General features: G+C 38.9%; 1 protein-coding gene and 1 pseudogene across 1 annotated transcript; both read left to right on the top strand.

Annotated features, from left to right (window-relative positions):
- Window positions 1–1,381: 1,381 nt before the first annotated feature.
- On the top strand, window positions 1,382–18,540 carry LOC149211435 (3-ketoacyl-CoA thiolase 2, peroxisomal-like; annotated as a pseudogene).
- A 13,909-nt stretch (window positions 18,541–32,449) lies between these two features.
- On the top strand, window positions 32,450–52,231 carry LOC149211436 (uncharacterized). The gene is made up of 4 exons (XM_089388391.1): window positions 32,450–32,652; window positions 37,739–37,994; window positions 50,341–50,791; window positions 50,912–52,231. Exons 1-4 carry the CDS (start codon window positions 32,450–32,452, stop codon window positions 51,037–51,039), a joined length of 1,038 nt encoding a protein of 345 aa, XP_089244517.1. The 3' UTR covers window positions 51,040–52,231.
- The last annotated feature ends 91,948 nt before the right edge of the window (window positions 52,232–144,179 follow it).

The raw sequence follows: 144,179 nt of genomic DNA on the forward strand, positions 1-144,179 counted from the left end.
TGAGAGCGGTGAAGTAAACTTTGATCCAAGTGCACCTCTTCTATTTTCCTTGGCAGACATTCAAGATGCTATTCTGAAGCATTGTTAGGTGAATGTTCATTAGAATTCTATGAGCCATGTTTGAAGGATGTAGCTGTTATGTTTGGGTTGATGGTTGCAGCTACTTATTTTAATAGTTGGGTGTTTTGTCCCATTTATTAGGTTGCTCAGGGAAAAATGTTTTGGGCACTTTTTGTGTTGGGACACTACAAGTGAGTTTTCATGCTCCTTATGTCTCTTCTCTACATTTTCCAGTATTTCTCTAAAAGTAATGGTTGTTTTAGCTATTAATGGATCGATAGTTTGGATTTAATAAGTAATTAAATAATGGGTTTTTTAGTTGTTAATGGGTTCATGGTTTGGATGTAAGTAGTACTTAATCGTGGCCATTATAGTTGTTCATCGATTGATGGTTCGAATTTAACAAGTTCTTAAACAATGGTTATTTAAGCCGTTAATGTATGAACTGGATTCAAGAAGAACTGATCCAAATGGATCCAAGAATGCCCTCTAAGTCTTCATGAATCTATTAAAAATCATGCCAAAGCCAAAAATCCCTTAAAGGATCGAAAACAACGAAAGAGGAACACCCTTAGCGGGACGGAGAAACACTATCAGGAGGCCCAAAACCCGTGAAATCAATAAAAAGACAGGCGGAATAAGTAATGCACAGTAACCGTCCGATCTAGCTGATCAACAATCCAGATCGGATCGGTAATCGCAATCGGCAGGGATCTGCACTTTATATATATATATATTGTGATGAGTGAATGGCAGAGTGAATCTGGACCATCGATCAAGCGTGCAGATCGATGGCCCATATTAAATCGGTGGATCGTTGTCGGAGTATACAGAGGAGCGCTTTATAATGGCCCGAGGGTTATTGTGATGAGCGATTGCGATATATCGCATTGCCGCATCGCATCGGAACTATGCAGTGGAGCGGGGCCGATACCCATAAGGGCAACGATATTACGGACCCGATAATCCAATAGGCAAAATTGCATATATATTGAAGTCTGGAAAACTATGTTTTCCTTTGTAAATCGCATTTTCGCGAACAAACGAAAAACCAAAGGGAAAGGCACCGATGCGATGTTGCAGACCCGAGAGGGTTCATTAACAATATTAGACAGAATTTCAAGTCCGAAATGCGGGGATTTACAGCGTTTTAGTGTATTTTCGTATTAAACAAAATACACAGAGGCAGAGCCATCCCGATATGCGATATGCGACCGGTGGGCGGACCCAATAGGGGATTAAACCATATTTAAAGGACTTTGAAGTCCGACATATCATGTTTTGGCGGATTTTTCTTGTTTATGCCTATTTCTCTGTGTCGATGAAAAAACGGTTGCGTTTTGGAATCCGATGGAGTTCAAGGGACCCAGGTATTCTTCCGTCACGGAATCGGTGGCCACCTCCCCTTCAGGCATTATGCCATACCTGGGAAACACTGGAAGAGGGATTCGAATGGACAGAGGCTCGAGAGACTGAAGGACAAGGAGATGAAACGAACAGGCAGCCCAGAATGGCTTTAAAAGCCACAGACAGAGCGCAAATAGGCAAGCAGTGTTCAAAAGCAAATGCGAGACAGAGTTTAGAGCAGATTGAGAGTTGTGTGGGAGTCTATGTACTCAGAGGAAGCTTGAGGGATTCAAGTGAAGCTCTTTTTATTGTAATCTGTTTGTGTGTGAGGCTCAAATTGAGCTCATTGTTGTAAACAAAACTCTGCTTGAAGACATAATAGAGAGGCCACCACTGAAGGCTGGACCAGGAGATGTAGCCCAGGAGTATTGGGTGAACTCCTTATTAAATTTTTTGTGTCATGTGTTATCTATTATGTTTGTTTACTGCTTCATTGTTTGTGCATTTCGCAATCTTATCGATCCATTGCATATAATGACATAGACTAATCCATGCACATAAGTCTGTAATACCTTATTAATTATCTTAGATCTCATTTTCAGATCAAGTGGTATCAGAGCTTTAGGTTGCTAAGGTTAGACAAGCTTGTGCTGGACTGTTTGTGAATGATAACTAGATCAAAGCTTAAATTAGGAAAAGGAGAATTGGTTGAATCTAACCCAGAAATTGGTAGAGTCTATACTAGGAGGAAAATGTCAGAAGAAATTCCCTTGGAATCAGACTCTCAGTTCATGGACAGTTTCATGACTATGAGAGCCATGGTTGAAGAAATGTATAGAGAATTCAAGAAAGGTTGAAGTGAAGATTCTTCAACTTCGGAGCATGACAAAGGAGCAGAAGAATCTCTCCTAAATGACCATTCTAAAGGCAAAGGGAAAGAAGAAAAGCTTCCCACACCTCCTGATAGTCCTGAAAATAAAAAGAAGAAAGCATCTTTGATTAAATTAGATGTTAAATTTGATTTGCCAATATATGATGGAGAGTTAAATGCAGAGAAGCTGGATAACTGGATTAGGCAGATTGATGTGTATTGCAGGGTGTAGAGCATTGACTCAGACAGAAGTAAGATTCAGCTGGCCAGCCTACGCCTTGGAGGAACTGCCTTGGTATGGTGGGAAGGCAGAACACAAGCTGACTTGAAGAAGCATGGTAAAATTCTTTCTGTCTGGAGTGAATTTGTTTCTGCAATTAAAAAACAATTCTATCCACTAGCTTATATGCAGCAAGCTATGATGAGTTGGCAAACTCTTCGCCAATTAAAAGGGCAAAGTGTACAAAGTTACACCCAAGAGTTTAGAAAAAGAGATTTGATTCTAGGCATTTCTTTAGATTCACCTGAAACTTTGCTGAAGTATATAGGTGGTCTACATGGTTATTTGAGACATACCATTCTCATGTTTAACCCTACTAGTATCGATGAGGTATCTGTCCAAGCTACCCATCTAGAAGCAAGAGGCAAGAATGTGAACCCAGAGATTGGGGGACCATCCAAACCCACTACAAGCAAGAACAAGGAAAAGAGGAAGTAGAAATGGAAAGAGAGGAAGGCCAATATTGCACAAAAGGCCAAACTTTCATGCACTCATTGCAAGAAGGATGGACATGATGATGAACATTGTTGGTCTTTGCATCCGGAGCTGCAACCCAAGAAGTTCAATGGCAAGAAGAAGAATGTTGTTGCTGTTGTTCAGAGAGATTTGGGATCAGACTCAGGTGATGAAACAACCATCACAGACACGGGTATAAAAGGTAAAAATTCTGAAGCATCTACTAGTAATTCTGCCCAAACTATTGATAGTGAAGAAAATGAGAGAAGAAGACATGAGCTTTTTCATATTAGAGTTATTTCCAAGCATCAAAAGATTGATACTTTGTTTGATAGTGGCTCACAAGTAAATTTAATTTCTGAAGCGATTGTAAAGAAATTGGGACTGCTAACCACACCTCACAAGAAGCCATATCAATTAGGGTGGGTATGTGATAAAGCAAAACTGTGACTAGACAATGTAAACTTAGGTTTTCTTTGGGGTCAGCATTTGTGGATGAGGTTGAGTTAGATATTGTTCCCTTGGATATATGTGGGATTGTTTTAGGAAGTCCTTACTTGTATGATAGAAAAGCCATATTCTATAGAGCTGAAAATAAGTATCAACTCATTAAAGATGGAATCGAATATATTGTAAGAGCTCATAAACTGAAGAATAATTATACTCTCATAAACTCAGGATAGATGAAAAGAATTGTAAATTCATGCAAGCAATTTTTACTGATGGTTGTGAAGGAAAAGAAACCTGAAAAAACCAATATATTTGAGCGTTGTGATGATAAACAGCACGCTGATTCAGAAAAGGTTGTTTCCGAATATGATATGTTATTTCAAGAACCTAAAGGTTTTCCACCAAAAAGGGAAATTGTACATGATATTAATTTGCAGCAAGATGCTCCATTACCTAACATCGAAATGTATAGGTTATCTGCTTTAGAGAATGCAGAAATCAAGAAGCAGGTACAGGAGCTGCTCGAGAAAGGGTTCATAAGACCAAGCACATCACCATGAGGATCTCCAATCATGATGGTGAGAAAGAAGGACGGTTCGTGGAGGATGTGCATTGACTACCGAGCACTGAATAAAATAACGATCAAGAATCGTTATCCCCTTCCTCCCATAGATGATCTATTAGATCAGCTAAAAGAAGTTGTTTACTTTTTCAAATTGGATCTACGTAGTGGTTACCATCAAATCATAGTAGCAGAGCAAGATGCATGGAAGACTGCTTTCAAAACAAAGCAAGGGCTGTATGAATGGCTAGTTATGCCTTTTGGCTTAACTAATGCTCCTGCCACTTTCATGAGAGTAATGAATGATGTACTCAAGCTTTTTATTGATGATTTTATAATTTTATATTTGGATGACATTCTTGTATTTAGTAAAACATGGGAAGAACATTTGCAACATGTAAAACAGACTCTAGATGTTTTGAAAAAAGAAATCTCTATGTTAAATTATCAAAATGTGAATTTGGAAAAACATCTTTGAATTATTTGGGTCACATAGTAGGGGGGGTGAATTGAAGATAGATCCCTCTAAGGTCGCAGTCATTGTAAACTGGCCTAAACCCAAATCTTCTACTGAAGTTAGAAGCTTCCTAGGGGCAGCACAATATTGGAGAAAGTTTATTGCTAACTTTTCCTTAATTGCAGCTCCTTTACATGCATTGACAGGATTGAACAAGGTGTTTCAGTGGGGAGGCAAACAGCAGAAAGCCTTCAACACCTTGAAAGAAAAAATTAGTACAGCACCAGTACTAGCATTGCCAAATCTTCAACAACCATTTGAAATCGAAACTAATGCCAGTGATTATGCCATGGGAGTAGTGTTGATGCAACATGGTAAACCCATATGCTAACATTCTGAGACTTTTAATTCTGCAGTAGTTAACTATCCTACCTATGATAAATAATTGTATGCATTAGTTCAGAGTGTGAAGAAGTGGAAACATTACTTAATGGGCAAAGAAACAATAATACATACTGATCATCAGCCACTTCAGTACTTGCACTCACAAACTAAGTTGCAACAATCAAGACACTATAGGTGGATGGGTTTCCTACAGCAGTTTCATTTAGTCATCAGATATAAAAAGGGCATACACAATAAAGTTGCAAATATGTTGTCCAGACCAATCATAAATGCATCTACTATACTTAAGCATAATTCAGTAATGCATGAAAGCTACATTGAACAATATGCTCAAGATATAGACTTTAAAGATGTATATGCAGCTTTAAGTAATGGCAAAAAGGTAGAAGAAGTGGATTACTATATTAAGGACCAACTCTTGTATCATTTGGGAAAGCTATGCATTCCACAAACAGAGAGAATTAATATAATTAGGGAGGCACATACTTCTCTAATATCAAGTCATTTTGGTGTAAGCAAAACAATTGCACAACTACAAAGATACTGCTATTGGCCAGAAATGCATGAAACAGTTTTTAGATATGTAAGAGGTGTACCATGTGTGCTAAAAGCAAGCCCAGCAATAGAAAACTAGGCTTGTACACTCCACTACCAGTCCCTTCCCGTCCTTGGGAAAGTGTTTCCATGGACTTTGTTGGGGGATTGCCAAAATCTAGAAAGGGGCATGACTATTTATATGTTATTGTGGACAGGTTCAGCAAAATGTGTATTTTAATACCTTGTAATAAACAGATTACAGCTGAACAAACAGCAAAATCGTTCTTTTAGCATGTCTGGGTGCATTTTGGGTTACCCACTTCCATAGTATCTGATCGAGACTCCCGATTTGTTGGGAAGTTTTGGTCAAGTCTGTGGGAATTAATGGACACCAGACTGAAGAAAAGCACAACCTTTCATCCATAGACAGATGGCCAAACAGAGGTAGTCAACCGGACAGTGATCCAGTTGCTCAGGGGTTATTGCAGCAAGCATCCCAAGCTTTGGGATGAACATTTATGTTATGTGCAACATGCTTACAATCGTGCTAAACATTCTTCTACACAGAGATCTCCTTTTGAGACCTGTTTTGGTTTTATACCAAGGTCTCCCTTGGATTTTGTCTTTGAAAAAGATATAGTAGTTGTTGGACACAGTGATGTGGATAAAGCAACCAGATTCATTGAACATATCCAAGAGATTCACCAGGCAGTGCAGGAACAGCTGGAAAAGAGCCAAGCCAAATACAAGGCAAGGCATGATAAACACCGGGTGGAGCACAACTTCCAAGTTGGCGATCAAGTATGGTTGTGTATCAGCAAGGACAAAATTCAAGGTGAAGGAAAGAAGTTGAAGCCAATAAGGTATGGGCCTTTTAAGGTACTTGAGAAAATTGGTGAGAATGCTTTCTGCCTTGGTCTGCTAGCATACATGCACATCTATTCAGTGGTAAATGCAGAAAATTTAACACTGTTTGAACCTTCATTAATTGAAGAACCTGAAGAGCAAAGTCAATTGTCTTCCATTGATGATCTGTTGCCTGAATACCTCAATGAGCTGCAGGAAAATACAGTTCTGGACAGGAAGGTGAGGACAATGCACAGAGGAGATATTAAGTACCTAAGGATTGGACACAAAGGTTCAAAACCTAGCAGTGCAAAATGGATAGAGATTGGACAAGTGAGGCAACAATATCCTCACTTGATCGATGCTTGAAAGCCAACTTTTGGTGGTCCAAAATCATTTTTCAGTGGGAAGGCGTGATCCAAATGGATCCAAGAATGTCCTCTAAGTCTTCATAAATCTATTAAAAATCATGCCAAAGCCAAAAGTCCCTTAAAGGATTGAAAACAACAAAAGAGGGACACCCTTAGCGGGGCAGAGAAACACTATCGGGAGGCCCAAAACCCGTGAAATCAATAAAAAGACAGGCGGAATAAGTGATGCACAGTAGCTGTTTGATCTAGCCGATCAACGGTCCAAATCGGATCGGTAATCACAATCGGCAATGACCTTCGGCAAAGATCGGTGGGATCCACATGAGTCTTGCAACTGCAATCGGCAGAGACTATTGGCGGGGATCGACGCTTTATATATATATATATATATATATATATATATATATATATATATTGCGATGAGCGAATGGCGAAGTGAATCTAGACCGTCGATCAAGCGCGCAGATCGACAGCCCATATTAAATTGGCGGATCATTGTCGGAGTATACAAAGGAGCGCTTTATAATGGCCCAAGGGTTATTGTGATGAGCGATTGCGATATATCGCATCGCCGCATCGCATCGGAACTATGCAGTGGAGCGGGGCCGATACCCATAAGGGCAGCGATATTACGGACCCGATAATCCGATAGGCGGAATTGCATATATATTGAAGTCCGGAAAACTATGTTTTCCTTTGTAAATCACATTTTCGCGAACAAACAAAAAACCAAAGGGAAAGGCGCCGATGCGATGTTGCGGACCCGAGAGGGTTCATTAACAATATTAAATAGAATTTCAAGTTTGGAATGTGGGGATTTATAGCGTTTTAGTGTATTTTCGTATTAAACGAAATACACAGAGACAGAGCCATCCTGATATGCGATATGCGACCGGTGGGCGGACCCGATAGGGGATTAAACCATATTTAAAGGACTTTGAAGTCCGACATATCATGTTTTGGCAGATTTTTCCTGTTTATGCCTATTTCTCTGTGTTGATGAAAAACGGCTGCGTTTGGGAATCCGATGGAGTTCAAGGGACCCAGGCATTCTTCCGTTACGGAATCGGTGGCCACCTCCCCTTCAAGTGTTATGCCATACCTGGGAAACACTAGAAGAGGGATTCGAATGGACAGAGGCCCGGGAGACTGAAGGACAAGGAGATGAAACGAACAGGCAACCCATAATGGCTTTAAAAGCCACAGACAAAGCGCAAACAAGCAGGGAGTGTTCAAAAGCAAATGCAAGACAGAGTTTAGAGCAAATTGAGAGCTGTGTGGGAGTCTGTGTACTCATAGGAAGCTTGAGGGATTCAAGTGAAGCTCTTGTTATTGTAATCTGTTTGTGTGTGAGGCTCAAATTGAGCTCATTGTTGTAAACAAAACTCTGTTTGAAGACATAATAGAGAGGCCACCACTGAAGGCTAGACCAGGAGATGTAGCCCAGGAGTATTGGGTGAACTCCTTATTAAATTTGTTGTGTCATGTGTTATCTATTATGTTTGTTTACTGCTTCATTGTTTGTGCATTTCGCAATCTTATCGATCCATTGCATATAATGACATAGACTAATCCATGCACATAAGTCTGTAATACCTTATTAATTATCTTAGATCTCATTTTCAGATCAAGAACTTTTCCTGATTTATGTCTCATTGTATTACCTCAATGATTTGTGGCCCATTTATAGATCCCATCACCCTGGAACTCTTTGTTGGTTGGGGTGTTATAGCCAAGAAGGTTTTGAAAGGTCTTCTCTTCGTGGATTGGGTACTTCCAGGATACATTGTATAAGGAGCACTCAAATCTCTCCATATCCTTCTAGAATCTAGTAGACCATGAATCATAGAAATTTCCATTTTCAATCCTCAAATCATCATTTCAATCCTCAGGTTATATTTTGAGATGCCAAATTAGTTAAGGATTGCAGTTTTTGAACACTTGGATTTCAGATTTTTGAGATTTCAGTTTTTTACGCTCTTCCAGAAGGCCTTGAAAGGTGTTAGGTATTAAGGAGGTGATGTTGGAAATAACACTGAGAGAGGGGGGGGTGAATCAGTATTAGTCAAACCAATACTTTTCATACTCTAATTTATATACGCTACTTCAATGAACGTAACTCGCGTGTATACGCAACTGTATTTAAGGCAACCAGCATATATACAACAAACTTATGATTCAATTAATTCATCATATGTTGATCTTTAATTAGTGCATTAGTACTTCATTAACCATATAAACAGTGACCATGTGCAGTAATAACAGAACAAACAATCAGACATAAGAAACACAAATGAACACCAAGATTTAAGGTGGAAACCCAATGCGGGACAAAAACCACCTGTTGTTGTCTTCTTTTAATATAAGAAAAAACTGTTTACAATCTTGTATTGGTGCAGACTCATACCAGTATGCAGGCACCCACCTGCAAAAGGCTACAACCTTCTCTTGTTCTCTAGCTTCTACTAGAAGGGAGCTACAACCCCCTAGCTCTTGTACTAGCCGATCCATTTACTAGTACGTAGGCGCCGACCTACAGAAGGCTCCAACCTTCACTCGTTTTCCAACTACTACTGGAAGGGAGCTCCAACCCCCTGGCTCTTGTACTAGCCGATCCATTTACTAGTACGTAGGCGCCAGCCTACAGAAGGCTCCAACCTTCACTCGTTTTCCAGCTGCTACTGGAAAGGAGCTCCAATCCCCTCTCTCTTGTAATTGCCAATCTATTTACTAGTACGTAGGCGCCAGCCTACAAAAGTATCCAACCTTCACTCGTTTTCCAGTTGCTATTGGAAGGGAGCTCCAACCCCTTGGCTCTTGTACTGGCCGATATGTTTACCAGTACATAGGCGCTAGCCTACAGAAAGCTACGACCTTCTCTCTTCCTCCAGGGACCATGTTTCATAAGTTTTCAGACTGGATGCTCCTAGTACACAACAATACACATGAAGGCCTCGTTTCATCAAATTTTCATACTGGACCCGTCAGTAACATTGAAGCTCAAAATCAATCACCACTGCAATACAACCATCAAATACATATGCATTAACCAATCACTGAAACTCAATCATCAATCTCGGAATCAACCACAATTGAATCAATCACTGAAAACCCATCATCATTGAAGCAAATCACAATCAATCAATCTGAACATTCAAAACATTGTCACTAGAATACAGTCACCAGAAGACAAAGCAGAACCCAAAACTCTGCATCAACAACCAGAACCAACTGCAACTTAAAACATCATATTTCATAATGTATATGCTACTTCGATGTTATGAACCAGCGTGTATACACGCTTTTACCAAAGTGAACCAGCGTACATATCTGCAAATACTAACTTAAAACATCAAAACTATTCCAGACTTTAGTCATGCCCAAATCAGAACATTTACAATGTAAATCATGTGTTAGTATTTAGATCTATACTATCCATGATCAGATCACATAATGATAATTCATTTCAGGCCTTATGATCCTGATCCATCATCCATCATCAACCACAATCGGACCAATAACTCGGGCCAAATACCTGTTGACCTAGGTTGTCAATGATGTGAATATGGCAATATTCTAGATACTAGATGATGATATGAAGCCAAAGGGAAGCAGAGCAGATCCATGAAGAAACAGGAGCAAGGCCATCAGGATAGCCAAGCCATAAGAAAGAGTCTGTTAACGGAGGAGTTACCAAAGGAGGCATATCAAGGTATATTGCAGAATATCAAAGCAAGAGAGGCATGTCGGAAAAGGCAGAAGCCATCAAGGTATGAAGGCATCAAGAGGAGGTCATTGAAAGACATTGCAAAGCTAAAGGAAGACATTGGAACTAGAGAAGCCACATTGGAGCAAGAGGAGCCATATCAGAAGAGCATTGCATGTAATACATGCCCAAGAAGAGCCAAGAGGAGCAAACAGAGCAAAGAGCAGACAAATCCATTGGAGGAAGCAATCAGAGCTGTCGGAGCCATCGGAGGAAGCAGACAAAGCTATCAGGAGCTATATAGAGTATATGCATGCATTTACACTATCAGGAGCTATCGGAGGAGCAAAGGATGCATTAACACTATCGGAGGCGGAAGACTTAGTTATAGTGGAATACACTATCGGAGCGAAGAAGTTTATATATATATATATATATATATATATATATATATATATATATATTGGCGACAGTGAAATCGCCGGGTTCTACCATGCCATCACCCAAAAACCCCTGACTGTGATATCTATATGTATATCATACAACTGCAATACATGCGGACCCACTGCAACATTGTGCTATGGTTTAATGCTATATCGCATCCACCCATCGCAATAATACACAAAGGGCTGTCACTCTCCCGAGCACCGATTGCGATGTATGTCACGGACCCGATGGTCCGATTGTAACACAACTCAATGCTATATCGCATCCGCAGGAGGATCGGCCCGTCGGCCATCAGCGATGTCATGGGGTCGATGTATAAAGGACCCCCGGAAGCCTCATTTGCTGATTGCGATTACACAGCCGGACCCGATGGGTTTTATAAACCCAACTGTATAAACCTTGAGTTCCGCGCGTAAAGGTTTTTCAATGTATTGGCGGGTTTCGGTGTAAAGACCGAAATACAAAGGAAAAGCCCGAGGCGATAAAGACCGGACCCGAAGCAGTTATAGATGCGGGTAAAATGTTTTTTGAAGTCCGCCCTTTAGAGTTTTAAGCCTGTTTTTCTCATATTCCTGTATATTTGAATTTATGCATTACACGGGATTTTACGGCCAAATATGCATATAAAATGCACCCGATAGTTCAGAAGGCCTGAACGATAGTTCAGTGGGCTGAATCATGGCGATTGAGACTGTGATTGAGACGTGACATCTCCATTAAATTGTAAAATCCTGTGCATGTCCATTATGATTAAAAAATGATGAGTGTTGTTATAGTGTAACGTGAAACATAATTTCTTTGTGCATTATTGGACCTCTCTTATGAATCTACATGTCCCCAGAGAGTCGGTGAACTCGCACAGCGCAGAGGAAGCCACTGCAACCAAGAAGGGAAGTCGAAGGATCAAGCGAGGCAGAGGAAATGACAGCGACCGAGGAGGAAGCCAAAGAGGCGGTGGTAAGCAGAAACGAACTTTCAGAGGCAGGTGGAATGCATAAAAAAAGGAAAAACAGAGAACAAAGTGAGGTTGAACGTTGTTGATATAGTTGGAGGAAACAGAGGCAGCGAGAGGGTCCAGCAGAACAAAAAAAAGGCCGAAGGACCAACAGGACAGGGGGCATTCGAAGGGTGAGCTTCTCAGCTAATCGTGTTACCCTGTGAAAGAATTAATCAGGCAGAAGTAGCCGGCAGAGAAACAGTTATGCTAAAGCATTCACTGTGACAAAAATAACATATGCTTGAACAGAAAGCTGGTTCTTATGCGGAGCTTAGTGCAGCTAACGGTGAACTCACTAAAGCTGTGTGGAGACATTATCAGAGGTCATGAAGGCTATTGGAGACTCTGTGTGGGCAGTATGAAGAGTTGTAAAGACTCCTTCATGAGAAGACTGGCTGTCATTGATGTTGTAGCATGGAGACTACAGTGAAGCTGTAAACAGACAGAACTCAATAATGAAGAGTTCTGAGAGCAAAACATTACTATCAAACGTGCCTTGACAAGATTGGGTCGGAACCCTTGGGGCTGGTGCCTCAGAAGCAAGAAGGATTGGAGTCCTTGGGGCTGGTGCCTCAGAAGTAAGAAGGATTGGAGTCCTTGGGGTTGATACCTCAGAAGTAGGAAGGATAGGTGTCTTTGGGACTGGTGTCTCAAGAACTGGAAAGGATTGAAGTCCTTGGGGGTTGGTGCTCCTAAGTCCAAGATTGTTGCCTTGGCGAAATAGAGTTGGAGCTCTAAAGGTTGGAGCCTCACAAAAGTCCAAGTTGGTGCTTGGCAACTGATTGCAACCACCTATATATTGTATCTATTTTACTGCAAAGATTATATTAATAAAATCATTTATTCTTGTTGTTCATCTTGTGTTCTGAATAGAAATGTTTTAACTGGTAAAACAATAGTCGAAAAAAGAAATACTGATTCACCCCCCCTCTCAATATTTCCAACAATACCTCGAACCAGTACCTCGGACCAAATACATTGGATCAAATACCTCGAACCAATACCTTGGACCAAAACTTTGATTTTCCATCCCATACGCGCTTTTCCTTCTATGAAAGTGCATGTATACATATATGCTCCTTTTGTTCTTTTAACCCTCGTGTATATGCTGTGTGGACAAAGTGAACCAGCGTATACTTCTTGAACTATTATCTTTCTTCAATCTCTGGAGTCTAATTTGTAATCCTTTGTTGTTAAATTATTGCATTGTGAACTATCATCTATGTGAGTTGCCATCAAGGACAACACCTGTATCATAATGCCAACAATCTCCCCCTTTGGACTTGATGGCAATCACAACACCAAGATACTCTCCCCCATTGACATCAAGGGCAAAGGGCGGACCAAGATATTCTCCCCTTTTGATATACATTATGTTGTCCATGCTCCCCCTGAGTACATGGTAAAATCTCTGATTAAGCTCCCCCTTTGTACATGCTGAGATACACTAAACCGTCCATACTCCCCCTAAGCACATGCAGAGTCTGCAAAAATATTTTCAAAAGAATAACATGACTCTATAACTCAACTAAGTGAGTATTACCTTCCTATCACCAATGACTCATGCATACATCAATCTCCTAATCAAGTGGGGATACACCAATTTTGACTCATCCACCCAACCAAGTGGGGATATACCAAGGGATCTGCATATCTCAAAAATTCAGTGCTTCAATAATCACAATTTTATCAGTAAATTTGCAATCAAATTGTTGATGCACACAAATATATCCAAATGAAATTTGTTAACCATTCAACGTTCAAAATTTTACTTTGCTTCAACTATCTGTCGAATAGCTAAAATGAATGAAGAACAAAGCACTCTGTTTGATACAAATACAAGCATAATTATGAATATTCTACAAGCAACCAATCTAATATGATCTAGATTCTGATGTAGTTTCTAAACAATTTTTATATATTTTGAGAAGATATTGTCAAAGACAGTGACTGGAAAACTTGGCGAGGGGCCCAAGAATGTCTACTCACAATGAAACTAAGAGTTAAACTGAAAAATAAACATGTGACACAATGTAGTATTATTTTACAAAGTTGTTCATGATGGACTACTCAAGAAGGAAAAATCACGAGATTTCTTGTCTGAAGAGCAACTAGCTATTTGTAGATTTTGTGTAATGCATGGAACTATGAAACAATGATATAAGTACACACATAATGGCTACACTTTTATTTTCCTCTTCAAGTACACAGATTATCAATTCCATAAGTTTAGAGACTTAGCATATGCAGATCAGAACTTTGCCTCTTCAAAGGGACAACCAAAAAATTCTCACCAAATGCTATAATAGGCATACCAAAAGAAAAGTAATAATCCATAGAATGTGAAGAATATTATCTTACCATTCAATCATCTTTTGTAGTGTCACAAATCTTCCCAATCGTGTGAAAATCAGACATAGTATAAATAAAGTAAAAACAAGGTACACAAAGAAAAACAACAAGGTCTATCAACAAAGAAAAGAAAATTTAAAATAGTCAAAACAAGAGCACATATAGACATACATCCACAACTTGATACAATTTGCCACCAAACTAAACCCCTTGCCTAGAGAAGTACCACTTGAGAGTCGGTTCATATTAAATCTTGATGGGGCAACTAGGGTCCAAGCAAGCAGATCTGGGAATGATGGGGTAATAATGAATCACAAAGATAGTATCATTTTTTCTTTCTCCATTGGCATATAAAACAAAGGCTGAATTTGAGGCTCCAATTCAGGGACTAACTTATGTACTAAATAAGGCAATGATACGCTCAATATTGAAAGAGGCTCTACTCTCCAGTAATCAGGTTTCAAATAAATCGGGTATCAAATATAGGAGTATTCAGGATATCTTGTAGGAAATTAGGTGTCTTGTTGTGAAGATTCGTGTAATAAGGTTTTCCTATGTAACAAGATGGTTCAAAAAATGAGGAACCAGATAGGTAACTAAGGAGATCATTTGGGACTAAAGAAAATTTAAGTGAGAATTCAGACCCCTCCTTGTTGGAAGAAATTAAGAGAACGTGCAACACGTGGGAATATTGGCACCTCTAGTCATGTTAAATGTACAATTCTTTCAAACTTGTTAGCTCACCAAGCCATGGTGACATCACTTCCATGATACAGCCACTAGGAAGAGACTGTATCATGTGACGTGACTTAATGTTATAAAAGGTGGAGAAAATAGTCAGAGAATGTAGGGGATTGACAACGAATGGAGTTGAACAAAGAGGATTGGCATCATGAAGTTAAGGTTTTTAAGAACATTGAGTTTAAATGGAAAATTCTACTGAAGCTCCTATAGGATAATGATGCAAAATTCACAGATGGAAAATCACAAACCTGGAGGACAACATCACAGATGACAACCTGAATAATAATAATAGACAGAACCATTTAAATGTGGACCAAGGTATTGGCAGTTCAACTATCTAAGAGAGTTGGGGGGATGTAGCAAACATCAGGGCCAGACTCTTCAGTGATGATGGATGAGAGCCAAGGTTGCAAGTCATTGTATTCGCAACCAAAATATGAAGAGGTTTCTTTATTTTTAAATTTAATTACAAGATTATTGTTCTTTGAACTTTAATGGGTTTTCCCACATAGGTTTTAAAAATTACAGTAGAACTTAACTTCATACAAGATGTTTTTTTTTTCAAAATGGACCTAGATCCTTCTGCTCCGTTTCCTTTTTATTTTGGTTATTGGGTGCAATTTGAGGCTATAGTTTTTTGGGAATTATTAAGTGTTACAGTTAACTTTTAGGATTATCTATGATTCTGGTCTAATGGACCATGTTTGGCACCGCCCAAAAGAATTCCACAAAATTACTAGAATGGAGGGGAGTGAAAGGCAAAAACTCGACTCTCTATGTGCCCTGAAGAATGGGTAGCCCCAACCCACACGATGGTCTTGTGTCAAAGCCTAAAGGGAATTGTAACACCAGAAATAAAGTTAAAGTAATCCATACAAATGGATACTCACTAAGAATTCTTTGAAATAAAAAAAATATGGTGAAATCTACTCTATGCTTACATATCAACCTTCCTATTTTTGTTTTCTTTTTTGAATTTAGTCCAGGTGGGGGTTGGGGCAAGGGTTGAGTGTTGTGTTTTGTGGAGTTTTTGGGTGAAAAATATTGTTCATAACTTTCTGTGCAATGGGTATGGTAGTTGATACTGTGTTGAAATGATAAATTCGATGTTATATGTTCGAATGTGTTGATGGATTCAGAATGCTTGAGGTACTATTGTATGGGGGTTAATGGATGCTTGTGTTAAATTCAACTTAATTGGTGTCATGTATAAAAGGCAAGGTAAATAAACATAATCATCAACACAATATAGAAGCAATCACACACACTAACAACCCCATAAATACCCTAGGAAAACCCCAACTATGGGGATAACCCAACTAACAGAATTCCATGAAAGCCTAGCCAAGCTGGTAAACCCTTGGCCCCTTACAATGGGCGGGGAACCCACACTTGCTCAACCTTTGGCACATTACAATGGAGACTAATAAGCCTATTTATAAGCTTATTTCCATCCAAATATAACTGGCATAATACCATGGGCCCAAAACCACTAGCTATAGACTATCATTCCCGAGTCAAGGTGAATCCTAATAATTGAATCCCCTTAACTAGATTTGTTGTACCCTTGTTTTAGGTCGTTGTTAATTTGGTTTTGCCATAAATATATTATTAAAAATGTATTTTATCTTCTTTACATTAGAAGAGAGTCAAGACTGTGTTGAGTATATTTAACACATGGATCTTCTAGCGAGAATATAAGTATAGTTTATGCTGCTGGAGATAGTGCTTCCTATGAAAGAGTTGTTGAGTTTGGTGATGATGTTGTCATTGTTGTGTAAGTTTCCATTTTTTCCAGCTTAATTGATGGTTTTTCAGGAAATCTCTTCCAACGCTTTGCATTTTATCATATGTGGTTGATTGAGTTCAGAGTTTTCCTAATTCTTGTTGATTAGCTGATCAAAACCTAGTTTTTCTCTATCTGATTGTCACTTTTGCAAGGCTTATCATACCCCTATTTGCAAGGTTAAATTTGGAGGATTTAAGGATACTCTTATCGATGACTTGCTTGCTCCTGTTTTTAAGGTATGGATCAGTGGTTACACCGATAAATTGATTCATGATTTTTTTATGCAGTTTGAAAATTCTCCCCCTAACCATTATGGTCCATGAAGCATGAGTGCACAAATTTGTCTCTGAATGTTCTCTAGCTTCCTGCAAACATTGATTGAAAAGACTGGACTTAATCCAGTTGAAGTTGGTGATATTGTAGTGGGTATTGTTCTTGCACCTGGCTCTCAACATGCTAATGAGTTCAGGATGGCTACTTTTTATGATGGATTCCCAAGTGTATATCCTACCATTTCATGTGTCAAATGAATTATTTTCTTGTTGGATGCCTGAATTTTTGTGACAATTGCATGTTGCTTACCATGTCATCTCTCCGGAGACTGTACATGTCAACACTGTCAATAGACAATGATCTTCAGACCTACAAGCAATTGTAGATGTTGCAGCTACAATTAAAGCTGGGTTTTATGACATTGGTATGTCAATATATGTTTGCTACCACTGGATTATCATAGCAAGTTTGAGTTTAGATAAGTTTATGATTTCAATTTGTTTTCTTCAGGCGTCAATGCAGGAGTGGAGTTAATGACTATCAATCCTATGGTGTGGGAAGGTTCTGTCAATTCAAAGGTAGGCATCAATAAAAGTTAATGATGTTGTAAACATAAGGCTTTTAATTTTGTCAATAGTTTCAATTTGATGTTTTTGTCCATACTCTTCTATGTCTTTAATATAGCCTTCATATTTATATATATATATATATATATATATATATACATACACACCTGCACAAGGATAGATATATAAGTACTTCATTAAAGATTTGTGTGAAAGGCACTGATGGCTTTTGCTGCCACTTGCAATAGGTTGAATTTTTCAGAAAAGCACAAGATTGTCTTTTGCCCATGGGTATCATCTCAGAAAATGTAGCTGACCACTATGGAGTTTCACGTCAAGACCAAGATCAAGCAGTGGTATATGGATGATATTTTAAGATTTTGATTTGAGTGAAGTCAATGTTGGTGCAGTTCATATGAATTAATCAGCGAAGGTAAGGAATGGGAGTTGAATATTAACTGCTATAATTGTTTTTCAGGTTGAATCTCATAGGCGCACAATAGCAGCAATAGTTGCAGGGAAGTTCAAATATGAGATCATCCTAGTTGAAGCAAAGGTACAAAACACCCATGTTCTGTAATTTCCAAAGTTGGAGTCGTTAGAGAGTTGTCGCAATGGTACTTAATGTGTTTCTTGTTTTTGTGTTGAAGATTGTTGATCCTAAAACTGGAGATGAGAAGCCCATGATGATATATGTGGACGATGGATTTCATCCTAATGCTTCTCTTTATGATTTAGGGAAACTCAGACATGCATTTAAGAAGAGGGGAAGCACCACTATTGGTATAGAGTTTCTTTCCCAATTGCATGCTAAGCATGTTTTCTATGTTGTTGATTTTATCAAAAAAGTTACAACATGCTAGATTTTCTGCCATTGTAAAGCACTGGATGTTGAGTATTCAGTCTGTGTCAGTTATGTCTATGTTCTGTTTCAATCTCACAAAGGAAAATCAAGCCAAGTGATGGAGTTGGTGTTGTATTGTTGATGAAGAAGGCGGTGGCCATGCAAAAGGGTGCACAATGAACAATAGAAAACAAGTTGATCAATGCATGAAGTTTCATTATAACCACAAATATTCTTAATGGATGAGTACAAATCCTCATCTTGCTGAACCATCTATTTCCCACCTCTCTTGCCTCCACCTTCTGCAAAATGTTCTGAACTAAAATCCCACTGATGCAAAAGTTCATCTCCAACTATAACATTGTTGGGATCAATCCAAATGCATAAGTGCACCACTTAAAAGGTTGTGCTTTACTTGTAGACTTTTACACATGCAAACCTATTCATAAAACAAAATAGAATTTATATAAAAAAAGTTTACAGACTGAGACAAAAAGAGTATTAGGGACCCATATCCTTTTCAGCTTGTATCAATCATGCCTCAAACAACTATGCAGACTTAATGTCTCTAAAACTTTTGTTTCAGCTTAGCTCAAGAATACAGGATTTCCTACCTTCATGCATATGGGGACTCAAATCCAGTCATAAATTGGCTGAAAAGAGCCTCTAAACTTTTGAGCTACCACTTGTAGCCTCTTTTTCAAAACATACAACTTACCTTCTATTTTTATGTTTCCTTTGACCAGGAACAAGAATCAAGAAGTAGGTAGATTGTCCAAAGTCGACTTGGAAATGGACCCAACCTCATTGAAAGTCACAAATTCGAAGGAAGGCCAACAAATAGAATTTCTTCATGACACTTGGCACTAAATAATCTTGTTACTCTCTCTATGTTTTTTCTCAAATATGACAAATGATCTTATCAGTGTTTTCAACAGTTCTATATGGTCATTTTGACTATAACAGGGATGTAAATTATATAAATAGGGGCAGGTAAATGATTAAATTTTGGATTATGGACAAAGGGTCTGTATAGATAATAGGAGTACAGATGTATCCTTTTGAGAGGGTGGTCACTTGACAAATCACATGGCTACAAATGCTTTTAAGGTTTTGTAGATCTGGACTCTTCTCGACAAATAGTTTTTTAGGCTACTTGGCCTTTAGGAATGCCTACTGGCATATATGGATGTAATCTTATTATCAATATAAAATTATTGGATTTTTTTCCCAAGAAAAAAAATCTACCTACATGAAAAAACAAGAGAATAGCATATTACTTTGAAACTACATCTCATCGAAGACTAGCACAAGACATGTTCTAGTAGTAAGCTATGAAAAATGAGATGTTTATTTTTTTTCACATGTAACTTACAACCCCACCTTCAAGCCACCTGCTAGTCTTTACAATCTCCTAGGCTGAAAAGGAAATTGACAAGGGTAACCTCAAACCACTTCAGCTCAGTAGCTAGCCCTACTAAGTATGAGAGGGATCTCTCTAAGTCTCTTATGAGTGATATGACTTTAAAGCAAATGGATTTTAGACTAGATATGAGTATTTGTTTGTTTGTTTGTGTAAATTTGGTTTTTTTTTAAGGATTTGCTGAACTTAAGGTTTGGAGCCACGAGTAGGTCTAGGTTGTGGGAATGCAGGAGCAAACATAAGAATGAGCTAGATGTCAGAAACCATGGTGTAATTTGAGTATTTGTCAGTGTAAAATAGAGGATATAGAGTGGAAGAAACTAATGAGCATAAATAAACATGATTTCATTAGCTTAGGAAGACAAAACACATCATTATGAAAACCAGATCAGAGCTTGAAAAACAAGAATTCTGAGTATTTTACCACAAGGCATTCATAGAAAGAAGAGATATAATGTAGATAAAGATGTTTAGACCATGAGAAAACAAAAAGAATGAAGTACAAGCACCATGAACTCACTGGGCTAGAGTTCCTTGAAAATCGTTGCAACTTGTATCTGTGTTAGCTGAAAGATGATTACAATGTAAGCCTCCTTCACAAAAAGTTCAACCCTCTTCTCTTAAGGTGAAATAGTACTTATAGACTCTCCTAGACCACTTTCCCACCTTCAGGAGTCAAATTCCTTGGTGGAGGAATTGACTCCAAGATTCTCTCAACCAACAGGTGAGAGTGAGAAGGTGCAACTCAAACACCTCATGAAGAGTTTGTTTAGGAGTTTGCTTCTTTTATGAGGCCTAATAAACATCAAAAACAACCTATGATATACATTTATTCATGCCTACATCACCTAGCCTCGTAACTTGTGCCATTACATAGAGAATCTTGACTTTGACCAAGTCAGACTAGAAACTAGAAATTTTACACAGTGAAATTTTGCAAATAAAAACACAAAAAGTGCAGAAGCGCAGCGCCGACTTTGAGCTGATTTTTAGGTGCCTTCCAGGGGTAAAAATGCAAATCTGAGAGAACAGTCAACTAGCCCTTCAAGTCTAGTTTCCAGAACAGTTTGAATTTCTGAATTTGGAGCATGGGAAGACCTTCAAAAATCCATTCTCCCAAGGTCACTCCAGAAGCGCAGCGCCTGTCAAAAAATGGTCCAGAATGCTAGTTTTTTGCCACTTTTTTGCATTTTTCTCCAAAACTAAGCCACCTCTGCAAAATCTAGGCAAATGGGTTTTTAGAGGATGCCAAGACCTTTCCAAAAATGTAGACCTTTCCTCAAATGGAGGCCTGAGGAAAAAGCGCAGTGCCTGGAAAGGCTAAATTTCTGAATTTAGACCAAAATTTGCCAAAAAAACTCAAAATGCTCAGAATTAGCTCAAAATTGGAGGGAAGGTGTAAAAATGAGTTTGTTATAGCTTCATGGATGCTTCAGCAAGCATCTCCAAGTTTCCCTCATCCTTTTGATCTTTTTTGGCCTCCTTGAGCTTGTTTTCAAGTTGTTTCACTTTGACATTGGCGATCATGTTTTGAGCTTGATAATGATGCACCATGTGTCTGAGCATTTGATTATCTTTGTTTGCCTTCTCCAAGAGCTTCTCTAAGTGTTCATTTACCCTGTTAAGCCAATATTATTTATCTTGATGTACCTCTAGGGCAATCCTTTCTTCTAGGTCAAGGTCTTCATTAAGCAATATTTGTTTTTGTTCCTCTTGCAAAGCTTCCTTGAGACCTCTGGTTCTTGGTATTTTCCTTTTCCCTTTCACCTATGATGCTTCAGGCTTGCTTGATGTCACGATCTCCTTACCTTTGCCAATTTGCTGCATTAACTTAGTTTTTTCCTTTTCTAGGATCAACTCTTTTGCTTTGAGTTGATTGTTTTCCTGTTCAAGGAATGATATAATATACTTTGCCCTTTCCAGATTTATTGCCAGCTCCTTGATTTGGTAGTCCTTGTCCCTGATAGTCTGTCTCATAATTGAAGTCTCATCTTCCTCCTCTAAATCAATAAGCTCAAATTCGTGCTCAACTGTCTCCTTATCCTTTGTTGTTGATTCCTGCTTTGTCAATGAAGAAGGCTTGGCCCCTTTCTCTTTGTGAGAAGAAAACACAAGCCTCTGCCCTTTCTTATACACTTTGGTCACCTCTGGCTTAGGTAGTTGAATCTTCTCTGCTGTTTTGCTAGATGACCCCATCTCTGTTTGTTGTTTTGGTGCACTTGGGGACTAAGATGTTGCATTTTCCTCATGCCATTTTAAAGTTGTTTCTAAAAAGGCTTCCCAAGCCATACCCCTCTCTGCCAACTGATGAAGGATAATGGTTTTGATAAGATTGTGATGAAACAAGCTTGGAGAGTGCTCTTTGTCCTTTAACTGTATCTTTTCAGACATTTTTGAAATGCTCCTGAACAGGTAATTGCACATGTTGAGCGGATTTTGAGATGTGAAGTGCATCAAGAGGCGAATATGATAGGCATACAACCTGGAGAATCTACCTTCACAGGTAAAGAACCTCATGATGGTTTTCATTAAAGGGGCATACTTCTCAAGCAAAAATCTGAAAGGCATGAGGTGAGTATGTGTATCTCTGTATGGAGTATTTAAGAAGGGCTTGTAGTTTTCAAAATCTAGACTCATTCCCTTGAACCAATATTCGCCATTGTCTGGTAAACTAGTTGCTAGTGAGATGGAGGCCACTGAGAAGCTAAACTCAATACCAGCAATGACAGCAATCTCTCCTTTCAGTTGTGTAGCTACCCAATCTGTCAATTGCTCATAAAACCCTGCTTCACTTACTCTTTTACAAAACTCCAAGCAATGAACATCCTCAAAGCATTGCTTGATGAAAGGATAGGAGTTGATTTGGTTGCAATCTGATGGTTCATATCTGAGAATCCTCCCTCTTTTGTGTTGTCTCTTTCTTTTTAGTGAAGATTCAACCTCCATGATGACACAAAGTCCTAGCAGCAGGAAGTGAAAATAGATGTGAGGTGAGAATGAAAATGAAGTGATATGTGAGAGATTTTGACAAAATGATGGGAGGGGTTTTATGAAAGATGAGATGGCTTTGAAAAACTGATGGAAATGAGAGAGGAAAATAGTGAACAAATGTGGCTGCTTGTAAGTGAGACCAAGAAAGTTTATGATGAGATTTGCCCAAAATAACTTTAGGAATGAGCTAGGGTTTTTTTTTTTTAGTGTTTAAACTTTGTTTGGAGGTGGATGAACTAGTCAAAATGACTCATCAGACATGTGTGCAGGTGTAGAATATCAATTTACATGTTTTGGAGATGAAAAGTTATGATGACCATTTCTACCTTAGCATTTCCCATGGAAATTTTGCTACAAACTCTAGCTTGAGAAATTATGGACATCGAATGAAATTGGGAAAGCGAATAGAGAGGGAAATGATATACTTACTTGTTCCTTAGCTTTAGAAAGCTATTTAACCGAGCTTGTAAGCAAAAATTTGAAATTTGGGAAAATTTTGGGTACTCTGTCCTGCGCGCAGCGCAGTTCTTCTACACACAGCGCCAAAAAGCAGCGCCGTTCACCTAAGTGCAGCGCCTGCCTCCTAAGCGCAGCGCAGTGTATCTACGCGCATCGCCTTCAATTTTTGGCCAATTTCTCCTAGGGATACAAGTTTTTTGCTTTTCTGGGCGAGTGAGCTCGATGATGAGGAGTGAATGGAGTATAAATAAAAAGGTTATGAGTCTTTTTGAGTTTATATAGGGATAATTTCTTCACTTTTTCAAAAAAAAGAAAAGAAACCAACCCTCCTTTGTGAACTGATTTCACTTTTTGAAGACAGATTTTACCTTTACCATTGCAAGTGTGCTTTTGCTTTCCTGAGTGTTGGAGCTTCCTTCTTCTGAAACCTTTGATGTCATGAAAATATGAAAAGTGTGTGAATAAATCATGATCAATTCATCAACAGTTGCTTTGTCATGTTTGACTTATTTCTGGTTTTTTTATGGAAATGGTGGACCTTGGGGACCCTTGTGACCTAATGGATGACCTAAGACCTAATGGAATGATGATGATGACTTGACCCATTTTCATGGTGAAACCTTCATAAAGTATGATAAGCAACCAGCATGAGTGAAATTTCAAACAATGACTCCATCTTTGGACTGACCATACAATGACCAAATTTGTTGTGTAAACCTAGTAACAGAAAAATTTGATGATGAAAGCTTGAAAAGAACATGGTAAAAGCATTTTTTGATCCAGATGACAGGCTAATGAGACTGTCAGGCCAAGCAGTAACTCCATAAGGCAAAAATGATTCGACTGTTCTATTCCATCAAGTAAGTCTTCATTATATACATGAGGGAGAGACTGTTCAGTTCGTCTCCCAATGACTGTTCATATTTCCTATTTATCTATTTACATAAATTCACCCAATCACAAGGATTAGGTGTCAACATTCCCCCCCTTAATCTGAAGGGATGTTGGTGAGTCCAAGCATCATTCTGAATCGTTCAAGCTTTTCTCTTCCAAGCGCTTTGGTGAAGATGTCTGCAATTTGCTCATTTGTGGAACAATGACGGAGATGGATTGTTTTGGCCTCAACATGATGTCGAATCAGATGATATTTAGTATTGATGTGCTTCGTTCGATCATGGAACTTTGGGTTCTTGGCCAACTTTATTGCAGAGGTATTGTCAATCATGAGTGGAGTTGATTGTACTTGTTTTACCTGCAAATCTTCAAGAATTTTCCTGAGCCACACAATTTCTTTTGTTGCTTCAGCTGCTGCCACGTATTCTGCTTCTATTGTGGAATCTGTTGGAACTAATTGTTTGCGTGATCTCCAAGAGACAACTCCTGATCCAAGACTCATAGCATATCCTAAAGTTGATACCCCAGTTTCTTTGTCTCCATCGAAGTCTGAATCAGAGTATCCAATCAAACTGAAGTCGTCCACCTGTGTATACTTGATTCCAAAGTCTTGAGTTCCCTTCAAGTACCTTAGAACTCTTTTTGCAGCAAACCAATGTCCTTCACAAGGCTTTTGCATAAACTTGGAGAGGATTCCAACAGCAAACGAAATGTCTGGTCTGGTAGTAGTTAGGTAGTTGAGACTTCCTACAAGTTGTCTATACTTTGTTGCATCCTCAAATTCTTTTCCTTCAATAGATATGAGCTTTAAGTTTTGTTCCATTGGAGTAGTAAGAGGATTGCAATCTGTCATGCCAACCCTGTTCAACAAATCTCCAATGTATTTCTTTTGAGAAAGAAATATGGACTTTGGATGTTGGGTTACTTCAATGCCAAGATAGTAATGAACATAGCCCAAATCACAAAACTTTTCCCCAATTCCTTCTTTATGGATGCAATGTAGCTTTCATTGTTCCCTGTCATCAAAAGATCATCTACATATACCACAAGATATACAACTGTTTTGCCAACTTTCTTGACAAATAAAGTTGCATCATCAAGATCAAAATGTTTGAAATTGAGTTTTAGAAGATGCTCAGTTAGTTTTTCATACCAGGCTTGCGGTGCTTGTTTGAGGCCATACAAGGACTTCAGAAGTTTGCATACTTTACGTTCATGTCCTTTCACAGCAAATCCTTCAGGCTGGGACATAAAAACATTCTCTTTTAGATCTCCATTCAAGAAAGCAGTTTTTACATCCATTTGATGGACTTTCCAACCGTTCTGAGCTGCTAGTGCAAAGAGTGTCCGAATGGTAGCCCATTTTGCTGTGGGGGCAAAAGTCTCCTCATAATCGACCCCTTCCTTCTATGCAAAACCTTTTGCCACAAGCCTAGCTTTGTGTTTGTCAAGCGAGCCATCAGCTTTATACTTGTTCTTGTAGACCCACTTGCAGCCAATTGGTTTGGTTCCTAATGGAGGATCAACCAGCTTCCAAGTGTCGTTCTTTATGAGGGCATCATACTCATTTTGCATCGCTTCTTTCCATTCATCATGAGAAGCAGCTTCTTTGAAGGAAGTTGGTTTAAAATTTGTAGACAAGTTCAATTCACAATCATAAGAAACATCCATATCAACAGGTGAATTAGAGTCATCGACATCACCTCCATTTTGCCGGTTTGAATTTCTGGTTCCTGTCTTTCCAACTTCATCAGGATGAACACTTTCAAGTGTCTTTGTCAGCCACTTTGGGGGACCTTTTTCAGATAGTCTAGGTTGCTCCGTTGATTGAGTTGGGACTGAATCAAGATTGAGTCTCCCAATTCTATCAATCACATCACTTAAAGCATCATCCGTTGTTGGAGTTTCATGCGGGGGAGAGTGTTCTTCAGAAGAAGATTCCACATGTTGATCTAGTACAGGAATCCCCCCTTCAAGATGTGGAATCTGATTATCAAATTCTTGAAATGATTTTGCTTTTGCGAATCTATCCAAGCGATCAAGTTGCCGCTCAACAACATTGTCAGTTTTGGATGATTCAAGGAAAATTACATCTCTAGATACAACAAACTTCTTATTTACTTCATCATAGAGGCGGTATGCTTTGGAGGTGTTTGAATATCCCAGAAAGATACACTTACGACTTCTAGCACCAAGTTTGTTTCTATGTACCTTTGGTATCAAGGCATAACAGGTGGAACCATCAAATTAATATCCTGTGCATTCAGAGCAGAGTGCTCTGATACCATGTCAGTAGCAGCTAATTATATGGAGGAGCAGCTCAGCTATATGGAAAGCAGACTAGGGAGTTACAAGGGACATAAGAGCTAAAAAAAGGAGTTGGCTCTAATACCATGCCAGGCCAGGCAGTAACTCCATAAGGCAAAAATGATTCCACTGTTCTATTCTATCAGGTAGGTCTTCATTATATACATGAGGGAGAGACTGTTCAGTTCGTCTCCCGATGACTGTTCATATTTCCTATTTATCTATTTACATGAATTTACCCAATCACAAGGATTAGGTGTCAACAGAGACTGACACTAACACTGGCTCCAACTGGGGATGGCAGCTCCTTAGAGGTGTCAAGAACATCATAGATCAAGTAGCCTTATTTATTGGGCAATGGAGTCAACATGCATAAAAACTAATTTTTTGACTTGAGACTGACTGACCTTTTGACATGACAAAAGAACTAAATAAAAAAATTGAAAACAGTATTGACTCAAAGAGTCTTAAGGCCTTCACTTCAGGCTTCAAACTCTGATGACAGCTATCTAAAATTCTAGAAGTAAAATACACACCGGTATGTACAATGATGATGACCTTTCAGGATTTTAGACATAGTAGTGCTTGAGAAGCCTACCATTGGTCGCCCCTCCTAAATAATCTTTTCCATCCATCTCTTCCAACAAGAAAGCATTCTTTCCTCTGAAAGCAGAAATTTTATATGGTCCCTTCCATAAGTTCTCAAACTTACCATGTTTGCCTTTGTCTTCATTTCTAGCATCCCACCGAAGGACTACATCTCCCAAATTGAAATTGTCTTCCTTGGTTTTGCAATCATAAATTTTTTTTATTTTCTCTTGGAGTTTGGATGTGTTCTAAAAAACTTCTTCTCTTGTCTGCTGTAAATGAATCATCTGGTTTATTCTCCTTTGTATGTCATTAGTTTCACTATCCAATTCCTGTAGAATTTTCATCACTGGGACAGCAAGAGATGAAGGAAACACTGTGTCAACTCCATATACCAGCTGGAAAGGAGACATACCTATTGACTTTTTGGTGTTGACCCTATCCACCCACAAAGCATTGATGATTTTTTTATGCCAATTCTTCTTGTTCACCTCCAGGACCTTTTGATGATGTTAACCAAAGATTTGTTGGAAGATTCAGCCAAGTCATTCCCCTGTGGATGATAAGCAGTAGAATGTCCTAGCACAATATGATATTTGGCACAGAAATCCACCATTGTTTTTTATTTAAAAGCAATAGCATTCTCTGTTATTATTTTTTGTGGGCAGCGAAATCTAGACAAGACATTAGACTCCAGAAATTGAATGATGACAGAATCAGTAGCTTGCCTGGTCAGGATAGCTTCAATCCACTTTGTAAAGTAGTCAGTGGCTGTTAAAATCCATTTGTGTTACACTGAAGATGAAGGATGGATTTTGCCAATGAAATCAAGACTCCACCGCTGGAAAGGAGCTTTGGGAAATTTCGGAGGAGGATTCAAGTGCTGCAAGACATGGACAATGTCAGAGTACCAAGGTGAAGACATGAACATATCAGACACTTGCAAGAAAGGGTCCTTTTCTTCTGATTCTTCTGATAGTGCAGCCATCAAATTAATATCCAATGCATGTAGATTTGATTCTGCCATAAGCTTGGCTAACCCTTGTCCTTTGATGAGCTTTGTAGGTTTGATCTCCAAGTCATATTCTAGCATTGCTGCAATCCATTTTCCTCTTCTGCCTTCTGGATCTGTTTGTACAAGAATTTCCTTTACCACTGCAGTAGGGACATAAGCAATAGTATGTGAATGTAGAATATAAACTCGAAAATATTTGAGGGCTTTTACCAATGCCAATGCCTATTTCTCAATGATATTATATCTCAATGCTGCATCTCTTATAGTGCGACTGAAGAATGCTATAGGCTGCTCATTTTTCTGATCTTTTTTCTGCATTAGGACTGCTGCTAATGTGTGCTCAGAAGCAAAAGAAAAAATGATGAAATATGAGGTATAATCTGGGCTAATCAAAATAGGAGCAGTAGATAATGCAAACTTTACTGCATGAAATGATTTCTTAGCCTCCAAAGACCACTTTACCTCGCTGTCCTTCTTCAATATATTTGTCATTTCTTTCAAGTGCTTAGCTAGATTAGGAATAAATCTCCTCAAAAAATTAATTTTCCCATTGAACGACTGAATCTCTTTCTTGTTCCTAGGGAAGTCTAATTGTTGAATAGCCTCCACTTTAGCAGGATCAATGCGGATGCCATCTTTAGAGATGATGTGTCCTAGTAGCTTACCTTCTTCCATGGCAAACAAGCTCTTCTTTGGGTTAAGTGAGAAGCCAAATTTTCTGCATTTCTGAAAAACAATCCTTAAGTGATGCAATTGATCTTCATCAGATTTTGAAAATACCGTTAGATCATCAAGATAGATAACCAGAAATATATCTTTTCCATTTGCAAATGCTATGTCCATAGCTCGTTGAAAGGTAGCTCCTGCATTCTTCAGCCCAAAAGGCGTCTTGGCATACATGAATGTACCCCATGGCGTTGTGAAGGTTGTCTTGAGCTGATCGTCTTTGTGTAACAAAATTTTATTGTACCCAGAGTATACATCCAGCAGTGACATCCTAGAGGACCCAACCACCTTCTGAAGTATGTGATCCATCTTAGGTAGAGGATAGTTGTCTTTCAGGGACACCTTATTGAGATTTCTGAAATCAATACATAGACGAATTTCCCCAGTCTTTTTCCTCATAGGTACTAGATTAGACATCCATTCAGAAAACCGAATAGGAACAATTATTCCAAACTTATAAAGTCTATTTACCTCTTTTTCGATTGATGACAGCAATTTGGGATTGATTCTTCTCAATTTCTGGCAAAATGGCTTCTGATCCGGCTTTATAGGAATGACGTGCTGAATGATACTCTTATCATAAACTTTCAGATCAGAGTAATCCCAAGCAAATGCATCAGCAAATTCCTTCATTAAAGACATGTACTTACCCTTTGTTTCAGGAGATAGAGACTTTGATAGTTTGACCAATTTAGGATTTTCAGTTGTGCCAATGTTGACATCTTCTACTCCCTTTTCAATAGGAACCATGGTGGGCTTCTTGGCGATATCATCCCTGTCAAATAACTCTTCCAAAGGCACCAAGCCTCTTGGAATGTTGTTGTCCTTGAGCTGTAATACTTCAGTGTCAGCTGAATGGATGTGGGAATCATCAAAATTGTATGCATCATCAATGTGAGAATTCTTAAATTCTCCTTCCAACTGCAGAAAACTATTTATTTGCTTATCATCACCAAATACTTGCCAAAACCTCATGTTATTTGGGACAGTTGGGCAATGCTTAACATGGATGGAGTACTTATGATTAGAATGAAAAGGAATCTTCACCATACTGGTTGTAGTGGCAAGTGAATCAGCGATGACATTCTGAGTTCTAGGAATAAGAGATAATGTATATTCTGAAAAAGTTTTGAGAATATCAAGTACAGCATTGCAATAAGCTCTCATTCTTGGGTGTTTGGCCTGGTATTCCCCTTTGACTTGCTTGATCACTAACTCGAAGTCGCCATAAACATAAATCTTTTTTTCTCCCAACTTTTTCAGAATTTTGAGGCCAGTAATCAATGCCTCATATTCCGCCTCATTATTTGAACATTCAAAAGCCAGCTTGTAAGAGCTCATTCTCACATTCCGAGGGATTTTGTTTGGCTAATGTAATGGCCCAAGTATCCAAACACCAATTCCTACTCCTTCTCTTCCTGATGCACCATCAAACTCCATGGTCCAAAGACCATTTTCTTCGTCTGGAAAAATAATTTCTGAAGACTGAATTTCTTGATTTTTAGGATTTTGAACGGCTAGCTTAGAACTTTCTGTTTTCTACACTATTCTTTGAATCTCCTCAATAGGATTTGTAGGCTGTCTACATTCCTCACCAACCTCTTTACTTTCTGCTGTGATAGTTTCATGTATGCTGCCCATTAGGTTGGGAACTTTTGAAATTTCTACTCACTGACTTTCATCATCAACAGAATCCATATCACTAAATAGAATGAAAGAGTCAAGATCAGTATGAACAACATGTATAGGATGATTGACTGGCTTTTCCTTACTGCTGATCATAAATTTCATCTTTTTTCTCTATAAAGTTTCCGGAGCTGTCCAAAAACAGGGATAGTGGCGTATGAAAAGTCAAGTTGCAGAGTGCCCTTTAATTTTGCTCCCCAAGATCTTGAAAGCAACATGCCAAACCTAGGAGGAATATCAGCCACTACAACATCCATAAGTACATTTTTGGCTGGGATTTGGTCTAAGGACACTACCAAGTCTTTAATAAGACCAAGGCATTTCACTCTTCCATAATCAAAAGAATAAAGATCATGGTAAGGTCGAGTGATGCTCAGTCCTAGTTTATCCATGATGGCTTTAGGCATCAAATTATGAGAGGCGCTAGAATCTAGCATAGCATTATGAAGGATAACATCATGAAGTTTAAGACTCGGATAAAAAGGAGGAATTTCACTATCTTCAGGAGCTCCTTCTAAGGCTGGACCAAAAAGGATGGCTGGCTCATAATCAACTACATTGACTGTGTCAGACCTCTAATCAACCCTAAGCATTTTTGCAATCTGGAATTTGTATTTGTCATTCCTTACCAATTCAGTGAGGGGAATGGCTATCTTTAATTTAGAAATTTCATTTTCCAAACTAAAAAGATTAGATTGCTTTTGTACCTCTTTTGAAGCAGTGTCCTTCCTTTTTGTATGGCCTTTAGCTTGAGTTTCCTTCTTTTGGCTTTCAATTTGCAATTCTTTGTCCTTCCTTACATTGCTAGTGGAGGCTTCATTAGTTCTATCCTGATTCTGTGTGACAATACCTTTGTCTTTATTCTGGCCTGCAGGAGTGGTTTCTTTGCTTGGTGCGTCCTTTTGCAAATTTTGTCTTTTCTGAGTTAGAGTAACAGGCACATTTATGTTCCTTAAATTGTACTGCTTTTGGAGATGACTGAGGGCATTCTGATATCCTCTTTGGTACTCTTCAGTCCTATCAGCCCACAGATCTTCGCTTGCAAGCACAAATTGCTGATCATTTGGTATAAAAGAGTCTTCAGAAAACTGATCTTCTTCTGTTAGGAAAGTAGGCAGTTCATCTTCTTGAAAGAAGTGATTTGCTTCTACAATTTCTTCTTCATCTTCTTCCTAACCTTCAGTGTAGTTTTGTTGAAATGGAGCTTTTACTTGACTTTGAGGATCTTGATTTCGCTGCTCTTTCTGTCGATTTCTGAACTGTTGTTGTTGTTGTCCGCGAAAGTTAGGATTCCTCACTAATGGTTCATCTTGTCGATCAGTTATGGATATTTTATCCATCATCCTTTCCATAGTTTTTATCAGACTATCAAGCTTTGCATCAAAAGATGATGCAGGTTCTTCTCTGAAAACAACTCTCTTCTCTGCTCTCTCTGGCTTTGATTTTGACTTCTTAATTTGCAAATTGGCTTCAACACTGATTGCATTCCGCTACATCTCTTCAAGAGTAGTTGGATCCCTTTCTCTGAGCTAGTAGGCCATATTTGGATTGAAAGCATCAGGATAATGAAGAAGAGCCAAACCAGGAGGAGGTTTCATATCATCAGGTATAGAATTGTACACTGTATTAAATCTTGATGTGAATTCTTGAACTGTTTCATTGGGGTTCCTTTTCATTGAATTATATTCAGCCAATATCTGTAATGGATTTTTCTTCTCTTGCCAACAAGCTAGAAATAATTCAATCAGTCTTTGAGAACTATTAATGGAATTTGCAGCCAGACTTCGAAACCATTTCTTAACATCTCCTGAGAAACTCTGAGCGATAATCCTCATTTTGGCATTCTCCTCATCAATTTCTTCTAAATCAATGAAGTCTATTAACTTGTCAACATGCTGCTGAGCTATTCTGCACTTCCATCAAAAAAAGGAAGTCTTTGACCATAGTTCTGAGGTAAAGCAGTAAGTTGAGCAGGCAGTAAGAGAGGCGCAAATCTTGCCATGACTGCTGGAGAAAGTGAAGGTGTTACAATGGATTGTGTAAGTATAGGTGGTGATGCTGATGAGGATGATGGAACTACTAAAATGGGTTGTAGAGGCAAGGATGGAACGAACAGGGGAGGCAAGAAAGATGATGAAACTAAAGCTTTAGGAGATGTGGTAGATGAGCTTGGAGGTGAAAAAGAGGATGAAGTTGTGGCTAGGTATTCAAATTGGTATTGAACAAAAGCTTTTTCGGTTGTGATCTGGAGTTGGTCAGCAAGGCTTTGAAGCTTATCAAAGTTTAACCATAGTTCATGATCAGTCTTAGCAGACAAATATTCTGAAGAAAAAGAGTGAGTTTCAACCTTTAAAGGTTCTAGTGTTGTATCAGAGATGCAGGAGTCAGACTTGGACCTTGTAAGTGATAATTCTATCTGCTCTTCAAATGGAATTTGCTTAAAGGCGAATAGGTTTTTAGGCAGAGAAGTTGTTCTTTTAATTTTACTAACTGCACTTTTAGTGATAGGTAGCCTAAGTTTTCTGAGCAGTCTTTCAGGGTCTTCAACAATGAAGGGTGGATTTGGGTCAGGATTTGACCTGGTATGCCTTTTAGAAGCCAGAATGTATACACCCTAAACTGATGAGATTTATGAATTCAGCCTATCTTCGGATACTGGAAACTGAGAGGTACAGGACCAGTTCTTTGAAAGCTCTTAGATTTTTCCCAGGAATAATTTAACAATCGTTTCCCTGGCAACGACGCCAAAAATGTTAGTCCTTACAATCTCCTAGGCTGAAAAGGAAATCGACAAGGGTAACCTCAAACCACTTCAGCTCAGTAGCTAGCCCTACTAAAGCATGAGGGATCTCTCTAAGTCTCTTATCAGTGATATGACTTTAAAGCAAATGGATTTTAGACTAGATATGAATATTTGTTTATTTGTTTGTGTAAATTTGGTTTTTTTTAAGGATTTGCTGAACTTAGGGTTTGGAGTCACAAGTAGGTCTAGGCTGTGGGAATGCAGGAGAAAACATAAGAAGGAGCTAGATGTCAGAAGCCATGGTGTAATTTGAGTATTTGTCAGTGTAGCATAGAGGATATAGAGTGGAAGAAACTAATGAGCATAAATAAACATGATTTCATTAGATTAGGAAGACAAAACACATAACTATCAAAACCAGATAACAGAGCTTGAAAAACAAGAATTCTGAGTATTATACCACAAGGCATTCATATAAAGAAGAGATATAATGTAGATAAAGATGTTTAGACCATGAGAAAACAAAAAGAATGAAATACAAGCACCATGAACTCATTGGGCTAGAGTTCCTTGAAAATAGCTGCAACCTGTATCTGTATTAGCTGAAAGATGATTACAATGCAAGCCTCCTTCACAAAAAAATCAAACCTCTTCTCCTAAGGTGAAATAGTACTTATAGACACTCCTAGACCACTTTCCCACCTTTAGGAATCGAATTCCTTGGTGGAGGAACTGACTCCAAGATTCTCTCAACCAACAGGTGAGAGTGAGAAGGTGCAACTCAAACACCTCATGAAGAGTTTGTTTAGGAGTTTGCTTCTTTTATGAGGCCTAATAAACATAAAAAACAACCTATGATATACATTTATTCATGCCTACATCACCTAGCCTCATAACTTGTGCCATTACATAGAGAATCTTGACTTTGACCAAGTCAGACTAGAAAGTAGAAATTTTACACGGTGAAATTTTGCGAATAAAAACACAGAAAGTGCGGAAGCGCAGCGCCGACTTTGAGCTGATTTTTAGGTGCCTTCCAGGGGCCAAAATGCAAATCTGAGAGAACAGTCAACTAGCCCTTCAAGTCTAGTTTCCAGAACAGTTTGCATTTTTCTCCAAAACTAAGACACCTCTGCAAAATCTGGGCAAATGGGTTTTTAGAGGATGTCAAGACCTTTCCAAAAATGTAGACCTTTCCTCAAATGGAGGCCTGAGGAAAAAGCGCAGCGCCTCGAAAGGCTAAATTTCTGAATTTAGACCAAAATTTGCCAAAAAACTCAAAATGCTCAAAATTGGAGGGAAGGTGTAAAAATGAGTTTGCTATAGCTTCATGGATGCTTTAGCAAGCATCTCCAAGTTTCCCTCATCCTTTTGATCTTTTTTGGCCTCCTTGAGCTTGTTTTTAAGTTGTTTCACTTTGACATTGGCGATCATGTTTTGAGCTTGATAATGATGCGCCATGTGTCTGAGCATTTGATTATCTCTGTTTGCCTTCTCCAGGAGCTTCTCTAAGTGTTCATTTACCTTGTTAAGCCAATATTCTTTATCGTGATGTACCTCCAAGGCAATCCTTTCTTCTATGTCAAGGTCTTCATTAAGTGTTAATTTTAGGTATGTTCTATGCTAGAGAAATTTATTTCAATTTCTTTTCCACATTAGCAATCACATCAGCATAAAGCAAACTTCAGATAGAACATAAATATAAATCGCAGAAGACAAACCAAGACAAGAGGACACAAGATGTGGTGCTAGCCAAGGACAAACCCCACAATGTGGGGAAACCCTTGATCAATTCTTCTTTTATGTTCTTCAAAGTTCAACAGAGAAAGTGAGAGAGATAGTACATTTACAATAGAAGTCAATCACTTTGACTTTTGATATTGGCATGAGATCAGTTGAAGACATATTGCTTCAACTGATTCTCTAAGGTGACTCGTTCACCTATCATAGTGTTGCATCTCGTCTATTTGTTGCACATTACCGTGTGACACCTTGTTGTACTGTCACATGTGTTGAACCTTGATGACTGAGCTGCTCTCATCTTCATGCTGCTCATCATGTTGCATCTTCCATGGTCTTATTCATCATCAAGCTGCCCATGCTCATGATCTCATTCATCATTATGTTGCCCATGCTCATATCATCATGCATCATTATGCTGCCAATGCTCATATCATCATGCATCATTATGTTGCGCATGATCTCATACATCATGCTGATAGATGCTCTGGCTGTTTCAGCAGTTCCCGGCAGTTCTAGATTTTCCGGCAGTTCCGACAGTTAGACAGTTCTGGCAGTTCCTGCTCTTCCGGCTTTTCCGACTTTTCCAGTATTTCCGGCGTTTCCGACGTTTCCGGCTTTTCCAGCAGTTCCGGCATTTCCAACATTTCCAGCTTTGCCGGCAATTCCGGCTTTTCCGACTTTTCCGGCAGTTCCGGCTTTTCCAGCAATTCCGGATTTTCCGGCAGTTCCGGCGGTTCTGGCGTTTCCGACTTTTTCGGCAGTTCCAGCTTTTCCGGCAGTTCTGGCTTTTCCGACATTTCCAGCAGTTCCAGCTTTTCCGGCTTTTCCCGCAGATCCAGCTTTTTCGGCTTTTCCAGCTTTTCCGGCAGTTCCGACTTTTCCGGCTTTTCCGGCTTCTCCTTAGGATCTCTCCTCCTACTAAAACCCAAAGGCAAGTAGAGAGAGGAAGAGATCCAAATGTGTGTAGAAATGACATGAAGTCCTCTTCTATTTATACTAAAACGTAGAGGTTGAATAGACATCACTGTTGGGCTTTTGAGCCTACATAAGTTGCTGGCCGGCTTAGCAATTTGTCCATAACATAAATAAATTCATAGCTTCATAAATACTTATCTGAATTGGATGATCTTTAGATCAATCCTACACCTCTCAATGAGAGGGATCTAATAAAAATATCAATTGTCATAAATAATATGACCCACATGGAGTTTGGCCCTAGTTGCCAATTTTAACATTAAGCAATATTTGTTTTTGTTCCTCTTGCAAAGCTTCCTTGAGACCTCTGGTTCTTGGTCTTTTCCCTTTCCCTTTCACCTATGATGCTTCAGGCTCGCTTGATGTCACGATCTCCTTACCTTTGCCAATTTGCTGCATTAACTTAGTTTTTCCCTTTTCTAGGATCAACTATTTTGCTTTGAGTTGATTGTTTTTGTTAAATTTGGACAACTAGGTCCAAACTCCATGTTCTGATGCTCAGATTAAGAGGCTAATATTTTTGTTGGATTCCTCTTTCTGAGAGGTGTAAAATCCATATAAAAATAGTCTTAATCCGATGAGCAGAACTTATATTTTGAATTTATTATTCTTAATAAATTATATGTGCAAGGTCAACCAGTTTTGTAATGTAGGTTCACATGCCCAACAGATGTGTCACACACCCTCATTGATGGATATATATACAGGAAAAGTTGGAGAGAATTTGATCACAACACAACTCACATCTTCCTCATCCTAAAAAGTACGAGCTACCTGGAGGACGAATTTCAGCCACACGTGGGAAGGACGAAAAAGGTTTTCTGCTGCTAGGGTTTCTGCTGCTAGGGTTTCGCAGAAGTTTGACCAGCGTTGACTTTGGTCAACGCTTGGTCCAAACAAGCTGAAAACTTGTGGGAGGTTCGATTTTTGAAGACCGTACTACCTGGCACAAAAAAATCGAGGTCAAAGGGTTGACCATTTTGCTACTGCGTTGACTTTTAGCTTGCTGCCCCTGCGTTGACTTTTCAGGACAGCGTTGACTTTTGTAGAACTGACTTGGGTTGACTCATCTACTGGTTGGAGGGTTGTTGTGACACATGCTGGGCTGGCTGACCAAAGGAGACTTTGCTGGTTGAAGCATCCTGTTGACCGCCGAAACGAACACATACATTTTTCTTGTTTCTGATTTGTCTTCTGTAGGATCTGTTTATATGTTCTATCTGCATTTTGCTTATCTACTTGTATGATTGCTGTGAGAAAAGTGAAATTGCTCTTAGCATAGAACATCTACAAAACTTTACATGGTATCAGAGCTGAGGTGAAGACAAACTCTATCTATAGCAATCATCGAACACTCCGTCTTCGGATCTCAAGAGTAGGGCGCAGTTCTAATGCGCAGAATTCATGCGGTGGTCGCATAGAGTTCTCGCTTGGGATTCGATGGGACAGAAGACGGTGTCTCTGAGCTCGGGAATTCAAGGGAATAACAGCGCAGTTCTAATGCGTACTGTTCGTAAGCATTGCTGAAAGAATGCGTAAAGGTTATGCTTGAAGTCAGTGAAGATTAACGGTGGTTTGGAGGATAATTCGATGAACAGGATTGCGTGGGCAAACAACAGATCCTTCATGCAGCAAAGATTGCGCAGTCTTGAAGATTGAAAGGTCGGCTGAAGGCACGGATTCAAACAGCGATCTGGGTGTATTACAGTGCAGGTTCACATGAGTTTCTGTTATACTCAGGTAACAGCGCAGGAGACTGAAGATACACGGCAGATTATCACGGTTCGAGTTTAGAGTTCGAGCAACGGTTCCGGTATATTCTATGCAGGTTACATGAGCGTCGGTGGGCTCGGATAAAAAGTGCAGAGAGTGATATATACCGGCAGATTGTCGAGTTCTGGCTTGGTGAATTCGGACAGCAGTTGAACGCGTTAAGGGTGCAGACCTGTGAGCGTTCGGGTGATCACGTGGAGGCTTGTTCCTGGACTGGTGCGCAGGAGTTTACACGTGGAACCACGGGCTGTCAGGTTATGATAACGGTGAAGCGTTCCATCAGAGGGCTGTTCCATGAACAGCGTTATACGGTGTAACGTAAAGAACCGGTGCAGGTTATTAGCAGACTGCCACGTGGACAGAGATCTGCAGTATTACGCAGCTTCGTTAGTTGACTGTCACGTGGACAGAAGTCTGCAGAATAACACAGGTTGTGGTCTCGGTTTTATACACGGGTTGTGCAGAAATCGGGTGAACGTGTACAGTTGTATATGTAAAAAGGCGGTGGCCTGTTCTGTAGTGTGGCCGAGGGTTGCCTGGCACACTTGATGTGTTGTATTTCTGGAATAAACATAATAAATATTATTGGGGCAGACTCGTTTTGGGAGTTGCACCTCCCATACATGTGGAAGTTGCAGTTGCTGTTTTGGTTTAAATGTATTTGAATATGTTAGATATGGTATAATGAAGAATGAAGTTTAAAGTCTTTATGTGCTTATGAGATTTGGACACCTTCATTACAAGGCTCTTCCCGAAGCAAGGAAGGTGGTGACAGGGATGCCTGATTTTGGAAATAATCATAAAGGTGTATGTAAGGGCTGAAGGAAAACATACAAGGGGACCTTTCCCCTCAAGTGTCACAAAGACATCTGAGATATTGCAACTGGTCCATTCTGATCTTTCTGGTATGTTGCCTGTAACATCCCTGGGGGGATGTTCTTACTATATGACATTTACTGATGACTTCTCTCGCAAAACCTGGATATACTTCTTGAAAAAGAAGGATGAGGCTTCCATGTGGTTCCGTACCTTCAAAGCCTTGGTGGAAAATATGACCGAAAAGAAGATCAAGATTTTGAGGACTGACAATGGCACTGAATATGAGTCAAATGAGTTCAAAGACTTCTGCAGAGAAGCTGGCATTAAGAGGGAGACTACCACTGCACTCTCTCCACGTGTTTGGGTTTTGTGGACAGAGAGATCTAGAGGAGAATCCGCAGTTCTAAAGAGCCCTCATACGCTGTCCCAAGAGGCCCTTACACGCTAAGAATAGGAGCCCTAAATCTGCAGTATATTGGGCCCTAAATCTCTGTTTTAATGGGTGCAGGTAAGGGCATTTCCAGTGAAGGAAGAGGGGACGTTTAGGTCACTCCTATGACTGTTTTGGAGTGAAAATTAACCAGCAGAAAGGCCTCAATAAAGGAGACAAAATTCTGGGTTGATTTGAATATTATGTGCGGGCTGGAAACTCTGTTTCAGCAGGCCGTGGGTACAGGAAGCCACCTGTGGTAGGCCGCAGGTCCTTACCCCACTGAAAAGGCATTGCGTGGGACTGTTTTGGGGCTAGATTGAGCCCTAATCAACAGCGTGGATGCAGAGGACTTATACAAGGGTAGCACGTAGTTTTTGAAGGCTGTTTGGTGACTTGGTTAAGGGCTGTTGCAGCATATGGATGCCCTAACCAGTCACAATTAGGAGCAGCAGCGAAAACAGATTGGAACAACAATTTATGCCTTGTGTTGGGTCAAGGAATTTGATCAGTTTTGGATCAGATGGTTGGGCAACCTGTGGGAGCAAATTTGGAGGCTTGATTGGGTGATCGTAAGCCTCAATTACTGCAGATCTGACTGTGTTGTAGTATTGCAAAGTGATGATGCAAAGGCAGCATGGGTAGCATGCAGCGTGATGATGCATAGACAGCAAAGAAGATATGAATCTCCACTAGGAGTATATTACAATGAAAAGACCAGATCTGTCATTCTTGTTGATTTGGGGTAGCAATGTGATACTGTATAATGAGAGCAACATTACAGTCATTGAGGTGCAGATCCATGATGATTGAGAATTGACTATGACGATATATTTGCACCTGTGGCTCGATATACCACCATCCGATCCATCATAACCCTTGCTGCTACGCAAGGATGGAGTCTTCATCAGATGGATGTCAAGACCGCTTTTTCTGCTTGGTGCAATAAAGGAAGAGGTGTATGTAGAACAACCTCTGGAATTTGAAGTTCAAGATCGAGACACTTATGTCTGCAGGTTGAAGAAAGCCCTCTATGGGTTAAAGCAAGCACCCAGAGCTTGGTATGAGAGGATGGATAGTTACTTGATGAAGCTGGGCTTCACTCGAAGCAATGCTAATCCAAACCTTTACTTTAAGGTTGTGGAAGGAAAGCCTCTCATTCTAGTGCTGTATGTGGACGACCTCTTCCTGACAGGTGGTGACCCTCTCATTCATCAATGTAAGAGGGAGCTTGCTGCTGAGTTCGAGATGAAAGACCTAGGACTGATGCACTATTTCCTAGGCCTAGAGGCCTGGCAGAGACCTGAAGAGATTTTCCTTTCTCAAGGAAAGTATATTGTGAAGCTTCTGGAAAGATTTGGGATGGTGGACTGTAAGTCCGTGTCGACACCAATGGAACTCAACTTTAAGAAGTTGAGTGGCAGTGCTGCAGGGCCTATCTTGGCCAATCCTACTGAGTATCGTCAACTCATAGGAGCTTTGATGTTCTTAGTGAACACCCGTCCGGACATATGTTTTGCAGTGAATACTTTGAGCCAACAGATGGTTGAGCCTCATCATTTTCACTAGGTTGGTGCCAAGAATCTTTTGAGATATCTTCAGGGCACGATAAACCATGGGCTGAGATACACTGCCGGGAGTGTGATACTCCGAGATATACTGATGTCGATTGGGCTGGCAGTGTGGTGGATCGTAAGAGCACATCTGGATGCTGTTTCAATCTTGGTTCTGCTTCGATCTCATGGATGAGCAGGAAGCAGAAGTCGGTGGCTTTGAGCACCGCGGAGGCCGAATACATTGCTGCTAGTATGGCCTGTTGTGAAGCAGTTTGGTTGAAGAAGCTCTTTAGTGAGCTGTTCCAACATGTGCTAGATACCACTGTAATACTCTGTGATAATCAGAGTGGGATTCGTATGACTGAGAATCCTGTGTTCCACGACCGATCCAAGCATATTGATATCAGGTACCACTTTATCCGGGATATGGTACAGCGAGGCGCCGTAAGGCTCGATCATATAGGAACTGATGAGCAGGTCGCGGATATTCTCACTAAGCCCCTGGGGAAGGTCAAGTTCCTAACCTTCCGTGAGAGTCTTGGTGTCGTGGAAAGACCCTATGATGTGGGTCCTGTTGGACGATGAGCTCTGGGAGCTCTGGGGGGCTTTGGGGATAGCTTCTCGAAGCTATAAGCACTCATAATGCTTCTGCCCCACCCTTGTGATTATTGAGCTGGTTCGCCACTCATTTAATCTGTGCCCCGTATGCATCCTACCCATTGAGTTCAGGGCTCATGGGAGGTACCTCTCATTTGGCCAATGAGGTGTGGAAAAGCTAGAGACTATTAGCAAAGACTGATGGACGCATCAGAGATTGCCGTACTCTCTATCTAGGATGGCATGGTCCAACCTCTTGATCTGGGATCAAGATTTGTGAGGTCTGGGACCTCTGGACTGATTATGTCAGTCGGGGAATGATGTCTTTGTGACTGACCCACTTCTGTTCTGAAATAAAGAAGCCAGCAAAGCAAGTTTCGGCGGGATGACTCACGATGTTGATTGCACTAATAAATGGAGTTCTCCCTAGTTGAGAGGGAGTGTTAAATTTGGACAACTAGGTCCAAACTCCATGTTCTGATGCTCAGATTAAGAGGCTAATATTTTTGTTGGATTCCTCTTTCTGAGAGGTGTAAAATCCATATAAAAATAGTCTTAATCTGATGAGCAGAACTTATATTTTGAATTTATTATTCTTAATAAATTATATGTGCAAGGTCAGCCAGTTTTGTAATGTAGGCTCACATGCCCAACAGATGTGTCACACACCCTCATTGATGGATATATATACAGGAAAAGTTGGAGAGAATTTGATCACAACACAATTCACATCTTCCTCATCCTAAAAAGTACGAGCTACCTGGAGGACGAATTTCAGCCACACGTGGGAAGGACGAAAAAGGTTTTCTGCTGCTAGGGTTTCTGCTGCTAGGGTTTCGCAGAAGTTTGACCAGTGTTGACTTTGGTCAACGCTTGGTCCAAACAAGCTGAAAACTTGTGGGAGGTTCGATTTTTGAAGGCCGTACTACCTGGCACAAAAAAAATCGAGGTCAAAGGGTTGACCGTTTTGCTACTGCGTTGACTTTTAGCTTGCTGCCCCTGCGTTGACTTTTCAGGACAGCGTTGACTTTTGTAGAACTGACTTGGGTTGACTCATCTACTGGTTGGAGGGTTGTTGTGACACATGCTGGGTTGGCTGACCAAAGGAGACTTTGCTGGTTGAAGCATCCTGTTGACCGCCGAAACGAACACATACATTTTTCTTGTTTCTGATTTGTCTTCTGTAGGATCTGCTTATATGTTCTATCTGCATTTTGCTTATCTACTTGTATGATTGCTGTGAGAAAAGTGAAATTGCTCTTAGCATAGAACATCTACAAAACTTTACAGTTTTCTTGTTCAAGGATTGATATAATATGTTTTGCCCTTTCCAGATTTATTGTCAGCTCCTTGATTTGGTAGTCCTTGTCCCTGATAGTCTGTCTCATAATTAAAGTCTCATCTTCCTCCTCTAAATCAATAAGCTCAAATTCGTGCTCAACTATCTCCTTATCCTTTGTTGTTGATTCCTGCTTTGTCGATGAAGAAGGCTTGGCCCCTTTCTCTTTGTGAGAAGAAAACACAAGCCTCTACCCTTTCTTATACACTTTGGTCACCTCTGGCTTAGGTAGCTGAATCTTCTCTGTTATTTTGCTAGATGACCCCATCTCTGTTTGTTGTTTTGGTGCACTTGGGGACTGAGATGCTGCATTTTCCTCATGCCATTTTAAAGTTGTTTCTAAAAAGGCTTCCCAAGCCATACCCCTCTCTGCCAGCTGATGAAGGACAATGGTTTTGATGAGATTGTGATGAAACAAGCTTGGAGAGTGCTCTTTGTCCTTTAACTATATCTTTTCAGACATTTTTGAAATGCTCCTGAACAGGTAATTACACATGTTGAGTGGCTTTTGAGATGTGAAGTGCATCAAGAGGCGAATATGATAGGCATACAACCTGGAGAATCTACCTTCACAGGTAAAGAACCTCATGATGGTTTTCATTAAAGGGGCATACTTCTCAAGCAAATATCTGAAAGGCATGAGGTGAGTATGTGTATCTCTGTATGGAGTCTTTAAGAAGGGCTTGTAGTTTTCAAGATCTAGACTCATTCCCTTGAACCAATATTCGCCATTGTCTGGTAAACCAGTTGCTAGTGAGATGGAGGCCACTGAAAAGCTAAACTCAATACCAGCAATGACAGCAATCTCTCCTTTCAGTTGTGTAGCTACCCAATCTGTTAGCTGCTCATAAAACCCTGCTTCACTTACTCTTTTACAAAACTCCAAGCAGTGAACATCCTCAAAGCATTGCTTGATGAAAGGATAGGAGTTGATTTGGTTGCAATATGATGGTTCATATCTGAGAATCCTCCCTCCTTTGTGTTGTCTCTTTCTTTCTAGTGAAGATTCAACCTCCATGATGACACAAAGTCCTAGCAGCAGGAAGTGAAAATAGATGTGAGGTGAGAATGAAAATGAAGTGATATGTGAGAGATTTTGACAAAATGATGGGAGGGGTTTTATGAAAGATGAGATGGATTTGAAAAACTGATGGAAATGAGTGAGGAAAATAGTGAAAAAATGTGGCTTCTTGTAAGTGAGACCAAGAAGGTTTATGATGAGATTTGCCCAAAATAACTCTAGGAATGAGCTAGGGTTTTGTTTTTTTAGTGTTTAAACTTTGTTTGGAGGTGGATGAACTGGTCAAAATGACTCATCAGACGTGTGCAGGTGTAGAATATCAATTTACATGTTTTGGAGATGAAAAGTTATGATGACCATTTCTACCCTAGCATTTCCCATGGAAATTTTGCTACAAACCCTAGCTTGAGAAATTATGGACATGGAATGAAATTGGGAAAGAAAATAGAGAGGGAAATGATATACTTACTTGTTCCTTAGCTTTAGAAAGCTATTTGACCAAGCTTGTAAGAAAAAAATTGGAATTTGGGAAAATTTGGGTGAGTTTCGGGTACTCTGTCATGCGCGCAGCGCAGTTCTTCTACGCGCAGCGCCAAAGTGCAACGCAATTCTTCTACGCGCAGCACAGTGTATCTACGCGCAGCGCCTGCCTCCTAAGCGCAGTGCAGTGTATCTACGCGCAGCGCCTGCCTCCTAAGCGCAGCGCAGTGTATCTACGCGCAGCGCCTTCAATTTTTGGCCAATTTCTCCTAGGGAAACAAGTTTTTTGCTTTTTTGGGCGAGTGAGCTCAATGATGAGGAGTGAATGGGATATGAATGAAAAGGTTATGAGTCTTTTTGAGTTTATATGGGGATAATTTCTTCACTTTTTCAAATAAAAGAAAAGAAACCAACCCTCCTTTGCGAGGCGATTTCACTTTTTGAAGACAGATTTTACCTTTACCATTGCAAGTGTGCTTTTGCTTTCCTAAGTGTTGGAGCTTCCTTCTTCTGAAACCTTTGATGTCATGAAAATATGAAAACTGTGTGAATAAATCATGATCAATTCATCAACAGTTGCTTTGTCATGTTTGACTTATTTCTGGTTTTTTAAATGGAAATGGTGGACCTTGGAGACCCTTGTGACCTAATGGATGACCTAAGACCTAATGGAGTGATGATGATGACTTGACCCATTTTCACGGTGAAACCTTCATAAAGTATGATAAGCAACCAGCATGAGTGAAATTTCAAACAATGACTCCATCTTTGGACTGACCATACAATGACCAAATTTGCTGTGTAAACCTAGTAACAGAAAAATTTGATGATGAAACCCTGAAAAGAACATGGTAAAAAGCACTTTTTGATCCAGGTGACAGGCTAACGAGACTGACACTAACACCACCCATCCTCTAGCCAATGAACAAGAAAGGGATAATCCTCACAGATCATAAAGAGTCTCAATCAACCACTGGCTCACGAAGAGTGAACACATCACAAAGATTGAAAATGGTTGAGGTGAATAACAATTTCTTCTTAACCACTTGAGATAGACTCAATTCACAAGATGAATTGATTATTATATTAGACAACAATCATAATACATGGTGAAAATCACCAAAATTTCCTATATAAGTTAGTTAGAAAAACAATCTCCAACCAATAAACCTCAATCCTAAAGGAGAATGGCATTCTTTATTTCAAACAAAAAAATAAAAAATGATTGTTGCAGAGAGAGGGAAATCACCATGGAATATGATGGTGATTCCAAGATGAATAGTTGACAACAGTAGGCTCGATATGTGCTCGGTATATTAGTTGTGAATGTTCTATGTTTTAGGATTACCAAAATGTTGGGTAAGATTTGCCCAAAAAAATAGTTTTTAGACTTCAAACTTGCCAAAAAAAATTAAAGTAATAAATGAAATTTCACAGAATAGTAATTACATAGATTTGGAAGAAAGGATTAATAGGTGGAAACTCTAGGCCTCGAACAAAATATCCATTTGATCTAGATGACATCACTATGAGTAAAAACTCCCAATGTCATCATCATTGTATTTGAATAAGATATGCACAATCAATATGTTATCGGTGCATGCTTTAAATTAGAACACAATTTAGAAAACAAATTACATATAAACCTGGTTCAGCTGAGAAATGTCATCAATTGATGAAGTGATACACTTGAAGGACCTCAAAAATTGTAACCCGTAGATATGATTATATGAAGTTTAAACTTCAAAATTACAGTGACTTTGTAGCTAATTTCGAAATTATGGGTCTCCAACCATTTACCTAAACTTACAAAATCTGACATCACGATTGTAACTTCACAAAATACATACTGGGTTTTTCCTGGACATGTGCATTGAATAAAGAATTATGGATCTCCAAAGGAAATCTAGGTAACTAGTGGAGTAGCAGTGACTGAAGATGACAGGGGTATGGTAATCTTTACTTGTGCTCTAAAATGGCCTAGACATTAATAACAAAACAGAGAACAAGATTTTTCAAATAGAAAACAAATTATTGGAATCTTCCGAGTTTAACAGAAGAAGGCAAGGATTTCATTTGTTTTTCATGAAATAAGTACAAAGACATTAGGAGGAATCTAAACACTGTTGGAGATAGAATGTTTAATCAATCAGTTAAAATAGACAGAGAGCTATCTCAGGTTAGTGTTGTTACCTTTCAGGATAGGGCTAAGGCTCTGAACTGAGCTACTCGAACTGCTACAAAATTTGAGGGATTTTTCCTTGCTATCATCATGGCTCTTTTGGATGAACAGAATACACATTATTCTAAAGGATAGAATGAATAAAGTCGGACAGTAACATTTTTTTTATTTTTTGTCAAAGTAGCTCAGTCACAGCGATTGTCTGTCGACACTCTGTTTTCATGTTGGCAATCAGATAAGGGAATAAAGTTTTAGAAGCTGTTGGGAGTTTTGTTTTTTTGTTTTTTTAAGCAAATTGATCTACAATGAATAAGACATCTGGATCCAAAAGAACAATACTTCACAATAGACACATTATAATGTACAATGAATGTTATAAGAATAAGCTCAAAAACCATTGTTTGTCATTCATCCGTTGTCCCACCTACTTCCACAATTGACTGGTACCTAACCCATGCATGGAAGCAAGGCAAACACAAAAAAGACCTCTGGAAAGCTCATACGTAAATCTTCATAGCTTCTTGACTGGTACTGTTAATACTCCAAGGATGTGTCGATTAAATTTCTTATGCCTGAATAAATGTTCCTTCCATTTCATGTTGTCAAATTGATTTTCACAACCTTTCTTTTATGGAAATTATTATATGGCATGCTTCCATTTATTGGCTCGTGTAATATTTTAAATTTGTCAATGCTTTCCTAGTTAATCAACTTTGGATAAGATCTGGTTGGGCATACAGTCAAGCTATATGTTAGAGGTCTTTCCAAAGAAAGTGTCAGTGAAAATACAATTTTCATAGTTCTTATTTGATTATAATTTCTTTCTAGACAACACATTATAAACAAGGTCTGTTTGGACATATGCTCAAGCTATATGTTAAGGGTATTTCCAAAGACTCTTCATGAAGGGATGCTTTTCCGTTGATCCTACTTGATTATAGTTGGGATTTAAGATTTGTTTTTATTCTTGTCTCATTTTCCTATGCACAATAACATATGTTTTCAATTCTTTGCAACTATTCTTATGGTTTACATATTGTAGATGTAATTGGCTGCAAGTTGTACATTCAGTTCTGCATGCTTCTCAAACTTTAATACAAACTTGTTTGTGAAATCTTTTTTTGCATACTTATTCACTCAGAAACATGCATAATATGCACATGTACAGTGATGATTTGATATGCGCATCAAAGATCATCATGAATAATGTAGAATTTGTCTTAGTGGCAAAGCAAGCATTGTGTTCGAAGTTCGAAACTTCTTAGGCTGATTTTCGTGGAAACTTGTTAGGCTAGCTGATTTTTGTGGAAACTTGTTAGGCTGGTTGTCTGCTCACCCACTGACAAAACCTGTGCTATTTCTAGAGTAACCTTTCAAATATATGGAGGAATATTTTTAATTTTGTATATTTGGCTGGCATAATTTTCTTTTAATACATACCGCAGACAAACGTTGTAATGTTATTATTGTGAACAAAATTACATTTTTCAGTTTTTCAGATGGCAACTGCCATTCAAACTAATGGGAGTTATTATAGGAAGATATCATATCTCCTACTTACATAACAACTGTGAGTCGATTCCAGAGTTTACTGAACTCTAAGGCTGAAAAGATCTCACATACAAAACCTGTGTTATTTCTAGAGTAACCGTTCTAGCAAAAATTAAAAAGATACTTAATGACAGTCCAATATAAAGCCTCCCTAAAATACAGATAGACTAAAAAAAAAATCTTTAGTCCTGATAAGAAACTTCGGGCCAACAGCAAAATAGAGCTGTCAAATGATCTAAAAGAACTGGTGTAACAGCAAATAAACAAGAACTAGGAAATTCCCTCGATGAAATTTAGAGACAGAAGTTGCATAGTAAGACGATCAATTCAACCTCCTTGGGTCTAGCACCCCACCCCTATGAGCATGTTTAAATAACACACCCATTTTTATAGGAGTAACTTCACACTCCCACTTTGTATTGCCACTTGTGTATTGAGCAGTCTCGTTGACCTACTTTTGATTATTTGTTGGAAAAGGAGCTTGCAAAAAAGTCTTTCAAATCCCGGATGATCATGCATCCACAATTCTAGATCATTTCAGCAGAAGAAGCCACAGAGGTAAAGAATTTTTGACTAATAATTTTGGTTACTGTTGAGATATATATTTGCATCGTAACATTATTTTCATGTAAATATCAGATCTGTAGTATATCTATTTGTCCAAATCTTTATCTCTTTTTGTCTCTCTATATAGCAGTTTCTGTGTTAGGTGAATATATAAAATGTCTTTTTCAAATATATAGAGGAATATTTTTATTTTTGTATATTTGGCTGGCATAATTTTGTTTTAATACATACCGCAGACAAATGTTGTAATTTTATTATTGTGAACAAAATTAGATTTTTCAGTTTTTCAGATGGCAACCATTCAAACTGATGGGAGTTATTATAGGAAGATATCATATCTCCTACTTACATAACAACTGTCAGTTATTTCCAGAGTTTACTGAACTCTAAGGCTGAAAATATCTCACATAGAAAACCTGTGTTATTTCTAGGAGTAACCTTTCTAGCAAAAATTACAAAGATACTTTATGACAGTCCAATATAAAGCCTCCCTAAAATACAGATAGACTAAAAAAAAACTCTTTAGTCCTGATAGGAAACTTCGGGCCAAAAGCAAAATAGAGCTGTCAAATGATCTAAAAGAACTGATGTAACAGCAAATAAACAAGAACTAGGAAATGCCCTCGATGAAATTTAGAGACAGAAGCTGCATAGTAAGACGATCAATTCAACCTCCTTGGGGCTAGCACCCCACCCCTATGAGCATGTTTAAATAACACACCCATTTTTATAGGAGTAACTTCACACTCCCACTTTGTATTTCCACTTGTGTATTGAGCAGTCTCGCTGACCCACTTTTGGTTATTTGTTGGAAAAGGAGCTTGCAAAAAAGTCTTTCAAATCCCAGATGATCATGCATCCACGATTCCAGAACATTTCAGCAGAAGAAGCCATGGAGGTAATGAATTTTTGACTAATAATTTTGGTTACTGTTGAGATATATATTTGCATTGTAACATTATTTTCATGTAAATATCAGATCTGTAGTATATCTATTTGTCCAAATCTTGATCTCTTTTTCTGTAGTATATCTATTTTTCTAAATATTTATCTCTTTTTGTCTCTCGATATAGCAGTTTCTGTGTTAGGTGCATATATAAAAAGTCTTTTTCAAATATATAGAGGAATATTTTTATTTTAGTATATTTGGCTGGCATAATTTTGTTTTAATACATACCGCAGACAAATGTTGTAATTTTATTATTGTGAACAAAATTACGTTTTTCAGTTTTTCAGATGGCAACTGCCATTCAAACTAATGGGAGTTATTGGAGGAAGATACCATATCTCCTACTTACATAACAACTGTGAGTCATTTCCAGAGTTTACTGAACTCTAAGGCTGAAAAGATCTCACATACAAAACCTGTGCTATTTCTAGAGTAACCTTTCTAGCAAAAATTACAAAGATACTTTATGACAGTCCAATATAAAGCCTCCCTAAAATACAGATAGAGTTAACAAAAAAAAAACTTTAGTCCTGATAGGAAACTTCGGCCAAAAGCAAAATAGAGTTGTCAAATGATCTAAAAGAACTGACGTAACAGCAAATAAACAAGAACTAGGAAATTCCCTCGATGAAATTTAGAGACAGAAGCTACATAGTAAGACGATCAATTCAACCTCCATGGGGCTAGCACCCCACCCCTATGAGCATGTTTAAATAACACACCCATTTTTATAGGAGTAACTTCACACTCCCACTTTGTATTGCCACTTGTGTATTGAGCAGTCGCGTTGACCTACTTTTGGTTATTTGTTGGACATTATTTGTTGGTATCACTTCATCATTTAGATGCAATGGCGCCCATATTCCCTCATATGAATCAAACACAGGCTTTTGGACATCACTTTGAGGCAGTGAAGGCTGATTCTAGTAGGATTCTTCAATAGACTATCTGCTATGATAGATTGCGGCAGGGGTCATTGTATGTGTCATGGGGCTACAGTGTACATGTTTTTGATAGCCTCCAATTCCCGCGTGAACTCAAATCTCCTCAGCAGACTTTCATGCATTGGAGGAAAACTATGACAGAGCAGTTTATGTTCAACACTTGCAATCAGAAACTTAATACATGGTCAAGGATTTTGAGTTATATTTTTCTGCAATCAATAGGTCGATTTTCGTAGAAACTTGTTAGGCTGGTTGTCCGCTCACCCACTGACACCCTTGGTATCACTTCATCATTTAGATGCAATGGCACCCATATTCCCTAATATGAATCAAACACAGGCCTTTGGACATCTCTCTGAGGCAGTGAAGGTTGATTCTAGTAGGATTCTTCAACAGACTATCTGCTATGATAGATTGTGCCAGGGATACACTGTACATGTTTTTGATAGCCTGCAATTCCCACGTGAACTCGAATCTCCTCAGCAGAATTTCATGCATTGGAGGAAAACGATGACAGATCATTTTATGTTCAACACTCATAATGTTTCCAGAAATCCTTGCCTGAGGCCTGCTGTCTTATTTTTGGAAAGTGTTAGCACTAGATCTAAAAGTGTTAGGCCTGCTGTAAAAGTGCGTTGCAGGCTCTGCAACAGATCAGAGTTCTATCACGGAAGTCACAACTGAACTGGAAGCAAGTATGTGAACTTTTACATCCTTGTATTTATGATTTATCTTAACTTCTGACTTGAGTGAGTAAATTAGGAAATTTCTACTCCTTTTTATACTAATTAAGAAAATGTGGATTTGTGTTTGCAGTCTCCGAGGAGACATTGCTGTGATGTTCTACCATCTTCCGTGAACAACAGCCTGGAGATTGTGATGAGAAGCTGTTTGGATGGGGAAGTCATATATCCACAGTGAAAAAGAAGATTCTAATTTTTTTGGATGAACCAAACCCTACTTTGTTGATGTATTATATGGATTGTTCTTGATTATCGAGACATGGCTTTCTCTGGAGAAGAAAGAAAAATAGTTGAGCAACATTGCATCTCTTCGGTGGTCAAAAGCCTAAATGAATATGAATTCTGTTCATTTCATCTGAAAAAATGTTTTAGCTCCTCTTATCAAGTGTTAAGCCATGACGCTTTGATTCTTTAGTTGAGTTAGAACTTACAGGGTTCAGAATAAACAATTCTTGTATGGATCTAAAGCATTAGTCTCTATCTGGCTTTTGTTATTGCAAGACATGTTTTAACAAACGAACTAGCTCTGACCTAGACAAGATATATGCTATTTTTAGTATCTGTGTTTACCTTTCCTAGTTATCATATTGATGCAACCTGCTTGTCAGCATTTTGCCAGAGTTATCAGTCCTCTGTTACTCTTGTTTGTCATATAAATTATCAGTTTGTTGAGGATGGATGAAGGCAATCTTTTTCAGCTTACTTTTGCTTTATTTGGGTAGTATGTTTTCTGGATATTGGACGCTATCTGATCAAGTGACATGGGCTGCAGGAAATATCCATATTTCCAATGCCATCTTCAGAGCATGTAGGCGAGGGCCATATCATGATACTTTAAAAAGGACCTTCCAAATTTTATCTGTCGTCTTGGCGAGAAATTTATGGGCTTTTGGGGATGACAAGATCTCGTAAATATTTTAAAATCATACTCATCCAGAGGATAAATGTTCAGTTGAATTTAATAAAACTCAAATTCACATTTATATATCTGGTAGGTGGGGCTTCGCCCAGAAAAGCAAACTCTGAACACAGTTAGAGAAACTGAGAGAATATCTCGATCATTATAATTCCCAGATCATGTCTCTGCTGCTCAGACTCGATGCGATTCAGGTATTTATTTTGACTGCCTTTGCCTTTAATAATGGGGCATGAAACCTTAATTATTACATGAGATTTACCATTATGTTTAACTAAATAATATATGCTCTTCTTTCTGTGCAGGGTGTGAAGTCATTTGTGCAGGAGTCAAGGAAGGCTGTATACCGTCTAGTGTTTCAGCTGCAAGAGACAGTTGATGCCATAATTGTAGAAAAATCATGAGCATATCCCTGAAAGGGATTCTCACTCCCACGCTAACCCAAAGAGTGGTACTCCTGAATTATCAAAATGGAACCCGAGAAAGAAGAGGTTATGAAAAATTCAGAGGAGGAAGATAAGTGCACGATCGGTGCTACAGATTGCGAAGAACAACAACAGCATATAGGGGGTGAAAACATACAGTGTGACGGCATATGGAAGGGACGAGCAGCAGTCGACAAAATGGAGAATCAGACACTTGAGGTCAAGGTGGTGTTGGCAGATCTCTACAGGAAAGTTGAATCAAATGATAAATTAATCAACGATTTAAGCTTATCATTCCCCAGCACTTCTCGATTATTATAATTCCCCAGTCTCATAATAAAACCTACATAATAGAGGAAGGTCAACCAATGAATAAGAACATGGTGAGGGATGAAGAGGTCTCATAGTCTTGAACATAAAATCAAAATAACAGTACAGATGTTTTACTAAAACAGCAATGGACCTAAAACATCTAGATCTGCTATTCAAAACCCCGATTAACTCAAATAAAACAGAATTTTGATGTGAACGAATATCATACTCATGATATAAATGATCGCAAAAGAAGAAACCCCCGCCATCGCAAAAGAGACCTTGACATTCCTCGCTCTATGTTTGTCCAGGGCCAAGTCCAGCAAAATTATCCCCACATCACCAAGCAAGAACATAAACCCCAACGATAATATATTTCCCGTTCACTCTTCCAGAGAGAAAGACCACCGGTTTTACGTTCCCTGTGACAGGATCCTGTGCGCTCCCGATGCCCGGTAGCTCGACTATGATATCATAGATGAAGCCGGAGAACAACAAGAAATAGGTGGCCAAGACGAGGAGAAGACAGTCGTGGCTGAGGGCAGGGAAAAGGAGGGCATGTTCAGGGGCATGCGGGGTACTCTGAGAGCACTGTAAGGAAGCTTAAGATGACAATCAAGAGATCATTGAAGATGACGATGCTAAGTCTTCGCTTGATGATGCCAGGCTTTGGAGGAACCTTTGTCGACATTTTTCCAGGACAGGATTTTGTTCAGAGATGAACTTTAGAACGACTGAATTAAGTATGAGGGTTTAAGTTTTTGGCTGAGGAAATTATCTTTTCCCTCGGTCACTTGGGTTTTCATGTGGCCTTTTAGGTTGGGTTAGCTGAAACCATGTTGCCTAAATAATGAATCTGCTATTAAAACCTACAAAGACAAAATTCATCCAATAATGTATAACTGAATTTAATTAAGTTTTAATTAAAAAATATGGAAGGTATAACTGAATTTAATTAAGTTTTAATTAAAAAATATGGAAGAAGATGATACATTTTATTAGTTTTAATTAAAAAATATGGAAGAAGATGGTGCATTTTATTAACTTTTTATCTGAAATAAATATTATTTCATACAAATTGAAAAAGTTCATCCTCTTCGAAGTATGACATACTTTTCATTTACTTAGTATATGACATATTTTTCATTTACTTAGTATGGTTTAAGGTTAATTTTTTATTTAATTAAGAGACTCAAAACCTCATTGAAATTTTGGTGAAAATCTTATTGGAATTTTGATAATAGCTAAACTATATCCAATGTTATGACTTCCACTAGAATTTTGAAGGAATCAATTGACACCAAGACTTTCACTTAATCTTGAATAAACCAATATCATTTGATTTCCACTAAAATATTTTACAAACCAATCATTGGCTATTGTTCTTTTCAAATAAATGTTAGTGTGTACCTAAATTAGCATCTAAGTGTTTGGCTTCCATAGTAGTGGTTTAAGCTTACATACATGTTAGCTAACCCTAATAATATTATCTTGAACAAGTTCATAAATTGATTCAATTGATCTCATTTTTATGTTAATAATTCAATCACCTAAATATTGGTGGTGAGATTGAAAATGGGGTAGTTTTATAATGTTCATGAAACATGAACCTAATATGTATTGCATGTGGCTTAATTTTAACCTTATCCTTGAGGGTTATTTGAACAAACTATTATGTCCAAAGAAAAAACCTAGGTCTCCCTTTGGTGAACCCTATGAAAGTCGATGGTAAGGCCATAGAGAGTCCTTTTTGTATGATCATTAATGATGGGGATATACTTGTAAATAGAATATTAATATACTTGAGAGTTTGGAACTCATGGTGTTGCCATTGTAGATGAGTTAAAACCCTAAAACATGTGTTCTAGTTTTGTCCCTTGGCCAAATCTACATGGGCTTGGGCAAAGTCTTTGTGTTGCCAGTTACCCTTGTCGATATTAGATGGAATGCAATCTTGTTAGGAAAACATCTTCCTTAGGCCACAGAGTTTCATTCTTCCTGGATTGTTGTTCATGTTAAAGTGTTTTGCTTTTTGTGAACGAAATGCAATGAAATCTTATTTTATGATAAAGAGCCTTCATAAACTTTCTCGTGGTATGATAGCACATTGATTTGTATGAACCTACTCTTGCAGATTATAATGCAAGTGCAAAGGATTTAGATAAAAGGGGGGTATTTATGGAAACTACTATAATTATAGGGTGTTTCCCCTTGCAACACAAGTAAGGAGCCCCTTGGCCCTTTCACCACCTAGACAAAATTTTCTTAATGTGGTGATAATAGGTCATGTCACATGGTCAGTGGACATATTTGTTAAAGGAGGGGACACAAACACAACTACCCTCCTTCTTCGGTGAATAACAACAAATTCTTGAGTATTGTGTCAGGAATTTTTTTAGGCATTGAAGACTCTCAAGACATGATCCTTTGCTTACTATTGGAGTCTAATCAAAGGGGTAAGGCACAAAATTGAGTTGGCATGTTAGTGTAAGACATACATCTAACAGCTAGTGGATTAAATTGTTTTAGGAATAATCCAAGTAATGATTGGGAACCCCAATTATATGAGGAACAACATCATTAACATTTATAGCACTTATTATTGGACAAATAAGATATAAGGTAGAGTTGTTAAACATTAAGCAATTGGTTGATATAGATATTATTAATGTAATTTATGGAGAAGGAGAATAAGAGGGTTGTTGCTTAAAATCCTTCTAACTCCATTGTCGATAGTGTCAAACATTGCAAACTCTTCCTATGTACCATGGAACTCATAATCCAAAATGGATCATGATATATTTTGTTATATATCTTGATACTTTCTAGGTGGAAAAAATGGAGGAATTGGCTTATAGGGCCCACTTTAGAGTCAGGTTCCACATTAGTGATTTGGGGTCTTGTAGATTCAATTGGGAGCCCATTTTTCTTGCATAGCTCCATCCCTTTGATGTTACTCGAGACACTGGAATCTTTCCAACTATGTGAAAATCATCCCAAACGAAGTTCATATGTGAAAGTTACGCCTCTCGCAAGTTCCAGGCCATGCCAAGGAATGAAAAGGTGTGCTAACACATGGCAAATAGTTTCAATGGATGGTGAAGAGTGTTAGGGAGAGTCAGGGAAACACAAGGGAGAACTAGGTCAAAATGCTTGGAAATGAACAAATAAGAGTGTGTGCCAAGAAGTGTCAGTGAATTCCAGGTGTGTGTCCATTTATATTACATAGATAGAAATATTTTCACCTAACTATGAAAATGACAACGAATTAGATCTAGTCCGATTTTTTTTATCCCAAGGATGAAGTGTTTTAGGAGAAGTTCATAATAGGACTTACTGGACGCAAGCCTATGGTTGCAATAAGGGGTGGAAAAAACAATTTTAGAGAAAGGGAGACTTTGGGTTGGGCACAATATTTTTTTGCTAATGAATTGGTTGGAGTCCCAAGTCGCAAAAAAAGTAAGATTATCTGTGAGGGTGTTAGTGTCAGTCATTTCATCCTGTCACCAGTGATCAAATATGCTCTTACAAGGTGTTCTTAGGGTGTAAAGTCATTTTTTTTTCATTTCAGTGAGTCTTCAAATAAAAATTTGGTCACTGGCTAGTGTGTCTAGGTCTATGTCCACTCTCTCAAGAATTTCATATGCCAGTCACTTTCATCACTCAGATGAGTCTACCATCGTGAAAACATCATTAATATCACTTCAGTCACATCATCATGGTTTCCATTCATGTCAATTTCACCATTAGGTCATTAGGCTTAAGGTCACAAAATCAATCATTTCATGTATAAATTCGACAAATGAGGAGTAGCAATAGGTAAATTTGTTCAATAACACTTGATTTCAAATGTAATTTATGTTTTTAGATGTAATAATGTTCCTAAGGTTCTAAAGTTACAAGAAGAGGTCCTAAGGCTACAAAACTCAAAAATAAAGTGAATTGGTGAGGTGGGCCATCCTACCTCATTAATCACTTAGACACCAAAAGAAAATTATAAAAGCACATGGAGGAGCTCATTCACACTCATTTGCACTTTTCTACCATCCTAGCATCGAGCTCCCCCCTCTCCTTTGCAAAAAATTGTGATTCCATAGCCCTCACTGGCAAAAATTGACTCTCGTTGCGCACAGAGAGCCTTTGATGCGCACCTGGACAACACGTTGTGCACAGGAAGCCTTCTCTGTGCACAGGGCATAGTTGTCCAAAAAAAAAATTGACCACCAAAATTCATTTTTTAAAGCTCCTCTTCAATCATTTCATCCTCCACGCTCTATAACAAGTAATTTTAATCATTTTCATGCCCTCCTTTGCCTCATATGTCAAAAAAATGATCAAATACTTCTTCTTTTAGGGTTTACATGATTTTCATGTTTTTGATCCTCAAATGATGAGTTGCTACCCTAAACCATAGATTCCTTGTCCCTACACCTCTGTTTGCAGCTAATACACCATTTCCATCCATCACAAAGCCTTATCCCCTCATTTTTTATCATTTTCCTCTAAACCCTAATCTACCCTATCTCTTTCTAGGATAGGCTTGTGTTTTGGCCTTTTCCACCCCCTCCCCTCACTCATTTCCCAAAATTCCTTTTTCCCCTACTCACTGAAATCATCCCTTACCCACCTAAACTTCCTTACAAATTTAGGCAACTCGTAAGTCCATCATACCACCTCATTCCCTCACAACAGCAAATTTCACTATTTTGCTTGCCTTTCACCTAGGGTTTGAAGTATGGAGCCTGAATCATCACCATCAGAGAAGAGGAAGTACAACAAGGGGGGAAAGATATTGAGGTTTGAGCCCTATAATTGCAATGAAATCACCTCCTCCCCATTTGTCATGAAATTCTTTGAAGATGTCAATTGTTTAGGGTTTTGTCAAAGAGTACAGGAAGTAGGTTACCATGAGCATCTCACAGGTATATTTTCCCTCACCTTGAAGGAAGACAAGATCATCATTGCAGGGGCTGATTTCATGTTTTCAGTGGATTCCATCTCTCAATCTACAGGCATACCAAACCATGGTGAAAATTGGTTCAAAGGCATGAACCTAGACCTAGAAGAGTACAAACCCTACTTGAAATCACAATAAAAAGGAACTCACTCACATGTTTTCCCATTCAGATACATGTTGGAGAGATATGAACCATTGATGAAGGTTTTCATGAAGTTCTTCACATGTGAGGGCAGATTTTCCAGGTTATATCAATACCACATAAGCCTGCTCATGCACTTTACAGCTGCCAAGTATCTAAATTTGTCCAGCTACTTGTATAGGATCCTAACCAAAATGTCTAAAAGGGTGCATGTTACACTAAAAAATGTCACCTTGACTACTTACAGTTAGTATGGCTCAAATCAACAGTCATGCTACCCTCTTAGGCAAGTCTCATGCCTCTGTTATCCATCTCAAACTCAAAAAAGAGAGAAAGTCTTGTAAAAACTATGTTTATCTCTGGGGTCGCAGGTTCTCTCTAGCCTTTCCTGCGGGGACGCTGACCTTGTTCACAAAATCTGCGTCCAAGGACGCTCTGTATGTTAAGGGACAGGTGCGTCCCTCTGTAAAAGGCAAAATGCGCGAGTTTTATCTTGAAAAAGTTACTTGTGGTTACTTCTAGAACATTCTAGAGGTCGGTTTGATGAAATGGATGCGCCTCCAGTTGGTTCATGTATCTCTATTAAGGGGGAACTTATCCCATCAATAAGGGAGCTATCCCACCCAAAGAGGGGGATGATCCCATTGATAGTGGACCTGAATAACCTCTTTACAGCACTATAAATAAAGGCATTGAGCCAGAAGGAGAAGAGGTTGGAGCTATACATTTTCTTTGGGTAAATGCTGCAGGATTTAGGTCTTCCATTAGAGCCCTTGTGAGGAGAGATTGTCTTCACTTGATTCTACTTGGGAGAGGGTGAGCTTTGTCAAAGTAGAGGAAAACCCTTGATGGACCCTGGGAGGAACTTGCACAACACCAAGGCCAGGTTGTAAGAGTTTCTTTGTTTCGTTATTAATACAAACTGGTTTATTTTTCTCAATAGCTTGTGTTAATGAGTTATTTCATGTGTTCCTTGGTCTGCATGTTGAATATATGTTTTATTATATGAAATGCAAGTGCTTGGTAATTGTTTGATTGTTTGTGGTTGCAGGAATTGACTTGAAGGAGGAGCTCATCCGGATCGTCAAGAACGGACTTCAACAACAGCGTTTTGGAATAAGGTAAGCCTAAACACTTGTAGTTTTCATGTTGTAAAAGGTGTATTTAGAGAAAGATCACTCCATTTTGTCTTGTTTGTCATTAGAATGTCTTAGACTTCTAGGAAGGTCAGTCGTGTCCGCACCCTTGACAGATTCCGTGTGACAGTGCAATTGAAAGGAAAAGTGAATTATCCCAACCTCTTTCACCATAGCCTGAAAATGTAATAGTACTCCACAATTGACAGAGAAGAACATGACATGGGACACCTTCATTGAGGCAACCTTGAAAATGCATATAACCACTTCACCAAGCCAGCACCAAACCATGTCAGTACATCCCATGGAGGTGGGGTCATCAAGAAAAAATGATGAGATTTCCAAGGCACCTAAGCCTGAGGTGACCAAGACATATCAGAGAGGCAGAAGGCTTGTTTTTTCTCCTCAAATTGAGGAAGGGGCCAAGCCTACTACATCAGCAGAACAAGGATCACCATCACATCATGAGGCTTCTTTGCATGATGAGGAGCCCATTGAGCATGAATTTGACCTAGTTGACTTGGAGGCACATTATGAGCATAAAACCATGCAACAAGTCATCAAATAGAAGGATTATCAGATCATGGAGCTCAAGGACAATTTGGAAAGGGCCAAATTCATCATTTCATTCCTTGAGCAAGAAAACAGTCAACTTAAGGCAAAACAGCTAGCCATGGAGAAAGAGCAATTCAAAGCCAAGAAACAAGAGATGAAAGGCAAGGAAGTGGTGGACCATGAGGCCACTAAGCAGCATGAAGGACATGTGGCAAGGAAGAGACCAAGGACAATGGGTCTTAGGAAGGCACTTCAGAGGGAAAGAGAACAAAAGCCATCAATGGAAGAATTGACCTTTGAAGATAGGATTGCCATGGAAATAAATGAGGACAGGGATTTTTTACTTGAGAAGGTCCTTGACAAGGAAAACATGGATAACAAGTTGCAAAATAAAATGGCCATCCACTATTACACAAGGAATCAGGTTGCCAAGGTCAAAATCAAGCAGTTGAAGGAAAAACTCAAGGAAACCCTAATCAACGGAGAGGATAAGGGTAAGTTAGATTTTCTTGCTGATGCATCCATTATTGCATAACATACCTCATCAGGAATCTCTGGACAAATTTTGGGAGGAATTGGAGAAAATTTTGTGTTTTGGTGCACACTGGTGCAAACTTGCAATTTTTTGGCAATTTTCTGTTTAGGAGCGCAGCAAGCTCACGCTGTGATTCTTCCTTAGGGCTCCAAATGATGTAAAATCAGAATTTTTGGAAAGCGTATGAACCCCTCTCAAAATCCATTTTCCCACTTTCCTGGTCTTGGGCTCTATTTTTTAGAAATTTGCAAAAAAGAGGCCAAAAATCACCTTTCTGCCCCTCTTTTTCCATTTTGCTACGCACTTGGAGACACCTTGGGAGAATGACCATATCTCAGCCAAACATGGGTCTTTTTGAGTGAAAAAATACTCTAAATACATCTAAACACTCACAGATTTCTAGAAAGGGCTTCAGATCTAGATTTTTACTTCAAAAAGGCACTCAAAAATCGTCTCCAACAGCTCACTGCGCACCTGGAAATTTTTGAGATTTTTGTAAAATTTTCACTGTGATTTTCTGTAATTCCTTGTTTAACTTTGGTAAAAGTCAAAAGGGTGAAGTAGATGAATGTGAGGGGTAAAAGTAAATGTAAATAATGGGTGGTTAGTCTTTGTAAGTTTTTTTGACGTAAATTTTACCTCATTTATGAGAGAGGTTGGAGTCAAAGTTAATTATAGAAGTTGTTTTTAACTTCCCTAGACATTCGGGTTTGGTTAGAGCACCACATGGAACAGTTCCTAGAGTCATGGATTCGATCCCTGAGAGTGGGGAGATGTTGTTTTTGTCTTTATGTACCAGTTTCTCAATGATATAACGGGTTGGATTTCAAAGGAGAGAACTATTGTAGCTTGTACTTGGACATTTACTAGAAATCAAAGGACACAATTTGCAGCTATTATCTAGGAATTCATGTGCAGTAAGTTTGTGATGTTGTTTTTCTTTGTTATAGCTTTATATGAAAGATATTCATCTTCTCTTTCCATTCATCAATTATTCAATGGTTTTCCTTATAGTTTATAAACATAATTCTTTGCATAAAGATCTGTTTTGATGGAAAAATCATTATCTGTTACTTTCTTTCTTGCTTAATGAATTCATGTTTCATGCTCATTAAGACCTTTTGCTTCTTCTAAACACTACACTACACCGAAAAACCATAAGATCCATCAAAAAAGTAATGCTACCTTGATCCTTTATATCTTTTCTGTTGTAACCCTTTGATCCTCTGACCTAGCTACCTAGTTTTTCTCCCTTATCCATCAATAAAACCCTAAATTTTCCAAAACCCACCTGAGCCTAGCTATCTAACCTAAAATCCTTTACATTCCATTCATCTCTTGGTTGTGATTTCATGGAGAGAGCCCTCTCTGGTTTGGTAGAGCTAGCTACCAAACTAAAAGCTTGGTCTCTGGTTACCTCTGTCGATCTCGTCATCAACCTGGGACATTGTGGAGGATAACAGAGGACATCACAACTAGGGAGTGACAAGGTGTTGTAGTGAACGTAAGGTTCCCAAGTCATGGAAAAATGTAATGCTAGTTGTGAGATCATGACTTCCAAGGTTTGTTAGGGAATGCTAGGGCATGCTAAGATGTGCCAGATAGTACGAAGACATGTCAAACAAGCTAAGATATGCTAAATTCTAAGGCATGCCAAGATGTACAAGGGTGTGACAATGCATACCAGGGATTGTCAAGGAAAACAATGGGAGGAACAAGTTAAACTACAAGGAAATGAGCACATGATAGGGTTAATAAGTCATCAATTTACCTTTTCCATGAGGGGCATGCTAGGCACACCAGCACTAGGTGCCAATAGGTGCCAAGTGCTAAGTGTCAATGCATTCTAAGTTCCAAATATTCCTTTGTTTCTTCTCATCTAGTTTCCAATAATTGATCTCAAATAACTTTAATATTAAACCATGCCAAAGCATACCAAGTCATCTCAATGCATGCCAAACATGCTAAGACTTGCCAAGTGCCAACACGTGCCAAGTGCCAATGTGTGTTACGGAGTGTGATGCATGCTATGAAGTGGCAGAGCATATCGAAGAGTGCTAAGGTGTGCTAGAGAGTGTGAATGCATGCTAAGGAGTGTTAGGGAGTACTGGGAAAACACAAGGGAGCACTAGGTCAAAATGCATGGAAGTGAATGAATATGAGGGTGTGTTGGGGAGTGTCAATGGGTGCTAGTTGTCATGCCAAGGAGGGACTAACAAGGTATGTTGAGCATGGTTAAGGAATGCCAGGGAATATCAGGGCATGTCAAGAAGTGTTAGAGTGTGCTAGGTAGTTCTAGGGTGTGTTAACATGTGCCAAATAGTGTCAAGGCATGCCAAGTGCTAAGACATGCTAAGATGTGCAGGGTGCCAGAGTATGCCAATATGCGTCAAGGAGTTTCAAAGCAACAAAAGGAATAACCAAGCTAAAATATAAGGAAATGAACACATAAGAGGGTTAATAAGTCGGGACTTTATCTTTTTCAAAATGGGCATGCTATGCACACTAATAATATGTTCCAATACATGCCAAGTGCAAATGTGTGCCAAGTGCTAATGTTTGTCGATGCAATATTATGCCAAAGTGTTCCAGGGCATGATACGGACTACAGGGCATGCCAACACATGATAAGGAGTGATATGCTATGCTAGGGCATGCCAACATGTGCTTATGCATCCTACTCATGGAAATATGTTCTAGGTACAAAGATGTTCCAGGAACAAAGATGTTCCAAGACATGTGAGGTGCCAAGGAATGTTAGTGTACCGTTTCAAAGCATGTTAATGATCTGGAATTTATCCAGGATAAAGAATGAAAGGTATTACAGACTCATGTGCATGGATGTGCCTATGTTACTTATGCAACGGATTGATAAGATTGCTAGAATACATAGACACTGAGGCAATCAGAGAAAACATAATAGTCAAACATCTAAACAAAACAAGTTTAATAAGGAGTTCACCCAATGCTCCTGGGCTATGTCTTCTGGTCTAGCCTTTTAGTGGTGGCCTCTCTATTATGTTTTCAAGCAGAGTTTTTACAACAATGAGCTCGATTCGAGACTCACTAATAGAATGAAATTAGTAGGAATGGAGTGCATAGACTCTCCTTACTAAAACTCGACCTATAAGGGTCACAGTAGTATGACAGGCCTATGTTGAGGAGTTTGCTTGAACCTCTCAAGCCTTCACTAGAGTACGCAGACTCTTTGACTCTCTCTGGATCTATCTAGCTCGATGCTGCCTTTAGGTCATCTCAGCTTCTACTGATCCAAGTGGATATTGGTGGCCACCTGCCAAGTCCACCTGGACCCCCACCGTTGTTCTTCTCAGCATTTTCAGTTTCCTTAATTGTAGCACAACTTACTATTTTTAGCAGTTTTTCAGGTCCTGAACTTTCGGAGCCGTTTTGAGGCCCTAAACGACGTTTTTTGGGGAATCCAGGGGCAACATGGGTCCATGGACCGATGTTGCCCGTTCCAACAATGATAGTGCTCGGATAGATCTTTCTAACGAGCTATTGTATGCGTCAAACAGAGATCGTATGCCAAAGTTACGACCCCGGGAAGTTGATGTACCAACTTACCCCAAACGGGGCCCATAGTTTGGCGTTTCATCTTCTAGGGTTAGGTTTTGGAATGTTAAGGGTTTTTCCACTGTTTCTCAACAATAAATAGGCCTTCGAGCCTCATTGTAAGACAGTTCAGAGGCATGTAGCCATCACATCTCTTCTCAGAGATAAGCTACCATCGCCCTAGCTAGTTTATTTTCCATTTCTGGTTGTAAGCATATTTCAGTATTTTCCATTAATGAAATGAAGTATTATTTCCACTGCATCTTTGTGTATATGGTTATCTCTGTAATTTGTTGCGTTCCTGTTTAAATCCGGATCAGTGGTATCAGAGCGGTCTGCTTTTTCTCTGTTTTTCTTTGCATGTCCCCAACAAGGTCGAGATATAAGGAGTTAGGGCTTGAACTAGTTGAACCTTTGCAAGACCAGCCTCGCAAATCCCGACGACCTCCCATGGTGGATGAGAAGAAAGACGAGGGGGCAGGAGATCCCATCAAAATCTTGCTCGAAGAAGCCCTCGAGCGACAACGGAACGCGATGATGGACAACTTTGCCCAGATCCTTCAGCGGCTACCCAGAAGCAACGCGTTGGCTTCCAGCAGCTACTCTGGAAACGCCACACCCTTTAAGGTACAAGTTAATTTTTAAATCCCCATATTCGAGGGTCAGATAGACGCAGATGTCGTAGATAAATGGTTAAATTTGCTAGAGGGTTATTTTTCTGTTCATGAATTTTCGAGTCGGGAAAAGATTGTTTTTGCTCTTCTCAAAGCAGCCCCCCACGTCAAGGACTGGTGGGAAACCTACTGCGAGCAGAAGGATGAAAGTACTGGCTCACTATTTTCAACCGCACCCACCTGGGATTCGTTCCGAGATGCCATCAAGGAGCAGTACTACCCTGTTGGAAGCTATGAGGATGAATACATAAAGTGGACCATGCTGCGGCAGGGAAGGGACCAAGACGTGCCAGAGTTCACCAATATTTTCCATACCCTTCGCACAAAGTTGGGTATCAAGGATTCGGAGCAACATTTGATACTCAAATACCGTGGTTGCCTGCACAAGTACATCCAGGAAGAAATACAATTCCTAAACATCTCCTCGCTCGGCGCAGCATACCGATATGCTGTCAAGGTCGAGCAGAAGTTTAAACAAAAGAAGCGAGACTTTGGATCTGCGAATCCAAAGCAGGGGAAAGGTGCCCCTAAACCACAGAACAAAGGACAAAGCCAAGGCGGGACAACCCAAGACAACCAGCCAAAGCTGCAAGCAAAGAACAGCGCCGCGAAGCCGAGAAAGGACACTGGAAAATGGTGCGAGTTCCATAAGAGCTCCACTCACAACACAAGTGAGTGTCGGGCCAAGCAGTCACTGGTGGCTGAGCTAAAGGTTTCAGAATCAGATGCATGTTCCGACTCTGAGTCAGAACCCGATAAGGGGAATGAAAAAGGGAAGCAGATCATTGATGCGGATCCCAGCGCCACTATTGCTACCGCAAAGATCCAGAAAAATGAACCCGAAGATCCAGAGGAGGAGGAGTGTCTCTTCCACTCCCAGATGTGGGTAAAGGGCTCCTTGATACAGTTCATTTTTGATAGCGGGAGTCAAAAGAACTTCATTTCGGCAGAGGCCGTGAAGCGGTTGGGCTTACCGACCACAGAACATCCACAACCATACACCATTGGGTGGCTTCACCAAGGACGCGTGAGCCAGTAGTGTCGCCTTCGATACAACATCAAGCCCTTCACGGATGAGGTATTGTGTGACATTGCTCCCCTTGAAGTTTGTGATGTATTACTAGGACAACCATACTTGTGGAAGCGACATGCTGTGTATGAATCAAGGCCCCGTGTTGTTATTATTGCATTGGGAAATAAGTTGTACAAGATACCAGAGGTAGCACCACCTACCGCCATCTCTTTGATTATTGCAAAACAATGCAGTAAGATCATTTCCAAAACCAGGAAATTTGTTTTCCTGATGATACGCCCTCAAGGAAAAAAGAAGACAGTGGTCGCGGCCTCCAGACGGGGTCCCTCTGCACGACAACTACAGATGGACAAGGTTGTGGAGGAGTACGAGGACATCTTCACCTCCCCGGCAGGGGTTCCTCTGCACTGTCAAGTCAAGCACTCCATCGATCTGACCCTAGGTGCGCCGCTACCCAATGGACCAATTTATCGGCGCTCCGTTCTGGAGAACGATGAAATCAAGAGGCAGATTCAGGAGCTCCTGTAGAAAGGTCACATCCGTCCGAGTTCATCGCCCTGTGGGAGCCCGATCGTGTTGGTACAGAAGAAGGATGGGACGTGGAGACTCTGTATTGACTATCGGGCGCTGAACAAGATCACTGTCCATAATAGGTACCCGATCCCGCGGATTGATGACCTCCTAGATCAACTAAAGGGGGCGAAATATTTCAGCAAGATCGATCTGAAGTCAGGATATCACCAGGTACCAATCGAACCCTCTGATGTGTGGAAGACTGCCTTCAAATCCAAGGAGGGCCTCCTCGAATGGTTGGTTATGCCTTTCGGATTGACGAATGCTCCTGCAACCTTCATGAGGCTAATGGATGACATCTTGCGGCCATTCACCAACTCCTTTGTAGTAGTATACTTGGATGACATTCTGATCTTCAGCCAGAGTTGGGAAGAGCACCTCCACCACATCCGACAGGTTCTTCAAACACTGCGGCAACACAAGCTATGTGCCAATTTGGAGAAATGCACTTTTGGCATGACCCAGGTTCAATATCTGGGATACATCATTGATGAACAAGGGGTGCATGTCAATCCAGCTAAGATCCATGTCATTCGGGATTGGCCCTCTCCAACCACTCTAACAGAGCTCCGCAGCTTTCTAGGTCTTGCCAACTTCTACCGCAGGTTTGTGTTGGGGTTTTCTCATATTTCTTGGCCCTTGAGTCAAGTCACCAAGGGAGGGGCAAAAGCAAAATTCTTTTGGTCTGAATCTCAACAGAAGGCATTCATGGAGTTGAAGGATCGCCTCTGCACGGCACCAGTGCTCGCGTTACCAGATTTACAACAACCATTTGAGGTCGAGACAGATGCCTCCTTACTCAACATGGACATCCAGTGGCATATCACAGTGAAACACTTTCAGACACAGTCCGGAAGTACCCCACTTATGATAAAGAGATGTATTCATTGTACAGGCCTGCCGACAATGGAAGCATTACATTTTGGGGAAGGAAACGGTCATCCACACAGACCACTGACCCCTGCAGTTCATACAGACCCAAGGGAAATTGCAGAATGATCGCCATCAGAAGTGGTCTACATACCTGCAACAGTTCCACTTGAATATCAAGTATAAGAAGGGCAGCACCAATAATGTTGCAGATTGCCTCAGTCGACCACCGATCATAGCATTAACCACCGTGCTCAACTCTTGTGGGCACGAGACTTCTGATTGGCCACTTCTCTACAAAAGCGACCCAGAATTCGGCCACACATACCAGACACTCTTGGAGGGTCGGCATGTTCCAGATTTTCACCTCCAGGATTCCCTATTATGCCACCTCGGTCACCTTTGTGTTCCTTCAAGCGAGCGTGTTAAGATGATTTGGGAAGCGCACTACAGTCGGGCTGTTGGGCATTTCGGGGTCGAGAAAACAGTGGCAGTTCTGCAAAATTATTTCTATTGGCCGAATCTTTGACAGGATGTTGGAAAGTACATTAGATCATGTACTGCATGTGCCATTGCCAAACCGACCATTAAGAAGCACGGCCTCTATACCCCATTGCCTACCCCTAGTCGACCTTGGGAATCCATCTCCATGGATTACATGTCAGGCCTTCCTTCCACTAAGCATGGAAATGACTGTGTTTTTGTGGTCGTCGACAGGTTCTCGAAGATGGCCATTATGGTGGCCTGCAAGAAGAATATCACAGCAGAAGCCACTGCTAAACTCTTCTTTGAACGAGTGTGGGTGCACTTTGGGATCCCACAGTCTATCATCTCAGATCGGGACAGTCGGTTTCTCAGCACATTTTGGTCCAGTCTCTGGTCAATGCTGGACACCAAACTCACGAAGTCCACAACCTTCCATCCTCAAACTGATGGCCAGACAGAGGTTGTCAATAGGATGATTGTGCACATTCTGCGCATGTATAACTCAAAGCATCCACGCACATGGGACGAGAGCCTCCCCTATGTTCAACACAGCTACAACCGAGCTCTTCACAGCTCCACTGGCCATAGCCCTTTTCAGGTGGGTTTGGGATTCCAGCCACTATGCCCCATTGATGTGGCCATGCCACTTGCAGCTACTCACATAAATTCAGCTCATGTCCAGTCCGAAACAGATAATTTCACCAGCTTCATTGAGCGCATCCAACACATTCGCCAGCAGGTCCATGACATTCTTGAGAAATCAAATGCCAAGTACAAGCAGCGACATGATCAACATCGGGTGCCACACAAGTTTTAGGTGGGTGACAAAGTCTGGTTGCATTTGCAAAAGGAACGCCTTACTGGAGCCTATCGGAAATTGAGACCACTCCGATATGGTCCTTACACCATTACTAAGGCTAAGGGAGACAATGCATTTGAGCTCAACATTCCCCCATTCCTTGGCCTGCACCCAGTGTTCAATGTGGACCGCCTTCGGCCATACTTTCCACCATTGCTAGACACATCCGACATTGCAGAACAGCTCAAACCCACATAATTAAATCCAGATTGCATGGAACAAGCTGCAACTGATCGGATCACGGACACACAGATCAAGAACACTCGCCAACAGAATATCCAACTGTATCGAGTTGTCAAAGCAGGCCAACTCCTTCAGCAGGGCAAGTGGCTCACCAGGAAACAAGTTCAACAAAAGTTTCCTCATCTCATGGAGGAGCTCAACGCAATGGGGACCATTGCTTCCTAAGGGGGGAGGAATGATCCAGGTGGATATTGGTGGCCACCTACCAAGTCCACCTGGACCCCCACCATTGTTCTTCTCAGCATTTTCAGTTTCCTTAATTGTAGCACAACTTACTATTTTTAGCAGTTTTTCGGGTCCTGAACTTCTGGAGCCGTTTTGAGGCCCTAAACGACGTTTTTTTGGGAATCCGAGGGCTAGGATAGATCTTTCTAACGACAGTGATCTTTCTAGGATAGATCTTTCCAACAATGATAGTGCTAGGATAGATCTTTCTAACGAGCTATTGTATGCGTCAAACGGAGATCGTATGCCAAAGTTACAACCCCGGGAAGTTGATGTACCAACTTACCCCAAACAGGGGCCCATAGTTTGGCGTTTCATCTTCTAGGGTTAGGTTTTGGAATGTTAAGGGTTTTTCCACTGTTTCTCAACAATAAATAGGCCTTCGAGCCTCATTGTAAGACAGTTCAGAGGCATGTAGCCATCACATCTCTTCTCAGAGATAAGCTACCATCGCCCTAGCTGGTTTATTTTCCATTTCTGGTTGTAAGCATATTTCAGTATTTTCCATTAATGAAATGAAGTATTATTTCCGCTGCATCTTTGTGTATATGGTTATCTCTATAGTTTGTTGTGTTCCTGTTTAAATCCGGATCATCTACTCTCTGTTCTCTGCTATTAGTTTCTTGCATCTCTATGTTGCCCTCCTCTACTTCTATCAGTTCATGGCTTTAAAGCCAGCCTGTTCCTTGACTGCTCGTTTTCGCTTCCCGGTCTTTTGGTTTCCTTTCATCTGTCCGTTCGAATTCCTCTGCTCTGCATCATCATCAATGGGTAACGCCTCGCAGGGAGGTGGCCACCTGTTTGCTAACAAACTGGGTGTTACATTCCCTGAATCATATTCGAATGGCCGTTAAATCTGTTTGCTTCAAGATCGCCTGCAAGCACGAATCGTTTTCCAACTCATCATCCACGTCAGATGTCAAATCCCTTGTCATCTTACTTTTTGACCTGTCAAATCCGGTCAGTCATCAGGACACATCTCCGTCGTTTATCTAGACCCCCCAAATCCTATGGTCGTCCTTCATATCGAGCGGACAAGTCGCAGGGTGTTTACCCATCCGATGCAGGCGGTTTTCTCTCTCTTTTGTTGGATGCGTGTTGCTCGATGTGTGGCATCGGGAGAGATTTAGTCAAAACTGCTTACCGCCTCAAAGCCTTCCGATATCCTACTGGTTTTGGGGAATCCTGCACTTCAGAACCAAAACAGTGAATTTTCCGAATTTTATAGCGTTTTCGGGTCCGGGCGCTTCGGGGCTTTCCTTCACTGATGGGGATGCCCTGTGATACGCGATTAACACTAATCGCGTATCAGAATCCACCTTTGTTTCCCGAATTAGCCTCAAATTTTGCGAGCTATGTGCCATTGCGCTTTACCATGGGCCAACAGTCTACGCGCTCAACCGAGGGTCCTCGTTACTCCGCTCTGGCCACAACGGCAACTGTTACAAGGATTCCTTCTGATAGTTTTTACTTTTCTAAGACTTGAATCTTTTAGCATAATTTGAAAAATTCATGAAAACTTAGAGAGTTTTAGGATCCAATTTAAATCATGGCCTTCCCACTGAAAAAAGCTTTTGGACCACCAAAAGTTGGTTTTCTTTCAAGCATCAATCAAGTGAGGGTATTTCTTCCTCGCTTGCTCAATTTCTATTCATTTCGCATTGCTTGGCTTTGAACCTTTGAGTCTGATCCTGAGGTACTCAACATCCCCTCTACGTGTAGTTCTTACCTTCCTGTCTAGAACTGTATCTTCCTACAACTCATTAAGATATTCAGGTAACATGTCATCAATAGAAGGCAATTGACTCTACTCTTCGGGATCTTCAATTAATGAAGGTTCAAATAATCTCAAGCTATCTGCATTAACAACTGAGTAGATGTGCATGTAAGCTGGTAGATCAAGGCGAAAAGCATTTTCACCAATTTTCTCAAGTATCTTGAAAGTTCCATACCTTATTGGCTTCAACTTCTTACCTTCACCTTGCATCCTGTCTTTACTGATATACAGCCAAACTTGGTCACCAAATTGGAAACTATGCTCCATCCGATGCTTGTCATGCCTTGCCTTGTACTTGGCTTGGCTCTTTTCCAGTTGTTCCTATACTGCTTGGTGAATCTCTTGGATTTGTTCAATGAACATGGTTGCCTTGTCCACATCACTGCGTCCATCAACTGCTATTTCTTTACCAAAGACAAAATCCAACGGAGACCTTGGTGTGAAACCAAAACAGGTCTCAAAAGGAGATCTCTGTGCAGAAGAGTATTTAGCTCAGTTGTAAGCATGCTGCACATAACATAAATGTTCATCCCAAATTTTGGGATGCTTGTTGCAATAGCCTCTGAGCAACTGGATCACTGTCCTATTGACCACTTCTGTTTGGCCATCTATTTGCGGATGAAAAGTTGTGCTTTTCTTCAGCCTAGTGTCCATCAATTCCCACAAACTTGACCAAAATTTCCCAACAAATCGGGTATCTCGATCAGATATTATAGAAGTGGGTAATCCAAAATGAACCCATACATGCTGAAAGAACAACTTTGCAATTTGTTTAGCTGTAATCTATTTGTTACAAGGTATTAAAATACACATTTTACTGAACCTATCCACAACAACATATAAATAGTCATGACCTTCCCTAGATTTAGGCAGTCCTCCAACAAAGTCCATGGAAACACTTTCCCAAGGGTGAGAAGGAACTGGTAGTGGAGTGTACAAGCCTAGTTTTCTATTGTTGGGCTTGCTTTTAGCACACATGGTACACCCTCTTGCATATCTAGAAATTGTCTAGTTCATTTTTGGCCAATAACAAAATCTTTGCAGCTGTGCATCGTTTTACTTACACCAAAGTGACTTGATATTAGAGAAGTGTGTGCTTCTCGAATTATCTTTACTCTTTCAGTTTGTAGAATGCATAGCGTCCCACAATGATACAAGAGTTGGTCCTTAACATGATAATCTAATTTTTCTACTCGTTTTCCTTGACTCAAAGTTGCATATACATCTTTAAAATCTATATCTTGAGCATATTGTTCAATGTAGCTCTCATGCAATACTGAATTATGCTTAAGTATAGTAGATGCATTTATAATGGGTCTAGATAACATATCTACAACTTTATTGTGTATGCCCTTTTTATATCTGATGACTAAATGAAACTGTTGTAGAAAACCCATCCATCTATAGTGTCTTGATTGCTGCAACTTAGTTTGGGAGTGTAGATATTGAAGTGGTTGATGATCAGTATGTATCACTGTCTCTTTGCCCATTAAGTAATGTTTCCACTTTTTCACACTCTGTACTAATGCATACAATTCTTTATCATATGTGGGATAGTTAACTACTGCAGAATTAAATGTCTCAGAATGATAACATATGGGTTTACTGTGCTGCATCAACACTGCTCCCATGGCATAGTCACTGGCATCTGTTTCAATCTCAAATGGTCTTTGAAGATTGGGTAGTGCTAGTACTGGTGCTGTACTAATCTTTTCTTTCAAGGTGTCGAAGGCTTTCTGTTGTTTGCCTCCCCACTGAAACACCTTGTTCAATCCTGTTAAAGCATGTAAGGGAGCTGCAATTAAGGAAAAGTTAGAAATAAACTTTCTCCAATATTGTGCTGCTCCTAAGAAGCTTCTAACTTCTGTAGTAGATTTTGGTTTAGGCCAGTTTATAATGACTGCAACCTTAGAGGGATCTATCTTCAATTCACCACCCCCTACTATATGTCCCAAATAATTCAAAGATGTTTTGCCAAATTCACATTTTGAGAGTTTAACATAAAAATTTTCTCTTTTCAAAACATCTAGTGTCTGCTTAACATGCTTTAAATGTTCTTCCCACGTTTTGCTAAATATAAGAATGTCATCCAGATATACAATAACAAAATCATCAAGAAAAGGTCTGAGTACATCATTCATTACTCTCATGAAAGTAGCAGGAGCATTAGTTAAGCCAAAAGGCAAAACAAGCCACTCATACAATCCTTGCTTTGTCTCGAAAGCAGTCTTCCATGCATCTTGCTCTGCAACTCTGACCTGATGATAGCCACTATGCAAGTCTAACTTGGAAAAATAAACAGCTTCTTTCAACTGATCTAATAGATCATCTATGTGAGGAAGGGAATAACGATTTTTTTTTATCGTTATCTTATTCAATGCTCGATAATCAATGCACATTCTCCATGAGCCATCTTTCTTCTTCACCAAAACAATTGGAGACCCATATGGCGATGTGCTAGGTCTGATGAACCCCTTCTCGAGCAACTCCTATACTTGCTTCTTGATTTCTGCATTCTCTAAAGCAGACAACCTGTACATTCTGATGTTAGGCAATGGAGCATCTTGCTGCAAATTAATATCATGCACTATTTCCTTTTTGGGTGGCAGACCTTTAGGTTCTTGAAACAATATATCATATTCTGAAACAACTTTTTCTAAATCAGCTCGATGTTTAGCATCACAGCCCTCAAATACATTGGTTTTATCAGGTTTCTTTTCCTTTACAACCATCAGTAAAAATTGTTTGCATGAATTTACAATTCGTTTCATCTGCCCTGAGTTTATGAGAGTATAATTATTCTTGAGCTTATGAGCTCTTACAATATATTCAATTCCGTCTTTAACGAGTAAATACTTGTTCTCAGCTCTATAGAAAATAGTTTTTTTATCATACAAGTAAGGACTTCCTAAAACAATTCCACATATATCCAAATGAACTATATCTAACTCAACCTCATCTACAAATGCTGACCCAAAAGAAAACTTAAGTTTACATTGTCTAGACACTTGTAGCTTTGCTTTATCACATAGCCAACCTAATGGATATGGTTTCTTGTGAGGTGTGGTTAGTAATCCCAACTTCTTTACAATTGCTTTAGAAATTAAATTTACTTGTGAGCCACTATCAAACAAAGTATCAATCTTTTGATGATTGGAAATAACTCGAATATGAAAAAGCTCACGTCTTTTTCTCTCATTTTCTTCATTATCAGTAGATTGTGCAGAATTACTAGTAGATGATTTAGAATTTTTACCTTTTATACCTGTGGGCGCAATTGTTGCTTCATCTCCTGAGTCTAACCCCAAATCCTTTTGAATAGCTGCAACAGTCTTCTTCTTCTTGCCCTTGAACTTCTTAGGTTTCAGCTCCGGATGTAGAATCCAGCATGTAGAATCCAACAGTGTTCATCATCATGCCCATCCTTCTTACAGTGAGTGCATGAAGACTTTCTTTTCTGTACAGTGTTTGTCTTCCTCTCTTTCCATTTCTGTTTTCTTTTCTCCTTATTTTTGCTTGTAGTGGGTTGGGATGATCCCCCAACTTCTGAGTTTCCATTCTTACCTCTGGCTTCTAGATGCGTAGCCTGAACGGATACCTCATCTATGCTAGTAGGATTAAACATGAGGATAGTGTGCCTCATGTAGCTGCGTAGACCACCTATATACTTCAATAGAGTCTCAAGTGAGTCTAAAGAAATTCCTAGAATCAAAGCTCTTTTCATAAATTCTTGGGTGTAACCTTGTACACTTTGTCCTTGTAGTTGTCGAAGAGTTTTCTAGCTCATCGTGGCTTGCTGCATGTAGGCTAGTGGATAGAATTGCTTTTTAATTGCAAAAACAAATTCACTCCAGACAAAAAGGATCTTACCATGTTTCTTCATGTTAGCTTGTGTCTTGCCTTCCCACCATACCAAGGCAGTGCCTCCAAGGCGTAGGCTGGCCAGCTGAATCTTACTCTTGTCTGAGTCAATGCTCTGCACTCTGCAATAAACATCAATCTGTCTGATCCAATTATCTAGCTTCTTTGCATTCAACTCTCCATCATATATTGGTAAATCAAATTTAACATCTAATTTAATCAAAGATGTCTTCTTTTTATTTTCAAGGCTATTAGGAGGTGTGAGAAATTTTTCTTCTTTCCCTTTGCCTTTGGAGTGGTCATGGAGGAAAGACTCTTCTACTCCTTTGTCTTGTTTGGAGATTGATGAATCTTCATCTCTATGTTTCTTAAAGTCCCTATACATTTCCTCCACCATGGATTTCAGGGTCATTAAACTATCCATGAACTAGGGGTCTGATTCCAAGGGATTTTCTTCTGACATTTTCCTCTTAGAATAGACTCTTCTAATTTCCAGGTTAGTTTCAGCAAATTCTCCTTCTCCTAATTTAAGCTTTGATCTAGTTAGCATTCAAAAAAAAATCCAGCACAAGCTTGTCTAACCTTAGTAACTCTATGCTCTGATACCACTTGATCTGGAATTTATCCAAGATAAAGAATGAAAGGTATTATAGACTCATGTGCATGGATTTGCCTATGTTACTTATGCAACATATCAATAAGATTGTTAGAATACATAGACACCGAGGCAATCAGAGAAAACATAACAGTCAAACATGTAAACAAAACAAGTTTAATAATGAGTTCACCCAATGCTCCTGGGCTAGGTCTCCTGGTCTAGCCTTTCAGTGGTGGCCTCTCTATTATGTTTTCAAGCAAAGTTTTTACAACAGTGAGCTCAATTTGAGACTCACTAACAGAATGAAATCAGTAGGAATGGAGTGCACAGACTCTCCTTACTGAAACTCGACTTCTAAGGGTCATAGTAGTATGACAGGCCTATGCCAAGGAGTTTGCTTGAACCTCTCAAGCCTTCACTAGAGCACACAGACTCTCTGACTCTCTCTGGCTCGATGCTAGCTTCAGGTCAGCTCGGCTTCTACTCTCTATTCTTTGCTATTAGCTTCTTGCGTCTCTGTGTTGCCCTCCTCTACTTCTGTCAGTTCATGGCTTTAAAGCCAATCTGTTCTTTGACTGCTCGTTTCCTTTCCTCTAACCATTCGAATTCCTCTACTCTGCGTCATCATCATTGGTAACGCCTAGCAGGGAGGTGGCCACCTGTTTGCTAACAAACTGGGTGTCAGATTCCCTGAATCATATTCGAACGGCTGTTAAATCTGTTTGCTTCAAGATCGCCTGCGAACACGAATCGTTTGCCAACTCATCATACACGTTAGATGTAAAATCCCCTATCATCTTGATTTTTGACGTGTCAAATCCAGTTATTCATTGGGACACATCTTTGATGTCGATCTAGACCCCCCCAGATCCTACAGTCATCCTTCATATCGGGCAGACAAGTCGCACGATGTTTACCCATCTAATGCGGGCGGTTTTCTCTCTCTTCGGCCTGACGCGTTTCGCTCGATGTGTGGCATTGGGTGAGACTCAGTCAAAATTGCTTACCACCTCAAAGCCTTCCGATGTCCTGCCGGTTTTGGGGAATCTTGCGCTACGGAACAGAAACAGTTACTTTTCCGAATTTTATAGCGTTTTCGGGTTCGGGCGCTTCGGGGCTTTCCTTCACTGAGGGGGATGCCATGCAATACGTGATTAGCGCTTAGTGCTAATCATGTATCAGAATCCACCTCTGTTTCTCGAATTAGCCTCCGGTTTTGCTAGTTTTGTGCCATTGCGCTTTACCATGGGCCAACGGTTTGCGCACTCGACCGAGGGTCCTCGTTGCTCCGCTCTGGCGACAACTGCAACTGTTATGAGGATTCCTTCTGATAGCTTTGAATTTTCTAAGACTTGAATCTTTTAGCATAATGTGAAACAACCATGAAAACTTATAGAGTTTTAGGATCCAATTCGGATCAGTTAAGGTGTGCCATGAGTGTTGAGAAGTGATAGGTCTCTCTCATTAATAGAATTGACAGAGCTTGATTATGTATTAAATAATATAGTTCCTACACATGCTAGTGGAACTTTATTTAGAGGAAATTTGCTAGATAATAAACTGAGTGCTAGGTCTCTCTCATTAATAGAATTGACAGAGCTTGATTATGTATTAAATAATATAGTTCCTACACACACTAGTGGAACTTTATTTAAAGGAAATTTGCTAGATTATAAACCTAATAGAGATGAATCATGTGTTGACTCATAAGAAAACTATATTCTTATGACTTGAGGGAAATGATACACACTAATTAATTCTTAAAAAATTGACTGAATATAACCATTATGACCTTGGACACATAATGAAAAAGACTCCACAACAATGGTCTTAAATCATTATCTTTTGACAAAAAATATAGTAACAAGTACGTAGCATCATCAAAAACTCATTGGAATGATCAATGATGACGAATAGTTTTTGACCATCACCAAAAGTAACCAAAAAGAGCATTGGTGAAGGTCAATAAAAGATCGTCACTAGAAGTGTCACCAGAGAGAGAATTAATGATGAGCCTTTAACGACCCTCACCAAAGTGTCACCAAAGATAGAATTAGTGACGGGCCTTTAACAACCCTCACCAAAAGTGTCATTGAAAATGGCTTTGGTGACAAACCTTAAAGGACCATCACTATATACAGTTACAACAACAATTTTTTAAAGACTATCACCATATGCAACATTGGTGACGGACCTTTAAGGTCCGTCACAGGCATGAAGCATCATCAAAAACTCATTGGAATGATCAATGATGACAAACATTTATATACCATCACCAAAAGTAACCAAAAAGAACATTGGCGACGGTCAATAAATTATCGTCACTAGAAGTGTCACCAAAGAGATAATTAGTGATGGGCCTTTAATGACCCTCACCAAAAGTGTCACCAAAGAGAGAATTAGTGACGGTCCTTTAAAAACCCTCACCAAAAGTGTCATTGAAAATGGCTTTGGTGACAAACCTTAAAGGACCATCACTATATACACTTACAACAACTCTTTTTTAAAGACTGTCACCATATGCGACATTGGTGACAGACCTTAAAGGTCCGTCACAGGCATGACCCTCACCAATGACCTTTTTTCTTGTATTGGCTGGCCGAAATTTGCTCCTGCATTCTTTTGCTATGTGCCCAAACTTGTTACATGCATAACATCTTACATGTTTCATATTCCTTCTATAGTAGTCAATGGCTTTGTGACCAAACATATTGCAAGAAAAACAATATCCCTTAAAGTACCTGGAAGCTGATGATATTTCTATGTGATGGTCTTGAACCATTCTACTTCTGCATCTCGCTGCAATGTGTCCAAAATTATGACATATAAAACATTCAACATTATTCATCAAAGAAAATAACTGACTATCACTTCCATAGTTAGGAGTAAAAGATTTTCTTTGAAGACTTTCTTTCCTTGGTTGTTGATGGGGTTGACCTCTCATCTCCTTGTTGAGCATTTCAGATTTTGCATTGGAGTTCCTTGCCTCATCTTGTGAGCTAGATTCACCTTCAACAGATTCATGAAAACCAAGACCAGTTTTGATGGTAGGAGACCTTTGACTACTAAGAATATTATCCAAAATCTTAGTACTATCTTGAAATCGTAACAGTTTATCCTTTTCTTCTAATTTACCTTTTAAGATATTTACCTCAACCTGATATTGTTCTTCCTTTTCAAGATATTGCTTCTTCATGATTTCTTCAGCTTTTCTTCCTTCTTCCACTTGTTTCCTTAATTTGAGAATCTCATTTTCTTGTTCTTCATCTGCTTGAGGTAGTTCTTCATTCTGCTTATTTGATTTTTCAAGATCTTCTTTTCTAGAGAGGATCTTAGCTTCAAGAATTTCATAGTAACTGGATCTATCTTTAAGTCTCTTGATTGTTTTGCTCTTTTCATTTACTTCATTTCTTAATGATGTCACTTCATCCTTGATCTTCCTTTTCCTTGTATTGCTTCCTTACTTTGTTTCCTTCCTCCAACTGAGCTTTTAATCTGGTAACTTCTTCTCTAAAGGCACATTCCCTTTTTTTAAATAGATCTTGTTAGTTTTTGATTTTATCTGCGAGTATTTTAACTTCTGCCTCTATGTTTCTGTCATGATCACTTTCAATAATAAATATCTTCATTGCTTGAATAGAGAAAAGTATCACTAGAAGACCAAAAATTTGTACCTAATACTTCTTTTGGTTGTTCTGAATCTGAATGCTTGCTTCCACCTAATGTCCCATTGTCTCTCTTGTTGTCACTGTTCCTTTGATATGTCTTCTTCTTCTTTAGTTTCTTTCCCATTGTTTCTACGGATCTCCTTCAATAGATCAAGCTTCTGCCAAAGGACCTACTCTGATACCAATTGTTGGAAATAATATTGTGAGGGGGGGGGGGTGAATCAGTATTAGTCAAATTAATACTTTTCATACTCTGATTTATATATGCTACTTCAATGAAGGTAACTCACGTGTATACGCAACTGTCTTTAAGGCAACTAGCGTATATCCAGCAAACTTATGATTCAGTTAATTCATCATATGTTGATCTTTAATCAGTGCATCAGTACTTCTTTAACCATATAAACAGTAACCATGTGCAATAATAATAGAACAAACCATCACACATAAGAAACACACATGAATACCAAGATTTAAGGTGGAAACCCAATGCGGTACAAAAACCACCTGCTGATGTCTTCTTTTAATATAAGAAAAAACTGTTTACAATCTTGTACTAGTGTAGACTCATGCTAGTACGTAGGCACCCACCTGCAGAAGGCTACAACCTTCTCTCGTTATCTAGCTTTTACTAGAAGGGAGCTACAATCCCCTAGCTCTTGTACTAGCTGATCCATTTACTAGTACGTAGGCGCCGACCTACATAAGGCTCCAAGCTTCACTCGTTTTCCAGCTGCTACAGGAAGGGAGCTCCAACCCCATGGCTCTTGTACTAGCCGATCCATTTACTAGTATGTAGGTGCCAACCTACAAAAGGCTCCAACCTTCACTCATTTTCTAGCTGCTACTGGAAAGGAGCTCCAACCCCTTGGCTCTTGTACTGGCCGATATGTTTACCACTACGTAGGTGCGGTCTACAGAAGGCTATGACCTTCTCTCTTCCTCCAGGGACCACATTTCATAAATTTTCAGACTAGATGCTCCTGGTACACAACAATAAACATGAAGGCCTTGTTTCATCAAATTTTCATACTGGACCCATCAGTAACATTGAAGCTCAGAATCAATCACCACTACAATACAACCATCAAATACATCTGCATCAACCAATCACTGAAACTCAATCATCAATCTCTGAATCAAACACAATTGAATCAATCACTGAAAACCCATCATCACTGAAGCAAATCACAATCAATCAATATGAACATTTAGAACACTGTCACTAGAATATAGTCACCAGAACACAAACCAGAACCCATAACTTTGCATCAACAACCAGAACCAACTGCAACTTCAAACAACATATTTCATAATGTATACGCTACTTTGATGTGCCGAAGCAATGTGTATATGCACTTTTACCAAAGCGAACCAATGTACAGATCTGCAAATACTAACTTAAAACATAAAAACTATTCTAGACTTCAGTCATGCCCAAATCAGAACATTTATAGTGCAAATCATGTGTTAGTACTCAGATCTAGACTATCCATTATCAGACCACATAATGATAATTCATTTCAGGCCTTATGATCCCAATCCATCATCCATCATCAACCACATAGGTGCATCCTTAGTTCAGATCAAGTAAAGCATCAGAAACCCATAACCTGCATATTTGATCTAACAATTCATAAGATATTCCCTACTTCCACACCTTGGCCTAATGATATTCTCCTCCTTATATAGTTTTAGTCCTTTCTCAATACATCAGACCAAAACCACTTAGGACCAATACCTTGTACCAAATGCCTCGAACCAATACCTCGGACCAAATACCTTGGACCAATACCTTGGACCAAAACCTTGATTTTCCATCCCATACACGCTTTTCCTTCTATGAATGTGCATGTACATATATGCTCCTTTTTTTCTATTAACCCACGTGTATACACTGCATGGAAAATGTGAATCAGCATATTCTTCTTATACTACTCTCTTTCTTCAATCTCTGGAGTCTGATCTGTAATCCTTTGTAGTTAACCTGTTGCACTGTGAACTGTCATCTGTTTGAGTTGCCATCAAGGAAAACACCTGTATCATAATGCCAACAGATTATAAATTGATGAAAATACCCTTATGCTACAGTTCCTTGTCATCTGAACTTACCCATGATTTAGGTGAAGGCTAGTTAGGGAAAAGGTCCTATTAACTCCACATATAGTTTTGTGGGTTGAATTTCTATCAATGGCAGGGTGCTTTATGATATCTGAGTCTAGCATTTTGGTTAAGGACCCATTCCATAGGTAGTTGGTCTTGAGGTCTTTAGTCATGAGGTTTCCTCTTTAGGCTGAATACCTCCATCTTTTAAAGGCCCTTCCTTTTGGATGGTGGTATTTCATGTTCCAAGCATGTGATCTTATAGTTTCTTTCTAATGTTTTAAAGTCCTGGACAAACCATGAACTATCTTAGCATGATAGTTAGGTTACTTTGATCTTTGCAGCTTGTGGGAGGAAACAGTTTGCTTTTTGCAACATCCCAGTCAGCAGACAAGGAAAACCACATCACATTTCATTGAGAAAATTTGTTTGATCCTTTTAGGGAGGGTGATTTGAAGGGAGCCTTGAATAACATTGTGACCTACAATGAGTGAAACCATAAGCGAGTGTATTTTGATGATTGAAGCAATCAGTTTGGGTCTAGTAGGACATAGTGAGAGCATGGATGTGTGATAAATACAAAGTTACCATTGAGCTCCAGGCTTTGAGCATAAAATATGAATCAAAACCGTGTATCAATATGACCCCACAGGTTAGAGGATCTATTATTCATGTATCTTCCATGTAGTGTGTGTGGTTACATTCATTTGGGGGTCTTGGTTAATAATTGCCTAAATTTAAAGAATCAATATTTTTGCTTGTGGTTTAAGTTAATATCAAAATGGAAGGAAAATATAAAGTGGGGTATTCCTGGCCTAGATTATGGGTTAAAGGTAGCCTCATGCATGATCATTGTTTTCTCTCTTTAATTGAACATTTAAAAGATTAAAATTGGGATAAACTCTTTGGAAATTGTTTGTGTTTAGTGGATATGGAAGTTTTTCTAGCAACCACAAACTCAACAATGTGATTAAGCATTTCACTCATTATTCCATCCTTGAACCTTATCATGGTAAGTAAAGTAGAAAACTGTTTTGTATCCTTAGTTTTTTCCTTTTTATTTATGTCTTTCAACATAAACAAATATGTTTTACCAATGTAAAGATACATATAAACCGTAGTTATGCCCAGTCGATTCTTGCAAAATGTATGTTGCATTGTACTCTTTTTATGTGTCGCTAAACTCGTATCATTCTTGGAGATGATGAGAATTTGTTAGTTTGTGTGGTTAGAGTGTTTCAATTTTATTTATTATTTATTATTTATTTTTAAATGTTTAGACAAGAAGTCTTTTCCATCTTTTTCTTCTTTTCGAACATGTTAACGATATCTTTGAATGTAATTAGAAATTGTGTATTTGCAGGAATTATAGTTGGATTGCTTTATTCATTTCATATTGGCCCATAAGGGAATTGACATGAATACTTTGAGTTGCTTTAAATGACTATTGTCATTTCTCCTCCATTCCTCCTGCACTTCTCTGTTTAAAAACATTTTGCTGATCACTTAACTCATCAAGTTCTTGTAGACATTAAAGTCAAAGATACTGCCTTATTGATTATTGTCATGAACACTCCAAGTGGATCATATAGCGTCTCTAAACTTAAAGGATCTGGTCTAGAATCATATATTAATCAAAAGCATATGAAACAACTTGCCTACTATACTCTGTTCTGCATGCATTAACGATAATTACACGTCAAGTGTAATGATCCTTTTTGTACTTGAAGCATATTTTTATCAACAGTACATCACAAGGATTAGGTTGGTTGATGCTTTTAGGATCCCTTCAGGTTGATGGCCTTGATCTACAAACCACTCATTCAATACCTTGCCAGCAAACTCTAGAAGATATTTGTGCTAGCGAAATAGTGTGATCTTCAGAACTTCCTTACCGTAGGTATTCTTTAGTTAGGCCCACAGGTGGACTATCATGAAATCTTTAGGATTACTATCATAAAAATGATTACTATCACAATGGTGATGTGTCAAATTGATAATCTTAAGAAATTATTGTAGGGAAATGATGAATTTGCTCTTCCCTTACTACTATGAAAGGATGCTTGACCTGTTGTAGTAACACTGCAAATATTGATGAAGTCCTGTCAACTATAATATTGCAACTATCCTTTAAGTCTCTTTACTGTAAAGGTCGTATCAGGGATACATATACAGTCATTGAGATGAGCCTTCAATTTTTCCTTCTACCGAAAGTGCACTATGGCTTTCTTTAGGAATTATTTATTCAAGTTTCAAGAGAATGAATTCAACATTTCTCTTACTTTTATGTAGGTAGATAATCACTTTCCACGTTGTTTCTCAATCAAAAATTCTGCAATGAAGGCTGATCTTGGAGAATTCCTTTCAGTGGCCTGAACCTTCAAGCTCTTTTCTGAATCGGTGCCCTAAACTCTTTGCTACCCAGACAATAAAGAAGAATTTTCACAAATCTTCACAACTACACAAGAATGATGTCATCTATAGTCTTGCATTGAACCTACAGAAGATGAGACTTAACTTAAGAGACCTGTAACAATCCTTCAAGACCTGTATAATATTCTCAGATCCAAACCCACAGAGATTAGGCACAAACTTCATTATTCACCTTGCAGAATAGTTACCCATAAACAAGAGAATTATATTGTGTCTTAGGTCTTTAGGTCTGCAAAATAAAAAAGCCCTTCCATTATTCAAATCAATCCCTGAGATTTAATTAGAAAGCCCTTTAATACATATTCACATCCTACATGTTTAGCGAAACATTTGAGTCTGTATTTGTCTAGTCTTTCTTTACTAGGCATTTAGTTCAGTCAACATGGCTAACATGCACACCATGTACTCGATTACATCCTGAAATTCAATGGCATTAAATATGCACAAATAAAACAAATTGAAAGACCTTGAACTTCTAACAACCACAATTTTGTAATATGGTGTACCTTCAAGGTCCACAACCACTCATTTCATTAGGATTGGCAAGTCCCATACAATGGGAAAGCAAGCAGAAGTTGAAACTTTTATTTAATTAATCCATGTAGGGCAACTGATGGAGGGTCACTAATAATGAGAGCCAAGGTATATATGCTCTCTTGTATATCTTAGCAATGGGTCATAACTTTATAACTCTTTGTGAATACTAATTATTGTAACCAACACTATTACTAACATAACTACCACTACTTTTATTAGAGTTTTTAGTTGGGACTATGAAGATGTTTTAATCTAACTTGTTTCGAGTTAACATTTCACTCATCATCAAAGAAGTGAACTCTTCAAGAAAAATGTGTCAGATTAAATCTTTTTACATAGTTCATACCAAAACTCAATAGTGTTAACTTGAGAAAGCCTCTACTTGACTTCTACTTGATTATTACCAAGGTACATCAACTATAACATGGCAGATCAAAACCATTTCTAGAGCATCTCTCATAATCTTTTGCATTATTCTAGCACTTAACATCTGCTTGTTGAATGATTTGTTTGTGTGGATGCATGTTAGGATCTTTTGCAGGATGATATTGTTATCACTATTGAAGTTCTTCAAAATGAAATGCTTTTAGAATTGAGATTCCTTTGGTACTTCCAATTCTGGAATGGTGGCATTTGACACTTATACATCTTCTTTAAAATATCTTGGGCATGGAGCTTCAAATAGCTTATTGTCAAATCTCTACTTGACCTCAAGGAATAAATTTTAGTATCATATAGCTTGTTTTTTGCATGATAACAAGCATCCTAACAAACTTTTCTTTCTCTAGAACTTATAAATTGTCTATACACAAGCACCTTTTCAGGTTTGGCAATGAAGCAGGTGTGATGCCCCATAGTTTCAATTTAAATTTGTTAGAATTATACCCACAGACAATCAAAAAACACATTTATATCATAATAAATAACCAATTTTGTACCAATACCCTATCCATTCCCATTGTGAAAGGAAGGTTCCACTTCCAAACTGAAGAATATCATTCCATCCTCAGTCCCAACAAGCACTAAAATCAACTTTTATAACATACAAGTCCATTGTATTCAATGACCAGATACATTCTCACACTAAAAAATAAAAACTTGAAGAAAAGTGACAATTTGAAATCAAAACTTCAGTAAGTTAGATGCTTTATTACATTTTATGAGAAATAATTCTTTGTAGTTACCCATTTTGTTTGGGATACAAATTCTTTAAATGGTGTTTCATGTAATTTATTTGAATCTTGTTGGATTGTGATCAAACAAATTTATAATTTGTACCTTGGTTTTACAGTTTTTGGGATTCCTCTATAGAGATTTACGGCAAAGCTTGGAGTGCCTAGATGCTCTTTTCAACATCTTAAGGTAATTTTCTTTGATAAACCCTAGGATACATGTTACACAGTAATTTGTCACCATCCCTGTTACTCCTCTTGTCGTACCTTAGAGGACTCATTCCGGGAGTTATAAGAAGTGACAAGGGCTAAAAACACTTGCATTATGTTCCCCTGAGTATGTACTCCATGTTCCCTGAAGACACCTTCTGCAGATCATCCCTAAAAAGTGCTCTTTTTCCATTGGCGCAAGTCCACAGTATCCTACCCGCGCCAATGATGGAGATCCTCAAAAGAGGGCGCGACCATTGGCGCTCTATCTTAGAGCAACAGTCGCGCCAACCAAATTTAGTCGTGCTTTTTGCCTTAATGCACGTCCGACTGTTGTTTCCTTCATTACATGGAGCTTTTATGAGGATAGAAAATCAGTTTTTTGTCGAGCTTTATCCATCTTTATGGCTTTTGCTAATTCCACGAAAGGTGTCCCGGTTCATCGCATCCTCCTCCCTTCTTCATCTATATAAGCTTGTCATTATGCATTGGACAAGCTAGCAGCAGAGGGAGAGAGGAGAGAGTGTTGGTGTTAGTGTTATGCTAGTGATTTGGTGATTGAGTGGTAGTAGTGATGATTATTGGTCATGGAGTGTTAGATGTTGAGTTCTTGGAGGAATGCTAGTGAGTGCTAGAGAGGTTATGCTGCCGGAGAAGAGATGCATGTCAAGACACATATAGTTACTTGCCCAGCCAGGAGAAGGGTCGACGTCAGAACAATGGTTGTAACTTTTCCTGTTTATTAATTGATGAGCGACTGCTATTATAGTTCCAATCTCATTATCTATCATGGTGATATGTTGATTTATTTCCTTTCTGACTGAAATATAGTTGTGCCTTGGTAGTTTTTATGTTGGTATCTGTCTCTTCCTTTGCATGTGCAGGTATTCGTTATGATCTGTTGGAGCAAGGGAGCGAGGATATCAACTCTGCTTCAATCATAGCGTTGGACTCCAGGTTAGTCTTCTTGATTCACCTTTGATGCATAACTAGGAACTTGCGTAGCAGCGTGGTTTGTTTGTGGCTAGTTCTGTGATAGGCTAGTGGGATCGCCTCTGTCCGCAGAGGGGATTTACCTTACCAACAATACATGTTGATTTTTAGTTTTGAAAGACTTTAGAAATTCCATTAGCTTTATGTGTGACCTAATTAGTTATATTTTTTGCATGTGCATGTTGGAGTGTACATCTAAACCAATTTAATCATTTTACTTAAAAATTTGTTCAGAATATTAAAAAACCATAGTCTAGAGTAAGAGGGTGCATGCATTTGGGGTGCATTTATTTCTCTAGCATGATTTTCCATGCAAGTTGGGAACTAGGACAAATTTAGTCCAAACTTGACTGTAACTCATGACCCTTTGCTACAATTATAAAAGCAGGGCATGAGAGTAGAGTGAGGTATTCTAGTTTTGGGACTTTCATTGTGTATTTAGTTTTTTCTTATTTAATGCGATGATAGTTGCAAGTTTGAGACTTTGAGTGTTTAAGTTTGAGAGTTGTATTTGTTGTTCATGAATCATATGTATTTCTAGATCAATGTGTTGTAGCTCTGCTTACCATGGTCTACAAATTTAACATGGTATGAGAGAACATTCTGAAATATTCTAAGATTCCATGTATATGGATAGTTGGGGTAATACCTAGGATAGGAAGTTTTGTTAGAATTTTTTAAGCATGGGATGCCAAGATCCATTTTGGACCTATGATAGTTTACTGAAGGTTGCTGCTTTGTTTTTTTTAAGCTCTGTGTTGTAGGAGTGACAATGTAACCACCTTTAATCTCAAATATGAAGACTGATTGGAAGGCCCCTCCAATTTTGTTGCTTGTATATGTCGGTTGCAGTTGCTTTTGAAGGAGCATGGGCCTTGGCATCCTATCAAAGGTTGCAACATTAGATTTCTAAAATCCGATTTGCATGTCTCTAGACTTTTTCAAATTAGAAAGTCTAAGTCAAATTGAAAAGGAGGACAAATTTCAGATGTATGTGAAACCATTACTTCAATCTCATTATTAGGTAATATTAATTGATGATTAATTTATTTCTCTTAGAAGCTCTGTTTTTATGTCATGAACACCAAGGATGAGGTCGTTGGGAAGTTTTGAGAGTTTAAATCTTTTGTAGAAAAATCAAACAGTTGAGAATATTAAAGTGTTGAGGTCAGATAATGGAGGAGTATATACCTCCAAAGAGTTTGAAACTTTTTGCAGGGAAATAGAGATCAAGAGCCAATTGATAGTGCCTTACCAAATACATCAAAATGTGGCTATAGAGAGGAAGAATAGGCCCATCATAGAGACTTCCAAGGTAATGATCCATGACATAGATCTGCCCATTTGTCTTTGGGCATAAGCATGTTGTACAAAAAACTACATTTCGAATATGTGACCTCACTAGATATTGAAGGATAAGACACTAGAAACATGTTTCATTGGTGAGAAACCATGAGTATCACATTTTGGTGTTTTTGGTTGTCTTGTATACATTCATATCGTTGGGGAGAAAATAACCAAGTTGGAACCCTCTAGTTTGAATGGTACTTTGGTGGGATACAATGAGACATATAAGGCTTACAAAGTCTACATTTTGTCTAAATGGAAGATGGTTTTCAGTTGAGATGTCAATTTTGATGAGAATGCATGGTCCTTTAAGCCTTATTTTCATGCAACAAAGATTGGGGATGAAGAGAATATTTCTTCCTCAAAGGATGTTCCACAAATTGCAATGAAATCAAATTGAAATCAATTAGATACCAGTACAGTGGAGGTACAAATACCATTTTTCCTTCTAGTTCAGTTAGGAGGTTCGAATGGTTTACCTAGACAGTGTAGGGGGCACAAGAGCAACTAGGAGGACATAAATCTTTGTTTTGAGTGTGTCATCCTCTTGAGAAGTTTCCTAATTATGGTGCATTGGTTTCTTCCTATTTCTTAATAAGCAAATGGTAAGTCATTTGTTCATAAATACTAATTGTCAAAATGTTTAAATGCTATTTGAAAATTTAGTTGAGAAACCCTCACATTGAAACTACTATATACTCTATCAAGTCAATTGGCTTGAATAATGTCATATATGAAGTTTGGAAAAGTTTGTGTATGTGTTGGTCAATGTTTGAAAAATCAGGCTCGAATTAATATTATTTCAATGACTCAATTTACCAAAAAATATATACGACTCCAAACCATTGAAACAGAATGTGCAAAACTCTGCTTGTGGCACATACATATACCATGTAAAGCTGAATATATAAAAAAATAATTGGCACCGAGTCCAATATATATCAGCAACAATGAGACTCTAAATGGCCTCCATAAGATTTAGAGTCTGAAAAACATGCTACAACCATCTCCTTTTGGCCTAGCCTTGTCTTCTTCAAATTTTGCAAGTTGGTTTTGCAATTCAAATCTAATATGTCCAATCTCCTCTAATGGGGCCATGCATGGGAAACATGGCCTCTTATACTATCCAAGTTTTCATTAAATCTATGAATTCCCACTCCCCCTACCCTTCTTAATGGACAATATTTGCAATAAATTTTCACATCATCCGTACTAGCATGGATCCATGTAGGATCTTTGACTCTACGGGTGTAAACCATGGTAAAATTCCAATCCACGGTTTGAAAGAGAACATTAGGTTTCTGAAATCCAAGTATCATAATTCTAGACCTATGCAAATTAAAAAGTCTGAGTCAAATTAAAAGCAGGGAAAGATTTCAGACGATTTGCATTTGTAATTTAAAGAGGCACATATTTGAATTTTGAAGAGAAGAAGAGTAAAAATAGGGACAGATTTCAGAGCATATACATTTGCAATTTAAAGAGAGGGAAAACATGATTGGAAATGAAAATAATGGGAAGTGGGCACAAGAATTTGGTCCACAACTCCTCCAAGCTTCAAGATACATTATAGCCTCTTGATTAAGTTGCCTAAATCCATTGCAAACAACCTCAAACAAATGCCAAACTAGCACCAAGCTCAAGCGTCACATTGCTCTTCAATATTTCAGCTCTGCTCCAAAACTTGAAATGCTCACAAATGCTCTGTGAGAAAGGTGTGAGAAAAATAGAGGGGTGGGATATCTCTTTATAGAAATTTGATTAGTTTAATGCTTTGATTTTTTGAGTTTTTTAATTGAATAGTGAATTTTTTTCTTGGATTCTGTATGGGGCCATCATGCATCTACTTGGCTGAGTAGGTCTTATATGGTACCAAACTGGTCCATTGAGCCAAGTCGGACCAAGTTTTAGAACAATAGTGTTGGGCTCTTTGTAGATTTTAACCCTGTATAGAAATTATATGCATACGAAATCTAAAAAAAATAAAATAAACAATGTGAGAGCATAACACATAAAACACATATACACAGAGATTTTCCCCTAGATCCCAAAACTGGGACTACGAGCTTGATTTTTCATTATATTCCTTTCAATGTTACAATAAATATTTTTACATGCCGAAGCATCCAATACCATGGACCGAAAACCATCGTGTCCAAAACCATGTGCGAAAAATCATGCACAAAACCATAGGTAGGTCCACCCAACCTAATATAGGGTCCAAAAACAAAATTTTCCGAGGTGTTGCCCCGGACCCCTTAAAGTGGGGTTACTTGCACCCCTCAAACCCCCTATGACCCCCCTCCACTACTTAATTGGCACAACAAAGGGGGGGCTACGCCCCCGTTCTAACCCCCTGGTTAACTACGTGGGCTAGTCGTGGAAAGAATATAACACAACCCAACATTCTCCCACTTGTTGTTTTCTTTCCACAAGGGGCCACAAGAGAGCTTAGTCATTTATCCAGCCTTGAAATGCCCATTGTCTATCTACACCAAGAGAACTTCTCAGAGCTCACATATTTTGTCAATGCATCTATAGTATTCTTCAAAGTGTCCACCTTTACTAGCAACACCTTTTTGTCTTCTATCATATCCCTCACAAAGTGATACTGAACATCAATGTGCTTTGTCTTTGAATGACTTGTAGGGTTCTTTGCCAAGAAAATTTCACTTTGGAGGTCACAGTCTATCCTTATAGCTCCCTATACTAACCCCATACTTGAACACAATCTCTTCAACAAAACTGCTTCCTTGCTTGCATGAGTGGCTGCCATGTATTCTGCCTCTGTAGTTGATAGTGCCACTACAAATTGTTTCTTACTCATCCAAATGACTACACCTCCAAATAGGTTAAACACATACCCACTTGTAGATCTTCTCTGATCCATATCTCTAGCCCAATCTGCATCAACAAAGCCATGAATATCCAACACTCTGTCCAATCCTGGTCTTCCTTGGTAGCACAAACCATAATCACTAGTGCCACACAAATACCTGAAAACCTGTTTCACTGCTGTCCAGTGCTCCTTCCCTGGTTTTGACATAAACCTGCTCAATACTCCCACTGCATGTGCAATGTCTGGTCTAGTACAAACCATCACATACATCAGGCTATTGACTGCACTTGCATATGGACCACGAGACATGTCCTCTTCCTCTTCTTGTGTCTTGGGACACTGTTCAGCAGATAACTTTACACCTACAAGAATAGGAACCTTCACCGGTTTACTATCCTGCATATTAAACCTCTGCAATATTGTCTCGACATACTTGCTCTGGTTTAACCAGAGCTTCCACTTTGTCCGATCTCTTTTAATTTCCATGCCCAAAATATAATTTGCAGCACCAAGATATTTCATGTCGAATTTGGAGGACAAATGGGTCTTCAAATCCTAGATAATTTCTTTGTCATTTCCAACTAGCAACATATCATCCACATACAAGACCAGATAAATAACATGGTCACCAATTAATTTAAAATACACACAGTGATCTGCTTTGCTTCTGGTGAAGCTAAGTCCCCATATAAACGTATCAAATTTCTAATACCACATCCTTGGTGACTATTTTAACCCATACAGAGACTTCTTTAACTTGCATATCAGTTCTTTCTTACCCTTCACCGCAAAACCTTCAGGTTGCTTCATATAGATCTCCTCTTCCAGATCCTCGTGAAGAAATGTTGTCTTCACATCCATATATTCTACCTCAAAATCAAAAGCAGCAGCAACAGATAAAAGTAATATAATAGAAGTTACCTTGGCAATAGGAGAAAAAATATTACCAAAATCAATTCCCGACACCTGGGAATAATCTTTTGCTACCAACCGAGCTTTGTATTTCTCCACCTTTCCTTCTGCATTTTTCTTCTTCTTGAACACCCATTTGTTGCCAATGGGTTTCCTTCCAGCCGGCAACTCCACCAAATCCCAAGCCTCATTTTTGTGCAAAGATGCCATTTCATCAACCATGGCCTCTTTCCAGAGTTTTCCATCCTCTGAATCTACTACTTCTTTCACAGTTCTGGGATCATCATCAGTAATAGATAAAGAAAAATTTGAACAAAAATCAAATGGACTATACTTTTATGGTTGCCTTCTTTCTCAAACTGATCTTCTCACACCCGGATTTTGTGGCTCTTCATCTTCTGATTCCTCCTCTGTTGTAGAGTTTGATTCTTCCTCCTTTAGCTCAAACTCTATCTTCTCAGGTTCCTTTGGTTGGACTTCATGTTTAATAACATCTTTCACGTCTCTGAACACCACATCACGATTGTACACAACCTTCCTTGTTACTGGGTTCCAAAGCTTATAACCCTTTAAACCATCCTTATACCCAATAAAGATGCACTTTTCAGATTTACTATCCAACTTGGTTCGTTTCTCCTTTGGAACATGTACATATGCATCACATCCAAATACCCTCAGATGTGAAAGAGAGGGTTTCTTACCAGTCCATACATCTTGTGGAGTCTTATCCTCCAATGACGATGAAGGTGATCTATTGACCAGGTAGCATGTTGTCTCCACCGCCTCTGCCCATAATTCTTGTCCTAACCCGACACCACTGAGCATGCTTCTTTCCATTTCCATCAACGTCTTGTTCATTATTTCTACAACTACATTTTGCTGAGGTGTATATGGAGTAGTCTTCTGTCATGCTATACCACACTTCTTACAGAATTCTTCAAATTCCTTACTGCAAAACTCTCCACCGTTGTCTATCCTCAAAACGTTTATCTTCTTCTTTGTCTGGTTTTCCACCAGAGCCTTAAATTCTTTAAACTTGTCAAAGACTTCAGATTTCTTCTTAAGGAAATATATCCATGTATTCCTTGAGAAGTCATCTATAAATGATACATATTACATAGACTTACCCAGTGATGGAACCTTCAGAGGTCTAAACACATCACTGTGCACAAGCTCTAATATCTGTTTCAACCTCTTACCACCAGAGGGGAAACTCACCCGATTCTGCTTCCCATATACACAATTTTCACAGAAATCAAAATCCAGAGAGATATTACTCATACCTTCTACCATACCTTTACCATGAAGTATTCGAAGGCCCTTCTCTCCAATATGTCCAAGCCTTTGATGCCACAACATGGTATTCTCTCCAGAGACCACTAGATTTTCTGCTCCACTTTCAGGAACCACAGAACTGTTGCACCCATTAACAACAGTGCTACCTTGCAGCTTGTACAGAGTTCCAACTCGAACTCCTTGCATCAATAGCAGTGCCCCCTGAACCATCTTACAGGTATCCTTCTTGAACACTATTTTTACACCTGCATCATCCAGCTTGCTTACAGAAATTAGATTTCTGGCTAATTTAGGAATATGCAGAATACCCAGAAGTGTTCTAACCCTTCCACCTTGCAACTTCAACTTTACTTTTTTGTGACAAATGATTCTAGCCTTCCTGTCATCCCCCAAGAAGACATCACAACCATCATATTTCTCATACTCGCAGAACCACTCTCTATGGGGAGTGAAGTGAAAGGATGCACCTGATTCAATCAACCATGCCTCATGATCTACATGTGTACTTGAAGAAGCCAAGTACACATCCCCACCTTCATCTGAGGTGGTTTTCGCCTCTATAGAAGGAGCATCATCAGATCCCTTTTCTTTATCAGGAGATTTATATTTACAGTCCCTTTTGTAGTGCCCTTCCTTTCCGCATTTCCAGCACACCACCTTTACAGGTTTTCCTAGAGATTTAGATCTCCCTCTAGATTTAGATCTCTCACTCGATGACTTATTTTTGTTTTTGTTCTGGGACCGTCCTCGTACAGACAAGGCATCACCATTCTGGCTCTCCATATTTTTCCATCTCATCTCCTCCGTCAGCAAGGATGAGACTATTTCATCAAACTGCAAGGTAGTTGCATTGCTACCTATTGCAATAACCAGACTATCCCACAAATCTGGTAGAGAACACAACAAACTGATGCACTTATCTTCATCTGAAATTTTAATATCAATAGATAATAACTGACTTACCATAGTATTAAATGTGTTCAGATGCTCTGTCATCGAGTCTCCATCTTTCATCCTCAGGTTATACAACTTTTTCCATAGGAACAATTTATTCACCAGAGACTTAGATTGGTATAAAGTCCCTAACTTGTCCCACAAAGCCTTAGTCGTAGCTTCCCCTGATACATTCAACAATACTGAATTTGAGACACACAATCGTATTGTGCTCTTTGCCTTCCGATCCAACTTCTTCCATTCTTCATCGGACACTCCCGTTGGTTTAGTACCCAGATCTACTACAATCCACTGATCTTTATCCACAATTAGATCCTCCATCTTGAGTTTCCACAACTCAAAACTTTGACCATTCAATTTCTTGATCTCTATCTTTCCACTGCATGCCATCTTCTTTCACCACCAGAATCGATCCTGCAGATCTCTCACTGAACAAGGTCTACCACAGGGCTGAGCAAAACCCCTCAACAACAAAGGCGTCCCCTTGAAGCCAAAACAACTCTGATACCAAATGTAGGTTTTAACCCCGTACAGAAATTACCTGCATACGAATTCTAAAACACAGAAAATAAACAATGTGAGAGCATAACACATAAAACACATATACACAGAGATTTTTCCCTGGATCCCAATACCGGGACTACCAGCTTGATTTTTAATTATATTCCTTTCAATTTTACAATACTTATTTATACATGCCAAAGCATCCATACCATGGACTGAAAACCATCGCGTCCAAAACCATGTGTGAAAAATCATGCACAAAACCATAGGTAGGTTCGCCCAACCTAATATAGGGTCCAAAAACAAAATTTTCTGGGGTGCTGTCCCAGACCCCATAAAGTGGGGTTACCTGCACCCCTCAAACCCCCTGTGACCCCCCCGCTACTTAATCGGCACAATGAGGGGGGGGGGGGGCCCTCCACCCCCTTCTAACCCCCCGGTTAACTACGTGGGCTAGTCGTGGAAAGAATATAACACAACCCAACACCCTTGTCCATTGCCTCGTAATATAGTCAAAATAAAATAATACTAAGTATAGTTGGGTTGTTGTCCACTAAATATAATAGAAGTAAGACATGCCAGTGTTGTATATAGCTTGGCTACTAGCCACTAAATCTTATGCTATTAGAACAATAGAAATAACATATATAAACTAAACCCTCATAGAGAGGGGGACCGAAGATTCTTCATGTTATTCATTCAATTCAAGGAAATGGGATGGTGGATGTCTTGTCCAGCCTCGTGGTCTTCCCTTTGTCTCTCATCCCTAGATTTTGGATCAAGATCTGAACCTTGGAGAGCTTTCAACAAGTAGTATTCATCATTGAATTGTTGTAGCTTTCCTTTGATACCATTCAATAGGGGGTTCTTCTTTGAGGTTGATTCCATGTGACAGGTTATCATTTCTTTGGCATGCTATTATAGATCTATGGTCAAAGAGGGGTTTTTATTCTTGTTTCTTGAAAACTCTACATTGGGGATGATGTGAGACAAGTCCTTTTCTATATGCTTGTTGTTGGTAGCAACTTTTTGTCCATTAACCTGCTCCTCCAGTTTGCCAAGATTATGAACTGCGTTGTATTTGTGCCACTTATTGAAACATTGTTCTATACATTGAGACTCACCTTTTTGCATTTGGTTCCATTTCTTTCAACAAAATCTTCTTGAATGCTTATCTTTAGTGATTTATATTCGTAAATTCTTTGGCCTAAACATATCTTTGAATCTATAATAAATAAAGCTTGTCAATATTTTATTTTCAATTATTAAGTTTTATGTATCATGTTTTATAAATGTTAAATTTAATATATTTATTATTTGATATATGTTATATTGAAAAAATTATGTGTAAATTTTTTATATAGATATATTTGAATTTAATGGTGAATTTTATTGAATTTTTGTATGGGGTTATTTTTTTTTTTTTAATTTGATGTTCAAACATGAACATAAACCAGGTAACTATGTTCTGGGGAGATGTACAAGGTGAATTTTGCTACTGATGATAGTGTTGACTACCCTTCCACATCTTTTCTCTGCTAGAGCTTTATGAGCCAAGCCTGTGGTATCATGGGTTTAGTGCAATAGAATTAAACCTTAGTCGAAAGAGGCTTCAGTCTTCTTAGCCACTTTGAATTTACCAAAAAATCATTTTGGATTGCTCAACTTGAGTAATTAGTGATCTTCTCATTCTATACATGCAAACCTTGAATATGGGGTGTAACTCTTACAACAACCTTGGGATTTCACCATTGTCTAATGCATGCTAATTTATGGAATCTATTTGATCAAACATCATTTATATGAAAATATTGGCTGATTATCATCCTTGGGATTTCAACATTTTCTGATGCATGGTATTGGGTGGAATCCCTCTGATCAAACATCATTTATATGCAGGTCTTGATTGAGTTTTATTCCTGTGTCTCCAATGGATTTTGGAAAGGAAAGCAGGAGCTTAATGGCATGAATTCCACTGTCTTTCTATAGCATAAGGTTTGGAGTGTGGTTTACAACATTCTCTTGTGTTGATATATTCACATGACTATTCTTGAATGTTTCAACAATATGAGAAATAAACCAAATTTAAAGACAAAAAAATATGAAAAAGTATCATTCAGCCAACAATGAAGCTTTCAATACCTTGCCAAAATTTTACAATACAACACCCTAGAGTCAAGGTAACGATAATGTGGATTCCTTTCAAAGATTGTCATTTAGAATGCCTATCTATATACGAATCTATGCATTTATGTTAGTTTAATACTAACAAAAAGATATAATGCTTATAAGATCCATGAGATTTAAGCAGATATGCACTGTGCAACATTTGATTGCCTTCAAGGAACTGCACAACAAATGCATTGATCAAGACAAACAAACAATGTTTTAGAAGTTGGAATTGGTATTGAAACTGGTCAAGGGTCAGACTGGACTAGAACCATCTAATAAATTGGTGAATCTAATAATTTATGAAGGATTTGGGCTATGTGATTCTCTTAGAGCCCATCAATAGTCATTTATTGGAGTTTGAGCCCATACGCATCAGCAAGGGCATTATGTTCTATGCAATACATACTAGTCTTCTACCCTTTCATTGTTCAATTTGATAAATGCTTGTAGGCAGAAAACCATGTGTACCAAGTTTGAATTTATAGGGATTATCTGGTATCCAATTGTTGGGCTCAACCCCCACAAGTGGTTTTCGAAAACAGCTTTAGCATACCCTCAGAATTCATGGTAAGCTGACAAGTGGCATACTGGTTTGATATCTGAAATACGTGGATGACATGATAAGCATAATAGTGCAGCTTCGAGGTTATGCATGGCTATTCATACTAATTGGTATGGTTTCCCAAAGTGTCTATAGCAAAATTTGCAACAAAAACCTCACAAATTATTGGATCTATTTTGACTTTGAGATTCATTCATCACAAAGAATACAATGTGTTTGCTAGATTCATTTCTTATATGGAGGAACAACAAGTTATTTGTCTTTCTAGTCTAGTACTTCTAACATTGATGTCCAAGGTGGAATTTTACACATTTTTTAGATAGATGGTTACTTATTTGGGAGAAAGCACACTTTTAACGCACTAGGTCATGGTTTGGATCTATTCCATGTGCACCGTTTATGGAGAACCTTTGGCAAAAACAATTCAATTATTCATGCCTAAATTGACTTCTAATGTTAACTACAACATAAGAAAGGCACAATAATTGCTTCACTCACTAATCCTCATTGGAACAACATTTGCCTTTTTATTTGTCTCTAGGTTCACAAGTCCCTGCTCAAAGGCTTAAGTAATGCCCAATGTTGCAAAATACTCAACTTGGACAAGCATCACAAGGAAATACCTCACCCCACAATCTCTTCATCGCTGACATATCAAGTAGAAACATTTGGCATGTGAAGGGTTAATTGTTGTAGGTGGAGTTGTGATTGAAACAAGACTGCAAGATAAGGAATATTGGAGCAATAATATCAAATTAGATGTTTCCCAATATGAACTCTCTCACCTCTCAAAGAGTACGACATGATGATATTGGTCACTTTCGTAGTTCTCCTAAACAGAAGCTTGAATTCTGGATCATTGATTTTGGGTTGTAATGCATTACACCAAAGCCAGTTAAGTTCCCTTTTGCGCAATTGATTTTCTTTGGAAAATGCTCAGTGTGCAAACTTGACTACGGTTAGTGCCAGTGGTGTCATGGAAGTAGGCACAGAAGGTGCTACTAAGATTGCAGTGGGAAATTTACAGTCTCCATTTCCATTCCCATTGGTGGCATGCCTAGAAAAACACTAGGCATGCCCCATCTTTCATCTTCTAATTTGCAACAAACCAGTAGCAGTAGTCTTGTAGAAAATTTCATTAGCATTGACATGCAATAGGCCAAATGGGAAGGTGTTTTGTTTGAAAATAATGGTGATGTTGGAGGATCATCTGATTATGGAAATAATGCATCTAATCATCTTTTTCTGATAACAGAAGCAACTTCTTGTGCCCCAAAATTTTAAGTGCCACCTTCACTCCTTCTAGTTACAACACAACCAAATTCTAATTCTATGGATCACTATAGTAACACTCCAAGTGTCATTTACTTATTTGATGATGACTAGAGCTATTGTAAAATATTTGTTGTTGATTAATTTTGTAGCTAATGCTAGAAAGCCTCCAAAGATTTTATGTAAATATACATTTTTTGTGATTGCTTGCTAGAAAATCCTATTTGTTAGATTAAGAAAGTGGATAGAGATGTTGGAATTCGAAATTGCTAACAAGTTCTATGTGAGGTAGCTACCAAAATTCTATATTCAGGTTTTATAGTTATTGGGAAAGTGTTGTTACAAACACATTGTCACCAGGAAATCGAATCATTTCAGTTTTTGTGGATTAATCAAACGAGGCACCTCAACTTTGATGTTGATGTTGGGAACATGAGTGGATGTAGCACTAATAAGCTATTAAGAAAGCTTATCCCTAGCCAACAGGGCTTGGTATTGTATGTGCAATCCCAAAGGCCTTAGAAACAACAAAGACTACAAAGTTGTTGAAGGTATTTTAACTGGAATGACCATTTAAAGTTCTATAAGTTGAAAACATATTTTCCCTACATATTGAGACTCTAAGTAGTACTAGATCTTATATTTAATGAAGAATTAGGGAGAATCATTACAAGGAACACTTAATTAGGAACTCTTGCATATGGAAGGAAATAAGGCTTACTGTGTAATAATGGGGATTGAATAATTGTACTCAAAGGAAGGAATAGATGAAGGAAAGTCTAGAATTGATATTTTTTGTGGATACTAAAAAAAGGCCTGCCAAAACCTCCTCACTTACATGGAATAAAATGTCATTAAGCTCACTTTTCTTTGCAATTGATGAAACACTAATTGGCTTAGATGTAGAGTCATCTAGAAGAGCACTTGAAATGATGAAAGTCAACCCAGAGGATGTTGACTTGGTTTTGATGTGTACGTCTACTCCAAATGATCTTTTTGGTGGTGCTCCCTAGGTAAGTATCATATGATATTTATTCGATCTATAGCTAAATAATTATCGTTAACTTTTCTATGACACTTTAATGTATTTGTACTCCATATTTTTTTGTTTTCCCATGTTTCTGCTTGGCTCAAATTATTTGAGTTAATTTTTTCCATAATATGGGAGCTACTTGGACTAGAGATATTATGCTATATCGTTAGCATTTTTATGGGAATTTATTAGTTATAGAATCTATATCATGATGGTATCATATTTTATTGATGTTATAGCAGTTAACATGGAGTTTAGATGCATTTCATTGAGTGGCAAACAATTATTTTTTATCATGTATTGATTGGCTTGGTGAGAAATTGCATTTGTCTAGGCTAATCTCAATTCAGAGGTGTTGGATTTTGAAATTATACAATTCACAATTTTGTTGATATCAAAACTCCTCGTATTGCTGTGTTTTTTGTTTTGAGATGATGTTTGTAGCCAACATTTGGGCTTTGTTGTGACAATTTTTGTGTATAATTTGATATAAGGGTATGCCTTTAAAGTTTAAACTCATTATCTTTGTTGCATTGATTAAAATAGAAGAATCTGACTAACCTAAAAATGAATTGTAGTGACATTGAAGTTAAATGTGAAGTTCTGTGTGCATTTATTTGTTAACTTGTTAATGTTAGTTTCTGCTGTAGGGAATCACTTTGATGTTGGGTTGTTTTTTTATAATTACCATTTCAATGGCTAGAAATGTGTCTTGAATTCATGTAAGTGTTTCCTTGGGATGTGCTGAAAATCCTTGGAAATAGGCACATGGGGGAGCAGGTAAATGCAGATTTGATCAAGCTTATTCTTAAAGGAATAGAAAGGGATATCAAGGTGAGAAACTTGAGGCCAATCATTTTACTTAATGTTTTGTATAGTTTCAAGGTTTGAGAAGGATTGAGTTATCATCATGTTCAAGGTTTGTTCTCAATGTCTATTCTACCCTTATGTGCTACGATGTTGGTCACTTCACTAACACTGTTATTTAGTCTTGCCATGGTCTTCAAGACACCCCTTTATTCACTGTTGATATGGACATGTGGATGCTGCTTACAAAAATATTGTTATGAATTGCAATGTTCTCATGCCGAGATGGTCTTCAAAATTATCAATAGTCAATGGTGGTTATGACTTATCAAATTATTAGTTATAATACATGGATGGCTAATAGTAACATGCATTAGAATTTTCTTTTTTGGTTTTGGTTATAAACTTGTAGTTTTACTCTTGTCATTCATGAATGGTTTTGATTATTGACTGTTTTTTTTTTTAATTATCCCTCTTTACATATATTACAAAAAAAATTTGTACTTGCCATTTTACTACTATATTGGATCTCGACTTTTCAAAAATTTGACAAATCTGTGTCCAGATCCCTATCTGTATCCTACTGAACTTAGATTGTAATTTATCTTTGCATCATGTCACCATCTAGCCATGCATTCCCAAGAAACTTCCTCCATTTGTAATCAATGGTGGGCAAAGAACTAAGGGTGTTATTGCCTATTGGAGACAAATATTGAGTCAACTCTTTGCTTGTTAGGATTGTGTTCTTTGTGCCATAATCACCCTCATGTTTTGGATGGATTGGGATTCTAAAGGTATCCCTAGCAGGATGAGTAGTGGAGTCTTCAGAACTATGGTTTTCATTATCATGTTCACTTCCATTTCTTCCTATTTCTTCTTGCATATATTTTGCCTTGTGTTATAGCTTTCAATAGCAGCTTGCATGTCAGATTATAATTTGGCTGAGTCTTTAGATAAATATTGAATTTTCCCTAGTATATTTTCTAGGTGTTGTTTCGACTCTCAGTCTATGTATAACCACCGCCCCACCAATTTCCATGGGACAATAGTTGCATACCATTTCATCCCCAACTATTTGGCAATGGTTCCATGTAGGATCCTTTTTTTGTTTGGGAGCCATGGCATTTTTTCTACCACATAAATAATTTGAAAATAAAGCCTTACATTTAATTTCTAGATTTTTTTAACAAACTCTCTTAAGAGAAATAGGGTTTGAAGAATATTTGTAAATACCTTTACAAGTTCCAAGTCTTCACTCTAAATCAGTTCCAGGAGTAGATCTAAATCAATTGTAGGAACAGATTGAATCGACATCTGGAATCGGCAAAAGAGTATCCCCAAAAACCAGTGTTGCAAACATTGTGATTATCATGGTCCTGGTATTATTGCAATGTCACAAATTTTACCCCAAAACAATATTATTGTCGATAAACTATGTAGTGTTTTCATTCTTGAAAATAGCATGAGAATATTGTAAATATCTCGATATTATCATGAGATGCATGAAATTATTTTCCATACTCATTGATGGAGGGGCATAAAGTCAATTATTTGTGTCTTTGAATAATTTTGTATCTTTTAAATTTGTCTATATTTTGTGATATTTTCCTCATGTTGTCAATATTTTATTTTCTTGATTCTTGGTGACATGATGTTTACAACATTACCAAAAACACAAGAATCACCCCAATCAAATCTTCAAATCAATACTCCAAGTCTTAATCCAAATCAGATTTAGTAATAGATCCAAGAAACTCCCAAATCAAATCTTGAGTGCTCCAAATCATCGGATGAAACTCTGTGAATCAGACTGAGAAGCACTATGAATCAACACAAGAATATTGTTGAATCAATGCTCTTTGCTGCTCAAATGATCAATGAGAAGGTTGTGAAGCAAATATAGGGGGAATGATTAAATATATGGGAAATGAGGTTTATGGCAGTTTTAGGATTTTTTGTAGGTTTATTTTTTCCTTTTTCTGGGGTTGGGGCTACAATGGTACAAAATTGGTCAAACTGTCCAGTTTGATTGGTTTTTTCCTGAACTGGAAGTTTTGGGAAAAACTGATCAATTCTAGTTTCATGGGTGGGTTCTGACTAGAAATGCTCAAAGAAATACTAGAACTAGTTGCTTCTAGTTTGGATTGTCCATTTTCAAATTTCAGCAACACTGAGCTGAACATGGATCTAAAGATGTTAACTACAAGTTGATGATAAAATGGTTGACATTATCCTTTGTTATTCTTGCACCTCCCCCCCCCCACCCCCAATGAAAATATCATACCCACTGTTCTAGTTTTTTGGGGAGTAAGGAAATGTCCCTTTGTGCGATGGATTTCATTGGGGATGAAGGGACTTGCTGGCCATACCTGAGACATTCCTGGAAAATTTTAGGGACATTCTTGTATATAATTTCTCTTGTATAGGGTGGGTCTCGTATATAATTTCTCTGATCAAAATTATTTTGCTGCATGCGGAGGAATCTGTACATGTTGTGCAAATTTCTGACTTAAAGCATATGATTGTTATCCTATTTTAGTCTGTTGCTTCTCAAAAATAATTTGTATTGCCTTGTGAAAATCCTTTTGCTTTTTGAATGAACTTGTGCCTCCTATTCGCAAATCTATGAGTCAAAGATAATCATTCTATCATATTTTAGTATGTTATTCCTTGCAATTAGTTTATAGTGCCTTGTCATAATATATGCAAAGCATCCTTATTTTCCACAAGCTAAGCATCCCTATTTTCCTTATTTTATTATCTTGCTTCTTAGTGACTGAAGAGACTTTTTTATAACAACATCACTATCAATATCCTCTATCCTTTTGGAGCATATATGTATTTACCATTTAGCCACCTATTCATGAATTTGTTTGAGTTGAGTCTCACAGCAGTTCAAAATATGATCAAAAAATCATTAAGGAAATAACCTATAAGACGTATAGAAAAGAAGCTTGTAATTGTTTTTTCATTCCCTAAGGAGACTTTGTTGTTCCCTTTTTTAAAGTTGAATTTTTGCTTGGACAGTGAAACCCTCATAGCTGAGAGTTGCCACTTGCCAGCATATCCAAAGAGGTTTTCAATACCTTTGTAGATCAAATAGGACATGTCTATATCACCATATATAAAATTCTATAAAATTTATAGAATTTTATATATGGTGATCTAGACATGCCCTATTTGATCTGCAAAGGTATTGAAAACCTCTTTGCATATTGCATAAAGACAAAAAATTACAAATGGTTGAAACAATTGATACTAGATGGAGGTTAGAACACAGGCAAACTAGAAGCAGACCATAACCAAGACAAGAAAGTGAGCATATTTTTCATATGACTAACTAGACTAACCGACACAACATATGAAATATCACAGTTAAGAAGATTCTATTTTAATCATTCAGCAGAATTTGATGGTCCTCTAACCCACATGTCCCATGGTTAGTAAACCACACTTCAGTCAATAGTTAGGTTTAATGTTTTGAGTTTTCAACAAATGAGCTTCCTTCAATGTTGTGGGCCTTGTGATTGAGGATACATTTGTTACCTATGCAAGGTAGCAACCAATTTGAAAGGTATTTACACAAATTTAATCAAAGAACTTCACTGTAAGAGTTTCTCAATGGGATACATTTTGCAATCACTAACATGATTTGGTGTCTTCAAAACTTGTTCTTGTGTGCATGTGTATTATGTTTTTAAAAAAGTGCTAGTTCTCTATTAGTAGTATTTTCTTCTCACATATTTAATAAAATGGTACCACAAAGTATTCCATCTATATCAATAATTGTGTTGGTATATGAACATCTTTCTGCAACTACATTCCTGTTGGGTTTGAATGAAAATTGCATGCGGTAGCCACCACAAAGTGGGTTGCCTCGTGATATCCAAATGAAAAGTAATTGATATTAATAATTGTGCATGTGTTGATTTTATGGAAATATATAATTGTTTTGTTTTTAAATGGGATCCAACCAAGGGTCTATTACATATTTTGTTTTTCAACTCTCAAAAGTTCCATTTTTTTTGGATTTCATGTTATTGTTAGGATTACGTTTTTGCATGCTGACAACCTATGTCTTTAGGACATAACCTCTTTTCCCCTTAACCATATTAAATTGGTATTTTTTGTGTCAATTTGTGTAATTTTAACATACACAGTTTACTAAGTGTAGATTTTAGATATTTTTCCGTAAAGTTTTGCATTAATTATTCATACTCATGATTCTATATTAGATAAAAATTCAATTTTGAAATCAGGTGCAAAGTGAGGTGGGTTGTATAAAAGCCCTGGCTTTCGACATTACAACTTCTTGTAATGGCTTTGTGTTGGGTCTTGTAACAACTACATGTTTCCTAAAAGTTGAGTTGTTGTGTCTATTTTGATTACTTATAAATCCAATTTTTTTTTGTATAATTCATTTATTTATGGTTAGTATTCTTGGAACAATGATAGCTGGTGAATTTAAAAATGTTTTGGTTATTGGAGCGGATGTTATTTCTAGATATGTTGATTGGACAGATCGGAGCTCCTGCATTCTTTTTGGGGATGGAGCTAGTGTTATGCCATTACAGGTAGAACATCCCTTTTTAGCCTTGTAAATTAAATTACCTTTACAAAAGTGTCACTGCTTGGACTACCATAGCTCCCATATTTATTAATCCCTTTCTGTTGTTAAACATGATTTTATACCTTTCTATTTATATGTAAACTAAAACTTCGTAAGTATTTGACATATCCTTTCAAGTGTTGGTATTTTTACCTTGTTGTCACTATAATCTTACACTGCAATACATAATTAGATGTTATATTGATTAGCTCATTGTGGTTGTCACGATAACTGTTAGGTCTGAAACATTATCCATTCTGAAATAATGGCTACTTGCATAGCTTGCACAACTTGCATGATGACAAACTTATAGTTTTCAAAGCTCTTTTCTAAATCTTTTTTCTTGAGCAAATTTGTCTTTTTACTTTAGGTACTCTACAGTGCTATTGTGTGACATATGCTATGATATAATTGCCTGGATAAATAGACAGAAGTGTTGTACAACATAGTCTTTTTTAAATCTAAAGAAATAGTGTTTCCAAATACAAAGTTTATTAATTAAGAACATCTTTTAGACTTCTTTGCTAAGTTATGATTATATTTCAGTAGGGGATTTTGTGTACACTGATATTTTGTTGTCTCTTTGGTTTTTGTCAGGTAACAATGGTTAATAAGGAATGTGTTCTTGAGCAACAAACAAACATCTTATTCTACTATCGACAGGAAACTCCATGGTTTTAAGGCATGGCAACTAAAACACATATGTCAGCAGGATAGCCAAAGTCCGTGTTGGATGAATTTAATACTTGTGATGATTTTGATTCCTTGTCAGATAGAGAATGCCACGAGTCAAATTCAAATAAACAGAAGCAGCTCAAGAATGAAGGTGAAGCTATTGCTTTCTGTCCAAGTCAATTTCCTTTATTTGTTGGTTGTTGTCATGTTTTGAGTGCGGACTTGTGAAATTCCAAATTGTATGTTGGTTTATGTAAACGGGAAATATATATATATATATATATATCATCCAATACTAGTGATGATTTTGATTCCTTGTCAGATAGAGAATGTCACGAGTCAAATTCAAATAAACAGAAGCAGCTCAAGAATGAAGGTGAAGCTATTGCTTTCTGTCCAAGTCAATTTCTTTTATTTGTTGGTTGTTGTCATGTTTTGAGTGCGGACTTGTGAAATTCCAAATTGTATGTTGGTTTATGTAAACAGGAAATATATATATATATATATATATCGTTCATGGTTTCCAGAGATTCGTGTTACATTTGCACAGAAGTTTAGATATCATTCAGATATCTAAACACCAAACAACAACAACATTGAGATTTTTATTTCACTCAACCTATAACATATTGTATCTGTCTTCATCAATGTTCTTCTTTCATATGCTATCCACTTATGACATTTCCTTTGCAACATTTGGTGCATTTTCTAGTTATAGGTCATCTATAGAATATAAATGTCTTTAGAGTTTCACTTTTAATTGAGTATTCAACTGAATATATTGATTCTCTTATACATTATTTTTTTTCCCTCCACCCATTTTTCATAACTTCCATAACCATTAGGTAGGGACGTGCAACTTTGATGTTGCTTTGCATGTTTAGTAAAATATTTCTGAGACTTTAATTATTGAAAATTGTAGAATTTACAATTTATGATGTTTCAAGGTCTAATTTTTAAAAGTCTAATTCTTTAAAGGGTGCTAGCTCAATGGAAGAGCACATGTTTTACAAGCAGGAGGTTGATGGTTCGATTCCATCGTGCCCTGACATCTATATAGAATAACGACGATCAATTTTTGGTGACGGAGACTCTTTTGACTATCACCAATGAGCTTTGGTGACATTTTTCGACCCTCACCAAAATATGAAATAGTGACGGTCAACGAACGCCACCATATATATGTATTAACAGTGATGACCTTCAAAGGTCCATAACCATAAATCGTTGTTGTTGTATGAAATGGTGACAGTCGTTGTCCGTCATTATTCGTGATGGACCTTGAATGTCACCACAACACCTATACTTCTGACAATGCGACTTTTGGTGACGGTCAACAAATGTCACCATATATATGCACCAATAGTGACGACCATGAAAGATCCATCACAATAAATCGTTGTTCATATGAAATGGTGACGGTCACTATCCGTCATTATAATCAATATTCGTGACGGACCTTGAATGTCACCATAACACATATACTTTTGGTGACGCCACCTTTGGTGACGTTCAGGTTTTGGTGACAGAGGCTATGGTCTGTCACCATTGCTCATATGAAATGGTGACGGTCGGTATCTATCATTATTAATCATTATTGGTGATGGACTTTGAATGCCACTACAACACCTATACTTTTGGCGATGCCACATTTGGTGACATTCAGTTTTTGGTGATGGAGGCTATGGTCCGTCACCATTGCTCATATGAAATGGTGACAGTCGCTATCCATCATTATAAATCATTATTGGTGACGGACTTTGAATGTCATTACAATACCTATACTTTTGGTGACACCACCTTTAGTGACGTTCAATTTTTGGTGACGGAAGTTATAGTCCGTCACCATTGCTCATATGAAATGGTGACGGTTGCTATCCGTCATTATAAATCATTATTGGCGACGAACTTTGAATGTCACTACAACACCTATATTTTTGGCGATGCCACTTTTGGTGACGTTCAGTTTTTGGTGACGAAGGCTCTTTTGACTGTCACCAATGAGCTTATGGTGACATTTTTCGCCCCTCACCAATGTCCTTTTTTCTTGTAGTGGTGGTATCTAAGGAAGACAAAGAATTGATAGATCCAACAACACTATGGGTTTTGTCCCAGTCTCCCAAATCAAATTCAACCACAATATTATGTTGGATGTACATAGTCTACTCATGCTTTCAGTATTCAGCATATATTTTGAATGGTGTCAAAGTAGTTCCAATCATTCACCTTTAGAGTGTGAAGGATATGCTTTCCCTTTTAGTGTTACTTGTATGTTTATGACTCCTCTAGCTAACTTAACAGTGGCTTTTACCAATGCAATTACATCTAAGTATAATGCATCTCAAGAGTGGGTTCGTGAAATTTGTGGTCAAACTATTAATAGAGTTAAAAGTTTGATTGAAACAATTTTCACAATATTGGCCTTATTTTAGTGCCCTTGTTTTTTTGTCATGTTGGAGTGTCTAGAGTCAAGCCTATTTGTGTTATGCAACTTCCTTGATAACATTTATACTTTAACACATTATTCTTTACTTCACATTGCTAGTTGGAAATTATGTCAATGTTGAGATAATGTGGACTTCAAAGTAAGATTTTGTCTCTTTTGCGAATTCCAGAGTGAGGTGAAAAAGAGATGGAATTAAAACATGTTTTTTTAAAACTTGAGAGCATTGAAACATTTCTCCTTTATGTAACAACTTAGAACAAAGTACCACTTCATTTTTTGTCGCAATTTTATAATGATATATCAATGCTGGGTAAAGACCACAATAAGAAAGCCATTTCCATCCTATGACAATGTTGGAGAGAGAAATATGTTTGTTCCTTGTCTTTGGAGTGTTGAGAAATGCGACCATTGAGGAAAGTGTTGCTTCTTTTCATTTGTGCAATTTATATTCCCTTGGTTGTTGGAGTAGTTGTACGCATTAGCATTTGTAGTTGTTGGTAAAACACAATCTAGAGGTAGCGTATGGTATCAAAATTATTTCCTTTCTTTTCCAAGTACATTGTTTTCCTTTTGTCTAAAATTCGTCATGCAGTGACACTTAACATATTTTTTCTTCATTAGTATGATGGTCCAATTTGGCCAATTGATTTTTATCTTTTCTAATTGAGATAACACATTTCTTTAAAGGGTGCCAACTCAATGGAAAAGTTCTTTCCTTACAAGCAAGATGTTGGTGGTTTGATTCCATCATTCCCGAACATGAATTTATCACTAAAGAAACAAAAAAAAAATCACATTTATATTTTGTTTCTACAGAGAAATTTTTGTATTGTCTCTAGAAAGGTAATAACTAGAATTAAAAACATATAGATATAGATGTCCATAAATAATCAATCGAAATAAGGAAAGGACAAAAGAGAGGACAATGGTGGCAAGAAGATTTATGCAGTCAATTTTCATGCAAGCCTCTAATCGAACTTATTTTGCAATAAATTTATTTATCTCTTATTTTTAATTTCAAACATAAACCATACCACCATATAGATCAAACCCTTTTTAAAAGATTTCATGCCCCTTCTTAAAAGGTTCCATGCCCCCTCTTTTAACGTATTTTCCTTTTAATATAACCGCTTTGGATAAAAAATGTTGGACTGCCACCCCCCACCCCACTTTTTTTTAAATCCTGAATTAAAAAATACTTCTTTCAAAGAAACCTTCTTTTAAAACAACGAATATGAAGGAAATTTATATTCTCCTTTTAGAACAAATACGAATAGGTCTTTTGAAAGGAACTCTGTTTTTTTTTAAAAACTTGCCTTTCGAATATCCAAGTAAGGGCTTCAATACGATGAAGACTTAGACCATTCGGCTCTTTCAAAAGACTTTATTTTTGGCAGCTAAGTCAATCACGTGTTTGGAGAATAAATCGTTCCACACGAAAGTTCAATCAATCACGGGGAAGTAAGGGATGGAAAATAACGGTGGAGCCTTTGAAACATGAAAGCCTTTGGAAACAACTTGATAGACTTTGAAAATAAACTTTGTTGGTCGTTTTTCACCTTTAAAGAACGATCCTCCCTTTGTTTACATGTTGCTTTGTGTTTGCGTTTTTTTTTTACGTCATGTTGTCAACACACCTCTGCGTTGAGGTGCTTTTTATTTCCTGTTTCGTAATTGTGCCTTGATCAAAGCACTAGAGCAAAGAGAGATCAAATGTGTTAGTCACGTTAATTTTTTTGTTTTGAATTGCCACACTTCTCCAGCTTCTCCACGACTTCGATTTTTAGTCCTCTAACTCCGCTTGACTTTTGAAAACACTTGCTACCAAAAAAAATCGAGATGTTTTTCTCTTTAGAGTCTTATGCAACTTGAAGGTTTTTCTCTAGTGTTTTAATGGAGTTTTAAGTAGCTTACAATATGATATCATGATAAAGAATGAAGAGAAATTGTGGATTAGAGATTGTTCTTCTCAGTATTACAAATTAGTTAAATAGGATTATATTAACAACATTAACAATAAATGACTACCATGAGAGTGAAGTAAATTGGACTAATTGAAACTAAACAGAAACATTTGGATGGACAGATATGACACCTAACAAATAATTGGAATTAGATTCTCTAATAATATCTTTCTCAATAAATCAATCCACTGAAGAACATGGAGGACATGAATAAACATAAATCATTTACCTAATATATTGTAAATGGTGATAAATATTGTGGAGGAAGCATGGAGTAGATATTCATGCCTCCTACGTACTTCTGCAACCTTCCTAGCTCTTTTCATGTTTTTCCGATATAGCTGAATCGGTTTCAACACTACTTTTTGCACGTCCAAATAATTGTTATTGAAGAATATTATACTATTAACTATCAAATCATTAACCCAACAACAAAACTGGATCCTAACAGAAAAATTGGAAGAGATTAAATTATAATTGTGGAGGTTTTCAGTTACACCAAAATCTACAGGTGTTGGTAAACCTTCCAAACCAGTTCTAGATCCCCAAGGTAGAAATTACGGATTCCATAGAGGTGCGGTGATTCTTCCAACACGCCCCAACTCGGGGGAATCAAACCTGGGTCCAGGCTCTGATACCATGTGGAGGTTTTCAGTTACACCAAAACCCGCAGGTGTTGGTAAACATTCCAAACCAGTAACTAGGATCCCCAAAGTGGAAATTGTTGGAAGAAACTAGAACTAATTCCAACTACCTGCTGCTAGAATTCAACAGAAGGTTTAAATGTAGTTTCTAAAAATTATTGACAATGGGGGAAGCTTCCTGAAGAAGCCACTGCCCCAATCTATCTCCAGAACTTTCTCTGATGTGTATAAATACATGTTTAAACAACAAATGAAACTAAGCGGTTGAGTTCCAAGCTCTGTGTGTAATGTTCAGTCTTTGAGTCTCCGCTCTTTCTAATATGGTATCAGAGCCGAGGGTTTCGGCTGAGTATTGTAGAGCTGTGACGCTGTATGTGGAGGACACCAAGATTGGTGCAGTCCTGTGAAGACTGGTGAGGTTGTTTTGTGCCAGCTGACCGTCAGATCGGTCCGCTGCGGTGAAGAACTGGAGACTGTCGCTGAGAGTTTTGTTTGTTTGCAGTGTTGTGTGTGGAAGAGCTGTGAGTGAACCTGTTTGTGCCTGTTGTGGACCACAACATCTGTCGTTGTGTTAAAAGAAGAGTGCGTTGAGAGTGAGAGCGTGGAGGCCTGGTGCAGACAAGGCCGAGGACGTGAGTGGTCCAGTGGTGTTGGAGTGTGGGAGCTGTGCGTGTGGTGGAGCTGTGTGCTCATCGAGTTGGGAGCTGTGTGCTCAGCCAGTTGTTGGCTCAGCAAGTTGCAATTTAACTCTTGCTGCCTGTGGACATTAAGCTGTGGAGGTGAAAGCTGCAAGTATCAGGCTTGCTGTAAGTGTTCAAGATATCTAGTGTTCTCTTCCCATAAAGAAGAGACTGCGTTGTTGTTGTGAAAGGTTCATCGAATGTGTGGTGAAGCTCTGTTAGAGAGCATGTGAAAGGAGATTTCAGTGTTCAGTTGTTGGAGTTGTGAGCCTGTGGTGAAGGGAGAGACTTATTTCTTTGAGGAGTCGTTGAAGGTTTGAGCAGCGTTGTGGGGCCGTGAAGATTGGAGCTTTGATGTTGCATATGTGTTGAACATTGTGTGCAAATGTTGTTGAGCTTGCCGTGTGGGTTTTGTTGTGCTTTGAAGTAGCATCGAACTGAACTCTGGAGAAATAATGTTGATGTTGGTGGTACCAAGAAGCCACACAGAGCTGGGATATGCACCGACTAGTGTGTTGTTAGAGCCTGTGGCTGCGTTTTGCGACCTGGATCCACTGATGTTGGAGATCCATTGTCGATCTGCCACTAGGGTCGATCTGTGAATTACTGTGTAAAGACCGATTATTGTTGGGATCGTTGCCTGACAAAATTTGTTGAGGAGGCGTAGGCCTCATGTCTATGACTATGGTAGCGAAGCTGCTGAAGGCCGCTGCATTTATTGTGTCTTTTGACTGCTGCGTGGTGTGGTTGCTCGTGAATCCCTAATTTAAAGGTGTGGATGAGCTGAGGATCTGTGGAGCCTGTGGGAGTGAGCTTTGATTTGAATGCGTGTGGAGTCGGGGGTCGACGCAGGTGGAGTTAAGAGGTGTTGTGCACGTGTGGAGCTGTTGGAAAGCGTTGGCATCTGTCTGATTGAGCGTTGAGCCAAAGTCACGGTCATGACTGCTGTAAGAGCCTGTTGAGCTGTGCCTTCAATACTGTCAGAAGATAAGCATTGCGTGTGGTCCTTGGAGTGTTGTTGGTGTGGCCTATTGTGTGGACCTAGTTGGTGCTGACTGTGGAGTAAAAGCTTGTGGCTTGGCATAGCGTGGCAGTTGAATTTTCTCAAATGGCAATAGTTGCAGAAGAATATGAAATGCTTCAACCAAAAGTAGATCTGAATCAGATAGAAGAATTTGAAGACACTGATGCAATATTGAAACGATTAATGCCAGTTTTGCCAATTTTCTCAGGTAAAAATTTTAAGCTTTGGGCAATTAAAATGGAAGGATTGCTTGGTTCAGTAGATTTATGGAAATTTGTCCAAGAAACTTCTATGAATTTGGATGATAAGTGTAGAAGAGCAATAGCATTATTTCTCATCATATCAGCTTTAGATGAAAATATTTTGTCTAATATTTTGTATGAATTTGGTGAAATATGTGATGCAAAAATATTTTGGGATATTCTTGAAATGAAATACAATATGGAGGGTAGTGAGAACGTTGAAGTTAATAAAGGTGTTGTTGCTAAAAGTGATTGTGTTGAAAGCATCATAGCTGAGATTAAGGCTAAAAGTATGTCTTTAGCTGACAATAGAGTAGTATGTGATATTAAGGAAACACCCTGTGATACAGAGATTTATGAAGTCAAATTTGATGACAATTATGTATCCCATGATGAGTGGTTAAATATGATGCATGAAAAGCATCTTATTGATGAGTTGTTGTTTGGTGAGAAGAGTTGCCTACCTCCATACACAAATCAAATGCAGGACAACATGTTTGCAGCAACAGAATTGACAAAAGAGGTTGAAGACATGAATCAACCAACTATGTCAGCAAAGAAAAATGAAGGAAGCAAAGCTCTTTCCAAAGAGCACGATGACAAAAATCAATATGGTTACTTTTATGAATCTAACATTGTTTTTAAGTGTGCAGATATTGACAATCAGGAAGAAGCAACAAAACTTGAAGAAATTACAAGAATTAAGGACAAGTATAAGTCTCAAGAACATGAAGCAATGTTGAATACAAAGAATGTTAACCTGCAATCAAGAAAGGAGAAGCTCAATCACTATCTTATGACAAGAAAGGTGAAAATGAAACTGCACCAGCAAAGGAAAAGGAACAAGCATGGACCCTTTAATAAGAAGGCAAAAATGAAATGTTTTGTTGTAAGCCTAGCTGAGACTTAGACCAACAGGCATATCAATTAAGAGTATGATTGTTATATAGTTGGAATTAAGGGGGAGTGTTGGAAGAAACTAGAACTAATTCCAACTACCCGTTGCTAGAATTCAACAGAAAGTTTAAATACAGTTTCTAGAAATCATTGACAATGGGGAAAGCTTCCTGAAGAAGCCACCGCCCCAATCTATCTCCAGAACTTTCTCTGATGTGTATAAATACATGTTTAAACAGTAAATGAAACTAAGCAGTTGAGTTCCAAGCTTTGTGTGTAATGTTCAGTCTTTGAGTCTCCGCTCTTTCTAATAGAAATTGCGGATTCCATAGAGGTGTGGTGATTCTTCCAACAATAATTATAATATACCTTATTTTTATACAAAATGAAAAATAGATGCCTCTGCTATTATCCCACAAGATAAAATTAATCTACTAAACTTTCAACGACCTTTTTCCCTACTTCAATGACCTTTTTCTCTATTCCAAAACTCTTGTGATGAGGGCACAATGGGTTCCTCGAACAAAATAAATAGGCGCAAGATATGGCCCATGACTCTGTGTTAGTGCGGCTTCCTGGAAACTGTTGAGTCCAAGATTTGAGTGGGTGCCAATGGTACAAGCCATCGATAACTGTCGTGTGGGAAAGCCGCCTTTAAGTATCCTACCTCTCTTGTCAATGAAGTCGTATCCACGAATATTTCAGCATAAGCTTTGTCATCAAGGGGTACTGCCAATTCTGATGCTAGGTCGTCTAAGTCTACGCTCCCATAACGTTGAACTTTTTCACTAGAATTAAGAGCACCCGCTTGAAGTGTATCATGACGGAAGAGTAAATTGGCAGGTGATCTCCCTGCTCTTGTTGAGACACGCTATTTATCTCATCCTCTCTAATCATAATTTTGTTGAAGTGATTAGAAGGTTTAACAAGATGGGTATCTTTATTGAGATGCAAATCAACTATTCCATCACCAAAACTAGGAGTGCAATGAATACGCTTTAAGGGCTCCTACTATTGATTCCCTGCCAAACAAAACAGTGATATAAAATAAAATTACAAGGTTTTAGTGTGAAACTGCAACATGTATATGTGGTAAAGTTTATATAGAATATCAAAAGTTTCACTTTTAACTGAACACTCAAACATTTGCAAATTATTCATATTTGTATAAAAGCAAGGTTACAGAAAGTTTTCCAACAATGCAAATATCAAAATGCTCATCATATATTAAGCTTGGAAATGATAATTCCATTCGCAACCAAACTAATATACATTTCAGTGTTTTATAAATCATTCATATGCGTGATAAAAACTAGGTTACATACCATATTAGGTTATAGAAAGTTTTTGGGAAGAATGCAAATATCAAAATGCTCACTACTTTTTCATCTCAGAAATATCATTTGCTCATGTCAGTGAAAGATCTAGAAATATATCATTTCATTCTTGGGCTCTTCTGATTGAATGATCCAGACATTAATTTAATCATATTAGTGTTATGAGTGGGATCTTTTGAGAAAAATACAGAGACAACTTTGATCAGATTAGTTCATTCTTTGGCTTTTTTTAATGAAATATCCAAAAACATTGCTTTGACCAGATTTGTTTTATGACTGGACTTTTTTATATCAGATCAGTTGTGTTATGAAGGGACTTTTTGATATCAATATAAGATAAAAGTGAATTCAAAAATATTTCTGTGTAGAGTTATTTTTATCTTATATCTATTGCAAATTTTAAAATATTTTAGAAATTGAACGGAACTAAATAAAGTTGATTATCTGGCTTTGTACAAACATATTAGATCTCCAAACTATTCTAGAATGCAATACACATAACGTCACCCCTTTTCCAGTTATATATCTTTTACTCCACCATTTTCTAATAACCTTACCCCTTTTCCAGTTATATATTTGGACTCCACCCTTTATTAATTTTTTTTTGAATTTTTAAATCAACTGTGAAATTTTAATTAAAAGCATTTTGATTGATCTTCATCAATGGCCTCAATGCCTTTAACATTTAGTGTTGATTTCTATGCAATTTTCCCTTTTCTTATTTGTTGTGCAATATCTAGGAAAAAAACTTATCATATATGCCAGCATGATGGCTGTTACACAGTAATTTGTCACCATCCCTGTTACTCCTCTTGCCGTACCTTGGAGGACCCATCCCGGGAGTTATAAGAAGTGACAAAGGCTAAAAACACTTGCATTATGTTCCCCTGAGTATGTACTCCATGTTCCCTAAAGAAACCTTCTGCAGCTAAAAAGTGCTCTTTTTCCATTGGCGCAAGTCCACAGTATCCTACCCGCGCCAATGATGGAGATCCTCAAAAGAGGGTGCGACCATTGGCGCTCTGTCTTAGAGCAACAGTCGCGCCAACCAAATTTAGTCGTGCTTTTTGCCTTAACGCACGTCCGACTGTTGTTTCCTTCATTACATGGAGCTTTTCTGAGGATAAAAAATCAGTCTTTTGTCGAGCTTTATCCATCTTTATGGCTTTTTCTAATCCGCGAAAGGTGTCCCGGTTCATCGCATCCTCCTCCCTTCTTCATCTATATAAGCTTGTCATTATGCATTGGACAAGCTAGTGTTAGTGTTAGTGTTAGTGTTAGTGCTAGTGATTTAGTGATTGAGTGATAGTAGTGATGATTATTGGTCATGGAGTGTTAGATGTTGAGTTCTTGAGTTCTTGGAGGAATTCTAGTGAGTGCTAGAGAGGTTATGCTGCCGGAGAGGAGATGCATTGCAAGACACATATAGTTACTCGCCCAGCCAGAAGAAGGGTCGATGTCAGAACAATGGTTGTAACTTTTCCTGTTTATTAATTGATGAGCGACTGCTATTATAGTTCCAATCTCATTATCTATCATGGTGATGTGTTGATTTATTTCCTTTCTGACTGAAATATAGTTGTGCCTTGGTAGTTTTTATGTTGGTATCTGTCTCTTTCTTTGCATGTGCAGGTGTTCGTTTGTGATCTGTTGGAGCAAGGGAGCGAGGATATCAACTCTGCTTCAATCATAGCGTTGGACTCCAGGTTAGTCTCCTTGATTCACCTTTGATGCATAACTAGGAACTTGCGTAGCAGCGTGGTTTGTTTGTGGCTAGTTCTGTTATAGGCTAGTGGGATCGCCTCTGTCCGCAGAGGGGATTTACCTTACCAACAAATTGGCGACTCCGTTGGGGAAGTAACTATTTGATTTTTATCTTGCATGTTAATTTTCTTCTGCTTGCTTGAGTGAATGAGCTTCCTGAGTCAGTTTTGAGTTTATTCTTTACTGTTTGACCCATCTGAGCACTGTCAACCCGACCTGAGGTCGTATCATTTATCTTTTTAGTTGGCAAGCTTAATTGGCGCGGTTATTTCTCTGACAGTCGTGCCAATTGGCGCATGTTGCTCAAAAGCAACTCGCGCCAATCCTGTGGTAGCGCAAGTTGCAGGCTGACAGTCGCTCCAGCTCTGTAAATTTTCCCTGTGTGTGGGTGGAAAGCTCTTTCAGTCTCTTTTTATATCTCTTTCAGCCTCTGGAACTGTGTTGAACCTCTGCTTGACTGGTCTTAGCCTGTATCCCTCAGCTGTTTGCTCATTTCTAGTGACTTTGCATGTCTAGCCTTCTGTGGGAAGTTTCGGTCTCTTGATTATCCAGTCAGCTTGTTGGTTGTGTTCTGCACTTATCCAGTGATTTGTTAAAGCTTGATCTTCTATACTCTGAATACTTCACTTCTAGCTTCTTTGGATTTCACTAGTCTTTGTGTTTTTCCTTGCTTGCATGGTTCATTTAGTGTTTCAGAATTGGTTCTATTTCATTGATTGAACTTGGATTGTGTATATCTCATAGAATTTGTTTACATGCATCATGCCATCTTAAAGGAAAGAAAAACAAAAAATCTCTTGCATCATAGTAGTTAGCATTTATTGTTATTTGTTGCTATTAAAAAGAAAAAGACAAAATTTCGTTTCTTGTTATTAGCTGCATTAGGATCTTTGTTGTTTGTTGAAGTGATCGTTTCGTTTGTGAAAAAGATCTCAACCTTCCTGTAGATAGAATTCATCGAATCAAATGATCTAATTTTGGCATATAGTTTGCATGTAAGAAGTTTTTGAGATATCACATACGGTAGGACCAAAAAATGAAACATAATCAAAGATAAACTTTAAAATGAACTCAATGAACATAACAACGCATTGGAACATAACGCAAACACTCTAGAGGTCTAGGTTAGAGACATGTTCCGGCGTCTTTAAACCTGGTAGTTTATCGTCGAGTGGTTGGGTGATTCCTCCACGGTGAAACAATAGCTGCCAATACGGACTGTGCTCCCACGTACCGTCGAGTATATATTGGGAGACCCCTATAGGAATAAAGCCTTTATCCATAGGAAGCCGTGTCAGCCACCCTACGATTCGCAATGCAGTGAACACAGCATTCACGAAGATCGACCACCCGTACCCTAGAAAGTATTCTGTGGTTTTGCGAAAAGTTTGGCACACCCTCTACCTAGAATTCCAGAGCAGTCACTTTTGATCCTTTTCGGACTCCCTAAACGAAAAGGTGCCTGTGAGCGTCTTGTCACTTCGTGCTCATTAAATATTCGAAGGAGACTAGAGTCATCTTTTATCCTTTTCTCGACTCTTAAAAAATGAAAAGGTTAAGTTCAGTGTCTTAAAAATTATTGGCCACGATCACATTACCCAATTAGATTTTGTTTGCGTTAGCTTGAGTAGGGTTATTTCTCGTTCAATGGCAGCCTTTCTGGTGCCCACCGGCCAAGGTGTTCCTCCTGATGGGAACCCTCGCCCATTTCCTTCTGTTGGAAATGTTGGTGTTCAGTATATCGCAACATTGTCTTTGCCTGGGTTGACCATTGGTTTACCCGTATGGTTGTTTTCAAACTCGGTGGTCTCAAGTGTGATGACTCCTGTCCCACCACCACCTCCTCCACCCGAACAACACCATGTTGATTCTAAGGTGGATCCCTTCCCTTCTTCGCCTATTGCTGCGTCCTCATCTTCTACTTCGCCTGGTGAAACCTTGGATTTCACTAACCAGGTGGCTAAGAAGAAGAAGAAGAAGACCAAAAAGAAGAAGTCTCCTAGGGGAAAGGTCGTATCTACCACGAAGCTATCAGAAGTGGAACCACCTTCTGCTCCTCCGCGGAAGCTTCAGTCTCCTTGTCGATTATGCAAAGGGGACCATTTTCTTTCTGATTGTCCTGGCATTCCCAGGATCCTAGACATATGGTCCCGTGACCCGACTCAACCCTTACTGTCGCAAATCGACGATACCTTACTAGTTGGTAACAGAAAAGGGAAGGTTCGTTTCCCTTGTCGACTTTGCGAAGGTAATCATCTCCTTCGCCTTTGTCCACTTATGGATGAAGCTTCCCGTCTTTTGGCAAGTCTGTCGGATCCCTTACCCCAACTACCCGCTGGATATCAGCGTCTTTTTACAACTGCAGAGCGTCTCTCCACTAACCAAGTGATCAAACATGATTCCTCTTTGGTCCAGCTTTCTCTTCCTGAACCTACCTGTGCTCCGCCTGCTCCAGACCAGTCCCTGGTCGGAACGAGTGATTTATGTTCATCATCTACGCACCACTTGATCATCAAAGATGAACCACCTGAGTCCAAACCAACTGAAAGTCCACAGTTCCAGCTTACAAGTGACCCGGTCTTTCAAAAGGTCCAGCTTACAAGTGACCCGGTTTTGCTTTCAGAACTTCCACCCCTAGATGATCCTACACCTGAATCCAAACCAGACAAAAGTCAAAAGGTCCGGCTTACAAGTGACCCGGTTTTTCTTTCAGAACTTCCACCCCTAGATGATCCTACATCTGAATCCAAACCAGACAAAAGTCAAAAGGTCCGGCTTACAAGTGACCCGGTTTTGCTTTCAGAACTTCCACCCCGAAAAAGTATAAAATAATAGCCGAAAGAACCGCCCGATCATTACGATTGAGGAGTACTTTTCATGATTAGTGACTTTGACCTGAAAAAGTAAAAAAGCGGTCAAAACCACGTCGTTTCGTAACCACTAACGAGTTTGAAACGACAAAAACCCGGTAATCTTTTTATGTTTTAACGGTCGACAAAAAGAACTTAAAACAACCGCCCCTTATTACCATTTAACGAGTCAAGAGGAGCGACTCGACAATCTTTTCCTCTTTAAATGGTCAGAAAAGAGCTGAAAGCGGACCTCCATTTTTATTTTCTTTAACGAGTCAAAAAGGGAAAAATACTCGGCAATCTTTTCATATTTTACGAGTCAAAAAAGAGCGTAAAGGCGACTCGTCCTAAAGGAATGAGTGGTATAAGGGATAGAAACTGGTTCCAGTAATGGTGGAACTCAATTGAAACACGTAAAGGTTAAGAGGTTGGCTAATAAAACCACTCATCGCTGTGGTTCCTCAGGAAAGGAGAAACAACCAAGTGAAAGCATATGATCGGCCAAAAAGATGGTGGCGATGGAATGAAACAACCAAGGCTCATCTAGCAGGATTTAGCGGATAAAAGGCAATCACGGGATGTAAATGGGTTCATTTTTACACAAGCTTGAACCGTAGAGAACTTTGCTTGTTAAAATTTTTTGTTGCATGCCCCCAGCATGATCATACAAATCGAGGTACATGCCCCCCAAGCTTCATGGCATTCACGGAGTGGATGGAATGAAGGTTTACTTGGAAAGACTCGATTTTGAAGGAGGATGCATGCCCCCCGGACTTCAGTCATGCGCCCGGGCGAGCTGCCGTCATCAGAATGACGGGGTGGGTGCTAGGGCATTTCCTGTGGAAATAAGACCATTTAGAAATGGCAGATGACTATATGTGAAGTGTGAACCGGGGAATGAAAGTTGGTCTATGACTTTGATCGTTCTTCCTTCATGCGGAAAACACATCACTCTGAAGAGTGAGGACACAATAGCACGTATGCGATAAATGTAGTCTCATCCAAGGAGTAAATTGTAATCTAACGGACCTTGGACTACCATGAGACCCATTTGGATAGTCTTCCCTTCTAACGTGATAGGTACATTGGGAAGAATTCCTAAAGGTCGAGTGATTTCTCGATGGAAACCTATAAGGTTTCTCATCTCAGGCAGAAGAAGTGGGGAACCAAGTGCTTCCCAAGCTGTTGAAGAAAGGATACTCACAGGAGATCCCTCATCAATAATTGTACCAGCCATAACCATGCAGTAGACTTGGACTATAATTAGAAATGGTATGGAGGCTGGTAACCGAGGATTAACTAGTTGATCCCAATTGAAGGAAACAACTAGGTTGCTTGGAGGTGGGACTGGATAGACAGCCGGATATGATTCTAATGTACTTTCTTCCTGGTGTGAAGGAATGAGAGGGATGCCCACTTGATCATTAACGTCTATGTCAATGAATAGAATTTGGACGGTGGGTTCTTCATTCTTGGCAGTGATAACATCATCTGAGGAGGTAACTTCTGAAGGCGAAACCGGGTCACTTGTAATCCGGACCGTTTGACTGTTGTCTGGTTTGGATTCAGATGTAGGATCATCTAGGGGTGGAAGTTCTGAAAGCAAAACCGGGTCACTTGTAAGCCGGACCTTTTGACTTTTGTCTGGTTTGGATTCAGGTGTAGGATCATCTAGGGGTGGAAGTTCTGAAAGCAAAACCGGGTCACTTGTAAGCTGGACCTTTTGAAAGACCGGGTCACTTGTAAGCTGGAACCGTGGACTTTCGTTTGGTTTGGACTCAGGTCGTTCATCTTTGATGATCAAGTGGTGCGTAGATGATGAACATAAATCACTCGTTCCGACCAGGGACTGGTCTGGAGCAGGCGGAGCACAGGTAGGTTCAGGAAGAGAAAGCTGGACCAAAGAGGAATCATGTTTGATCACTTGGTTAGTGGAGAGATGCTCTGCAGGTGTAAAAATACGCTGATATCCAGCGAGTAGTTGGGGTAAGGGATCCGATAGACTTTTCAAAAGATGGGAAGCTTCATCCATAAGTGGACAAAGGCGAAGGAGATGATTACCTTCACAAAGTCGACAAGGGAAACGAACCTTCCCTTTTCTGTTACCAACTAGTAAGGTATCGTCGATTTGCGACAGTAAGGGGCGAGTCGGGTCACGGGACCATATGTCTAGGATCCTGGGAATGCCAAGACAATCAGAAAGAAAATGGTCCCCTTTGCATAATCGACAAGGAGACCGAAGCTTCCGCGGAGGAGCAGAAGGTGGTTCCACTTCTGATAGCTTCGTGGTAGATACGACCTTTCCCTTAGGAGACTTCTTCTTTTTGGTCTTCTTCTTCTTCTTCTTAGCCACCTGGTTAGTGAAATCCAAGGTTTCACCAGGCGAAGTAGAAGATGAGGACGCAGCAATAGGCGAAGTAGAAGATGAGGACGCAGCAATAGGCGGACAGAGGCGATCCCACTAGCCTATAACAGAACTAGCCACAAACAAACCACGCTGCTACGCAAGTTCCTAGTTATGCATCAAAGGTGAATCAAGGAGACTAACCTGGAGTCCAACGCTATGATTGAAGCAGAGTTGATATCCTCGCTCCCTTGCTCCAACAGATCACAAACGAACACCTGCACATGCAAAGGAAGAGACAGATACCAACATAAAAACTACCAAGGCACAACTATATTTCAGTCAGAAAGGAAATAAATCAACACATCACCATGATAGATAATGAGATTGGAACTATAATAGCAGTCGCTCATCAATTAATAAACAGGAAAAGTTACAACCATTGTTCTGACGTCGACCCTTCTCCTGGCTGGGCGAGTAACTATATGTGTCTTGCAATGCATCTCCTCTCCGGCAGCATAACCTCTCTAGCACTCACTAGCATTCCTCCAAGAACTCAAGAACTCAACATCTAACACTCCATGACCAATAATCATCACTACTATCACTCAATCACTAAATCACTAGCACTAACACTAACACTAACACTAACACTAACACTAACACTAACACTAACACTAACACTAACACTAACACTAGCTTGTCCAATGCATAATGACAAGCTTATATAGATGAAGAAGGGAGGAGGATGCGATAAACCGGGACACCTTTCGCGGATTAGCAAAAGCCATAAAGATGGATAAAGCTCGACAAAAGACTGATTTTTTATCCTCAGAAAAGCTCCATGTAATGAAGGAAACAACAGTCGGACGTGCGTTAAGGCAAAAATCACGACTAAATTTGGTTGGCGCGACTGTTGCTCTAAGACAGAGCGCCAATGGTCGCGCCCTCTTTTGACGATCTCCATCATTGGCGCGGGTAGGATACTGTGGACTTGCGCCAATGGAAAAAGAGCACTTTTTAGGGATGATTTGCAGAAGGTGTCTTCAGGGAACATGGAGTACATACTCAGGGGAACATAATGCAAGTGTTTTTAGCCTTTGTCACTTCTTATAACTCCCGGGATGGGTCCTCCAAGGTACGGCAAGAGGAGTAACAGGGATGGTGACAAATTACTGTGTAACAGATTCCCCCTAAAGCATGAAGTCCGAGAGGTGGAGAGGGGTGAAATGCTTTACAAGAACACACATAAGAACACATAAGAGCACATATAGTTACTGCCGCCGAGGAGCTGTATTAAGAGACATGACTGATAGTTCAATTACATGATGTACGTGGTATGGTCGCAGCCATCCATAAGAGAGTACATAAATAATCTGGATCCATAGTATGGACGCAGCCATCTGGTTAGGATCAATGAACTGACTCAGGTATGGTCACGGCCATCCAGTGAATGAGTCAAGTACCAAGAATCACGCCTGGATTACAACAGACACAATCCAGGGTCTTGCGCTCCATCTCGACCCGAACAAGAGTACAAGTCCAAGCATGTGAATATATGAGCTGAAGTCGAACATGCATGAACATCGTCTGATTACCAGTCAATAATGGAAACTGTTAACAGACGCGAGAGGTACCACCAATAATGACAATGGCCCTCAAGGTACTATAGGTACAATCTACAGTGTGTGAATCAATGGTCTGAAGTCGAACACCCGTAGAATCATTCGATCGGAGGCTAATGATGAAAACCTCACGTCGAACACGAAGAACCTGCCATTGAGGCATGCAGGCACCAAGGCACCGGAAAGGAGTCTCTAGATCAGTTCCCTGGATAATGAGTTGAAGTCGACAGGGCGTGACCTTGATCGAAGGTGGGCCATAATGTTTCCCACATCATCGACATGAGACAGAGAGATGAAGTTGTGAATCAAGATTGTGCGAACTATCAGAGGGAGGTTGTTTTGCAGAGGTCAACTTCTCTTGAACATATCGGCGGCACATTAACGGAATTGGCAGTATTTGACATCAATGTATCAAAGGTCATGATGACGAGGCAATGAGTGAATGAGAGGTCAAATAGGGTACCCAAGTCCATGAAAGTAAGTGAAAGATATGAGATGAAATATCCCCACCCCGGACACGAAAGCAAAAAGTGCCATGTTCAAGAGCGACATACTGCCGTTATGGTAATAATTAAGGTTCAAAAATTTTCTTTTCTCCCCGCCATTTCTGGCGAGTACCCCAGTTATTTTTAACAAGCTTGATGGGGATAGCATATGCTTGTGTTGTGACAAAATCCGATGTCATTAAGTTTTAACGAGTCTGACAAAGGAAGAACTCAGCGTCATTTCATGTTTAGAGAGTTTGAAAAGACATCAGAAAAGGAAACTCCAGGGATGTCCTTTTTCATAAAGTTGTGTCTATCGGGCCCGAAAAAGTATAAAATAATACCCGAAAGAACCGCCCGATCATTACGATCGAGGAGTACTTTTCATGATTAGTGACTTTGACCTGAAAAAGTAAAAAAGCGGTCAAAACCACGTCGTTTCGTAACCACTAACGAGTTTGAAATGACAAAAACCTGGTAATCTTTTTATGTTTTAACGGTCGACAAAAAGAACTTAAAATGACCGCCCCTTATTACCATTTAACGAGTCAAGAGGAGCGACTCGGCAATCTTTTCCTCTTTAAATGGTCAGAAAAGAGCTGAAAGCGGACCTCCATTTTTATTTTCTTTAACGAGTCAAAAAGGGAAAAATACTCGGCAATCTTTTCATATTTTACGAGTCAGAAAAGAGCGTAAAGGCGACTCGTCCTGAAGGAACGAGTGGTATAAGGGATAGCAACTGGTTCCGGTAATGGTGGAACTCACTTGAAACACGTAAAGGTTAAGAGGCTGGCTAATAAAACCACTCATCGCTGCGGTTCCTCAGGAAAGGAGAAACAACCAAGTGAAAGCATATGATCGGCCAAAAAGATGGTGGCGATGGAATGAAACAACCAAGGCTCATCTAGCAGAATTTTAGCGGATAAAAGGCAATCACGGGATGTAAATGGGTTCATTTTTACATAAGCTTGAACCATGGAGAACTTTGCTTGTTAAATTTTTTTTTTTGTTGCATGCCCCCAGCATGATCATACATGCCCCCCAAGCTTCATGGCATTCGCGGAGTGGATGGAATGAAGGTTTACTTGGAAAGACTCGATTTTGAAGGAGGATGCATGCCCCCCGGGCTTCAGTCACGCGCCCGGGTGAGCTGCCGTCATCAGAATGACGGGGTGGGTGCTGGGGCATTTCCTGTGGAAATAAGACCATTTAGGAATGGCAGATGGCTATATGTGAAGTGTGAACCGGGGAATGAAAGTTGGTCTACGACTTTGATCATTCTTCCTTCATGCGGAAAACACATCACTCTGAAGAGTGAGGACACAATAGCACGTATGCGATAAATATAGTCTCGTCCAAGGAGTAAATTGTAATCTAAGGGACCTTGGACTACCATGAGACCCATTTGGATAGTCTTCCCTTCTAACGTGATAGGTACATTGGGAAGAATTCCTAAAGGTCGAGTGATTTCTCGATGGAAACCTATAAGGTTTCTCATCTCAGGCAGAAGCAGTGGGGAACCAAGTGCTTCCCAAGCTGTTGAAGAAAGGATACTCACAGGAGATCCCTCATCAATAATTGTACCAACATAATCATGCGGTAGACTTGGACTATAATTCGAAATGGTATGGAGGCTGGTAACCGAGGATTAACTAGTTGATCCCAATTGAAGGAAACAACTAGGTTGCTTGGAGGTGGGACTGGATAGACAGCCGGATATGATTCTAATGGACTTTCTTCCTGGTGTGAAGGAATGAGAGGGATGCCCACTTGATCATTAACGTCTATGTCAATGAATAGAATTTGGATGGTGGGTTCTTCATTCTTGGCAGTGATAACATCATCTGAGGAGGTAACTTCTGAAGGCGAAACCGGGTCACTTGTAATCCGGACCGTTTGACTGTTGTCTGGTTTGGATTCAGATGTAGGATCATCTAGGGGTGGAAGTTCTGAAAGCAAAACTGGGTCACTTGTAAGCCTGACCTTTTGACTTTTATCTGGTTTGGATTCAGATGTAAGAGCATCTAGGGGTGGAAGTTCTGAAAGCAAAACCGGGTCACTTGTAAGCCGGACCTTTTGACTTTTTTCTGGTTTGTATTCTTGTGTAAGAGCAGATAAGGATGAAACTTCTGTAGGCAAAACCGGGTCACTTGTAAGCTGGACCTTTTGAAAGACCGGGTCACTTGTAAGCTGGAACTGTGGACTTTCGTTTGGTTTGGACTCAGGTGGTTCATCTTTGATGATCAAGTGGTGCGTAGATGATGAACATAAATCACTCGTTCCGACCAGGGACTGGTCTGGAGCAGGTGGAGCACAGGTAGGTTCAGGAAGAGAAAGCTGGACCAAAGAGGAATCATGTTTGATCACTTGGTTAGTGGAGAGACACTCTGCAGTTGTAAAAAGACGCTGATATCCAGCGGGTAGTTTGGGTAAGGGATCCGACAGACTTGCCAAAAGACGGGAAGCTTCATCCATAAGTGGACAAAGGCGAAGGAGATGATTACCTTCGCAAAGTCGACAAGGGAAACGAACCTTCCCTTTTCTGTTACCAACTAGTAAGGTATCATCGATTTGCGACAGTAAGGGGTGAGTCGGGTCACGGGACCATATGTCTAGGATCCTGGGAATGCCAGGACAATCAGAAAGAAAATGGTCCCCTTTGCATAATCGACAAGGAGACCGAAGCTTCCGCGGAGGAGCAGAAGGTGGTTCCACTTCTGATAGCTTCGTGGTAGATATGACCTTTCCCTTAGGAGACTTCTTCTTTTTGGTCTTCTTCTTCTTCTTCTTAGCCACCTGGTTAGTGAAATCCAAGGTTTCACCAGGCGAAGTAGAAGATGAGGACGCAGCAATAGGTGAAGAAGGGAAGGGATCCACCTTAGAATCAACATGGTGTTGTTCGGGTGGAGGAGGTGGTGGTGGGATAGGAGTCATCACACTTGAGACCACCGAGTTTGAAAACAACCATACGGGTAAACCAATGGTCAACCCAGGAAAAGACAATGTTGCGATATACTGAACACCAACATTTCCAACAGAAGGAAATGGGCGAGGGTTCCCATCAGGAGGAACACCTTGGCCGGTGGGCACCGGAAAGGATGCCATTGAACGAGAAATAACCCTACTCAAGCTAACGCAAACAAAATCTAATTGGGTAATGTGATCGTGGCCAATAATTTTTAAGACACTGAACTTAACCTTTTCATTTTTTAAGAGTCGAGAAAAGGATAAAAGATGACTCTAGTCTCCTTCGAATATTTAATGAGCACGAAGTGACAAGACGCTCACAGGCACCTTTTCGTTTAGAGAGTCCGAAAAGGATCAAAAGTGACTGCTTTGGAATTCTAGGTAGAGGGTGTGCCAAACTTTTCGCAAAACCACAGAATACTTTTTAGGGTGGTCGATCTTCGTGAATGCTGTGTTCACTGCATTGCGAATCGTAGGGCGGTTGACACGGCTTCCTATGGATAAAGGCTTTATTTCTATAGGGGTCTCCCAATATATACTCGACGGTACGTGGGAGCACAGTCCGTATTGGCAGCTATTGTTTCACCGTGGAGGAATCACCCAACCACTCGACGATAAACTACCAGGTTTAAAGACGCCGGAAAAAGTCTCTAACCTAGACCTCTAGAGTGTTAGTGTTAGTGTTAGTGCTAGTGATTTAGTGATTGAGTGATAGTAGTGATGATTATTGGTCATGGAGTGTTAGATGTTGAGTTCTTGGAGGGATGCTAGTGAGTGCTAGAGAGGTTATGTTGCCGGAGAGGAGATGCATGGCAAGACACATATAGTTATTCGCCTAGCCAAGAGAAGGGTCGACGTCAGAACAATGGTTGTAACTTTTCCTGTTTATTAATTGATGAGCGACTGCTATTATAGTTCCAATCTCATTATCTATCATGGTGATGTGTTGATTTATTTCCTTTCTGACTGAAATATAGTTGTGCCTTGGTAGTTTTTATGTTGGTATCTGTCTCTTCCTTTGCATGTGCAGGTGTTCGTTTGTGATCCGTTGGAGCAAGGGAGCGAGGATATCAACTCTGCTTCAATCATAGCGTTGGACTCCAGGTTAGTCTCCTTGATTCACCTTTGATGCATAACTAGGAACTTGCGTAGCAGCGTGGTTTGTTTGTGGCTAGTTTTGTTATAGGCTAGTGGGATCGCCTCTGTTCGCAGAGGGGATTTACCTTACCAACAATGGCAAATCTTAATAGTCCAACAAAGTAGTTCTCACCATTGTCTCATATCTGAGTAGTCCAACAAAGTAGTCTGTTTTTCTTATCTGAGTGGTCCAACAAAGTAGTTTGTTGCTCTTATCTAAGTGCTCTAACCAAGTACTTTGTTGTTCTTACATAACTGTTCTAACAAAGTAGTTTGTGTGGCCACCATAATCCCACATCTTAGGGTTTCGACAACGTTTGCAATCGAAGATCAAGGTTTCAATGAGAATGCACCAAATCTTAGTTACGTTTTCTTTTCTGTGTGTAATCACAAAATAGTTGAATTTCCTTTTTCTTACATGCACAGAAATGGAGATGGTATACTTCAAAATTTCATCGTGGGTTTCTATAAAAAAGATCCTCCTTAGATGTCTTTTGTGATATGCATGGTTAAGTTATTCCAAATTGCTTACCTGATCACTTCTTTCTCATATGGACTGGAGAATAAATAAAATTGGGGGAAGTGTGAGTGACTCTCGCTTTTTGTTCCAAGGGATTATAAGCACTACAAATATGTTTGTCAGTGGAACTAACAGTTTCTTCGGGTGTTGCATCTCTCTGAAGCTTGAGTTCCTTATGTTCTATTTGCCTACATATTCTCAATTGCATTGCCTTGGTTGGGTCCGGTAGAAGACCTTCCATACCACGAGCTCCCCTTCTTTCTCTTCTTCCTCTGAACCCAAACTATACGCATGCATCGCCGAATTTGTTTTCTCTGGTTTCCTGAGTTTCCCAAAGTGGGTGTATAGAACTAAGGTTTTCTTGTAGCCTTTCTTCAGGTCATTGACCAACACCGTGAAGGATTTCGGCAGAGGAACCTTTCTCTAGACTTGGGTTGCCAAGGTTAAATCGCAATTGACTTGCCCAACTAAAATGGAGCTAAAAACTCAAAAAATTAACCCACAACAAAATAAAGTGGTTGCGCTCTAAAAACTAGATGTGAAATTTCCAAAGACATATAGCAATAAATTATACTTTAGATTATATTTTCAGCTACATGAAATACATTCATATGGAGGTTGTTGATCCTTCACCTAAGTAAAACAAGAGTTTTTACATAGATTTACACTTCACCAAGAGTTGTGGAGTAACTCTTTGTAAAACCTAATATCTGTTTGTTTTCACGCGCCCAAAAAAATTTGCTCCATGATTTTCTTAGCTTGACCTCTCAAAATCCGCTACCAATAAAAGATACTAATAAAAAGACTTCTATATACGTGTATAGTCAAAACATACATTTCAACACATTAATTCATGACAAATTCAAAGTATTAAGACACAATATGGGCACTTGTACAAAATATACTATTTTCTAAACTTGGAGATGTTGTGGAATACATTTTTGACCATACATGTTTACCAACCCTTCATTAAATTCACATTCCATTCTTAATTATTTGATGTCTTGCTAAATGCTCTAATGTCTTGTGGAATGGTGAATTTGTACTCCTGCTCATAACTTCATTTAAGCCATGTCCTTCAACCTGCAAAAAATCTACTTGGTTGATTTACACGTGGTTGGGATTCAATTTCCAACACTCCCTCTTAATTACAACTACTGCCATTGACAATTCTCAAACAATCTCTCAAATAAACAAAATTTTCACGTGCTAATGACTTTGTGAAAATGTTTGCAAATTGTTCATGTGACCTGCAGTGCTGCAACACAATTTCACCATTGTTAATCAATTCTCTAATGAAATATATTTAGTGTCAATATGTTTGGTCCCCTTATAAAAAAAAGAATTATTTGATAGTTTAATTACGGAATTGTTGTTGCAGAAAATATTTGTTGTTCCCTCTTGTTCATGGCATAAATCCCTAAACATTCTTCTCATCAAAACTGCTTCACATGTTATTGCTATTGCAGCAACATATTTAGCTTATGTTGTTGGCAATGACATTATCGGTTGCTTGTTAGAGGCCCATGAAATGGCTCCCGAGCCTTAATGAAAAACATATCCTGAAGTGCTCTTTCTATCATCAACACTTCATTCATAGTCACTGTAAGTGTAACCAACTAGCCTAAAATCATTTGTTACAATGTACAAAATACCATACTCTTTTTTCCCATTGACATACCTTAAAATCCTTTTGGTTGCTTGCCAATGTGTCTCCTTGGGTTTCTCCATGAAGCTTGATACTAGGCTTACTGCATACAATATACCAGGCCTAGTTGCTGTCAAATACATAAAGCTTCCCACCATACTTTTGTATAATGTCGGATTGACATTGCTACTACAATCGTTTTTTCTCATGTTCAACCCCATGATAGTTGGAGTTCATGCGGGCTCAATGTTCTACATGTTAAACCTCTCCAAAATGTCTACTACATACTTTGCTTGGTAAATAAAAATACCTTAACAACCCCAAGTTAGTCATTTCAAACTCACTTTTCATGACTTCTTTGAAATCAACAATGAGGAGATTATCACTCCCTGTAAAAATCAAATCATCTACATATAAAACAACAATAAGAAGCTTACCATCACTCTCTTTGATGTAGAGAGTAGGCTCACCATCACATTTGTCGAAGCCATTGTCCATCAAGTAAGCATTTATCCTATTATACCATGCATGTGGTGCTTGCTTCAGCCCATAAAAATCTTTCCTCAACCTATACACTTTGGCTTCTTGGCCTTCTACACCATAATGAGGTGGTTGTGCAACATATCCTTTCACTTTCAGCACTCCATTCATGAACGTCAATTTTATGTACATTTGATACACTCTCCATTTATGTTGCATGACAATTGACAACATTGTATCCATTGTCTCCATCCTCGCGACTGACACAAATGTCTTTGCATAATCGCTTCCATGACGCTGCTAGTATCCTTTGACAACTAGCCTTTCTTTATGCCTTTCAATATTTCCTTCAACAATTCTCTTGGTCTTATAGAGCCACTTCACTCCAATGACTTGTTTTCTTTACGGAAGGTCCACTAACTCTTATGCGTCATTATTTTCTATTGCATCTATTTCTTCATCCATTGTCGCAACCCATTTTTCTTCTTTGACTGTATCTTCAAAATGGATTGGGTCATCTACATGACAAAATAATGAAGATAAGGAATTCATACTAGCACTACTATCAACTTCATTTTGCTCATAAATTTATGATTTTTTGTCTCTTATGCTTGTGGAATATCGGCTTAGGTAGATGATGTTGAGGGTCTTTGTAGTGTGCTTGGAGTAGTACATTCTTGACTACGCGACACTGTCCTATTATTTATTGACGGTGTCACTTAGTGACTACTTTGTTGAGCTTGAATAGGAGTAGGAGGAGTCATGATTGACGAATTAAATGTTGTGGCCACTTCCTCTTTGTCTTCATGTGGTATAAATATTTTCACATTGATTGTCTTCTCTAAAATTCCATCCCATGTTTCCTCTCCTATTGATTTCACATCTCTGTTTATTATGACCTTCTTGGTTGATGGATTGTAGAGCTTGTATGCCTTGGACTCATCACTATGTCCAACAAATATGCATTTCTCCCCCTTGTTTTCCAACTTCTTCCTTAACTCATCCGGGACATGTGCATATGCCACACATCCAAACACTCTCATGTGAGTGACACTATGCTTTCTTCCACTCCATGCCTCTTCAGGAACCATATTCTTGACACTTTTGGTTGGACACCTATTAATGATATATGTTTCACAAGCGACAACTTCAGCCCAATAATCATTTGGAAAATGATTTTCCTTCAACATGATCCTTTCCATTTCCATAATAGTCCTATTCTTCCTTTCTGTGACACCATTTTGTTGAGGTGTATACATTGTTCTAAATTGCTTGTGAATTCCATGCTCCCTGCCAAATCGAAGGAAGTCATTTGAGATATATCTGCCACCTCTGTCAATGCTCAAGACTTTGATGTAGTGTCAACTTTGCTTCTCAACAAGAGCTTTGTATTGGTGGAATCGCTCAAACACTTCACTTTTCTATTTTAGGAAGTAGACCCATGTCCTCCTTGTATAATCATCTATAAAAGTAAAAAAATAATAGTTGCCCCCAATAAATGGTGTTTTCATTACTCCACATAAGTCTGAATGGACAATATCTAGAGCTGCCTTTGCCCTTATTGACTTTCCTACTAGAAACGTGCCTCTATGTTGTTTTCCCAATATACATCCTTCAAATAGGTTGTCTGGTTTTTCTATGAGTAGAAATCCCTTCACTATGCCTTTCCTATGTAGAAAATTCAAACCTCCAAAGTTGAGATGACCAATTCTCAAATGCCATAACCAATTTTCATCTTTAACTTCTGCTTGAAAGTTTACTTGTGTGACAGTTGCAACTTTTTTTTCATCATCTTGTTAATTCATTAACAATTGTGCTTGCACACCTTCTTCCTTCAAATCTAATTTTATCATAGGGGAAACATTCTATTATTTTTCATTTGAACTTTCACAATCAACTCTCTGCTTGGAGACTTATCCAAAATTGTGCACTCATCATTTTTGAAAAATACATTGTAGCCCTTTTACATGAGTTTTCCAATGCTTATGAGGTTATGCTTCAAACAAGGTACAAAATAAACATGTGAAATGTACTTCTTCTCCCACTTTTTTGTTAGAATATTGACTCTTCCTTTGCCCACGACGGAGACTTTTCTATCAATCCCTAATGTCACTTCAGATTTCACACTTTCATCTAAATTGGAAAACATTTCTATTCTCCCTGTCATGTGGTTACTACACCCTGAATCTAGAAACCATACATCCCTTTGTTTTTCTTGTGCTACATTACATGCTAAAAACATGTTATCTTGGTTCTAATTTTCTTTTGTGAAATTTTCACTTGGTTTGTTACTTATGTTTTCTAAGTGGGCTTGATTGTGGGGAAAACTCCACATTTAAGTGTGTTTGAGCCAAAGGTAATCTGGGATGGGTTACCTCCCAAGAAGTCCTAGTTACCGGGTGCAAGCCCCAGAAGTGATGATTGACACTATGTGATTCATTTCACTAGTTCCAATCCCACTTATTCACCCCTGTGAGCATCACTCGAGGCAATGAGTGCTAAGTGGACTATTCAAAAATCATGAGAAATTAATCAGTTATGACTACCTCTCATGGAAATGGTCATAGATGAATGACTTACTTAACATGTTTGAATCCCAAAAAATGTTACCTAATACCTCTGTCATGTTGCTTCTTTCTACATTCATTGGCATAATGACCATACTTATTACAATAATGACATTGAACTTGAGATTTATCATACCTCTGACCTTGTGTTTGATTTTGGCTTGGGCCTTGAATTGGATTTTGATTGTTACCCCTTCAACTTGAGCTTGAAGGGTTGCCTCTTCCACCTCTGTGTGGGCTTCTTCCTTTTCCTCTAATATTTGATCTTCCTCTACCTGTACCTTGACCAAATGAAACTTGTGTCTTGAAGGCATGCTCCAATGAGGATTTTGTTGCTCTATTCAATCTATGTTCATGAGAAATTAGTGATGCATGAAGCTCATCCAATGAAAACTGTGAGAGATCCATTGTCTCTTAAATGGCATCAAATCATCCTAGCAGACTTCTCAAAATTTTCTCAATTATTCTCATTTCCTCAAGTGTCTTACCATGAGACCTTATTTGAGTAGTTAGTCCAATTAATTACGTAAAAAATGAGTCTACATTCTCAGACTCTTTCATATAAATTGTCTCAAAATCTCTCATTAGCATTTGTATTTTTACTGTCTTCACTTATGTCATGCCTTGGTAGGTTGTTTGGAGGGTATCCTATGCTTGCTTGGACTTTGTTGTTGCTACAATCCTTGGGAAAATTCTTTCATATATTGCTTGAAAAATATAAAAGAGGGCTTTTGAATCCGCCTTCCTATTGTCCCTCAACAAATCCTTTTCTGTTTGTGACAAGGCATTGTATGCTACTGCATCTGCTGATTCTTAGAAACCATTCTCCACCAAATCCCAAATATCTTGGGAAGAAAACAAAGCCTTCATTGTTATAGCCCAATAGTCATAATTGTTTTCCATTAAATTGAGGTATATGAGGATTAGTCAAGCTTGTGCTTGATGTTACCATTTCTATCAGTAAAAAATCTTTCTCCATGCTCATAAATATGCTCCAAAAAATTCGCCTTCAAAACAACCTTTTAACTCCTAGTAAAAACACTTGCACTTACACTAATAAAATTTCACCTGCTCCAATACCACATGAAGGATTTAGGCAGAGGAGTCTTCCTCTAGATTTCAGTTGCGGAGATCAAATCGCAATTGACTTATGCAACTAAAATGGAGCTAAAAAAAATAAAAAATTTAACGCATAACAAAATAGAGTAAAAATAGAGTGGTTGCGCGATAAAAAACCAGACATGAAATTTCCAACAAACTATACTTTAGATTATATTTTCAAATACATGAAATACATTCATATGGAGGTTGTGGCTCCTTGACCTAAGTAAAACAAGAGTTCTTACTGTGATTTACACTTCACCAAGAGTTGCAGAGTAACTCTCTGTAAAACCAGTAACTCACACCAAAATTTGCTCCACAATTTTCTCACCTTGACCTCTCGACTTACATATGATACTAAACAAAAGACTTCTACATACATTTATATTCAAAACATACATTTCAACACATTAATTCATGAAAAAATCTCCTACTAAGCAAAAGACTTCTACATACATGTATATTTAAAACATACATTTCCACACATTAATTCATTACAAAGTCAAAGTATTAAGACACAGTATGGGTGCTTGTACAAAATATATGATTTTCTGAACTTGCAGATGTTGTAGAGTGTAACTAACAATTGTGGGATAAATGTTTGACCATTGTTGTCTAGGTAAATCCTCTCTGTGGATAGAGATGATCCCTCTAGCCCAATGAGTGGGTCTAGAAACCTAAGTGATAATCTACCAAACATTTTCCTAAGTTACAGTAGAAAAGAGAGACAAAGAAGATGGCCTACCTCGTCCTGATGTTATCTCGTTCTCCTTTATTGAAGACTTGAATCACTTGTGTCACGGTTTCGTTCCTACTGCTCGCATCATTACGCACTTGCACAAGAGATCAAGACACAACAAGGCATGCAAATACAAATAACATATTAAAAAGTAACTTACTTAACTAATCAAGGAATGTTAAGCTAAATGATACATGAGCATACACATTTAGGTAAAATGAACCAGTAGTTTTATATTAATAGAAAAGAAGGGGAAGCATACAACCAAGCCTTGATGTTGATAGGCTCTCCTTGAATGAATGTCCAAGTCCATGCTAAGATCTCCAAGCACTCCTTCTCCGAGCCAAATGAGTAACATATAGGAACAATCTTAGCATAAGGGTGAAAATAGACATATACCAACCATTTGGGAATGGGAGAAGATGAATATATAGGTTGGGAAAGGGAGTTAGGACCTCTCCAAATATAGGAGTAGGCCCTTATCTCAAGGAGGTAGCTCATAGGGATAAGACAAAGAGGCTAAGTTGGGAGAATTCGACCTCATCTATGTCAAACAACCTCCAGCCGCTGCTCTGGAAGCTTCTAGATCACAAAGATTCTCATCCTCTTTGGGAAAATTGCCTTTTTGGGATCATTGTGGGTACACAAGTGAGCAAAAATATGCCATCACAGGTCAAGTACAGTGCAATAGGTGATCATCGTTGTTTTTAGTATCATAAGGGCGATGATTCTCAAATTAGGGTTTTAGAGCTATTTCTTTCAGGGGAAGCTCAAGGCATTTTCCAATCAAAGTCTTAGGAAGGATCTTAACTACATATATGAATGAGTACACTGCATGATGGTCATGTTTCGGGAACTTCGGGGTATGTCACAGGGAAGTGCAGGAGGTGTGACAAAATGTTGTGTAACAAATGCCCCCTAAAGCATGAAGGTAGAACGAGGAGTGATGGTTGAGATGCTTTACGAGCTTTTGCAAGGATGAGGACAAACACTGTCGAGAGACCTACAAATCAAGGATGCATATACATATCTGATCCAAGGTATGGTCACAACAATCCAATATAAAAGGATCATCATAAATGTAAAGTCCCGCGTTATGGTCATAGCCATCCATATAACAGAAACATGTGTACAATCATGAATAACATATAACTCCACGCAGCCTGAGTCATATCAGACAAGACTCAGGTTCTTTTGCTCCATCCCGACCTGATCAAAGTACGAATTCTAACATGCGAATGAATGTGTTGAAGTCGAGCATGCTAGAAAATTGCCTGATTACTGGCCAATGATGTGGGTCGTTAAGAGGTACGAGAGAAACCACCAATGATGATAATGGTCCTCAAGGTACAATAGTACAATTTGTGAATGTGATAATGAAGCTGAAGTCAAACACTCGTGGAATCATCTGATCAAAGACCAATGATGAAAACCTGCCGTCAGATGCGAAGAACTTTCCATTAAGGCATGCACGCTCTAAGGTACTAAAAGGGAGTTTCTAAGTCATCTTCTTGGATAATGAGTTGAAGTCAACAGGAAGCGACCTGTCGAAGGATGGAAATGATGAATCCCCCATCATCGACATGAAACAAGGCATATATTGGAATGAAATGAGTAGGATCCATGACTGTAGCAAAGATTCAGACAATGTATAGGTAATAGACTACAGATAAGACTTCTCTTGAACATATCGGCAACACAACTCCGAAGTGTGGCAGAATTTGACTCAATGTAGCACCAAGGGTCATAATGACGAAGTTGAATAATCAAATGAGAGGCAAAATGGATTACCCAAACCCGGAAGGACAAGTGACTAAGTGAAGATGTCCCAAACCCGACACAAGAAATATATGAGTGTCATTTTCAAGAGCGACATGCTGCCTATACAAGAGGTGTTTCACTTTCACTTTTCCCCCCACTATTTCTAGTGAGTACCTCTTTATTTTTACACAAGCTTGAAGAGGATACGATATTCTTGTCGTATAATTTCACCCTTCGGTTGAATCCATCCTAGTAAATTTTACGAGTCCTAGGAAGGAGAAACTCGGGCTCGTCATGGTGACAAGTTTTTCGTCGTTTAATTTTTACGAGTCCAACGGAAGAGTAACTCGATGTCTTTTTTCATATTTATAGAGTTTGAAAAAGAGACGAAAAAGAAAACTCCATCAAGTCCCTTTTCATAATTTGTCCTTCAAACTTGAAAAGGTAGAAAACAATATTCGAGAGAACCTCTTGATCATGTCGACCAAGGTGTACCTTTTCGTAAAATAGTCTATCTAAGTCTGTAAAAGGGTTAAACTTATACTGAGTGGACGTCATTCCATTTACTTTTATGAGTTCAAAACGACAAGTACTCTGCAATATTTTAGTTTTTTAAGAGTCAGAAAAGAGTTGAAAGATGACTCCTCCTAGAGGAACGAGTGGTATAAAAGGATAACAACTGGTTCCGGTCATGGAGAACTGATCAAAACATGTAATGGTCAAGAGTCTGGCTAATAAGACCACTCATCGCAAATGTTCCTCAGGCACAGGTAAAAAAACCAAGTGAAAGCATATGATCGACCAAAGAGATGGTGACAATGGAATGAACAAACCAAGGCTCATCTAGCAAAACAGGCTGATAAAAATGGAAATCACGAGATGTAAAATGGGAATGGTTTCATTTTTACACAAGCTTGAAACATGGGAAACTATTCTTGAGTATACTTGAAGATGGTTTCATTTTTCACAAGCTTGAAACATGGGGAAAAACTATGCTTGGATTTGGTTTCATTTTTACACAAGCTTGAAACAAAGATAAACTATGCTTGAGATAAGTTTGCATGCCCCCAACATAATGACTCAATTCGAGGTACATGCCCCCCAAGCTTCATTTCATTCACCTAAGTGGATGGAATGAAGGTTCACTTATGAGATCAAGTGAAAGACTCGACTGGGATTTTACGAGATCTAATCAAAGACTCGAATGGGTAGGGGATTTGTTTCATTTTTTAACGAGCTTAACAAAGGAAAAGAACCATGCTCAAGACACCTTGTTTCATATTTTAACGAGCTTCACACAAGTAAAAGAAATCTACTCATGGATACCTAATTCATTTTTTAATGAGGTTGATAGAGTAAAAGAACTATCCTCATGAGGACCTATTTCATTCTTTAACGAGGTTGACATTGTAAAAAAACTATCCTCATGGTCCTTGTTTCATTTTTTAACGAGCTTGACACAAGACAAGGAACTCTGATCCAAACACTTGATCATAGACCAAAAGAGGCTATGGATTCCAAGAGGTTCTCATTAGATGGGAGAACAACACTATGGAAGGGATACATCTCTAGGGATTCAAATGAGAAATCAGGCTCCAATGCCCCCAGTACATGGTGTACTACATCACCCACTAGATCATCAGTAGATGTGGGAATGGAATAGGTGGCCACATAATTAACCTGTGGCAGGGGTGATGTCACTTTCATATAACAACCATTTAGGGAGGATGGTTGATTGGGAATTGTTTTAGGACCAATGAATGTAAGTTGATCAATGATCACAATGATTCTTTCATGTGGGAAACACATCACTCGAAAGAGAGAAGAAACAAGAGCCCCCATGATGTAGACATAGTCACGACCAAGGAGTATATTAAAATCTAAAGGGCCTTGGACAACCATCTCATCTATATAGATATACTTTCCTCCCAAAGTAATAGGTAACTTAGTAAGGATCCCTACAGTTGACTGGTTCCTCTGTTAAAAGCTAACATATTTTGAGTGACAGGGACAAGCTGAGGAGAACCTAAATCTTGCCAAGCAATTGAGGACATGATGCTAACATATGCACCCTTGTCTATGAATGTGCTAGCTACGGCCATATGGTAAGACTGTACTGTAATCTAGAAAGGAACATTAGATAGAAGATGATATCATGCGAGTCGACTCCAATCAAAAGAAGTGACTAAACTACTCGGAAGGGGTGTCATAGGAACGTTAGAGTTACGTCCTTACTCTATGGGAACAAGAGAACTGCTCGCATGCACCTCATGAACAGGAGGATTTCCCTCCAGTTCATTCGAAACTGAAGAAACCAGAAGAACCTAAGCAGTATGAGGTTCACTCTCTACCAAAAAAGTATGGTTAACTGAAGGTGGAGCCAAGTCTATTGTTTTCTTGACCAATGGGTGGTTGAGAACATACTCACAAGACTCACTTTCAGAGAGAGTGGGGTTAACCAAAGATAACTTTTGATCAACCACTGGATCAACTAGCAAAGGATCAAGGGAAAGCTTTCAATACCCAGTTGAAAGATGAGGTTGATAAATTGTAAGGTTTTCCAACTCTTTGGAAGCTTCATCCATAAGAGGACAAAGGTGAATGGGATGATTACCTTCACACAACTTAGAGGGAAATTTAACTTTTCCCCTTTTCCCATGAGATTTACTAGTTGAAGTTGTATCACCAGCATGATCGCCAGAGGCTGATGATAAAGGTTGATGTGAACTTGTGGACCACACTTCTAAGACCTTGGGAATACTAGGACATTTCCGAAGAAGGTGGTCACCCTTACATAATATGCAAGGGAATTTTACTTTTTGGGGTTGGTTGGAATATTTTTCTACACCAGTTCCATCCGTAGCAATAACTGCTTCATTTCCCCCTTTCCTATTTTGCTTCTTTTTCTTCATCCTCTTCTTCTTCTTCTTAGCTCCCTGATTACTAGAATCCAGACTTTCACCAGCCGAAGAGGAAGAACGGGGTGAAGAAATAGGCAAAGAAGGCAAGGGATCAACATGAGGTTGATGTTGTTCAGGTGGAGGAGAACTTGGTTGAAAATCAGTGTGGACACTCGGAACCACCGAGGTCAAGTACAGTGCAACAGGTGATCATCGTTGTTTTTTATCTCATAAGGGTGATGATTCTCAAATTAGGGTTTTAGAGCTATTTCCTTCAGGAAAAGCTCAAGGAATTTTCCAATCAAAGTCTTAGGAAGGATCTGAACTGCATTTATGAAAGAGGACACTGCATGATTGTCATGTTTCGGGCACTTTGGGGTATGTCACGGGGAAGTGCAGGAGGTGTGACAAAATGTTGTGTGGGGAAGTGCAGAGTCACCATTTTGTTGTCTAGGTAAATCCTCCATGCAGCCAGAGATGATCCCTCTACCCTAATGAGTGGGGCTAGCAACCTAAGTGACAATCTACTAGACACTTTCCTAAGTTACAATTGAAAATAGAGACGAAGAAGATGGCCTACCTTGTTCTGATGCTATCTCGATCTCCTTTGTTGAAGACCTTGAATCAATTGTGTCATGGGCTCGTTCCTATTGCTCGCAACGTTTAGGCACTTGCACAAGAGATCAAGACACAACAAGGCATGCAAATACAAATAGCATATTCAAAAGTAACCTACTTAACTGATCAAGGAATGTTAAGCTAAATGACACATGAGCATAAACATTTAGGGAAAATGAACCAACAGTTGTATATTAATAGGAAAGAAGGGGAAGCAAGAAACGGATCAACTTTAGGATCAGCATGAGGTTGATGTTGTTCAAGTGGAGGATAACTTGGTTGAAAAGCAGTTTGGACACTCAAAACCACCGAGGTCGAGTACAGTACAATAGGCAATCATTGTTTTTTTTAGTCTCATAAGGGTGATGATTCTCAAATTAGGGTTTTAGATCTATTTCCTTCAGGGGAAGCTCAAGGCATTTTCCAATAAAATTCTTAGGAAGGATCTGAATTACATTTATGAATGAGTACACTACATGACAATCATGTTTCGGGCCCTTCGAGGTATGTCACGGGGAAGTGTAGAAGGTGTGACAAAATCTTGTGTGGGGAAGTGTGGAGTTACCATTTTTTTGTCTAGGTAAATCCTCTTTGCGGACAGAGACGATCCCTCTAGCCCAATGAGTGGCTCTAGAAACCTAAGTGACAATCTACCAAACACTTTCCTAAGTTACAGTTGAAAATAGAGACGAAGAAGATGGCCTACCTTGTTCTGATGCTATCTCGATCTCCTTTGTTGAAGACCTTGAGTCACTTATGTCACGGGCTCGTTCCTACTGCTCGCAGCATTTATGCACCTGCACAAGAGATCAAGACACAACAAGGCATGAAAATAAAAATAGCATATTCAAAATTAGCCTACTTAACTAATCAAGGAATGTTAAGCTAAATGATACATGATCATACACATTTAGGGAAAATGAACCAATAGTTGTATATTAATAGAAAAGAAGAGGAAGCATACAACCAAGCCTTGATGTTGATAGGCTCTCCTTAAATGAATGTCCAAGTCCAAGCTAAGCTCTCCAAGCACTCCTTCTCCAAGCCAAATGAGTAGCATATAGGCATAATCTTAGCATAAGGGTGTAAATAGACATAGACCAACCATTTGGGAATGGGAGAAGATGAATATATAGGTTGGGAAAGGGAGTTAGGACCTCTCCAAAGATAGGAGTAGACCTTTATATCAAGGAGGCAGCTCATAGGGATAAGACCAAGAGGCCAAGTTGGGAGAATTCCAACTCATCTATGCCGAACAATCTCCAGCGCGCTGCTCAGGAAGCTTCTAATCCTCTTTGGGAGAATTGTCTTTTTTGGATCATCGCGGGTATATGAGTGAACAGAGCGATGCCATCACGGGTCAAGTACATTGAAACATGCAATCATCTTTGTTTTTAGTCTCATAAGGGCGATGATTCTCAAATTAGGGTTTTAGAGCTATTTCCTTCAAGGGAAGCTCAACGTATTTTCCAATCACAATCTTAGGAAGGATATGAACTACACATATGAATGAGTACACCGCGTGATGGTCATGTTTCAGGCACTTCGGGCTATGTCATGGGGAAGTGCAGGAGGTGTGACAAAAGTTTGTGTAACACCATACATATTTACCAACCTTGCATTAAATTCACATTCAATTCTTAATTGTCTGATGTGTTGCGGAATGGTCTGATGTATTGTCGAATGGTGAATTTGTACTCCTACTCAAAACTTCATTTAAGTCATGTCCTTCAACCTGCAAAAAAAATCCGCAACTTGCAAAAATATACTTGGTTGATTTACACGTCTACAATAGGTATAGTTGTTGTTAGTGTATTTAATGTTGTGGTTGGGATTAATTTTCCAACACACTAGTCTCGTATCATCATTCTTGTGCCATCTTGTTTCACCTTCACCGGTCTTGTGCCATCTTGTTTCACCTTCACCAGTCTCATCATAGGGTGTTTGAATATTTCTCTAAGGTTGATGAAAGAATACCTTACAAAGCCATCATAATATATTCCTGTAACAAAAAGATAATGATCTCAGTGTCTAACCAAGAATAACAATTGATGATAATTGAACATATGAAGATATCTAACAACAAGATTTACCGACGGGGGGTAGCAAGCTAAGTGGGCTTGATTGTGGGGAAATCTCCATAGTTAAGCGCACTTGAGCTAGAGGTGATCTAGGATGGGTGACCTCCTAGGAAGTCCTGGTTACCATGTGCAAGCCTCAGAAGTGATGATTGATTCTATGTGATTCACTTCACTAATTTCAATCCCACTTCTTCACCCTTGTGAGCATCACCTGATGCAATAAGTGTTGAGTGGACTATTAAAAAATCATGAGAAATTAGTCAGTTGCGACTACCTCTCATGGAAATGGTCATAGATGAATGACTTACTTAACGCAGTTGAATCCCAAAAAATGATATCTAATATAATGAACTGCGAAAACCCTTCAATACTTAATACATGAGGGTGACGGGAGCTCTACTTCAATGGTTCATGAGGCACAATACTTCCTAAGGTTTTGAAAATAAGGTAGCAAGATAAGTGGGCTTGATTGTGGGGAAAACTCCACAGTTAAGCATACTTGAGCCAGAGTGATATGGGATGGGTGACCTCCCGGAAAGTCCTAGTTACCGGGTGCAAACCCCGGAAGTGATGATTGATACTATGTGATTCATTTCACTAGTTTCATTCCCACTTCTTCACTCCTGTGAGCATCCTCCAATGTAATGAGTGCTAAGTGGACTGTTAAAAACTCATGATAAATTTTTCAGTTATGATTACCTCTCATGGAAATGGTCATAGATGAATGACTTAACATAGTTTCACTCGATGCAATGAGTGTTAAGTGGACTATTCAAAAATCATGAGAAATTAGTCAGTTATGACTACCTCTCATGGAAATGGTCATAGATGAATGGCTTACTTAACGCAGTTGAATCCCAAAAACTGATATCTAATATAATGCACTACGAAAACCCCTCAATACTTAAAGAAAACTTTATTTTTCTTGTACTAGGTGGAAAGTCTATTACAAATGTTGTTTTTATATATATACACAATATACATTCAAGCTATAGGTAGAATGTCCATCCAAAATGTGGTGCATTTCAACAACTATACATAATTTACATTTGAAATGTTGTACATTTTAACACATATATACAAAAATAAAACAAGCATAAATTATTTTTTGAATGATAGTATCCACTACCTATTAATGATAGTTTTTGAATGATGGTTAATTAGGCCAAAGGCATTTTTCACTGCGGGCTTGGGGTGAGCAAACATTGTTCACCCCAACCAATCCCGTTGCTTTGTTTTTTTCGTCCTCCGTCCAGTTAAAATCTTACACATGGAAAAGTCATGAGTGAAGCTGAAGCGCACCTGTGGCACAAGAACCAACACGTGATCCCCTACCCTTCCTATTTCTATCCCTGGAAGTGGTTAGAGATAGAGTGGTTGCAAAAGAAAATGACATCGAAGAAGAGATGAATCCTCTTCTCGTTCGCAGCACCCTTCAGCCCGGACTCAATAAGGCATCATTTAGAGGGCACATCTTCAAGAAATTCTCATCATCTCCGCGTTGTAGAACGCTGAGTTGCCAATAGGGCCCAAGCATTGGCCACGATCCTGTGGAAGTAATGAGACTATTCACCAAGCCCATCTTCTGCCTGCAGGTTGCAACACCAAGGGAATTCTTTCACACGACATTCTAATTTCGACTCCATGCTTGCAGGATGCATCCTAGTTTTATTCACGGAGCATTCGGCGTACACGCAGTACAAATGGAATTTACCCCAAAATCAAAGCTTGTATTTGGTTTATATTCCAGAAGAAAGCGTGCAGGCTGGCAATCTGAGCAAAGAGAAAATCTGCACTACTTGAGTGCCAATCAAGTAGAGAGCATGCAGAGGGAAGTAATTGGGTTGATTCCTTCCCTTACATACAGAGATCCTCGCCAATCAAACATAGAATTCACAGATGTGTTTTACCTAGAACTAGATGGCTTCATTCATAAAATTTCAGACGAAGAAGATAAGGATAAATCTGATCAAAAACTTGTTACAACTAGAGGCCACACGTGGATTAATATGCGCGACATGTGACAAGTTAGCTACCCTCCATGGGAGATTACTTACAGCGGCCACGCCAATATGGTTTCAAGATTTAAAACTCAACGGCTAGGTAAGTTAATTGGTTGCATTGGGTTGTGGACTCCCACCATCTTGATTAGAGGAAAAAATAAACTGCTTCGGGATGTCCGACTACCATGTTTTCGTTGATTAGAATAATGAATTGACAGTGCATTGAGATAATATGAGTCACACGTCAGCACATGATTCATAAGTCATCACTCACTCTGTTGAACTTTTAAAGAGTGGATATGGATAGGGAATGAAGAATATAATGGGCAATTCATTTGTGAGGGGTGATTCTTACGTTAAATATGGTTAGATATTTTTCGAATTTTTCCATGAAAAAGTTTTTAAAGTGAATTTTCTAATTAAAATTGTGAAACTAAGTATTAACATTATTAAAATTCAAATTTTTATTTAGAAATTATAAATTTAATAGAAAATAATTACGTCGAAGGTGTTTTTCACTGCAGCCTTGTGGTGGGGAAACATTATTCACCCCAGCGAATCCCCTTGCTTCATTTTCATCATCCTTCGGCCAATTAAAATCTTACACATGGAAAAGTCGCGAGCAAGGTGATAAACTTCGATTC

Source organism: Pinus tabuliformis, chromosome 1_1 (assembly GCF_031772625.1).
Source record: "Pinus tabuliformis cultivar Carrire ecotype Pingquan chromosome 1_1, CPIR1, whole genome shotgun sequence".
Classification (NCBI taxonomy): domain Eukaryota; kingdom Viridiplantae; phylum Streptophyta; class Pinopsida; order Pinales; family Pinaceae; genus Pinus; species Pinus tabuliformis.

Coding starts and splice junctions, on each gene's coding strand:
- LOC149211436 (XM_089388391.1), top strand. CDS start 32,450: ATGACTGCTGGAGAAAGTGAAGGTGTTACAATGGATTGTGTAAGTATA. Junction 32,653..37,738: donor GAGGATGAAGTTGTGGCTAG/GTATTCAAATTG, acceptor TATTCTATGCAG/GTTACATGAGCGTCGGTGGG. Junction 37,995..50,340: donor TCCATGAACAGCGTTATACG/GTGTAACGTAAA, acceptor TGCAATCAATAG/GTCGATTTTCGTAGAAACTT.